The sequence below is a fragment of the Eublepharis macularius genome, chromosome 13 (genome assembly GCF_028583425.1).
Source record: "Eublepharis macularius isolate TG4126 chromosome 13, MPM_Emac_v1.0, whole genome shotgun sequence".
Lineage (NCBI taxonomy): Eukaryota > Metazoa > Chordata > Lepidosauria > Squamata > Eublepharidae > Eublepharis > Eublepharis macularius.
In genome coordinates this window covers 11,174,654-11,318,832 of record NC_072802.1, presented here as the reverse complement: position 1 = coordinate 11,318,832, position 144,179 = coordinate 11,174,654, and the positions used below count along the sequence as shown (strand labels likewise).

The window sequence follows — 144,179 nt, the reverse complement described above, 5'->3', positions numbered from 1 at the left end:
TTATCTTGCTGGAAATTAATGTAACACCTGAAGGAATTGTTGTAACACTTGATTTAGCCTTTCAGACTGCCCATCGCTCTCGGAATGGTAGGCGAAGCTTAATCCTTGTTCAATGCCTGCCAGTTGTAAAAGCTCCCACCAAAAGGTGGCAACAAACTGTCCACCGCGATCCGAAATAACCTTGGAAGGAAAAGAGTGCAGTTTTACAATATGCTTCATGAACAAACTGGCCAGCTTTTTAGCTGTAGGCACAGTGGTGCACGGAATGAAATAAGCTTGTTTGGAAAACAAATCCACCACTACTAGAATACAAGTACAACCTTTTGAGGGGGGTAGATCAGTGATAAAGTCCATAGAGATCACCTCCCAAGGACGATTGGGAACTTCCAAGGGCTGTAGCAGTCCAGGAGGCTTCCCCCTCCTAGGCTTGGCCATAATGCAAGTAGGACAGAAAGATACATATTGTGACACATCCCTTCTCATTCCTGGCCACAAAAATTGTCTTTGAACCAAGTGTAAAGTCTTTAGATAACCGAAATGGCCTGTGGTGCGGGCATCATGACATTGCGTAGCACCTCTTTCCTGAGGCTAGCAGGAATATAAAGTTTGTTTGCCGTTTGAGACATTTTTCCTGTGGGCGCTCGCTCCCCCTCTCTTTCCACCTCGCTTTTCACTTTAGCTCTCCACCCACTTGGCTCACTCTGCTGTTTGGTTGCTTGGCTACGAGTGGTGACCACACCTCCCAACTGACGGGGAGAGAAGACAGTGTCGATAGTCTCCTCCCTTCTGCTTTGCAACTGGGGCATGCGCGAGAGAGCGTCCGGTAAGAAGTTGGATTTGCCTGGAAGAAACTTTAGGGTGAAATCAAACTTTGAGAAGAATTTGGCCCACCGAAGCTGTTTAGCATTAAGCCTACGGGGGGGACCGAAAGCTTCTAAGTTTTTGTGGTCCGTCCATACCTCGAATTGATGATGTGCCCCCTCCTGCCAGTGCCGCCACGTAGAAAGGGCTACCTTGACTGCGAAAGCTTCCTTCTCCCAGACATTCCAATTATGCTCAGCTTCAGTGAATTTTCTAGACAAGTATGCACAGGGCCGTACTTTTCCGTCCTCCCCTCTCTGCAAGAGGACTCCTCCTACGGCCGCATCACTCGCGTCCACTTGCACTATGAAGGTTTGGTTTTCGTCTGGGTGCTGGAGGACCGGTTTGGAAGTAAATTGGTCCTTCAGTTTCTCAAATGCCGCCTGGCATTCTGGCCCCCAGCTAAGCTTGCTTGTGGGTTTAGTCGTTTGCTCTCCCCTCCCCTTTGTCTTTAGTAATTCTGTTAATGGGAGGGTGATCTGGGCAAACCCTTTAATGAATTGTCTGTAAAAGTTGGCAAAGCCCAAGAAAGATTGTAGTTGCTTTCGGGTAGTAGGGGCTTGCCATTCCTGCACGGCTTTGATTTTAGCCGGATCCATTTTTAAACCTTGTCCTGAAATGCGATAGCCTAGGTAGTCCAACTCAGTCTTATGAAATTCACATTTGGACAATTTGATAGGGAGTTTATGCTGTATCAGGGTGGATAAAACTTCTCTGACCAACTTAATATGTTCCTCTCTGGTTTCTGTAAAAATTAACACGTACTACAAAAAAACCCAGTTTGTGGATATCTCCGTCAAAGGTGGCCTCCAATTTAATCCACCCCATAGGTAACTCTGCTCCACCTTGCCGTCCCTGGGCTAGTGGCGGAGGGCCGAACTGTGGTGCCTGTTGCGGCTGTGGTCAGAGGGGAGCCGGTACTTGGCCCAGGATCTGCTGAGGTCTAGGCGCTGGTCCTGCTGGTCCCCCCGGTGCCTGCCCGCCTGGTTTAGCCGGTCTCCTTGGAGGCCCCACTTGCCCTGCTGGCGGTTGCGGTAGCAGCCCTGGGGTGGGTAACTGTGGCAGTGGCAGAGGCTGTGGGGCTGGCACAGGTTGCACCGGCGGCGGCGGCGGCAGCACAGGTAGTGGGGCTGGTGCAGGTTGCACTGGCAGTGGTGGCGGCAAAGGTTGAGGGGCTGGCGCGGGTTGCACTGGTGGCGGCGGCGGCACAGGTAGCAGGGCTGGCGCGGGTTGCACCGGCGGCTGCTGAGGCAGCGGTTGCGGGGCCGGGGCCGGAAGTGGTGGCGGCAGTTGCTGTGGCTGCGGAACTTGAGTAGCTGGTGGTGGCACCAGTTGTTGAAGCCCAGGCTGGACTTGAACTGGTGACTGGGGTCCTGGGGCAGGCAGCGCTGGAGGCGGCTGAGCTCGAGCGTGCGCCCCTCCTGCCTCCTGGGCTTGAGAAACCGGCCGGGTGGAGCCCTCACGCTGCACCAGCAGGCCTATTAGATAGACAGCTTGGTCCAGGTCTCCTTCCATCGCATCCAGCCAGCCTTCTAGCTGCTGGTAATGGGCAGGAGTGCCGTAATCCACCTCCTCCCCCTCGGCTGGCCCAGTCTGATCCGGCCCGAGCAGGGTCTCTTCCCAGTTGTGCTGCTGTCTATCCACTTCTTCCGCAGCGTCACCTGAAATCCCCGGTATCCATTCTTCACCGGCCAAGGTCACCTCCGAGGTTTCCCTTGGGCGTTCCTGCCCTTCTGCAGCACTAGCCATCCAGCCCTTTGCCATTCCCGTAACGGCCAGTATTCCATACTGTACCACATGAGCTTGATTTTGTAATCGGTTCCAACATGGGTGTGCAGCTGGGGCTCCTGTGCCAGTGTCCCAAGTTCCAGTCGAGCCCACATCAGTGTAATCCCAACTTAAGAGTTCATTGCGTGCAGTCTCCCAGTTCTGAGGCCCACTGGCCTCCCCCCGTTGGACATCCTCCACCAGGTGCCCGGCCTGCACATCCCATCTAAACCACTGTTGGGGGCTGGTCCGATTAGTGCCCGTCGACAGCGTGGATAGGTGACCCATTTCCCAAACAGGTCCTCCCGTTGCTCCCTTCTCCATCGACCCGACGGTCTGACTTAGATCAATCATCGAGCAGGAGAACATGGTGCCAGCTTGCTTCTCCCTGGATTCCCAGGGTCTGGAGCCCCACTGCCGAGGAGTTGGCAATGATAGCAGCTGTTATGTTCACGAACCCACTCGTTCTAGGTCGAGCTCCCTCAAGAGTCGCTCGGTCCTGCCCGGTACCACCGGCAAGCAGAAAAGAAAGGGCTACCCTCGCCAAAAGCCAATACAATAAAGGGGGGGGGGAATCCCGCGAGGGGTTGAAACGAGCAATGCTCCAAGACAACAAAGCTTATGAAGTTAACTCACATGGAATGAACCTCAAGCTCTTGAACCAATATCAATAAAGTCTACAACTTTCAAAGCTCCAAAAAATTTTAAAGTAAGCAAAATAAACTTACAATAGGCAATGCCTTACTTTTCAATGCTCCAAAAGTTTTTTAAAAAAGCGCGGTCGAAATAACACCTGGACCTGGAGGGAGGGAAAGGCTAACGACTACAGTATTAAACATGGAGTAACTCTGACCAAAGAACATGTTAGATCCTGACAGACAGCATCAAAATTAATTGTTCTGGCAATGTTTGATTCAATACTCAGCCTGGCCAAATCCATAAAATGTTCTTGACGCACTGTAGACCTTAAAAAATTCTTAATCAGCTTGAGTTTGCTAAATGATCTCTCTGCAGAAGCTACTGTTGCTGGAATTGTTAAAAGAATTCGTAAACTGACACAAACATTTGGAAACAGGTCACCAAGTCTGTATTCTGTTAATATGTTTCAGATACAGTGGTTTTACAGTGCATTGGAATTGGACAAACTAACAGGGCAAACTCCTTTGAAGCCAACTGATACACACACTAAAAGGAGATGTTTACATATACTAGCAAAGGAATGTTTTGATTGCACCCTCCCCCTTCCTCCCCCTAATTGCCTCTTCTCTCTCCTCCTCTTCTGTATTTGACCAGTCTCTGTATCAGGCATCTGACGAAGAGAACTTGATTCTCGAAAGCTTATGCTACAATAAAATTGGTTAGTCTTAAAGGTGCTACTGGACTCTTTTTGATTTTGCTACCACAGACTAACACGGCTAACTCCTCTGCATCTATGACAGTGGTTTTAACTGTGCATTTCCAAAATTGGCCTTATGTACTGAAGGTAAATGTTGCATTTCTGTCAAAAAATCCTCATCATTAAGGTTATCAGGATATTGTTTTGATAAAAATAAAGCTTTTTCTTTCAAGTCACTTCCGAACATGGTGAGGTATTTCCACAAGAAACTGAACTTTTCAGACAACTGCTTCACAGCATTGAATCTTACAGTTAATCCTGCTATAACACTGTCTACCAAAACATGAAACAGACTTTTTGAAGTAGGCTTCTTCTGGGGAATCATTTGTGTCATTCATTTCCAAGAAGTCTTTCGGGAATGCTTTAGGCAATAGGATGTGACAATTGGTAACATACGTTTCTATTTGTTTTTGAGAAGGAAACTCAGTTGTGATGCAACCTATGTCAAGGCCTACAGTATTCTCATTTTCTAAACTCACTTCCACCTGAACCTGAAATTGTTTCTTTCAGTTCATTTTTGTCATTTTCTGCATGTGCTCCTTTATCAAAATCCTGTACATTATTACCCAAATCAACTGCTCCTTGTTTGGGAATGAGGTTTTCAAGAGTTTTTTCTTGTTCTAATTCTATAGTTGAATGAGAATTTTTTTGAAGGTGCCCTTAATCCAACTTGAAAGAGATTTTGTTGTCCCCTTTTTTCATGTTCCTCTCATTCTTTCTTTTCTTGTCATTTCTTAGCTCCTGATTTGTGAGAATGTATTTTCAATGGATGATTGAATTTCTTCTTTTATATCTAAAAAGCGAAAATTTAATTCCTAATCAGCTCTGATCATTGCTATGTTGCTTCAAAAAATCCTGAGCCCAAACTTACAAAGTTTTAAAATGAATAAATCAATGAAAATGTAGCCTGGCCCTAATGTCACTACAGTAATTAAGGGAAAGAATTAGCCTAAACATTCTGTCTGCCTGGCTAGAGACTGGAAAGTCATGTGATCGCTAACTGGCACATGCTGCCCCTAGTGGAAGATCTTGAGAACGCAATGTAACAACATTGTAAAGAATAAAACTATGCTATGTAGGCCAACGTAAGATATACATGCTAGTCTTCATATGCAAACATTTTATGGGACTGCAGGAAACTCTTGGGCCCCCTTTGGGCCTCTTGGGGCCCCCTCTGGGCCCATGGGCCCTGGTGTGATGTGCCTGCTGACCCCCCCCCATAGGGCCTGCTTAGACATAATGAGAACGCACACTCCCAGAGTTTATCTCTATAAAAATACATTACTACATAAAGGATAAAAAGGTTACATTTGGAATAAAACAAGAAATAGCTAACTGGCTACATCTTGGCTAGCTTCTGAACTAAATAGAGACTTTCTTCAGACTGAACAAAGAGCAATAAACTTGTGTATATCTTTTAGTTAATTGCTTCCCCCCCAATAAACTGGTTGCCCAATAGAGAATCCCAATTCTACTTCATTAAGCATAGAGACTCCCATTTCTACGGGCAGGAAAACTCACTTGGTGGTTACATCCAAATAAGTTTTCTAACTAGGTAACAGAAACAACAGTTTAACTCTTTCATGACTGAATGTAAACACTTGTTAATTCCCAACAAACACAAAATGAGTGTTCCAGACACAAAATGAGTGTTCAGGAAAACATTCTAAAAACAGCCATCGACAGCCTTGCAAACAAGTTGTAACATGTGGCTCACCCATGAAATTATCTACTAGTCTGTCTACCATCACCACACAGATTGTCACAGAGCCAGTTCAAGATATTTTGTCACCCCAATCTAGTTACACTAGAGCTGGATCCAGGAGGGGAAGCCTCCCAGTTCCTGTGCCATTGATAGCTGGTGCCATTGTTTGCAGGACACACACACTAAGTAGTAATTTTTGTTTTAACAGCAAGGAAGTAACAAGTACCAGCTCACTTCCACTGTGTAAGAAATTATGCTTCTTCTGATCACCTGGGGGCACTTGCCTATTTAGCACAGATGAACAGGCAAGTGGCTGTTTACTACATTGAAACCCTCCTTTGGCCAGAGAAAGTCATTCTCAGTGAAGTCCTTTTAGACCCTTCCCTTCTGTTTGAAAAAACAAGTGAATGCAATAGCCAAAACTGCTTCCCTTTGTTTGCACATGGCTTGAAAAATATCACCTTTTCTAGACTCAGCACATGTGGTTTTGCTGATCTGTGCTTCAGTGATTTCTGGGCTTGATTGCTGTGCCATGCCTTTTGTGGAGCTGCCCTTGAAACCATAGAAACTGCAATGACCAAAGAATACAGCAGCCAGACTGCTATCAGCAACTAGGTGTGTGCTCATTGGGGCAAATGCTAGAGCATCACTTGGCATGATGATGTCACTTCTGAGCTGCACTAGAAGCCATGTCATCACCCTAGGGATGTCAATCATGACCCTCTTTCACCAGAGCACTTCCTTCCACTGCCCAGCTGAGTATGGCAGGCAGCAAGAGATGGAGGTGGGAGATCCCCCATCCCCAGCAGGAAACCGGCAACTCTACTTCACCACCTTCTGGCAGCCAGTGGTAGCTTTTGGCCTTTACTGGACTCTCTAGCTGCTTCCTGGCTGCTTTTTACAGCTTCCTGTTTGGTTTATCTGCAAAGCACGATCTCCCCACATTATCCTACTATATAAAAGGCAAGCCGTATTGGTGACAACTCACTTTTTATCCTTGCACAGGCACATTGCCATGAATCATACAATCATAGAATCATAGGGTTGGAAGGTACCTCTAGGGTCATCTAGTCCAACCCTCTGCACAATGCAGGAAATACCCCCTCGACTGTCCCAGTGACCCCTGCTCCATGCCCAGAAGATGGCAAAACACCTCCAGGATCCCTAGCTAAACCAGCCTGTGGAAAACCACCACCCGACCCCAAGGTGGCAATTGGTACCACCCTAGGCATATAAGAAGGGCCACAACAACCAAACACTGATGCAACCCCTTCTGCCCTCCCCCTCACGATCTACCCAGGCTCACAGAATCAGCATTGCTATCATATGGCCATCTAGCCACTGCTTAAAAACCTCCAAAGAAGGAGAGCCCACCACCTCCCAAGGAAGCCTGTTCCACTGAGGGACCGCTCTAACCGTCAGGAAGTTCTTCCTAATGTTTAGCCAAAAGCTCTTTTGATTTAATTTCAAGCCATTGGTTCTGGTCCAAGCTTCTGGAGCAGTGGAAAACAATTCCACGCCATCCAGTTTGGTGTAGTGGTTAAGAGCACGGGACTCTAATCTGGAGAGCCGGGTTTGATTCCCCACTCCTCCACAAAGCCAGCTGGGTGACCTTGGGCGAGTCACAGTTCTCTTGAGCTCTCTTAGCCCCACCCACCTCACAGGGTGATTGTTGTGGGGTAATAATAACACTTTGTAAACCGCTCTGTGTGGGCATTAAGTTGTCCTGAAGGGCGGTATATAAATCGAATGTTATTATTTATTATTATTATTATATTGCAGCCCTTCAAGTACATGAAGATGGTTATCATATCACCTCAGTCGTCTCCTCTCCAGGCTAAACATTTTGAGATCCTTCAACCTATTGCCAACAACTCTGACCTTGAGGCCACGCAAAGTACCTGCTTGCTGCCAGGAGGGAGCCCGCCAAATTGACGGCCTAAGCACTCCTCCTCGTGCCTCCCCTCAGCGCCCTCCTGCTCTGGCTCCCAGGCCACTGCGCAGCACCTGCTTGCTGCCCACTGAATCAGTTTTCGAGAGCCCGTTGTATTTTTTTTCACACAATAGGCGTTGTTGCTAGTTATCAATAAAAACTCTCAGGACAGTGTCTCGGAGTCCTTCCCATCCTCACAGCAATGCTACAAGGTGAAGAAGGTCGACAGCTCTCCCAACACTCATCCCTTAACACTTGGTGGCAGAGTCAAGAAACAAGGGTGGCACCTATTTCAGCCAGGCAGGGCACCTGGCACACTGCAAGATTTTTATTTTTTTTACAAAATCTCTAACTTCTCCCAACTGACCTCCAGTTTGAGATTATTGCTCTCTTACTCACAGCCTTTTAAAAGGCCATTTATTATACCTCTCAATCCTTCTGTCAGACAGGAAAAATGGCACATCAATAGTGAAGGAAGACAAAGGGCCAAAACAGATGTAATGACACCCTCAGGTCGAATCTGTGGGTGCCAATGCCATTTTAAAGTGGAGGACTGAAATATTCTTGTCACCCCACCCGGATGCACCTTTTCAAGTTCCAGAACAGCCATGAGGGGAGAGGAGGGGGAATGGTTCAAACTTCAGGTCCTGTGGAAAGAGCTTGCCCCCTTCTTGTGCTTCCTCCTTGTGACACATAATTCCTTCCCCAGGAGATCCAAAGGAGGGTAAAACTGCAAAACTTCAAATCAAACCCTGAGACCCAGCCATGGATTGGCAATCTCAGATTAGGCTTCTTGGGTGATTTTTGGTCAACTGCTTTAGAGGTCCACAAGCCCAGCCCTACTCTCCAGGAGCCCTCTTCAGCAGAGAGATCAGAGATGACGGCAACTGAAAAATCTGGGGAGAATCAATAATTTGAAAATTATTGGATGTTGGGGAGAAAGGGCTGGTCTGTGCTTGCAAAAGCAGGAAAAGTTGGTTAGTGTAGAAGAGCAAAGCATTTATGTAACTCCTTAGAATCATAGAATCATAGAGTTGGAAGGGGCCATACAGACCATCTAGTCCAACCTCCTGCCCAGTGCAGGATCAGCCTAAAGCATCTCTGACAAGTATTCATTCAGCCTCTTCTTGAAAACTGCCAGTGAAGGGGAGCTCACCACCTCCCTAGGCAGCTGATTCCACTTTTGAACTACTCTGACCGTGAAAAAGTTTTTCCTAATATCCAGCCGGTACCTTTGTGCATGTAGTTTTAGCCCATTGCTTCGCGTCCTACCCTCTGCTGCCAACTGGAACAGCTCTTTGCCCTCCTCCAAATGACAGCCTTTCAAATATTTAAAGAGAGCAATCATGTCCCCCCTCAACCTCCTCTTCTCCAAACTAAACATTCCCAAGGACCTTAGCCTTTCATCATAGGGCTTAGTCTCCAGATCCCTGATCATCCTCGTCGCTCTCCTCTGCACCCTCTCGAATTGCTTCATCTCCGAGGCCTGGTTCACACAGAAGAATGAAATAGCACCATTTTAGATTATCAGTGGTGGATTCTAATGTTAACTATTTCATTGCATAAAAAACTCCATAACAGAAAGAAAACCTGCACTGCAGGAAGAAAGGCTCTACCCCTTTTCTATCCTGGCTAGGGTTGCCATGTCCCCTACCCCCTGGGTGGGAGGTGGGAGGTCTTACTTTGCAATCTCTCCTTGCATGTATGCACTCCCGGCCTGCGCAATGACATCAGTTCTGGGAAGTGATGTCATTGTGCAGGCCACATTCTGCCCTGGGAGCACTCTCACACTTGGTAGGGGGCCAGATTGGGCCTGATTCACCCTGAATTGGGCTGCTGTGGCATGCAGGAGCGCTACTGGGCAGTGCGAGGGGACTTGGAGTGCACCTGCGCTCCACAGCGACCTGATTTGGGCCTGATTTGACCCTGCACCGTGGGACACCTGTTCCCCCCCCTCACCTGCCAGGTAAGCAGGGGAGGAGGTGGAGGGTGGGAGCAGGGGTTCCCCCACCTCCAGCGGGGGACTGGCAACCCTATTCCTGGCTGTGCTAGTTTCCTATTTGCAGGGAATTTTAAACACAGCTCAGCATTCCAGAATTGTAGCCTCGTTCTTTGGGGACTAATGGACAGACAGCTAGAAAAAAGTCATGGAACTCTATATTTATGTATGACATTGGCAGGAAGATTATTATACACACAAAAGTTGGAAAAGTTCAACACTACCCACAACAGAGGAATGGTTGGTGAATATGCTGGAACTAGCAGAGATGGCTAAACTTACTTCTTTGATTAGAGAAAAGACAATATCTACATTTATTGCTACTAGGAACACCTTATAGACTTTTTGCATGAAACAGGAAAAAATGAACTGATTGATTTGTGGATTTGATTGGAGGAGTGGGGAGAAATTAGACAGTAGAAAAAGGAGAGCCTTATTTTTTGTAATTACAGAGTAAGTGCTAAGCTTGCGATTTTACTGGTGTTTGTAATGGAGAAAACCAGAAGTCACTTATTTATATTTCTTTATTATATATTTTCCCCTCCTTCAGCTTTGTATTTCTATATTCTTGTCTTCTTCAATTTTTTTCTGTTAGTTTTTTATCTTTTGGTTTTAAAAAATTCTTAATAAAATTTAATTAAAAAAAAATTGTAGCCAGGCAAAGTCCTGCACCCTGTCGGAACCGGTATAGTCAGCTGGGCCATCCTCAGCATTCTACTTCCTTGGTCTTCCATGAGAGAGTGAGGCCATTAGAGAAGCAGTGTAGGGTTTTTCTTATTACTGGCTATGGGCTTATAGAGTTCCATTCAAACATTTTCTTCCATGTGCATAAAAAAGCATTTCTCTTTCAGGAACAAAATGTCTCTCCAGGCCCATGTTCTGTTTTGATAACAAGTTTTAGATACTAAAAACGGAACACAAGACATTTTTAAAATGACTAATGAAGCCACAGGTCACCAGTAAACACCACCTGTGCATACTTCTAAGCTGAAGTGTCTCTTGGTTCAGGCAGAATGAGTAACTCACACTCCACATGCATTTTGGAGCTACTATGTAAACACAAGCGTTCGTAGCAATTTGAAACTGGCAAACCCAGTTTGTTACTTGTTTACTGCTTCTCATGAGATTTCCCTTTTAAACAAAGCAATTTCCTCTCCTTCTAACACAATTCCCCCATGCCAAGGAAAATTTCCTTCTCTCTACAACAAATTGTGCTGTGCTTGAAGAAGCTGCCCAGCTACTACTGGTACTCTGGGAGAAGTAAGGATTGCATCCCTGGCACCGGGAGCATCCTCTGGGCATGTCATTTTGAAGATCTTAGTTGGCTTCCTTGGCTCTCCGTACCAGTGCACTATGACTAGGAGACTCCTAACCTGCCCACCCAAAGTCCAGTTGCAAATTAACAGTAGGAGGCATCTGAGCATAGGTGTGTCCACTAGGCCACAACAAACCTTCCTTACCAGATGGTTCCCATTTTAAGTTCCTCTAACTGTTCCTATCTGTTCTACCGACTCAAGGCCAAACTAGACAAGACAGCATCCTTGACTTTACCTGGGTGATGTGCCTCAATATTGTAGAGTGAGTTCCCACCAGACTTTTTAAGAATGCCACAGGAGCCCAATTCTTGTCAGGGCCATGGTGGCATGGAGGGAAGACGGTCCACTGCATCATAACAATTTCCCAACTCGTAATCACACTGGTGGGTCATGTTGGCAAATACCCCTCAGCACCATTTTGGGTCAGAAAAACACCCCTCTTCCCCCATACCTCAGTGGCCCCCAGTCACAATTGGGCCACCACAGTGCTCTTAGAAGGAGTGGGAACTCATTCTACAAAATGGAGGCACACCCCTGGGGAAAACTTGGAATGCTGCCTTATCTAGTTTGACCCTCAGAATTTCTGAAAACTATCATTAAAAATGTATGAGTTGAGTTAAAAAGCTTTTATAATGAACACCTTCCGTATATGAGTATCTTCTTAAAGTTAATCCTTACTGTCTTTTAAGGACATTGCTATGCTCATCATATTAGCTAAAAAGAGATTTTTAGGATCACTAAGCCATAAGAGAAATCTTGGGTGGACAGATTTGGGTGGCACTCATGTTGGGGAGCTTGGATCTCTACCGCTGATTGTGATTTTCTTTTTTTCTTTTTTAAACATTTCCTGATCTAAAACCAAGCATTAATTTTTAATAGAGGCTTTTATGTCCCAAAGTAAATCAACTATTTTTCTGAAAACTTCTTAGATGGGACAAACCAGTGCCTCCAGTGTGGCCCTACCTTCATTAGGTTGAATCTGAGCAGCTTTTCCACTAAATCTCACCTAATTCCACTCATTACTACATCTCCTATCTAACAGGTTTTTGTTAGGCAGGTTCCATGTTCCCCAACATAGCCTTTTTAGAAACATAGAACGGGAAGGTACCCCCAAGGGTCATCTAGTCCAACCCCCAGCCTAATGCAGGAATTTCATAGGGACCTTCCCCCCTCTCCTCCCCCAGTGACCCCTGCTCTATGAAGGCAAAACACCTCCAGGACCCCAAGCCAATCCGGCCCGGAGGACAATTCCTTCCTGAGCCCAAAGTGGCAACGGACATTTCTTTGGGCCACAAGAGCCTACCACCAGCTCATCCCTTCCTGCCCTCCATCTCCCAATCTGCATACATTCATATTGAGTCATTGAGGCATCATTACTGTCAGGTGGTCATCTAGCATCTTCTGAAATACCTCCAAAGTCTTCTTAAATACCTCCAAGCCCTCTCCTTTTTCATCATTCATAACCAATAATTTCCAACTGGTGATAGTTCCCTGATGAAGTATCAACATATAATTGTCCTACACTAACGTGTGTTATGAGATAAAGTTTCCTGTTCCTATTGCTCTCCACCTTTACCCTCCTCCAAATAGCTTCCCACATCTGATCCCTGGAGTATTGCAAATGAACACACAATACAATGCCTTATATCAAATCAGACCATTGGTCTATCAAGGTCAGTATTGTACTCTCTGACTGGAAGCAGCTCTTCAAGGTCTCTTATGCAGAGGTCTTTCTCATCACCTACTAGCTTTTAACTGGAGAAGCTGCAGAGCAGATGGCTGACCACCTTCTCCAGTGGAGAAGAGCTTCCATTGTTAGTATTATCTAGATTCCCAGAATACTGGACGGCAGGGCAGGGGGGGGGGGCTTAACCTGGATAAGAACCCAGCTCTTGTTTGCTGTCACAGCAACTTCACACTTTCCCTCTAAGTAAAATGAACTATTAAAACATACTGCAGAATGCTGGGTGATGGTTTTCCATTAACACATCATTTGCTGTTTTCTATTTGATCATTTTTACAGTTAATTATATATGAAGAAGATCAGTCACTTGAGGCTGCAAAAAGGATTGGTCTGGATAGCTCTGGATAGCCAGTCTGCAAAGTGGGTAAACTCAGATGAAATGTTGTTTTACTGAACAGCTCTTCGCTCCACCTCTGTTTGACAAAAATGAAAATGAAGATGGAGTTGGTTTTATCTGATTATTGACTGTCCAATTTCAAATAAGTCCCTTTCAAAAAAAATCTGCTAATTAAAAATCTACATAGATTTAATGAAAGACACTGTTCATAAAACATTTGAACCAGATTTGACTTCTAAATTTTCCTCTCTCCTGTTTTCCTTTTTGATGCCTTGTATAAAATATACAGAAGATGAAAATGCAGCCTTTTCATCAGCCAGTCTGTAAAGTGGGTAAACTCTTTTAATTGCACTAAAAAGTATAAAGCTTGGGCTCAATTTTCTTGAAAATGAGTGGAGAACTCATTAAAATCTAACCAAATCATATCAAATCACACTAATACTAATGAAAGCCAAACTGGTCCTCTTGGGTCCAATTCTATCCAGTTAATGCACTCAGTTAAGAGAAGCTCTCTTGGATGTGTGTGAGATTCAGTTAGCTGGCAAAAGGGTAAATGAATTGCAGATCTCTCCTTAAGGCTCAACTGCAGAAGCTGGTGAAAGGCACCCTTGGCCACCACTACCACTAGGGTTGCCATTCCCCCACCAGGGGCGGGGGATCCTCTGCTCCCACCTTCCACCCCACACCCCACCCCGCCACTGCTTACCTGGCTGGCAGGGGAGGCATGAGCTTCCAGGGCGCACTCCCGCGGTGTGTGGCATGCTCCTGAAGGCCCGATTCGGGTTGATTTGGGCCCAATCCAGGCAGATTCAGGCCTGAAACGGGCCAATTCGGACCTGAATCAGCCCAGATCAGGCCACTGTGAAGTGTGGAAGCACTCCCACACTCTGCAGCGGCCCATTCCAGGCTGATTTGGGCCTCATCTGGGCTGATTTGGGCCTGATTCAGCCCAAATTAGGCCCACGGGAGGGCAGGGCAATCCTAGCTACCACCTGTTTATCAGAGTTGAGAGAGTCCATACTTGGTGAATGAATATAAATGGTGACTCTAATGTGAGTTCATTGGAGGATCTAGTCATACCTATTTTACTTCTTAATACCCCAGTTTTATGATTTAAGAATAATGGAATTAAATCTCAGAGGGGGATGCAGACCATTCCATTGTAAGGCATACAAAATGTCTTACTACCCCTGAAATCTCCTTCTTGAATCTCCTCTAACCGCAGGGCATGTAATGGATTACTGCTCTATACTTGCCAGTCTATATTGATCGTGCTTCCTGCTTTATTGGCTTTAGTGTTCTTATTTATTTTACATTCGTGTTAATGGGATTTGCTTCGTTTGCTGTGCCATTTGCACTTTTTCATCTGCTCTCTGGTATGCAAGTGAAAAAGCAAGCCAAAAACTGCTAAATAAATCAACCTGGCAAGCACAATCCATGAAATTTAATAACCCACAAATATTTTCTTGACTCCTCCCCCCTTCCCCCCCATTCTTCATACAGCCATGTCTTGCTCATTTATGGCCTAAAAGAAAGGGGAAAAAACAATTTCTTTCCTTTCTCATGTGCAAGCTTTACACACTATAAGTCATCAGGAGAGCTGCAAGTTACAATCCTGAAATAAATACATGCAGAAAATAAAATAATGGCCACCTCCCCAGTCTTCTTTCCTATATTCAGTCTCTTTTAATGTAGCTCCCTTAATCCCCCTCATACTGTTCATAATCTACTTCTTTGTCAGACATGCTACTAGAGATGCTTCCAAAATTCTCATCTAACTTTCTCTCCAGGTCTTGGAGTTCTAAATTACATGATAGAACCACAGTTCTCTTCATCAGATGCAACCGGTTGCATCTGACGGAGAGCTGTGGTTCTCGAAAGCTTATGCTACAGTAAAGTTGGTTAGTCTTAAAGGTGCTATTGGACGCGTTACTATTTTGCAACTACAGACTAACATGGCTAACTCCTCTAAATTACATGGTTGTTTCCATAGTGAATCTAATGTATTAGGAATCCTTATTTTGAGTTTTATGCATAGCCTTTGCATACATGATTTGCCACAACTTTGCTTTCAGTTCATTGACATGAAACTCATTATTAACAAAGCTCCACAAAACACAATCTAGGTGTAATCATATAGATGAGATTGTATATTGTATATGTATATTTATGTGTACATGTGTGTCCATTTATCATTAAAAAGCAAAATTGATGCAATCATATGCACTATGATATTGATACAGTCTTTATCAAGCCAGTTTGGTGTAGTGGTTAAGAGTGCAGGACTCTAATCTGGAGAGCCGGGTTGAAGCCAGCTGGGTGACCTTGGGCTAGTCAGTTCTCTGGAGCTCTCTCAGCCCCACCCACCTCACAGGGTGTTTTGTTGTGGGGATAATAATGACATACTTTGTAAAACACTCTGAGTGGGCATTAAGTTGTCCTGAAGGGCGGTATATGAATCGAATGTTGTTGTTGTTATCATCATCATCATCAATTTTGTAATTGATTGTTTTATCAGTGCTCACTGGTGATGTGCAAGAGTGGGGAAGTGAAATGCAAATGACGCTCTTAAGCCAGCATGGTATAATGATTAGAGTGTCAGACTAGGATCTGGGAGACCCAGATTCGAATCCCACTCTGCCATGGAACCTTCTTGGGTAACCTTGGGCCAGGCACACCCTCTCAGCCTAACCTATATCACAGGGTTGCTGTAAGAATAAAATGGAGAATGTAAGCCACTTTTCTTCCCCATTGAAAAGTGGGGAATAAATGAAGCAAATAAATAATGGCTCATAAAAAGCCATATGATCAATGAAAAACCAACTCCCTGTTTGCAACTGGCAAACAGAACATCAGCTGAATGTGCAGTTGTTAAGAGTGTCCCTATCTAGGAAATGTTGCAGAGAAAGGTTAATTACGCAGTCCAGCAATGTGGCCCTTATCCCAGTCAGACCCCCTTTGCTGCCTTTAAAGTATCTTGTCTCACTGACCTTCCAGGCTGAGGGTACATTGTTAGTATCTGTCAAGGTTTATATCTTGTACCTTGCTGTTTAAATATATGTGTCCCATACTTTGTACTCTGTATGGAGACACTGGGATAGTATGGAACGTGGGTGTCTGCATGACAGCAATAGGGTTACCAACTCTGCTGTGAGAAATTCCTGGAGATTGGTGTCTGTGGATGGTGGGGTTTGGAGAGCAGAGGGAGCTCAGCAGGGATATGGTCACTTTAATATACCATACAGTCCTCCCTCCAAAGCTGTCATTTTGTCCAGGGACTCTGGAAATTAGTTGTAATTCCATGAGAAGTCCAGGCCCAACCTGGAGATTGGCAACCCCAGGGAACAAGGGGGTATCTGCCCACCTGGAATCCTAAACTTAGTTATGCTTGCTGACACATACACAGTTCCAGCTAGTCAACAAGAGGTTTACAGTGATCACTTAGCACCCCCCCCCCTTATTTCTTTGAACACACCTTTGGGATGGAATACAGTTAAATAGGCAATGATGACTATCAATTTCCTCACTTTATATTTAGGACTAACACCAAAAAAACCAAAAACTTTTTATCTGCTGCTTGAACTGTTTTCTTTGCCTCCTTGAATTGTTTGATCATCGTGCAATCATAGCATTTTCTCTTTTGTTCTTATATTATTTGTTTTACCTGCTGCTGTCTGTTGCTGCTTTGATCCGTGTTTCATTTACTGTTGTTTGGGGGTTTTTTTTCTAATCTTTGTCATTTGCTGTTTTATGTTTTAATACCTTGGACACTTTTTAAAAAATAGAAAGGGCAGCCTATAATATCTCAATCAAATACAAGCCTCTTTTTTCATGCTCTAGGCATGTATGTGTGACTGTTGTTCCTGTAGGATATAAAGAGAACCATTTTTTAACCTGTTCTGTCATTCCAACTAATGTAGCTATTATATGCAAACTGCAGAAAGGAATTCAAAGGACTGTACTGCAAAAAGACCCTTACTTGCAAGTCCTACTGATATTGTAGGGAAAATTTGACTCTTGCTACATTTACATTTTACTGATAGGGAAAGTAATGAATATTTCACCATCTCCTCCTATATACAGGCAGGCAGGCAGGCAGGTACACAAACATACACTTCAGCCATTGCCAAGCAAGTAGGACTTGTTGCTGTAAAGGTATTCCCTTGGTATATTTTGATGCATTAGGCTCACAACATTATTTTGATGGCTTATTAAGTTCCCAAGGTCCAACCCCTGCGAAAATGTAAAGGAACAGAAACAAAGAACTTTCTTTAAACTTACAATTCTATACATAAAAGTGGAAATCAATGACAGCATGCACAAAGATCCTCCAAAGTCTCCTCTTTTTCTGGTTAAAAAAAGTATAAGACTTTATTTGGGGGAAGTCATTGTGAATACAGACCATGAATCTCCTTTTTGATCCTTCATTCAACCCCCCCTCCCCCATGCCTATGGGATGACAAAGGATGATTAAGGCACAATCCATGCAGCACGACTCACGGGCATGAAAAGAACAGCGTTCCACAAGCAAAGAGCAACGGGGGATGACAAACCGTCCCATCCATCACCTTCCTTGTCATATGACAGAATTCCTTAGACTATCTTTATAGCAACAAGCTATTAGTAGGAGGCAGGGATGATGTCGACATTTGAAAATAATGGGCCCGATATATGGATTTATGCAGTTGGCAATACTTGGCTGGATTTCAAGGAAGTTCCCTTGTTCCCAGTAATGGTCTGTCTGTCTATTAATTTGTTTATTTGTAAAGGGTAAGAATCTACCTTTCTCCAATTTATGACTTTGAAGTGGCTTACAAATACGTTTCAATAATGATGTTTTAAATCCTATTAGTGGTGGGTGGATACAGAGATCATCAAACAAAGTAGGCAAGTCCTGTGCTTTGTGTGTGGTCTAGATGGCCATGCCAGAGGGCCAATAGCCCAGTACCCTTTGGCATGCTCTCCAAGAATGCCCATGGGTGCTGCATGAGCAATCATAGTGAGGCATATTGGAAGCTCCTAGAAGTGCCTCCCACAGACAAGAGGGGAGAAGAGCAGAGACCATCAGGGTCAGGTTGGTGGGGCAGATCCTACCACATAGGCTTTCCCAATTTAAATTTAAATTGAGAACATGCTGAGTAGATTTATTTGGGGGGGAAGGGGGGAAATCTTATGATTTTTTTTTAAAAGAACTGGATATAAAAGAATAAACAATGCATACAATTTTATTTCTGCAAAGGATATACTTTAAAAAAATTACACCATGCAGAAATGCTAGAGTGCACTTCAAATGGTCAGGATAGAAGGTATGCAGACCAAGGGCACAGGCCTGCATATCTTCTGGGATATCTGGGAAAGCCAGGTTCAAATTCCGATGCTGCCATGAAATTTGCTAGATGATCCTATACCTCTCTGTTTAATCTGCCTCACAGGATTGTTGTTAGGGCTAACTGGGGATGGAAGAAATGTGAACAACTCAGAGCTCCTTGGATGATGGGTGGGGTACAAATTTTAAAGAATTACATTTTTCAACCCATTATGATGCTGAAAAAACAAATAGAGAACCAATGCAGAACTGTCTTTAAAAGGAGGCCTTTAAAAAGAGACCTAGAAGGGGACGCGAAACTGACAGAGACTTGGGAGGCAAAGAGGAAATTAACAAACCTTCTGAGGAAGGATCTTTGCTGGCTCTGTAGAGAAGAGGGGAAACGACAAAGCCTTCCGATCTGTCTTTTAAACCTTGGCTTCCTGGCTAACATTGCAACTCCCTTCATGTGGGCATGCTCATGTAATTTGTCTCTTGTAGTTTAGCTCATAATCAATGTGCAGAAGGAGAGGAGGAACGTGCAACTCTGCAGCACAAAGCATAGTTCAACCAGGAGATCTGCACTAGGATGCCATCATGGGAGGAAAAATAATGAAGCAGCATAGACAGCACTGGAACCAGCTGACCGTGGTGGTTATGACAACGGATGTAGGTCTGCCTGTGGCTCAACTTGCTCCTGGCTGCTAGCAGCCCTTCCGGAGCAGTGGCCCACTAGGAACTTTCTCAGTAAATTAAAGGGCCAATCCATCCATGCACAAAGCCACAGCTGCTGGGGCATTCTCTGCTCCACCTAGCTTGGTTATTTCAGAGTCACTGAAGGACTTTTAAGAAGGAGAAAGCACATTTACAGAGCACAGAAAATAAGCATGACTCTGGAAAGCTGCTTCAGACTCATTGCTCCAGAGACCTTCGGACGTCATCACAAAACACAGAGATGGGGGCAAGATTTCTTCATACTCTGGCACTTTTTCTTGCAACTATTGTCCCTCGGTGCCTTGTGTGTTTGTACAATCCCATTGATTTACGGAGGTTGGTGTCTTCAAATAAAGCCCAAAGGAATGTGTGCATTGGTTACATTTGCTCTGGGCCGTTTCCAGACGGCTTACCTGCCTCCAAAACGTCGCGCCATGTTGCGGGGAAAACGCGAAATATCGTGTTTTCTTGCACGAGTTTTGCGCGACCTCACACGACGTTGCGCAAAACTCGCATGAGAAAACGCGATATTTCGCGTTTTCCCTGCAACATGGCGCGACGTTCCGGAGGCAGGTAAGCCGTCTGGAAACGGCCCTGGTGTAACTCCCTAGAAGCATTTCTTTAAGAAGCTTACTGGGGGCTCGAATGAAGATACTGGCCACAGTCAGACTTCCTCAGTTACTGGAATGGAATTCCTTCAGGCCCTTTCACATCATTTTACAGACTCGAGAATTTAGACAGCAAGGGCTTTCAGGCATTTTCTCAAGCTGTTCATTCTCTCTCTCACCTCATCTCACACAGAGGCCTAGTTCTCACCAGATTGGCACGAGACTTCCCCCTGGCAGCCCTCTTCCCCTGCCATTGCATGGTGCACTGGTGGGAAGGGAATTGCAGTTGCCATCTATGCAGTGATGTCACTTTCAGTACAACCCGGAAATGACATCACCATGTAAAGGCGAAGCTGTAGTGCTGTCCTAAAATTTTATGGTTAAACCAGAGTTCGGCCTAATGCTAGAACATAGTCTTTACACAATGACATGTTGCTGGCAATGTCACAACTTCTACTGAGTGCCCCTCTCCTGCAGGTTGTCAGGCTTGGGCTGGCAACCCTATGGGCTGTTTCACTTCAAACTACAGGGCAAGGTTTACATGACTGAAAGATCCTCTTTACAAAGAAAAAGGTCTTGCACACAGAAAACTGACGTGCTAATTTATGATAGTGCTAAGCTTTTGTGTATATGAAAGAGTATAAGGGCTTCCCAGAGTATCTCTGCATGAATCACCACTCTGGGCTGGCCTTCTTCCAAGCAGTGACTCATGCCAAAAGACAGGAGGTGGGTTCACGTGAAGCAGGGTGTGCCTCCCATTTTGATTTAGAAAATACGCATGCCTCAGCTATCAGAAATCTGGAAACACTGCTGTAACAACGTTAGGATGCCTGTCATTTTATTTTTGATCCCTTCCCTGAGAGTTCCCATTTCCAATATCAAACGAGCTTGTTCGTGGCTGTGATGTTCCAGAGATCCATTGCTGGTAAAAACAAATGAAAATCGGGGGTGGTCTTCACTGCCACAGCCTCTGTGATATCAAGCATTCAGAGCAAGATTGTCTGTCCTGAACAATGTTCAATGATTAGGAGCTTTAATTATTTCTTCTTGAGTTTGGAGGGGAGTGCATTATATTGCCAAGCTTTCTGTCATCAGTCTGCCTGCCCACCCTCAGGCATGGAGCTACAAAGCTACCAATATGTGTGTGTGTGTCCCTGGAGAAACCTGGACACGAGAGGGCCAAGAACACATACATGGGATCATTTTGCACCTGTTGGCACCTACTATTAGAATTCAGACTGAATGCATTGCTCAAAAACAACATTGAAGAGAACTACAGCCAGCAACATCCAATTCCATAATTATTATTTAAACAGAGCCCCAACTCCCTACATTTCTGTAGAACAGGGATGCTGGAAAACTCACCAGTTCAGCTCGCATCCTGTTCACTAGCCGCAGAGAGCTGATTTTTCAATGGACATCTGTTTGTTGATCCCGTCATGGCTACTCCGCAGGTTGCTTCAACAACTCCTTCCTAACTGTACAGTACATCACACTTAGATTTTTGTGCATGTGCATTCTCACACAGCCCAATGCAGTTCTACTCCCTCTCCCATTCCTTCATTATCGCTGCTCTTCTTGGCAAGCAACTCTTTAAATGGATTATTCACTAATAATATAATCAAGGCTATATAGGTGTTGGTTTGTTTTTAAGTCCTAGCATTTGGGGTTTGTTTACGTAGTCCTTGGCAACGTTAATGGCTGTGAATCTGTTTGTATCAGCAGCATTTTTGTGCATGCACAGTTTTGCAAAAATTCCAAACAAGGGAAACTGTTGGACATGTTTACTATGAAATCCACAGCATCCTATGTAGGCTAAGAGGTCTTCCTCACTGGTTAATTGTTCAGAGTTCAATGCCTTGGGGAACTGTTTTTTTTTCTTGCTTCCTCATGGCATCATGGTCCATTCAGGCATCTCTGATCTTTCTCAAACCTGGGTTGCTTCAAAGTTTTGGGAAAGACTGCAGTACAGCCTGGGTAGAGATCCATACTTTCTGGCCCACAAAGCAGCTATTTTTCCAGATAGAGCTGCCAGATCCCCCAGTGGGGGTGAGGGATCCCCCGCTCTCAGCCACTGCCCCTGCCACTTCTTACCTGGCCAAAAGTAACAGAAGAGCTGTCCCAAGGGCATCAAATGAGCAGAAAGTACAGAGAGCCCTTAGGAAAAACAGTAACAACAATTATCACAAATTCATGTATTTAAGGTGCTCAAGTGCTCAGTGCAAATAAATTATTCCATCATATAAATCATCCTATGTCATATATCAACGGTAGTACCAAGTCACACAATTCCTTTAGACATCAATGGTGGTATATAGTCACAAAATTCCTTCAGATAATACATAGACTAAAGTGCTTGGAAGTAAGACCTAATAGTCCAAAATAGAACCAGGATGTTTCACAAGTGTGTAGTATCCAGGTTGTAGAAGTCTTCTCCCGCGTAATATACGTTGCCTACGGGGTTCACTGGCATGTAAGAAGTCCAGTCCCGTTTCGCCCCAAAGGCTTCTTCATAGGCAAATTATAGAAAGCGTAACAATCAATATCATTCCACCATTGTAACTTCTTCCGGACGACGCTAGATCAACTACTGTTGATATATGACACAGGATGATTTATATGATGGAATAATTTATTTGCACTGAGCACTTGAGCACCTTAAATACATGAATTTGTGATCATTGTTGTTATTGTTTTTCCTAAGGGCTCTCTGTACTTTCACCTCTTACCTGGCCAGCAGGGGGGAAAGGTCCGAGGGCCAGGGAGACAGTAAATTTCCTGGGCCAGTGCCCAGCAGATGCACTCCTCGCAGATGTGACATCGCTTCCAGAAGTGATGTCATCACGCCTGCTGGGAGTGCATGTGCGCTTCACGAACATGCAAAAGAGAATTGCCCAGGTAAGTCCCAACTGTCAGATAAGCCTCCAGCATATCTGCCATGCCCTCATATGTACTGTGGTTGTGAAAGTATTGTGTCTCTGAGTACATGCAGAGTAAAATTAGTATTCTGTTGCTTTGTTGCTAACTGCTTATCTTCCAGGCAAGGTGTTTTGGTTACCAGTTCCTGCTGAAGCCTGGGAACCCAATCTTGGATTTAATACAGAGACTGAGCAGAGCTCCTTTCTCCCCCCTCTCCTCTTCCCAGGCAATGCATGCCAAAACCTCTAACAGTAGGCAATCCCATTGTTACAGCTTCTTGAACTGATATTTTTCCTAATAAAATCATCTTTAATTCATACACAAGAGTGATTCAGTGAACTGATTGGGGAAATATCTGGCAAGACCTGACATTTTGCCCAGAATCCTGAACTTGCCTTCAGAACCAGAGCCCTGAACCCCATTACCTGCACCATGGCAGACGGAGCAGATACAGGAGCTCATGAGAAACCTGAAGGACTACCAAAAGACCCCACAGAACCATGTGGGTTCGGTGCTGAGGCACTGATGAGACTTGGAACAATACTAGGATGAGGGAGGAGTACCTCAACATAATTGGCAGTGACACTGGACCCACACTGGACCCCACAAGTGGGGTATGATGGAGCGCTATACCAGCTCACTTCTGTGGAAGGTCAGCTACATACCCTGGTTGGAAGACACTCCATCTGGAGCAATCTCATATGTGGCAGCAGACCAAGAAGCGAGGAGACGACGGAGGAGTATTTGAAGATGATATCTATTCTTAGACAAAGGATCCCTTTGAGGGGAAGGGGAACCGGTGCCAGGGGAAGAGGAGGTGAGCCCTATGGCAGCACTTTGGGAGGAGTTACAGGTGAAGAGGTGTGACCTACTCACCCTGACAGGACTGGCCGCCCAGACCCCCCAACCCCAAGGACCACTGGAACCACCCACACCCACAGATGCCCCACAAGGACCGAGAGCACCCGGGCCCTTGCTGGAGGGGGAATTGCGGGAGGGCAGAGAGTTCCCAGCTCTGCCACCGCTAGGGTGGCACAATCTGGAGGCTCAGTTCAACGGTGATCCTGAGAAGCTAGGATATTTCCTGGTGCAAGAGGCAGAATTTCTCAAGGAGTGGGGACACACCTTCCCAGATGAAACCAGCTGTAAGCTATTTAGGATCCCAGCTGGAGGACCCCACAGCAAAGTGGTATTTAACCCTGTATATCACTCGAGCTCTGGAGTTGAGAAGCATGAAGGCTTTTTTCTGAGCTTTAAAGGAACAGTTTGAGGACCCTCTAGAGGAGGAGAGGGCGAGGTTCAAGTTGAGAAGTCTATGGCAGGGAAACCGTCCAGTGCAAGAATTCGCCAGAGAATTCAGGGTGTATGCAACCAAGGTGAGAGACTGGACGGATGGAGTGAAGATCGAGTTCTTCCGTTCAGGGCTGAACTCAGATTTGGTCACAAAGGCTATGGTGCAAGATGATCCGAGAACCCTGCTGAGATGGATCCAACTCGCTTGTGAAATTGAGAATCGAGAGCAAGTGGTCCAGCTGCTGTGGATGCAACATCAAGTGAGTCAACGCAACCCCCCCTCAGACACTGGAGCCTGAGAGAGAAGACATTCCTGAATTCCCCTGCCGGCTATGGAGAGGGTCCACTGGATTAACCAGGGCCAACTGCCCAGGGCAGAAAGCAGGAGCCCCAGAGTGAGGACGGAAACTCAAGAGGGTCCTGGTGGAACCAACAAAGCTCATCAGGAAACTAGCGCACCAGAGGGATGAGGCAGCTACTGACTTGAAGTTGGAAGAAGAGTCGGAGGTGTCTAGCGGGAACCCCTCTGGGAGTGGGGAAGGCAAGACCCCGCTGGTGGGAAACAAGGATGACCTGCTGTGAGGGGGCCCTGCCAGCAGGTCACAGAGGAGTCAGCACCCCAAGAAGTGAGACCAAAAGGGGCCCTGTTCTATTTGCCAGTTACCTTAGTGAACCCTCGGAGAGGGACTCACATCTGAGTAAGAGCCCTAATTGACTCAGGATGTACTAGAGACTTAATCGTCCCCACTTTGGTGACAGACTGGGGCTGGAAGTAAGACAATTCACCCATCCCATCATGTTCGAGCAAATGGATGGGTCCCGGATGAAAGGGACACACACACACCCCATTATGAGACTGAACTTACTCCCTTGGGGATGCCGAGCCATTGGGAATCCCAGGTGTTTGTAGTCAGCACAGCCACTAAATTTCCATTGGAGCTGGGGGTATGCTGGCTGTGTCACCACCACCCTTATGTCCATTGGAAGGCTGGAGAACTGTGTTTCCCGGGGGAAGAGTGTTGCAACCATGTGTGGGATGAAAAGTGGGGGAAAGCAGCCCCTCCTATCCCAGAGACTGTTTTGTTGACCTAGGAGGAGCGAGATCAGATCCCCCCCTGAGTACTGGGACTTAAGTCAAGTATTTGATGAAAAGGAGGCAGATGTGCTCCCTCCCCAATGGACCACTGACTGTGCCATTCAGCTGATCCCCGGGCAGAAGCTGCCAAAGGGAAAGCTTTGCTCCATGAGCCTGGTGGAGCGGGCAGCGCATAAAAGTTCATTGACAAGAATTTGGAGGGAGGTTTTATTAGACCAGCGAGTTCTTCCCACACTGCTCCAGTGCTTTTCCGCAAGAAAAAAGATGGGGGGTTGAGACTGTGCATGGATTACAGGGGGATCAATGCGGTGTCAATGTCTAATGCCTCCCCCTCCCCCTCATCAGAGACTTACTGGGAGTAGTGGCTCAAGGGAAGATCTTATCTAAGCTGGACTTGCGAGATGCTTACTTTAGAGTACGGATAAAGGAGGGGGATGAATGGAAAACAGCATTCAACACCCCTTTGGGGCAGTATGAGTACTTAGTATTGCCTTTCGGATTGCAAGAGGCTCCAGAGGTTTTCATGAATTTGATCAATGAGGTTCTCCACAAATATCTTTACAAAGGGATGGTGATTTGTTTAGATGATGTGTTGTTGTATTCACAAGGCTGGTTCACACGTTAAATTGATATGGGGGGTACTGAAAACTCTGCACGTTCACCAGCTACCTGTAAAACTGTCTAAATGTAAATTTCACAAGAAGGAGCTGGACTTTCTGGGATATCAAGTATCAGGCCAAGGGTTGGGGATGGGCCCAGCCAAGGTTCAAGCTGTGGTTGAATGGGAGGCCCCCAAAACCCTACAGCAGTTCCAATCGTTCCTGGGGTTCGCTAATTTTTATTGACCCTGTCAGGTCTGTTGCCCACTGTCCCTCCATATTGTTGCCCAATGTATAATATGTTGCAATACCCTCTTGCACCTGCTTCCCTTGTTGCCTTCCAGATTCCAAGACAGTTGAGCCCTTATCTCAGATGGCTCACCGCAGCGGCCTTGGGACAGCTCCTTCCGTCCCGCTACTGATTTTGTTCGGCTGGGAGAGCTGGAGGGGTGGAGGAACATGCGAACAGGTTGATATAATGTATCCTGTACTCAATGCATCATTCTTAACAAGAGACCTGTGTACAGCCAGATGCCTTTAATTGCTTCTGTGTAACCTATGAACATATGTATGGCGAAGCCTATGATATCTCAGTAAAGAACCATTTACTCAAGAGAGCTTGGATTTCTTGCTGCAAGGGTTGGGAGTCAACTTCAACGTATCCTGTCTTCCATAGACTGACATATTGTTAAGAATCGCCTTTACCTCTGAACCCGTACCCCAGAGAGATGGCTACCGGCTTTTCATCAACTGAGCCGCTCGACCTGGGAGGGAGGGATGCGGAGGACCTTTCCCTTCAACCAGTCTGGCCCCTGGAACAGGCGCCGATGGCCGAGCGGACTCCTGTGGAAACGGGGGCGATTCCCTGGAATGGGGGCCACCCTCCTATCATGGTCCACCTTGCCCACCCCGAGACAATGGGCCCCTCGGCCAAGAGATGGGAAGGAGCGTCGCCACGGGACTTTATTTGCATGCTACTCCATGGGAACGGGGCTCAGCAGCAGTCTGGACCCCCAATTATCAGCCATCCCGGAGACCCAGCCACAGTGAGAGGCCAGAGTGGATTACACTTGGGAAATGTTCCAGCTCTCCATGGAGGCACAGGGCCAAGTGATAGCCAGCAGCGTCCAGGAATTCTGGTGGGACGAGGCAGTGGGCCATTACGTGGAGGCACCCGGTCCGCATGAGAGCTCGGCCGCTGGAGGCCTGGAACTCCCTTTCCAACCCCTGACCGGCGCGAGCCGGATACCATTGCAGGAGCTTCAGCAGTTGGAACAGATGTATCTGAAGCAGGGGGCACCCAAGCCAACTGAGGGCACAGAGTGCCGAGGGGGGGACCATTTGGATGCCCTCATGGAACAAGTCCAGGTGATGCGCTATGACCTGCTAGCAGTGACCGGCCTAACGCAGGGCTGGGTGGATAGCGCTTGTGGCGTCCAGCGCACCCTGGCACCCCATGAGTTTGTCGAGATCAGGGACCCAGGATTATACCCCGCAGCCCCAGGGAGGGTGAGGGGGGCTGGTGCTCCTGTGCACCCTCCTCTGGCCCCCCTGGATGCAGCACAACTGGTGCTGCTGGCTGTACAAATCCCCAGAATTGCAGAGTACGCTAGAGAGGGGTCCCAGGAGTCGTGCTTCTCCAGCTTGAGCAAGTATCACGATGCCTCGGGGACGCCCGTCGGGGCAGGGACAATGCAGGACTCAGGGTCCCCCACTGGCCCCGATTTCTCCCAGGAGGAGTGGGAGCGTGCATGGCAGATGCAATGTGACTGGGAAGAACAACTCTGCCATGAAGCCATCCAAACGGCGGGAGGGCCAGACCATGGGGATCAGGAGCGCAGAGCTGCCCAGGCCAAAGAGGCACGATACGCTGCATTGGAGGCCCAGGTGGCGGCGATGAGGGGAGAGTTGGTGCAGGCGGTGCACCTAATGGGACTTATGATGACCCAGCCAGCTGGGCCCCCCATAATTACCCATCCGGAACTCCTCCTGGAGGAAGAGCCGCTGCCTCCACCGCCGCCCCCAGCCAACATCCCGCCGGCCCTGAGCGGCACCCGAACATACCGCCACCCACTGGCATCAGTGGGGAACAGCATGAGGGGGGCGGCTGGACCCAGGCAGGGGCCGCCAAGAGCCCAGGGCCACCAAGAGACCAACAGGCGGCCCCCCAAAATGTACCCAGCATGGCAAGGGGGGAACCAGGGTGGTGCATGCTCTCCCGAGGGATGCACACAGAAGTACCCAGCCTGTAGCTCCAGCCCCAGTGCCTAAGGGGCCACCCAGAGGACCTCAACTCACCCAGGGAACCACGGGACCCCTGGGCCAGACTACGGGTCCACCGGGCCATTGTGCCCCCACCCCTGAGGCCGGAACGGGGCTGACCCACGCCCCCCCTTACCAGGCAGGGGGGTACCCGGAATTGAGAGTGAGGGGAATGGAACTGCCATTAGGCTGGATTAAGCTGGAAACCACTTTTGATGGCGATCCTAGGAAACTGGGATACTTCATTGTGCAAGCGCTGGAATTCTTCAACAAATGGGGCCATCTATTCGCATCAGAGCAAAGCTGCGTTACCCATCTGGGGTCCAGATTGGAGGGAGTGGCAGCAGAATGGTATGTGACCCTGCACGACACAGGATCCCCCGAGCTCTACGATTTGCAAGCATTCATCGATGCCTTATGAGCCCAATATGAAGACCCGATGGAAGGGGAGAGGCCCCGGACCAAATTCCAAGCCATCTGGCAGGGGTCCCGGCCCATGAGAGACTACGCCGCCGAGTTCCGTCAACTTGCCACCAAGTGCCCGGACTATCATGAAGAAGTTAAGATAGAACTATTCCGGAATGGTATGAATACCAACCTGCTATATCGGGCCCTGATGCAAGATGACCCATCAACCCTCCTGGGATGGATCCAATTGGCATGCAAGGTTGAAAACCGGACGCAGGTGGTCCGGCGGCCCTGGACCTGGCCGAGAGCTATGAGATACCTGCTGGAGGCAAGGGCTGTGTCTGCAATGCGGGGCCGCTGGGCATTTTGCCACACAATGCCCCCTTAAGCCTATGTCTGCCTGGCAAAGCCAAAGACCCCCTCCGGTTCCACGCACACCGAAGGCTGAGCGAGAGCTACTGCCCAAGCGTGGGAGGCCAGAAACCGGCTTGGATGTGGAGGAACACCCAGGCAACACAGAAGACCTCGGCCAGGAGGAGGAGATGTACCTACCACCAGAAACAGGACAGATCTTCCGTAAGCCGGCCCTGATGGCAGGTCACAAAGGAGTCCACCCCACCTCAGGTGAGGGAGAGGGGGGGCCATACTATTCATGCCTGTGATATTAGTAAACCCAGAAACGGGAACTCATGTGCCAGTGCAAGCCCTAATAGACTCAGGATGCTCGTGTGACATTATGTCGCCCGCCTTAGTAAACGGGCTCGGCCTGGACACCCAAGAACTAAAAGACCCGATAGTATTCGAGCAAATGGATGGGTCTAGTATGAGCCCCGCCCCCTACGAAACCGAGCCAGTCCCAACAGGGATGGGGGAACACTGGGAAGCCCGAGCCTACATAGTCAGTAATGTCGCAAAATACCCCTTGGTGTTGGGAAGCTGCTGGCTCTGGGATCATGTTCCCTACATTAAATGGTCCACAGGAATGATCGTATTTAAAGGGGACAAATGCGCAGCACATGAATGGGCGAAGGTATGGAGAAAGGAAGCCCCCTCCCCATTGGAAGTCGTATTGCTCATGGAGGAGGGAGGTCCATCTCCCTCGAGTATCGAGACCTCCACCTAGCGTTTGATGATAAGGAGGCTGATGAGCTCCCCCTGCACTGAAACACAGACTGTGCTATCGAACTAGTCCCCGGGGAAAAGCTTCCTAAAAGCAAACTGTACTTAATGAGCCCAGCACAAAGACAGGAGCTGAGGAAATTCATTGACAAAAACCTAGAGCGCGGTTTCATCTGCCCAGCCAGCTCCCCTCATGTGGCACCAGTTTTGTTCGTCAAAAAGAAAGACAGGGGCCTGTGCCTATGCACAGATTTCAGGGGAATAAATGCCATATCCATGTCCAATGCATACCCGCTCCCCTTGATCCGAGACCTACTAAGCGTGGTGGCCCAAGGCAAAATCTTTTCAAAGTTGGACTTAAAAGATGCCTACTCCCAGGTCCTGATAAGGGGGGGGGGGATGAATGGAAGACCGCTTTCAACACCCTCTTGGGACAATTCAAATACCTGGTCATGCCATTTGGCTTGAAAGGCTCCCCAGGTGTGTACATGAACCTCATCAATGAAGTACTGCATGAATACCTGTACAAGGGGGGGGGGTTACCTAGATGATGTGCTTGTCTATACAGCGGATAAGAAAGCACATGTAGAGTTACTCCGGAAAGTGTTAACTGCTTTGATGAAACACAAACTGCCAGTGACACTATCAAAGTGTGAGTTCCACAAAGAGGAGCTGGACTTCCTAGGGTACCGCATTTCCCATCAGGGGCTAAAAATGGATCCTACCAAAATCCAAGTGATAGTCGGGTGGGTGGCATCCCAAACCAGGAGGCAATTACAATCCTTCCTAGGTTTTGCCATCTTTTATAAGCTGTTCATCAACAACTTTGCCCAAATAGCCCTACCCCTAACAGATTTACTGAAAACCAAGGGCAAAGGACTACCAGACAAGAAACCTAGCACGAAGTTACACTGGACAGAAGAGTGCCAACAAGCTGTTGAGAACCTAAAACAAAGGTTTATCTCGGAACTGGTCCTACAGCACCCGGACGAGAACTGTAAATTCATAGTGCAAGTAGATGCGAGTGATATGGCAGTAGGCGGGGTCTTACTACAGCCCGACAAGGAGGGAAAGCTACGCCCTTGTGACTATCTGTCTAAAAAGTTTTCAGACTGACAGACCCTTCATAAAGAACTTCGCTCAGATTTCACTACGCTTGACTGATTTGCTGAAGACAAAGGGGAAGGGGCCCCAAGGGACAAAGCCTAGTGCTAAATTAACCTGAACAGGAGAGTGCCAGGAGGCTTTTGAGAGCCTGAAATGATTGTTCACCTCTGAGCTGGTTCTACACCACCCTGACGAGAACCGTAAATTTGTGGTCCAAGTAGACGCAGTGATGTTGCAATGGGGGGGAGGTAATCCTACAGGAGGATAACGAAGGGAAATTACACCCCTGTGCTTATGTGTCTAAAAAGTTTTCTGAAACGTAGTGCCGCTGGATGGTGTGGGACAAAGAAGTGTCTGCTGTTAAATTAGCTTTATGCACTTGGAGGCATTGGTTGGAAGGGACTACAATTTTCTCCAGATTCAATTTTGTGCTCAAATACCTCCCTGGCAAATCAAACTTCCTGGCGGACATCCTCTCGCGCCTCCCCCAACATGACAGTCAAAAGCGGAGGTAGTGGATATGATGTTTTCACTTGAGCAGCTGGGAGGGGCTGTTGTCACTAGGCAGCAGGCTAAAGCAAAAGCCAAAGTGGAGCAGCCTGACCTCACAGAGTGGGAGGAAAAAGTGAAAGTGGAGGTGGAAAAGCAGGGGGAGGAAATGCCCAGAGACGAACTAGAGCAAAGTGAACATGGGGGCTGGTACAGGTAAGGGAAATTGTACATACCTGCCAGCCTAAGAGGGGAGGTCCTAAAGACTTGTCACGATGCCAAACTAGCTGGACATTTTGGATACCTTGCATCTGGTACAGAGAAAATTTTGGTGACCTAAAATGAGGCGTGATGTGTTGCAGTATGTTTCCACTTGCCAAGTATGCTTAATGGGGGGAAAAGGTGGAGAGAAGCCTCCTGGCTTGCTGCGGCCCCTCGAGACTCTGTCTTGACCTTGGGCCACGATATCCATGGATTTTATTACAAACCTTCCTCCCTCTAAGGGAGTGGTGGTGGATTTATTTTCAAAACAAGCCCACTTCATACCATGTTCCAGATTACCGGCAGCAAAAAAGCTGGCCGCTTTGTTCATGCAGCATGTGGTACATTTACATTCTTTTCCTGATAAGATAATTTCCGACCAAGGATCACAGTTCGTGGCCAAGTTCTGGAAGGAACCATTGCAAGTGGCGGGGACTAAGCAGGGATTAAGATCAGTCTATCATCCCGAGATCAATGGGCAAACCGAAAGAGTTAGTCAGGTGTTGGAGCAATTTTTGAGATGTTACATTAACTATCAGCAGAATGATTGGCCTGATTTTTTGGGTTTTGCAGAATATTGTTACAATAACAGTGTCCACAGCTCCACGGGAGCATCCCCCTTCAAAATTGCACAAGGGTTCAAAGGCAAAGCGATGCCCCTTCTAAGTAACCCAAACCCAACCAAAGGCGGGGGGGGCTGACTGAATGATGGACTAAGCTAACCAACCAATTGGGGGTAATTAAGCAAATGCTGGACAAAGCTAAAGAGGATTACAAAACACACGCTGATCTAAAGTGCTACCCCACCCCCCAGAACTAAAAGTCAGGGACAAGGTCTATGTTTCCACAAAAAATCTGCGGGGGAGCAACCGAGTAAAAAACTAGGGTGGAAGTACCTGGGGCCTTTTGAAATCCTCAGAGTGATAAATGAAGTGACTGTGGAACTTAAATTGCCAAAGAACTTAAAACACATTCACCCCATATTCCACTTCAGCCTCTTGAAGAAAGCACCGCTGCCTGATGTGTGGCACCCGGAACCTGGGAACTCACCCCCTCTCGTAAACAGGCAACCTCACCACGAAGTGGAAGCTATCCTGGACTCTGAAGTGAAACGTGGAGAGCTGTACTACATAATTCAATGGACTCGTTTTGATAAGAGTAATGTGGAATGGGTTAAGTCCTCTGATGTTAATGCCCCTAAATTAGTACACCAGTTCCACAGAAACCACAGTTCCAGAGAAACCAAGGGCTGGATAGTTCTTTGGGGGGCAGTTATTTGGGGCGACAGAATGTCAGATAGGCCTCCAGCATATCTGCCATGCCCTCAGATGTATTGTGGTTGTGAAAGTAGTGTGTCTCTGAGTACATGCAGAGTAGAATTAGTATTCTGTTGCTTTGTTGCTAACTGCTTATCTTCCAGGCAAGATGTTTTGGGAAACACTTGGAGAACTCTTGCTCAATTAATTGCCATCTTCATTTATTTTCAGGTGTAATAAAGCATTCTAGAAGAATATGTACATACAGGGTCCAGAAGAGAGCAACAAAGATGGTTGGGGAAAAGCTGAGAGAACTGTATACCCTTCCCTGGATAAGAGAACGGAGACATGATGGTCTCCCTTGAAATACCTGAAGGGCTGCCACACAGAAGTGGGCAAAGCTTCTCTGTTGCTCTAGGGGAAGCCTAGCTCTAATGGACTTCAGTTGTAGGAGGACAGGTTTGAGTTAACAATTAGGATAAACTTCCTAATGGTGAGAGTGCTTTGACAATGGACCCAATTACTGGTGGGGTCGGCTCTGTCTCTCCCTTAGAGATACCAACAGGTCTGGAGAAAAAATATTCTGTCCCTTTAACAGATATTTAATGGGATGTTACTTATCAGGTGCTGTTCTTTACCTCCACACCATGATAAGCTTCAGCCAACCATTTCCACATAGTAAGCATCTGTTAAAAGAACAAGAATCAGAGAAGTTAGCCTTGTTAGTCTGTAGTCACAAAATAATAATGAGTCCAGTTAGTCCTTTAAGACTAACCAACTTTTTTGTAGCATAAGCTTTCGAGAACCACAGCTCTGTTCATCAGATGCATTGTCAGCTTTCAAGAACCGCAGCTCTCTTTGTCAGATGCATCGTCAGCTTTGGAGAACAACAGCTCTCTTCGTTAGACGTATCGTCAGCTTTCAAGAACCACAGCTCTCTTTATCAGATGCATCATCAGCTTTCAAGAACTGCAGCTCTCTTTGTCAGATGCATTGTCAGCTTTCGAGAACCACAGTTCTCTTTGTCAGGTGCATCATCAGCTTTCAAGAACTACAGCTCTCTTTATCAGATGCATCATCAGCTTTCAAGAACCGCAGCTCTCTTTGTCAGATGCATCATCAGCTTTCGAGAACCACAGCTCTCTTCATCAGATTATCATTAGCTTTCAAGAACTACAAGAACCACAAGTCCCGTTGACAGGGGTGCCGCCACATTGTCAACCGACTGTATCCGTACACAATACAATTGGCTGCGTGAGCGCAACCAAGCTGTGTAACCAAGGAGGGAGCAGTAACAGGATAGTCCCTCGTGAAGCAGGGGCTGACCTGATCCGCTGTCCTGCCTTTGCGGAAAGTAAGGGATGGGCAGGACAGGAGGCATTGTTTGGACGGGTCAGAGTGGGTCCTGAGAGGGGGAGATGGAAATGTGACAGCAGCAGCAGCAGCTGACATTGACCACCTTCCTGCCTTTGCAGGAAGGACATCAGTCGAGCAACCCATTCCCCCCTACTCAGAGGGCTCTGCGTTTGGGATGGCTGGGGGCACCATGTGGCTTATCAATATGTGAAACAGTTCCTGAGCTGCTGCACAAGTGCCCAAAGGAGGCTTCCATCAGCAGCATCACCCACCTTCCTGCCTTGCCGGAAAGGATGGGAGGGAGAGGACCTGTCATATGGGGGGTAAGTGGGAAGATCCCCCCCGCCACCACAAGGCCAAAGAGGAGCACGCTGGTATTCCCGGCGTGGGAGGGAGAGGACGTGTCATTCGGACCAGGGGTCTGATCCCCCAGCCACCACGGGTCCTCACCTGAGGGTCCCACTGAGGAACAGTGCGGCGGCGGCCGCCTCCTGAGCCATCACCCTCGAGGTTGTAAGCGGCACTGTCCCAGACCCCGAGGGGACAACCTCCACCAGCATGGCCTGCCGGAGCACTCTGCTCTCACCAGGATCTCCCTCAGGGCAAAGTGATCCTCCCACTGAGGTGGGCCCCAGGGCCTGGCAGCAGCCCTGCCACCAGAGGGAGGGAGGGACTAGAGCCCTAGCCCACCACTCTGACAGACCTGAACAGATCAGGCACTAATGTGAGCCCTCAGCTGAGGTACCCACTGAGCTTGGCCCCAGGGCCTGGCAGCAACCCTGGCACCAGAGGGAAGGAGGGACTAGAGCCCTAGCCCACCACTCCCACAGACCTGAACAGATCAGGCCCTGATCAATAATCAATGTGACCCCTCAGCCAAGGTGCCCACTGAGCTTGGCCCCAGAGCCAGGCAGCAGCCCTGGAACCAGAGGAGATAGATCCCTATCCCCAAAGCCAAGCTCAATTGTACTCTCAGTCTCTCTCCCCAAAGGCTAGCAAGTGGCAAGCAAGAGCTCTGTCCCACTCCACTGCTCGCAGAAAGTGAAACCCAGCCTGGGAGACCACAGCTATTTATTCAGCAACACAGGAGGTCTGTGTTTGGCCATCAGAGCTGCCTATCAGGGTTTGCAGGGATGAGATTGGAGTGTCCATGGCTACAGAACACCCCCTTCCCCCTCCCTCCCCTGGGTGTCTTCACCCAACTTGTAACTGCTTTGCAGCTCCGTGGTTGGAAGGAAGGCCTGCTGATCAAGGAAAGCTGGGCTTCCATTCGGGTTTCCAGGGCGACAGAAGGAGGGCAGACAGAGCTCAGGCATTCCCCTGGCTCCGTTGCCAGGGAAATAGATTGCTGGTGTCTGGCTTCCCGAACTGCGCCTGAACGTCCCGAATCAGGCCTCTCCCGACCGCTGGTTCATTGGCCGTGGACAAGCACGAACCGCCGGGTCACAATCGTGCGATCGCCATTTTCGTGGGGTTTTGAGGTTCATAATGTGGTTCGTGCCCATCTCTACTGTGAAATATGCCTTCAGTCTCACACAGAAAGGCAAGCTGTATTTTAAAGTAAATAAATAAATAAATATCCCTGCCTCAGACTCTCTTCTTGCTGTTCCTGAGGTTACCTGGCCGGGCCTTCCATTTCTCCCTCTCTGCCATTACTCTCTCCACCCTTTCTATTACTATCACCCTTTCTATTAGCACATGTACAATATCAAGCCCTACAAAAGAAGTTTACATCTGAGCCCTGCATGTCTGCACCCTCTACTGCTTACAGAAAAAGATGCCTGGAATATGCTCATGGGCAGTTTAAATAGGCAAATTTGTGCAAGGATAAAATGACAGAACTCCTTTCCCCTTTCCCATGTAAAACCCATGAAAAGGTCTTGTAAAAGTTGCTGGGAGATCTAAGATCTCAGCTTTGCCTAACTGGAAAATGGGACCTATTTTCTGGTAAAAGTCCTGTGTCTAATTTATATCTTTGGAACTCAAGTGTAGTTAGAGTTGCCAATCTCCAGTCCTTACCCTCCCAGCAGAAGTGGGGGCACCTGGAACTCACCATGGAGGTCTTTTCAGTGTGCACGTGCTCCCAGAGGGTGCTTCCAGAAGTGACATCATCATGCCTGGTGGTGGCCATGCTGCTGCACTTCACAGGACCCCTGTGAAGCACGACAGCATGCCTGCTGTTGGGTGCAATAACTTCACTTTCAGAAGTGATGTCATCGCGCTTGACAGCAGAGTGCTCATTGCATGCTGGTCCAGGAGGTTTTTGCCTTGTTGTTTTCCGAAACTTTCCCCCCTGCTGGTCAGGTGAGTGGTGGTGGGGGGGCAATGGAGTGGGGGATTCCCCACCCCATCAGGAGACTGGCAGCCCTAGGTGAAGCAAGGTTGAGTGTCTTTACAATGTTGACTCAGCTGTTAGGTAGTGAATGGTTCGTTCCTTTTTTGTTTCTTGGTTTGATTTAATTCCATATTGTGAAAACATGTGTTTGGTTTGTATCCTTTAAACAGATAATTAATTGTAGTTTCTAAATTAGTATCAACAGTGCGGGGAGGGGAGCCACTATCCACACATCCCTTGGGAGGAAATAAATTCTGTTCAATCATAGAATGTGTATTCTTCTTTCCATTCCCCTTTGAAGATACATCAGAGGAGTTAGATTATGGGTCACCAGGAGAAGGGATGGGGGAGCTGTCAGAAACTTTAACCAACTTTTGACATCAATTCATTATATAATGTGGGAGGACTAAACCAGTTTGTATCAAGCCCTTCCAGGCTCACCACTAACCCCATTCATTCTAGCTGACCTTACAAATATCATCAGATCCTCACCTGCTTGTGGCTGAAAACTCTAGAGAAGCTGCTAGCAAATGTTAAGACTGGAGAATTTACACTCAGGGCATGGATGGTTGGCACGGCCTGGCAGACTGCAGGGGACAATAAAAAGGATGCAGTCATCAAGCAGCATTAGGAGCAGGACCGAAATAGCAGGGAAACTAGAAGCCAACCCAAGGCCAAGCTGCCCCAAAGCAGGTAACATGGGGTGTTGCTGCAACACTGAAGCTGCACGGGAACAGAAATAGTCCTGCAGAGAGGTTGGTGTTCTTGTCTTGGAGGATATCTCGTTTCAGTTCAAGGGACAGAGTTCTGTTTGTGAGGCATGGACTCCAGAGAGGCTGGTTATTCTCCTGCTGCCTCCATGACTGGTGAGGGGATGAAGGTGCCTGGCTGAACTGAGTGGAGGCAGGGTTCTGGATAGATATCAACATCTGCAAAAGTTAGCAAGAAAACATTAAATGGAGGAGGGAACTGAGAGCCAGGCTACAAGTGACGAATGAAACTTGAACGGCAAGTGAACAGACTCACATGTATTCCTCCCTGTTCACTTGGAGTGCAAGTGGAGCGCAAGAGAACAGGGAGGAATACACGTGAGTCTGTTCACTTGCTGTTCAAGTTTCATTAGTCACTTGTAGCTTGGCCCTGAGGAAACAAAAACTTGGGATATTCCTCCATCTCCATTTTCAAGGCTAGGTGGGAAAAGACGCTGCGCATTCGCTTTCAAAAAGCTGTTTGACTTGTACCTGCAAACAAGGGCCATGATCCACAGAGATACTTAACCAGAATATACCCAAAGGGTCTTTTGCTTTAGTTTCTTGAACAATAAATCTCCATACTGCACAGTAATTTTCTCCCCATAAACTATGGGGACTTTAAAAATAGCATGGGGTACACCTCAGCAGAGAGGGCTCTTGGTAATTCAGAGAAAACAGCTAAAATGCCCCTGGATGTGCTGATACAAAGTAGTTCTCTAGATCCCAGAAATGGCTATTAGGTGCATCAGACACAACAGGAAAGATTATTTTTATGAAATGCTAATTTCTGGCTCTTTATGCCTGTAAAGTGAGACTAGCCAGCTGCGGATTTTATCTGCCTCTGGTGGTGCTGTGAAAAATTAAGCCTCCAGTTGGGGGCCTTTGAGGAAACACAGGGAGAATAAATAATTGGAGGATCCCTGTAACACCAGGTGATTGCTGAATTCTAGATCCAAACAAATAGCTTCCTACTCACCTAGTTCTGAACCGCAGCAGTCTAACACTGAAGCAGACAGATCAGGAGCAAAAGTGGGTCACACTCACAATTCACTGTGAGGGGGGGTCGGGGGAGGTTGCAAGGTCAGGAAAGAGGAGGCAACAGGGTGAGCTGGGAAAGGACACTCAGTAACAGATTTCGGTATGCCTCTTCATGCTGGGCAAAATGGCCATGAAATACAGCCTGTTGCTCAGTAATGCAATGCATTTGCAAATGCTAAACACACAAAAAAGAGATATATAAACTGTATCAGTGTTAACAGGTGTGAAGTTTTGTTTTATGTTGTTGTGGAGGAGGAAAGAGGTATGGTGTTACTTTGCAAGTCAGTCCCCAAAAGTAGCAAACTTTGAGAAGTAGGTTCTTTCCAGCAGCACTAAAACAGCAGTAACCGAAAATGAAACAGCATCCACTTAAGATCATAATATAACTGAAACGGAGGGAAAGACATAAATGTTACACCAGCAAGTTAAAGCCAGCTGCAGTTAAAAAAAATTTCTTGGATTGATTCCAGAAGACATCCCAAGATGGTGCTGGTAGGGTATCATCAGATGCATCTGATGAAGAGAGCTGTGGCTCTCAAAAGCTTATGCTACAATAAAGTCTTAAAGGTGCTACTGGACTCGTTACTATTTTGCAACTACAGACTAACATGGATAACTCCTCTTGATCTAAAATTAATTCTAGAATTGGAGAATGACAATTTCCTGCATCTTTCAGCTTTTTTTTGCTCCATTTCCACCTTTTCCATGACTAAAAGTGTGTGTGCTTTGATAAAACAGCACAAAAATTATTGACAATGTATTAGTAATTGTATCAAGATTGTATGTGTATTTTTTAATTCATGCACTCCTGTGCATTGACAAAACCTTGCACAAAAAGAAGCTACTGTATGTAAATCTTTTTTTTTTTTTAATAAATTTTTTATTTTTCATAGCTACAAAACACTACACAAAACTATCACAAGGAAAGGGGAGAGGGAAGGGACAAAGGGGGGGTGGAAAAAGAAAAGGGGGGGAATGAACTACAAACACTAAACACTACACTTCAATGTTTCCCTTCATACTGTCAATACAAAAATAGCTCCATAAAATAATGATGGAGTGGTTAATCATACAGAGAATAAACATTTCAAATTCTGGTTAAACTTTCCTCCCCCTTCTAGGTCCCGGACGCAATTCTCTCTGTGCAACTGCTGTTGCGATGCTCTCCTCCTCCCCCCCCCCTCCGGCTCCTCCTTTTCTTCGTTCTTGGTGCAGCAGAGTTCTGGGTTTTTATTCTCAAAATCCTTTAGTTGATCTTCTGATAATATCTTATAGGCCTGATCTTTATATCTGAACCATATTCCTTCCGGGAATAACCATTTGTACTTTATTCCATGGTCCCTCAGAAGTGCTACAAACTTTTTATATTTAAAACGCCGTTTCCGGACTAGAAATGGAACGTCTTTCAAAATCTTGACTTTCAAACCCATAAAGTCCAAATCCGCATTGTATGAGTTATATAGGATGGTGTCCCGAATCTTTTTAGATGAAAAGTCAATAATGATCTCACGAGGCAACTGTCGCTTTGTTGCATATTTTGAAGAAGCCCGACGGACCTCCAAAATGGCGCTTTTAACCTCTTCTTTAGTCGTCCTCGCGGGTGTCGCCAGTAATTCCGAGACCAAATCCCACAGATCCTCATTTTCCTCCTCTTTCACGTTTTGGAGACGCAAAATTGTCTGCGTTCGTTCCACCTGTAGCCCGATCAGCTGGTTCTCCACCAACTTCAGGTCCTTTTTTGTAGCCTTCACAAGTGACGCACTTTCCAGAGCAGACTTTTCTGCCCCCCCCCGCTGCTGCCTTAATGGTTTTCACCTCGCTTTCAATTAAGCCCACCCTTTGATCAGTTTCGTTCAGCTTGTCAACAAAGGGTTTTATAGCTTCCACCACCGCCCTGCGTACCAACTCTTCGAGCGACTCCCCCTTCTGCAAGGTAGCCGAGATTGACTTACCGAGAGCGGGACTTTGCCTCTTTGCTGCCATTTGGGGGGGGGGGGGCGCCAACAAAATTCTGGAACTCAACGAAGGGGAAGAGCGAGTCTTCTTCAGATCAACCTCTCCTTCACAAACGCTTGTAGAACAGAAGGGATTCGCTTGTTTACAGGCTTCCGCCTGTTTCTTTTACTTGCCGTTTCTCGTTGCCCGGCGGCACTCGAGGCGCCGCGCACATCTGCCGGCCTCCATAGGGACAAACGGGCAATTCCCCCCCCGCATTGATTTCGGGGAGTTCTTCCCGCCGCGTCCCGGACCCTGGCTCCCTCCCTGGGAGTCCTGGGGGCTAATCCTTGCGGGTCAGCCGCCCGGTCAGGGTGCCCGGTCGTTTCCTCCCAGACCAGCCGAGAGGAGCATCCGGCATGGCTGAGAAAACGAAACCGAATCTGTATGTAAATCTTATTGTGATAATTTTCATAGTATTTTATCAATGTGCATATGTGGTAGAGGAGGAAATAAAAATGAATCGATGAAACTAAAATCTAATTGTGCATACACAGCAATATGTATCCAATTGGGAAATGAAAAATATAACATGAAGAATTCCTAATACATCAGTTCCACTTTGTAAGCAAGATCTTGGAAATAAGATGCTTATAATTCAGGGCCAATGGATATAGTGATAGCAACCATAGATAGCTTTAAAAAGGAATTAGACTGATTAATGGACTAATGTCAGACCTGGATAGGGTATTCTCTCAGACTCTATGCTTCATCAAACACAGTTGTATGAGTTTAAGGTCTTTATTAGATATTGCTCCCTAGCAGTGCACGTGTACAGAGTAATTGCCTGGAATGCCAATGCACAGTCTTCCCCGAGAGATTATGCCTCCAGTCCCCTCCCCCCAGTTCAAACAAGAGTCAGTTGAAGTCAGTGAAAGTCCTGAAAGAGATGCAGAGCTGAGTTTCCCAAGGTCGGTTCCAAAAAGTTCCGTTCCAGCTGCACTGATAACCATTCAACCCAAGCAAAGCATAGCTAAGGTACAGTGAAGTAAGAAAGCACTACACTACTACTCATCCCCCCCCCCCAGTAAATATACATTCACATGTATGGCAGGCAGGCTGGCTGGCCTGTCTGACAACTAGTAGCTGTCAATGTCTCAGTAGTCATGATAGCAAAAGAGAACCCTCTGTGTTCAGACTAGGGTTACCAGACCCCACCCCCCGGTGTATGTGGGAGGTTTCCCTGCTCCCAACCTCTGCCCCCTCTCTCATCTGGCTGGTGGGAGGAAAGGCACAGGAATGGGCCAAGAACCCCTCAAAGCATGCTCCTATGCGCTCCAAAATGCTTACATGTCACTCTGGGACATATCATGACGGACATAAGAATGACAAATCCAGCCTGTGAAATGCCAGGAGGTTGGAAGCGGGTGGGGAGGGGATAAAGAAAGCCCCCCCCCTTTAGACAGAATGACATAGAAGCAATGGGTCAAGCCAGGGTCTGCTTTGATAAAAATCAGCCCTAAATGCTAGACTGGGGGCCAATTTTTTACCAAATCAGCCCCTGGCATGACCCATCACTTCTACTTTGCACCGGGAATGATGTCATTCATAGCACAATGCAGAAGTGTTCCAGAGTGCATGGGCATTATACGAGCATGAGGTAGATGCTCACGTTGTGCTCCCCCATGACCCTCCAGTCCCCCTCTTTGAGCTCCAGTGGACCTGGCAACTCTAGTTCAGACCCCAATAGCTCCTAAATACAAGTGATAGGAGACAATATCAGGGGAAGGCCTTAAAATCTGTGCCCTGTTGCTGGTCCTCCATCATAATTGGTTAGCCACTCCTTGAAACAGGATGCTGGACTAGATGGAACACTCATCTGATCCAGCAAGGCTCTTCTTGGCTTTTTTACATTAGGACTTCCAAAATCAGAGCCTGTCAGCTTCCAAAACAATATGCCAGAGTTTCACCCTCTTTACTGCTCCTCACTCCAGGATCAGGGTGAGTCCTGGATGGCTGGGAATATGGTGCTTCTGGGATTCCCCTGCATACCATCTCCCTTCAGATGATGTCACACAACACCAGCTGGCATTTGTGACTCCCAAATATTAGACTAGAAGAATAGTGTAAACAGTGAAGATGGCTGGGATAATCTGACTATGATTTTATTTTGGGCAGCTCAGCTTCGCTGAATATGATGGTGCGATAGTTCGTTGATCCTAGCATCACAAACGCCTTGCCTGAATGTTGCATCTTTTTGTCTCTCCCTCTTTCTCCCTCTCCCTAGCCAAAAATGATTTACATGTTTGTTTACTCTGAGCTACATTCATCTGAGTCATTCAACACCCTCTCCTGCTAGCACATTACAATGAATTCTGAAGTGGTGTCTTTGCAAGAGGATGCTGTGGTGCTCGGAATATTTTAGGCTGTGTCCCAAATTCTTGGCCATATCTCCCTACTGGGTTTTAAGCAAAATCTCTTTGATAAACACAGATTCAATTTAAAAGCTGTAAATGAATAGTTTGAACTGCTCTTATCTTATGGCAGGGAAGGGCAGAAGGTAGACAGCTGACTGTAAGGTGGTAGAAAGTGCTGTCAAGTCATAGCCAGCCTATGGCAACCTCTGCTGAGGTTTTTAAGGCAAAAGACTAACAAAGTGGTTTGCCATTGCCTGCCTCTGCATAACAACTCTGGTTTTCTTTGGACATGTACTATCCAATTACTAACCATGGCTAACCTTCCTTACAGTGCAATCCTAAGAGGAGTTACCCCAGTCTAAGCCCATTGAAATTCCTGTTAGTTTCTGAGACCTGATAAGATCAGGCTTGCCTAGGCTATCCAGGTCAGGCAGTCTGTATGGGCCATTGGCCAAATACTTGTGAATTGGGATACATGGAAAGAATGCTAGAAACTATAAACCTTAAGCTAATCCAGCAAGATTCTTTTTTATGTTCTGAAAAACAGGGCACGTACTCAGGCTCACTTTTATACAGATGGGTTAATTACTCAGGGAGTCTGCGTATGCCCACTTGTTTTGTAAAGAAAACCACAACAGAAGACCACGGAAGATTCTAGTTTTGAAAAGTAGATTATGCAAGAACTAAAGGTCTGCTTACTCCTGTTTTAAGGCACAATAAAAAGAGTATCACATAATTAAAAATATTCTTCTTGCAACAAGATCAAATTTAGTCTACTCTGGGAAAAACGTGGAGAACTCTTGCTCAATTAATTGCCATCTTCATTTATTTTCAGGTGTAATAAAGCATTCTAGAAGATTATGTACATACAGGGTCCAGAAGAGAGCAACAAAGATGGTTGGGGAAAAGCTGAGAGAACTGTATACCCTTCCCTGGATAAGAGAACGGAGACATGATGGTCTCCCTTGAAATACCTGAAGGGCTGCCACACAGAAGTGGGCAAAGCTTCTCTGTTGCTCTAGGAGAAGCCTAGCTCTAATGGACTTCAGTTGTAGGAGGACAGGTTTGAGTTGACAATTAGGATAAACTTCCTAATGGTGAGAGTGCTTTGACCATGGACCCAATTACTGGTGGGGTCGGCTCTGTCTCTCCCTTAGAGATACCAACAGGTCTGGAGAAAAAATATTCTGTCCCTTTAACAGATATTTAATGGGATGTTACTTATCAGGTGCTGTTCTTTACCTCCACACCATGATAAGCTTCAGCCAACCATTTCCACATAGTAAGCATCTGTTAAAGGAACAAGAATCAGAGAAGTTAGCCTTGTTAGTCTGTAGTCACAAAATAATAATGAGTCCAGTTAGTCCTTTAAGACTAACCAACTTTTTTGTAGCATAAGCTTTTGAGAACCACAGCTCTGTTCATCAGATGCATTGTCAGCTTTCAAGAACCGCAGCTCTCTTTGTCAGATGCATTGTCAGCTTTGGAGAACAACAGCTCTCTTCATTAGACGTATCGTCAGCTTTCAAGAACCACAGCTCTCTTTATCAGATGCATCATCAGCTTTCAAGAACTGCAGCTCTCTTTATCAGATGCATTGTCAGCTTTCGAGAACCACAGCTCTTTGTCAGGTGCATCATCAGCTTTCAAGAACTACAGCTCTCTTTGTCAGATGCATCATCAGCTTTCGAGAACCACTGCTCTCTTTGTCAGATGCATCATCAGCTTTCAAGAACCACAGCTCTCTTTGTCAGATGCATTGTCAGCTTTCGAGAACCACAGCTCTCTTCATCAGATGCATCATCCGATGCGTCTGACAAAGACAGCTGTGGTTCTCAAAAGCTTATGCTACAAAAAAGTTGGTTAGTCTTAAAAGTGCTACTGGACTCTTTATTATTAAAGTGACAAGAATTTTTTTCTTCCTTCCTGGAGACCTTCAGGTAGAAAATGGACAGCCATTTATTGGAAATGCTCTTGGATTTCCTACATTGAATCAGATGGCCCCTCTCAGCTTTACGACTCTATGACTCTACAACTGTCCCTGTTGCCCGTAGGGGAATTCATACTTTTCAGGTCCACGTATACCTTTGTAAATCACTGCCCCTACTTTGACCCAAGGTATGTATTCTGGGGATGCCATGTTCAGATGTTGTTTGTGTGACTTTGGTCTTTAGAGTTTGGTCCCCCCCCCCCAGTGTCACCAAGTGTTTTAGGGGGGTGGTATTTCTCTGCCACCTCTCCAGGGAACCTGCCAAAGGGAGCTTACAAGATAAAAGCATAATAAAAACATAAAATATTATAAAAGTTATTAAAACCCACCACGCAAAACACAAAGCAGAGAATAAAACAACATAAAACATTAAGCAGCTTAAAATTGGTCTTAAACATTTAACAGGCTAAAAACAGATTATAAAAGAGCCAGTTTGGTGTAGCGGTTAAGAGCACGGGACTCTAATCTGGAGAGCCGGGTTTGATTCCCCACTCCTCCACTTGAAGCCAGCTGGGTGACCTTGGGCGAGTCACGGGTCTCTGGAGCTCTCTCAGCCCCACCCACCTCACAGGGTGATTATTGTTGTGGGGTAATAATAACACTTTGTAAACCGCTCTGAGTGGGCATTAAGTTGTCCTGAAGGGCGGTATATAAATCGAATGTTATTATTATTATGTTATTAAAATAAGGTTCCCATTCCCTGGTGGGGATGGGCGGTTCCCCACTCCCAGTCTCCCCCCCCCCCCACCTCTCACTTGGCTGGGTGGGGGGTCATGGGAACGGGTCTGGAAACCCTGCAGCACACTCTGAAGCACTCCCCTGTGTCATGCTGGGAGTGACATCGTTTGGTAAAGACCGGCTGGCCCACAGTTCTAGATTGCTCCTGTTTGGGGTTGCCAGCTCCAAATTGGGAAATTCCTGGAGATTTGGGGGGTCGGGCCTGAAGAAAGTGGCGTTTGGGGAGGAGAGGGACTTCAGCAAGATATAATGTCATAAAGTCCACCTCCCAAAGCAGCCATTTTCTCCAGGGGAACTGATCTCTGTCACCTGGAGATCAATTGTAATTCCAGGAGATCTCCAGCCACCACCTGGAGGCTGGCAACCCTACTCCCATTGCTCCCCCCCCCCCAGTTCCCCATTTTGAGCCCCAGGAGATCTGGCATCCCTGTTATAAAATGATGTTTAAAAGATTATTCCCTTAGTTAAAAGTCGGAGTAATCAGAAATGTTTTGGTCTGGCGCCTAAAAGAAAGTCGTGTAGTAAAAGAAAGGCACCAGGGGGGCCTCAAGTAGGAAGGACATTTTCTAGGCAAGACGCCACTCCCGAAAAAGCTCTGTCTCTGGTTGCCCCCAACCTTGCCTCACAAACACACAGAGCGAAGACTTGTAAGGGCGAAGCATTCACAATATCTTTACAATATCCCTTTAAGGCTGCAATGGGCCAAGACAATCCAGCCAGTTTCATGACAGGACAGGGAGCCGGATGGAGATTCCCAAGATGCTGGTCCGACACTGACCACAGCGTCATATTGGCTCACGGACTTGGAGATAAAACAGTGGCAGACAGAAATGTTACTTTTCAACTAAAATGGACTTAATATGCTCAGTATTAGAATAATCTTTCCTGGAACAAATTCAAAATTTTGGTATCTTTTGCAGTGGAAAAAAGCGAGAGTCCAGTAGCACCTATAAGACTAACAAAATTAGTGGCAGGGTATGAGCTTTTGTGAGACAGACTAACACGGCTACCCATCTTGGTACCTTTTGTCACCATATGTAAGCCTCATTCATCAGTACTGGAAACTTCATTACAAAGAGACATTTTCCAAAGACAGCATAAGCAAACTGAACCAAGACAGCAAGCGGTTGGTACAGACTGGAAGCTTTTCTCGCTTTCATTTTGTTTCTCCAGAAAATCTCAATGCTAGACCCCTTTCAGTGCTGGCATGTTTCTAAATACATGGGATACAATAATACTGTATATGCTTTCTTAAAAACTTAATTCAATTAGTTTGATAGTAGGCAATGTAAAATCTAAAACTAACTGATGACAGCATATGCAAGATTTGTGTTGTTTAATCCCTACTCCAGTTTATGTTGATAAACTTTTTTTAAAATTAAAAACCTCCCTCCCTGCAAGAAAAAGAATTTGGTACAAGGATATTTAGAGGAAGCGATGATAATTGTGTAACTGCCTGACAAAGAAATCAATCTACCCTATAAAATGAACCAAAGGCCGTTATGATTCTCTCTGCTCTCTACCAAGTGCACCTCAGAGTAGAATTCAGCTTAGAAATTTAATTTAGAACCAGCAAGGAAGAAAGAGCTGAAGATACAGTGACACTTTAAATGCACAGTATCTAATTAAAGCATATTCATGGTTTGGGGCTATGACATAAAGCCTAGAGATGTAGGAATGGAGAAGAAGAGGGGTCAACAAATTACAGCTGGCTTTAGAAATCAGCCAAGAGGCTCCTAAGTAAGCTCAGTAGCTATGGGATAAAGGGCCAAGTCCTCTTGTGGATCGAAAACTGGCTAATTAATAGGAAACAGAGAGTGAGCATAAACGGGCACTTCTCACAGTGGAGGGTGGTGAGCAGTGGGGTGCCACAGGGGTCGGTATTGGGTCCAATGCTTTTTAACTTGTTTATTAATGATTTGGAATTGGGATTAAGCAGTGAAGTGGCTAAATTTGCAGATGACACGAAATTGTTCAGGGTGGTGAAAGCCAGAGAGGATTGTGAGGCACTCCAAAGGGATCTGTCGAGGCTAGAAGAGTGGGCATCCATGTGGCAAATGAGGTTCAATGTAGCCAAGTGCAAAGTAATGCACATTGGAACCAAAAATCCAAAATATAAATACAAGTTGATGGGGTCTGAACTGGCGGAGACTGACCAAGAGAGAGATCTTGGAGTCATGATAGATAACTCACTAAAAACGTCAGCACAGTGTGCGACTGCCATAAAAAAAGCTAATGCTATGCTAGGGGTTATTAGGAAAGGGATTGAAAACAAATCAGCCGGTATCATAATGCCTCTGTATAAATCGATGGTGAGGCCTCATTTGGTGTACTGTGTACAGTTCTGGTCGCCACACTTTAAAAAAGATATCATAGCACTGGAAAAAGTACAGAGAAGGGCAACTAAAATGATTAAAGGGTTGGAACACTTTCCCTATGAGGAAAGATTGAGGCGCTTGGGGCTCTTTAGCCTGGAGAAAAGACGACTGAGGGGAGACATGATAGAGGTTTACAAGATAATGCACGGGTTAGAGAAGGTCGAGAAAGATGTGTTTTTCTCCCTTTCTCACAATACAAGAACTCGTGGGCACTCTATGAAATTATTGAGCAGTCGGGTTAGAACAGATAGAAGAAAATACTACTTTACACAAAGGGTGATAAACACATGGAATTCGTTGCCACAGGAGGTGGTGGCAGCTACAAGCATTGCCAGCTTCAAGAGGGGACTGGACAAATATATGGAGCAGAGGTCCATCAGTGGCTACTAGCCACAGGAGATAGATGGTATTCTCTTTGTGGGGAGGTGGTGCTCTGTTGTCTTGGTGCTGGAAGGAAGGCAGTGGGAGGGCTTCTGGTGTCCTGGCCTCACTGACAGTCCTTTAGATGGCACTGGATTTCTAGCCACTGTGTGTGACAGAATGTTGGACTGGATGGGCCACTGGCCTGATCCAACATGGCTTTGCTTATGTTCTTATGTTCTTAAGATGTCAATTCACCACCATCCCTGACCTGGAAGGGCAGGGTCTTCTTTCTTTCTAATCTGATACTTAGAGGGGTTTCTAAATTAAGTGCAAGGATGACCCCCATCTCCTATCCCCTTTTCTAGTTTGGAGTTGGACAGGGTTGGGGCCTGGAGCTCATATTTGTTATGTACTCTGATAATCCAGCGTGACTGCAGGCACAAGAACCCGTCCCCCAGGTCAGTTCCCTCCAAGTTTTGAGAAGCCTCTGGTGCCCCCCTTAGAAGCACCTTCTCATCCTCTTCCAGCCCATTTTCTCTCTCCTCATGCAGACAGAGGCAGAAGGCAGGTAGCAACAGCTGTGGCTGCTTGGTGGTGCCTTGGCCACTCACTCACCTAAGCCAGCAACTGCTGTGGATGCTAGGAGCAAGCTGCAGCACACAGAAAGGGGACGCTGGCAGGTGAGCAATGGCCCCTTCTACTCCTCTTCTGAAATGTTCCTTGTTTGCCCTGATGGGTTAGGAGTAGAGATGGGCACGAACCGAAATATGAACCAAAATTAAGCATGAACCAGGCCAGTTCATGGTTCACGAACCACAGTTCATCAGATCCCATTTCTGATGAACCACCACGAACTTTTAGGCTGGTTCGTTTGGTTCATTTTTTGGTTCATCACTGCAGACAGCCTGGTGCCAATCAAACAGTTTCCTAAGCAACAGGAGATGGACTTCCTGCAGACCTTCTGCTGACCCAGAAGTGACCTTCTGCTGACCCAGGAGTGATGATTTTCTGACCTGGATGTGACGTTTTCACGAATCAAACGAACCAGTTCGCAAACCAGGGGCAGGTTCGTGAAAGTTCGTGGTTCATGAAATTTGACGAACCACGAACCACATGGTTCGTTTTTTCCAGTTCGTGCCCATCTCTAGTTAGGAGTACACCCAGAGGGGCCCAGCCCTTTCACTTCACACAAGAGGGCAAGGGGTAGCTCCTGCTGTGCCCGCAGCAGGTCAGTATTCAGCCCTCCCTCTTTCACTCTTGGGCCTCAGCTATTGCCCAGCAAAGCTACCTCCATCAGCCCTGCTCACAAGGTCAAAGATGCACAGGGTGCCTCTGAAGCTGCATACAGAAGCTGCATACAGTGATGAGAAAGCACCCACCATCATCAATCTGGAGCAGGGCTCACCCCTGCCATGTTCAGCTTTATAAGCTCACCAGAGGTCTGACAGATGCATTACTTAACCTAGCAAGCAAATTTTCAGATTTTTCTGGGCATTTGGAGAAATGTCAAAATTCTCCCAGGATTCTAGGAATAAAACTATCAGAATTTTTTTTGTCTTAATCTTAGAGTTTGCCCACTAGATCAATAGCAATTCTCGGCTACGGCTACATAAGAACATCTTTCTTTTCCCAGAACAAAACAAGCCAATGCCAAGCCCATTCCTTATGGGATGCAGAGTATGTACAACAGTTTCTTAAACTGCACAGTCTGTTTTTTACTGATAACTTATTGATCTTCTTACAAAAAGACATTCAGAACAACAAGCCAAGACAATAATGACCAGGTATGCGAGCCAGGTAAGCAAAGAGACAGGACTGTGAAGGTCTTGTTTGCGTCAAGAGACTTGCGTACTGTTTCCCATTTATAGACCTGTTCAATGTGTGAGATGAAACGGAAAGAAAATGACAAGGGTCTTACTTCAGCATTGAGAAACTGGATGAGAATATTCTGAGTACAACCCCATGAACAGACGTCCCGCTACCCTCGCAAATCTCCTAGAGGCTCATATACAGGAACATGGCTCAGGGTTTGAGGTGATTTGAAGGGGAGAATTCCTAAGAAATCAATAGCAACAGGGCTACATTTTAATGATACCTTGATTTCTGCAATAATGCTTTGTGTTCTCTATGAAGCTCCCCATAGGACAACAATCAGAGCAGCTCTGCATGCTTTTTTGTGAGAAAGGAAAACAGGCAAGAGCCAGAAGTGGAAATAATTTGCCCAAGGTAGCACAGCAAGCCCCTGTCATCACTGGCAAGCTGAAGCTGACATCCTAGCACCATCATCTTGACAAACAGATGCCCAGTGCCCACCATTGTTTCACCCCAGTCTCTCACTGCATCCCTCCTCCCCAGACACTGAATTAAGCAAGAGTTGTTTAAGTTGTACCCGACCACAATGTTTTGTTCCATCTCTGATATGCCTCACAGGAACGCTTCTCGGACAAAACTAGCATGATAAATGCAGTAGAAATGTACTGAGGCAAAAAAAAAAAATTCAGGTCACTCATATGGTCCTTTGGTATTCATTTTGGAGCATGCTATCGGGTGTCCCAAGGCTGACCAAACTTACAAGCAGGGCTTTTTTTCAGCTGGAATGCGGTGGAACGGAATTCCGGCTCCGCTTGAAAATAGTCACATGGTCGGTGGCCCCGCCCCCTGATCTCCAGACAGAGGGGAGTTTAGATTGTCCTCCATGCCATGCGGCACAGAGGGCAATCTAAACTCCCCTCTCTCTAGAGATCAGGGAGTGGGGCCACCGGCCATGTGACTATTTTTGCTGAGGGCGGTTTAAACTTTGAAAAACTCCCCCCTTGTTCCAGCTGACCCAAAGTGACGTCATTGTGCGGTCCTGAGTTCCACCACCTCTTTTCCCAGAAAAAAAGCCCTGCTTACAAGGCACATTATTTCGGAGCAAATGTCTCCAGTATCTTGCAACGACAGCATGGTTATAGCATCGGGCAGTCAGAATGTCTGGAAACTGTCACCGCAGCAGTTAAATCCCAAGGATAATGGAATAGACCTGATGTGAAGATCCTTCAGGTTCCCCAGGATGGGATTATGGCATTTCTCAAAATATCAGGGGAACTAGCAAGTGACTGAACACCCACCCACCAAAGAAGAGAAGAATTGTATCTGATGCCTTTGCGGCACAGAAATCTCGCAGTAACATCATGTCTAACTATTCTGTTTCTAAATACTGTTTTTGTGTGTGCAGGAGCGCGTGTGTGTCTGTGTGTGAGAGAGAGACAACATGGAGCTGTGACATCACAAACAGGGCCCAAGAGAAGCCACAACTGCATAGTGTTTCTGCTCTCCTTTTCCTTCCTTAATGGGGGGGGGGTGTTTATGCTGGTTTTTAATATTAACAATCAAAACACACCTGCGTGGGCACTGGTGATCAAACGGACGGTATGTTCTAAAAAAGAAATGGAGTGTACAGCCAAACCAACGTTATCACTTCGATTTAAGTCCCAGATTTAAAACCCCGGATCTCTCTTTCCAGCCCCAGTCATGAAGACCAGACAAGACAGCTGTCACCTTGGCAAGTTTGCTCGGCATCCCAAACTGTTCTGCAAGGTGACTGACTAGTGGCAACCTGGCCCCTTTGGTCCTAGCCAAGCTCAGTTGGCTGAGGTCAAATCCATTTTCCTTGGGGGGGGGGGTTCATCACTTTTTCTGACTGCATAAAAACAGCAAAGGAAAGAGGGGAATGGACCCCGCTGAAAAGAGTAACTTTTCCTCTTGCCCTCCCTGGGATGTGGCAGGTATTGAATTCATAGATCTTGGGCAAAGGGGTTGGATGCAGGGAAACATTCCCTTATCCTGGCAGGAAAGAAAGGAGCCTGGAAGCAACCGAAAGAGGTTGTTTTTGAAAAGCTGATTTGGGAGTGAGGCTATAGACAGACTCAGTGGATCCATTGCTTCATTTTACCCTAAATGGCCTTAGCAGGAACCTCACAGATGGCCTTTGCATGTGTTACATCATAACAGACATGGGTTTGGACACTGGCATACCTACACCTGGCTGCAACCAGTCCTGGTACACGTGTTGCCAAGCATGTGATGTCTTATTCACACGTGCTTTTAAAGCTTAAAATCAATCTCAGGTGTAGACCTTTTTCAAAAAAGAGAATTGTGAAGCAGCCTCTCCTCGCTGCACGGGTTGGATGCTCTCCTCCTCTGGAGGCCACAGCAACCTCCTCCGCAAGTGCCCAGAGCCAGGGCCACATGACAAAGAGAAGGGGACTGCTCCGTGGGGCTCCAGACTGGAGACAGGCGCACCTGTCTCCTCCATGTTTCCTTGGAAGTAAGTCCCATTGAATTCCCTTGAGCTTGGCTGCAAACACGCCCAAGGTTTGGCAGAGTGCAGAGTTGTTCGGGCTCACCGTTTCCCTCCCTGCCTGCCTGCATGCCTGCCTGCCTGCCTCCCTCTGTGGCGCCAAGTCCCCTTCGGGGTTCCATCGGTGTGCCTCAGGGGGGCCCAGCGCCACAGCCAGGTTTACCGGCCTACTCGGGCGAACACAAAGAGCAGAGACACGCACACACCCCGAGTGCATTTGCAGAGCACTGGCTGCGGCTCGCTTCGAAAGACCTCTCGGGCGGAGGTGCAGGTGCGCCCTGGGAAGAATCCATCCCCAGGTGACCAGCCTCTCCCCCGCCCGAGGCCAGACCCTCCGTCGGCATCCAGGGGGCCCGATCCGCGCGGCTGCCCTCCCCTGACGCGCTCCGGCAGACTCACCTAAGCTGCCAGCGACTCCCGGGCCAGCTCTCCGCGCTCCAGCGCGCGCGCCTCGGGCGCCCTGGGCAGGCAGCTCCGCTCCTCTCCCGCGCGCCGGGGAGAAGCCAAGGCGGAGCGGGCGAGCGCGGCGGCGGCTTCTGCCATCGGGCTCCTGACTTGGTCCCCAACTTGCCCCTCGGGCAGCCCGGCGGCGCCTGCCCAGCCGGAGGGAAGGTGCAGAGCGGAGGGGGCCGGCCAGCCCGCCAGCCAGCCAGCCAGCGACGCAGCCCTTGAGCTCCCCGTGCGCTCTCGATTGGTTCCGCTCCTGGCCCCCACTCGCGACTCGCCGCCGCCGCCGCCGCCTCGGCTCCTGGCTGGCAGGCGGGAGGCGGGAGCGCAGCAGCCCAGCCCAGCCGGGCAGCGCAGAACAGCGCAGCGCAGCTCCGGAGCTGGCGGAGCCGGCGGACGTGGAAGTGCCAAGCGCGCCCGCCGCCGAATCCAGCTTACGAAATGCCGGGAGGTTGGAAGCGGGCGGGGTGAGGGTAAAGAAAGCCCCCCCCTTTAGACAGAAGCTTCAAGTGAGAAGGACAAGGGCTTCGATCCGGACTACGTTCCCCTGGGGTAGGAATGGGAACTTTCCGGGCTCTCTCGTCCCAAAGCAACTCGCCGGGCTCCAGGAAATGCTGCTCCGGGGCGTCCAGGGGACCCCAAAGACAAAAAAGAGGGCTGCAGTGGGCAAAGGGGGATCGGTGGGCAATGCCGACTGAGCCTGGATCCAGCCCAAAGGCTCTGGCCAACCCGCATCTCCTTGGCTGGATAGGAAGGGGAGTTGGAGGGTGGTCAGTTGCTGGGCTGGGAACCGCAAAGGGATTGAGCCTTGACTGGTCACAGCACCCTTGTGCTGATTTGCTTGCCTGAGGGTTTTTTAAAGGGCAGCAGTAATAAGAAGGATGGAGAGAAGAGCGGATAGAGCAAGGGAAAGGAGGTGGGAGCAGCTCGAAGAGTCCCGCGGGGTGCAGGCTGGCATTAGAGGGCTCCTGGGTCAGACGAAGGAGCACTGCACCACTGCTGGGGACCCAGAAGCATCTTCTTTCCCTCCTCCAGAGAGATGGATGCAGCAGCGATCCCCCCTCCCCACACACACACACCTAGCCCTGCTCCTTTTCTTGCATAGTCTTTGCTAGTGGAACCCAGGGCAAGGCTCAGAGGCCTGGAGGCCACCCTCTGGTTTATCCCCCAGAAGTTCTGCACATGGGTTAATTCTCACACATTTGAGGTGGAACAAAGATCATACCTAATAATAATAATAATAATAATAAAATAATAAAACCAAAAAACATGGGGAAATGGGCAGCAGTGGTAGCCCTTAGCAGGGCTGAGCTGGCCCCTGAGCTTACCAAGAGGGCCACTGGCAGCCAGGGAAGGTCACTAGGAGTCCACTGCCTCATCAGTTTGTACTGTGCCAGTGGCAAGAGGCATCAGTAGGCCCATGGCTTCCTCCTGGGGCACTGCCCACCGTCTCAGGCCCTGCCTCTGACAGCAGAGGAAGAGGCACTGGGTCAACCTGCATCTTCTTTTTAAATTTTGTTTTTATTTCTTCAGTTTTTGTCATATCCAAATGCATGAGTAAAATCAGCTGTTTCAAAAGACTTTAATAGTGTTAGTAACATTATATGGATCTTTTGATGTTCATCATGTTCCAAAAGTTGTGCAGGTTGTTGAAAACTCTCTTAAATCATGGCACCTCGGTGTATCTGATGAGTTTTCAGGAAGCTGAAAAGCTAAATTATGTCCCTGTTGTCAGGATCAACATCACATAATTTCCAAATGGATATTGTGCACTTCCATTACTGTAATGATGTCCCATTGAACAAAGTTTTGTAAGAATTATAGGATAAGCATCTGGTATGATTGGTTTTGGGGTTGAATGTTGGTCTTGTTTATATGTTCAAAGAAGGGGATCCATTTTTCAGTAAAGTCAATTTATCTGGAGTAGCGATTGACTTGGAGAAGGCCTTCTGCGGTTTTTTTCCTATTTTGTAGTGGTTCCATTCCTTCATGTACCAATTCTGCATCTTCATTTGCCACCATTAGTAGCACATCTTGGGGCTGCTTTGTTTGGCTTGTCCTAATCTACCGCACCACTACCAGTGGGCCAAGGAAGCTTTGCAGCATTTTTGAGCTCTATTCCCACTCCTGGAGCACGACCCCTGATTTCAGTCTCCAGCACTCTGCCGCTGAGGTGACTTCCAAGCTGAAAAAGATCTGGCCTGGCACCCCAGCACCTTTCTCATGTATCATACTCCAACTCTCCCCCACCAGCAGTTTTGGCAAGGGGGTGAGTGGGGGACACACCAGAGGGGTGCCGTTAAGCTTGGGGTTTCAGCTTGGGCTTTGATGCAGTAGTCCAAGATGGTGGCTGAAGACACAAAATCTTGCCAAATTCATCAAGATTTTCATCATTCCTCGGTCAAAAATGGTTTCCACCTGGACAATCAAAAGCATTTATGAACGTGTCAACAGAATAAGACAATACGTACAATGGATATATCATCAAGAACAAATATTTTGAGCAAAATAGAACTGTAACAAAAACGAAAACAAAGAATCCAGTGCTTCATGTATCATCAACTTGCACATATGATGAACCAAATTAATATAAAAAACATCCTTAGTATACCCATGACAAAATTTGAACACCTTTTAAACCATGCCTAATATCTAAACTATACAATTTACTCCTAAATACATATAAATATAAAATACAGAAGTGCCAACAAGACTGGCAACAGGATTGTAAATCAGAAATTACAACAAACGAATGGGGGGAAATCTGGTCCTCAAATATATTCAACACTAGTACCATCACAACCAAAATCCAATCATACAAAATACTCCACAGATGCTATATAACACCTAAGAAGCTTTCACTAATATCACCCCCAAACCCACAACTTTGTTGGAAAGGCTGTGGTTCTATTGGTTCATTTGCACATTGTTGGTGGGAATGCCCTCAACTAAAGGTCCCCCATGACATTCTGATGGGCAAACTGGAAGACTGTGGAGTAGACTATAGGACAGTTCGGTGGATAGGGAACTGGTTGGAGGACCGCACTCAAAGAGTGGTGGTCAACGGCATTTCATCAGATTGAAGGGAGGTGTCCAGTGGGGTGCCGCAGGGCTCGGTTTTGGGCCCGGTACTTTTCAATATTTTTATCAATGATCTGGATGAAGGAGTGGAAGGGCTGCTCATTACATTTGCTGATGATACCAAAATGGGAGGGGTAGCAAACACCCAAGAAGATAGAATTAAAATTCAACAAGACCTGAATGCTCTGGAGAATTGGGCAGCTGTGAATAGGATGCAATTCAACAAAGACAAGTGCACAGTATTACATCTGGGCCACAAAAATGAGAAGCACAAATACTGGATGGGGGATACACTTCTGGGCAGTAGTATATGTGAAAGGGATCTTGGGGTAAGAGTGGACTGTAAACTGAGTATGAGCAGTCAGTGTGATGCGGTGGCAAAAAAGGCTAACTCAATCCTGGGTTGTATTAAAGGGGCCATAGCATCGAAATCGCAGGAGGTCATAGCCCCTCTCTATACTGCCTTGGTCAGGCCGCACCTGGAGTACTGTGTGCAGTTCTGGAGGCCTCACTTCAAAAAGGATGTGGCCAAAATCGAGAGGGTGCAGAGGAGAGCGACGAGGATGATCAGGGGTCTGGAGACTGAGCCCTACGAGGAAAGGCTGAGGGCCTTGGGAATGTTTAGTTTGGAGAAGAGGAGGTTGAGGGGGGACATGATTGCTCTCTTGAAATATTTGAAAGGCTGTCATTTGGAGGAGGGCAGGGAGCTGTTCCAGTTGGCAGCAGAGGGTAGGACGCGAAGCAATGGGCTAAAACTACATGCACAAAGGTACCGACTGGATATTAGGAAAAACTTTTTCACCGTGAGAGTAGTTCAAAAGTGGAATCAGCTGCGTAGGGAGGTGGTGAGCTCCCCCTCACTGGCAGTTTTCAAGAAGAGGCTGGGTGAATACTTGTCAGAGATGCTTTAGGCTGATCCTGCACTGGGCAGGGGGTTGGACTAGATGGTCTGTATGGCCCCTTCCAACTCTATGATTCTATGATTCTATGATTCTAAAAAAAATTTGGACAGAAATCCTAAAACAAATAAAAGTGATCACAGGCTATACAATTCCATTAGACCCTAAATTGATTTTTTTAGATCAATGGGATCACATTATGGTTCCCTCTATTAGAAAAGACTTAATTCGAAGTTTATTGTCAGCAGCTAAATCATTAATAGCTTCCAATTGGAAATCCCCAAAAATCCCCACAATTGAAAACTGGATGCTGAAAGTATGGGATCACTATATTCAAGAGAAAATCTATGACAGCTTGTATCAATCACAACACTACCCAAGAGAAACTGTTTTTTTCTCTAAATGGTTCCCGTTTTTTGGATATTTAACATGCAATGATATTCATCCTCCCAGGCACCTTTCCTTTGTATCTTTAAACTAAAAGAAACTGTTGCACTGTAATCACTAATGTTTCATCTGCTGTTAGATATTATAATCTCGTTACACTATCTCTTATCCTGTAGACTATGCTAGTGTTAATGTAAGCTGATTCACAATATTGTATTTTATAGCAACCTTGTATTTGTAATGTTTTAAATAATTTTTTTTAAAGATGGTGGTTGAAGCTTCTTTACAAAGACACTTGTCATTCCACAAACACAGGAGCAGCCTCTGCACACACACCCCGCCTGCAGGAACCACACGAACACACGAAGGTGCCTGATACTGAATCAGACACTTGGTGCATCAAGGTCAGTGTTGTCTACTCAGGCTGGCAGCCCCTCTCCCGGGTCTCCATATCACCTACTGCCTGATTCTTTTAACTGGAGATACCAGCATGGGGACTGAACCTGGGGTCTTCTGCACGCTGAGCAGATGCTCTACTTCTGAGCCACAGCTCCTAGTCCGTTAAAAGCAACAGCTCTTATACCCATAGGCACACAAGACACTTTCCTCTAAGCACCCCTCCCAGTCCACTCCAGAAAGGCTTTTCACACATCGTTGTTCAGAATCTTTTCCCCATGATTCACACTATTCACCTGAGATGAGTGTGAGAAGTGCCAAAAGCACACAGTTCCTGCCTCTGATGACTTGAAGCATGACCACAGGGGCAGTGAGCATCATTTTGGCCTTAAGGATTGACTGTCTTGTCCCTGTATTTCAGATAAAAGAAGTCAACAACCAACAACATGCAAAGTGACTCCAGTCTTAGATTATCAACTGGAATGGTCTGAGACTGGAGTAACTCTACATAGGATTGCACCATAAAAATGCAAATAAGCCACTGCCATTATCAGCATATCCTGAGGTGGGGCAGCTGCAAGGGCCCAGGGCTTCTGGCAGGGCCCCTGCCACTGACCAGGCATCTCTTGGGCTGCCCACCCACACTTCATAGAATCATAGAATCAAAGAGTTGGAAGGGGCCATACAGACCATCTAGTCCAACCCCCTGCCCAGTGCAGGATCAGCCTAAAGCATCTCTGACAAATATTCATCCAGCCTCTTCCTGAAAACTGCCAGTGAGGGGGAGCTCACCACCTCTCTAGGAAGCTGATTCCACTTTTGAACTACTCTGACCGTGAAAAAGTTTTTCCTAATATCCAGCTGGTACCTTTGTGCATGTAATTTAAGCCCATTGCTTCGGGTCCTACCCTCTGCTGCCAACTGGAACAGCTCCTTGCCCTCCTCCAAATGACAGCCTTTCAAATATTTAAAGAGAGTAATCATGTCCCACCTCAACCTCCTCTTTTCCAAACTAAACATTCCCAAGGCCCTCAGCCTTTCCTCATAGGGCTGTCTCCAGTCCCCTGATCATCTTCGTCGCTCTCCTCTGCACCCTCTCGATTTTGGCCACATCCTTTTTGAAGTGAGACCTCCAGAACTGCATACAATACTCCAGGTGTGGCCTGACCAAGGCAGTATAGAGGGGCTATGACCTCCTGCGATTTCGATGCTATGGCCCCTTTGATACAACCCACGATTGAATTAGCCTTTTTTGCCACCGCATCACACTGACTGCTCATATTTAGTTTACAGTCCACTCTTACCCCAAGATCCCTTTCACATATACTACTGCCCAGAAGTGTATCCCCCATCCAGTATTTGTGCTTCCCATTTTTGTGGCCCAGATGTAATACTGTGCACTTGTCTTTGTTGAATTGCATCCTATTCACAGCTGTCCACTTCTCCAGAGTATTCAGGTCTTGTTGAATTTTAATTCTATCTTCTTGGGTGTTTGCTAATCCTCCCAATTTGGTATCATCAGCAAATGTAATGAGCAGCCCTTCCACTCCTTCATCCAGATCATTGATAAAAATATTGAAAACCGAGCCCTGCGGCACCCCACTGGACACCTCCCTCCAATCTGATGAAATGCTGTTGACCACCACTCTTTGGGTGCAGTCCTCTAACCAGTTCCCTATCCACCAAACTGTCCTATAATCCAGTCCACAGTCTTCCAGTTTGCCCATCAGAATGTCATGGGGGACCTTATCAAAAGCTTTACTGAAATCCAGATAAATCACGTCAACAGAGTTCCTCCGATCCAGTAAGCTGGTCACTCGATCAAAGAAGGAAACCAGGTTGGTCTGGCAAGATCTGTTAGGGACAAAACCATGCTGACTTCTCCGGATCACTGAGCGGTCCTTCAGATGCTTGCAGATTGATCCCTTTAAAATCTGCTCGAATATCTTCCTAGCAACAGAAGTCAGACTGACCAGCCTGTAGTTTCCCGGGTCATCCTTCTTCCCTTTCTTAAAGGTTGGGATAACATTCGCTCTTCTCCAATCTTGTGGCACATCCCCAGTCCTCCAGGAGGCCTTGATGATGACCCACCTGTTTGCAAGCACTCTTCCCTCCGTGCTCCCAGAAACATGCACCGCCCAGCATTGTCAGGGGACAGAAATGTGGGTGGTGTGGGCACAGGAGTGCAGGTAGTGAGAGGGCTCATGAAAGTGTGTGGGGACGGTTGAACAGATGTGTGGGTCAATGGGTGGGAATGGAGGCATGAGCAGGGGGCCTGTTGGTAGGCAGAGGATAGAAAGGGGGCACTCTCTTCCCAGGGCCCTCAGAAATCCAGAACTATCTCAGAAATAAGTCTTAAACATTTCATAGATTTAGACCTGTATTTTCACATTATATAGGAGACCCATGACTGGTGCCCAAACACTTTGAGTATTCTTTTTTTAATGTTTTTTTATTGCTGAAATGCAGGTTTTATGAATGGGATTGCAACCCAGGAGGGCCCTTTTCTTCCCTGTATGCCATTTTTGCAATCAGAATCACACTGTCTCTGGAGTGCTTTTTCACTCAGAGTGCTTTTGCCCAGATTCAGTTGATGCGCCTGCTGTGCCCATCCTTGGCTCAGTCAGATCTAACCGCAGTGATCCATGTCTTAGATCTAGATTTGCCTACTGGAATGCGTTCTACACCCTTGAAGTGCATTCGGAAGCTGCAGCTATTGCAGAATGCTGCAGCTAGACTGTTGGATGAGGCCAGCTATTGGGACTGTGTAGTATTACAAAAATTACACTGGCTCCCAATCCACTCCCAAGCACAATTCAAAGTGCTAGTTTGGGCCTTTAAAGCCCCACATGGCTCAGGACTGGGATATGCAAAGGACCATCTTTCCCATATGTTCCTGCCAAGGAATTAATATCCTGACTGTCCCGTCTGCTAAAAAAGCTCATCTGGCGGGTGCACAAGAGAGGGCCTTTTGAGGGTAGTCTCATGGCTATGGAACAGCATCTCTGGGGAGGTGCACCTGCCCCCTTCACTGCCAATCCTCAGGAGAGAGCTGAAGACATTTTTATTTAGGACTGCCTATGCTTATTGGCAGTCCTAAATGGTGTTTTTAAACTTTATTTTATTTATTTTATCACTGTGTTTTTATGTTTTGTTGTATTCATTTTATTACTCTTATTTTATTTATATTGTAAGTGGCCTTGAGTTCCTGCAAGGTAGAAAGGCAGCTAATAAATGTTTTAATAAATAAAGGAAATAAAAGACGAGCACTCACCTCTCCTGACGTGCTTTACTATAACAGCTTCACCCCTCTGAGCAAGGTCTTCTGAAAGTGCTGTCCTGTAAATGGGTAAGGTCAACAGCAGCCTGTACCAGGGAGCATTCTCCGTTGCAGTGTCCCCCCACCCCCCACGGTAATGTGGCCTGCCGGAAGTGGTCAGGGGGGCTTGTACGTTACCATCATTTTGTAGAATATGGAAAGCAAAAGTGTTTAGGGGGACACTTTTATGGGGAATTATCTTTTATAAGTTTGTATCCATTTTTAAAAAATTGTAACATCTGTGGAAATTTTTGGGATCGTTTTTATTGTATGTATTGTTGCTGTTATTGTTTTAAATATATTGTGGGTTTTAAATTTTTGGAGTTTTTGTGAGAAAGACAGACTATAATGAAATAAGTAAGTACATAGGGGGAAATTATGATTGAGCATATAACCAATACATCATCTTGCTCCTCTACAGTTCACATTACAGGTTTGGAAACTGGAAGTGCTGACCAAGAATTCAGTTTGGACATTGGCCCTGATCAATGACGAATGAATGATGCCCCATTTGTTTCTCATCACTAACAGTTAATCCCTAAGTAGTTACAATTTTAGGGCTTACCATTCCTTGGAAATTTACATTTGGGGATGCAAAAGGAGAACAGCAATACAACAAATATGGATCACTTGTGTTTCTGGAGATGAAGAATATATCTTAAAATCTATATGGTGAAAAGAAGAAAATAAGTCACCCTCTTTGTTCCCAAGAAGGCTATACGCAGCAACAAAAATGAATTCTTTGTAGCCATAAAAATGTACCTGATGGGTTAGGAGGGACCAGGTGTCATAATACTCAAGACAGATCCTGTCCTTCATAGTTATCTCCCCCAGAATTATGGGGCAGCAGTAAATCTAGTCGATCAGGAATTGTACAAACACCTAATCCATGAACAAAATAAAGAGGAAGGAAAGGAGGAAGAAAGGAAACCAGAATGTCTACAGCTACTGGAATTGGCAAGGGTGTCAGTCAGGGATGCGTATTATCTCCCTGTTCAACCTCTATGCAGAGCATATCATAAGGAAAGCTGAATTAGATCTAGAAGGTGGAGTGAAAATTGGTGGAAGGAGCATTAACAGTCTGAGATATGCAGATGACACCACGTTACTGGCAGAAAATAATGAAGACTTGAAACAACTGCTGATGAAAGTTCAAAAAGAAAGCTCCAAAGCTGAAAGGAAGAAAATTGATTCATTTGAAATGTGATGCTGGAGGAGAGTTTTTCGGATACTTGTGGATGGCTAAAAGACAAATAAGTGGGCAAATCAAGTCTGAATCCTCCCTAGAAGCTAAAATGACAAACCTAAGGCTATCATACTTTGGTCACATCATGAGAAAACAAGATTCTCTAGAAAAGTCAGTAATACTAGGAAAAGTAGAAGGCAGTAGGAAAAGAGGAAGACTAAAAATAAGACGTCTGGACTCAATAAAAGAAGCGACGTCCTCCAGTCTGCAAGATCTGAGCAAGTCTGTTAATGATAGGCAACCTTCATAGGGTCACCGTAGGTCGGAGGCAACTTGACGGGGTATAACAGACACACTGGAAGAGGAACCTAACAGAAACTGGAGTGGGTGTGTACGGGCCTTGGTGTGTAAAAATCAAAAAGAAAAAAAGAGATATGATCGATAAGTTCATTGTTAAGCTTCAGCTGCTGCTTCTTTGTATGGCTTGCTGGTCTAAAAGTGGGGGAGGTCTGTTACATTCTGTCTGAAGAGCAGCTCTTCCACCTCTGCCAGCCTGTCTAGATAAGTACACCGTGATTTCCATTCAGAGCTTGCTTGAAATATATTGCTACCTTAGATGAATATTCATCATCATCATAAACTTAATTGCATTAGCTCATAGCCTCAGCAAACAACACCAGGAGAAAATGCAATACAAACAAACTCAATACCAATTAAAACCCATAAAATGTCAGTTTAAAATTAAAATACATAAAATAAATACCAAATTAAAATCATAGCAATAAAATAGAAAATCAGTGGCAAATTGCTGTCTCTGCAAATGGAGGCTTGGGAGGTGGAGCTAGTTAGATTGTTGCCAAGTAGGCCCCCTCCCCTGCTTTGAAGCCTGCTATGAACTGTGCTAAAGTTTCCTGCGTTGCTGTTTTACTGCTACTCCAAAGACTGCTTTGCACGTGTGTGTTCTGGTACACGTGTCAGTTTCCTGCCTGCGTGTCAATTACCCTGCTGCAATAGACTGTGTAGTTTACTGACTCCATGTTTGGGTAACTGCACAAAAGGACTCTCTTTCTGGGCAGCCCTGCCCTGACCTATATCTGGAATTCCCTGTGTGCGTTTGGACTCTGTTACAAGCATGCCCCGTGCCTGCATTGCCATCTGCCACGGACCGTGCCTGTTCCCTGCTTTGGACTGTGTTTTGTGTGCTGTCCCCCCTGCCTCCATGGAAGCCTGCCTCATATGGGCCCAAGCCGCTGCTAGCAGCCGGGCGCCTGCCGGGGAAACCTCCAGCGAGCCTGGCTAGGCGCTCCCTGGTCAGTTCCCGCCTGGAGCCTCCCACGGGCCGGTCGCCGAGCTTGCCCTTGCTACCGGGCAGCCTGCTATCCAGCCCCAGCTATGCCCAGCCGGCATCCATGTTCTCAGGCACCCAGAAGACCCAGAGGAAGAGACTGCTTTGAGAAGCCATTTCGGCGAAGCGGGCACACCACGTCCGCAGCGAGAGCCCCTCGCCCAGCTCTGCATATCTTAGGAGCCGCCCCAGAGAAGGAACTAAGTGCCGACCATCCCAAGCACTTAGAGAGTGCATCTCAAAGAAACCTCCGCATTCCAAAGCTGATGACATCAGGACAAGCCCTGTCCGCTGGAACATCCTTTCAGCCCACTTGGATTTCCCCTCCCTCTTTTGTCCCCTCTTCCTGAGGTGTCACTTATCACAATCTGATTACTAAAGTGGCCCATCCAAGCCATTCAGTAGCCCATTAGACCCTTTGTTTTAAACTGTGAGAACCACCAAGTACAGCACCAGCCCCAGGGTACGTTTTGGGGTATTTAAGCTGGTCTCTCAGACCACTCGGTGCTTAGGCCATTCCTATCCAGACTTCCTTGCTGTCCGTCTGTGGTCCCAGTGCTGGCATTGGGCCACCCTCGCTGCTGCGTCTCTGCTTCGCTCCAGGATAAGTGAGTATTCCCCCTATCATCGTTGGGAACCAGCTAATGCGAACGTCTCTGTATTTCATACTCTATGTTTCTTAGACCTTGTATGTTCTTTGTATGATTGTGCAAGCTAGGCTTACGCTACACTCAATACACGTGTTTGAACCTTACTCCTTGTCTGCCTCTTTTTCACTAGAGTGTCTGGGATCGGGACCTCCGTAAACATAGGTTATGATCCTCGCTTAATATTAATAGTTACAGACTGCTATAGCTAATTCCCCATTATAATAAAGAGCAGTTCTGGTAACAGTTTACTGGTGGAGAATGCGGGCATAACCCAGTTCGTGTGAATACACGTGAGTCGACACGCGTGTCTTCAGCGAACTGACTTAGAGGAAAATTTTCCAGACCTCAGTGCAAAGAGCGCAATTTAGCTTAGGGAATTAAAAGTGTGAGTGTGTGTGGCTCTAGTGAGCAATTCTATCTTGTGGGTTGGCTTTTCCCCATTTCCTCCTTCAGCCAGCTTTGGACTACTTGCCTTTTGTGGTGCACCGCGAGGCCCTCCAGCCGTTATAACCGGTGTACTGTGGGTGAGGACCTCTGAACTGGTGAAGTTCCTGGCCACCTTCCGGGCCGCCTAAACGCGTCTATGTGGGTGGGATCCCAGAAGTAGGCTCTATAGATTTATATATATCCTGAAGCAGCACATATAAAATTCTCTTCTGCCCTCCCCCGTCTCTCCTAAGCCCGTCCAAACCCCGTTCCTGCCAGCACTTAGGCTTCAATCCCCGCTCCGGAGGAAACGTGAAGGGATCGTTAGTCCGTTCGTTCAGTCAGTATAGCTTTGGGAATCTGAAGCCAGGTTCCTGAAGCCCCGCGGCAGCCGGCCGCACCGTGCTTAAGAGTTTTAAGTTAGACTCTTGGGCGCCTTTCCGCTTGCGAGTTTTAAGTCAGACTCGTGGGCGCACCTCGCTTGGGAGTCAGTGGGACTCTTGGGTGCACCTTGCTTGGGAGTTGTTAGAACTCTTGAGCGCTTTTTCCGCTTTGGAGTACTGTAGTTTTACTCCTGGGCACTTTTGCTTGGGGACGTGCAGAGGCAGTCCTTGAGCGCTTTCAGTCTTTTGGTCGAGGCTTGGAGACAGTTTAACCGTTTGTCTCTGAGCGTGAGGCCTGGGGACTTTTTGGAGTTTAGTTCTTGGGCAGAGAGCTTGAGAGCATTGTTGGCTTCTGAGCAGAGGCTTGGAAGCACTTCAGTTTCTGAGCAGAGGCTTGGAGACACTTTTTGATTTTCCGAGCGCATAGGCTTGGGAGACCCCTGAGCTTTGGTTTTCCAAGTAGAGGCTTGGGAGACCCCTGAGCTTTAGCTTCTAAGCAGAGGCTTGGAAGCACTGAGCGTTTTAGTTCTTGGGCTTAGAGAGCTTGAGAGCACCTTCTGAGCCAGTAAACTTTTCTTGGTCCCGTGGCTTGTAGGCAAGCTTGAAACGGGAATAGGAATTTTCCCTTCTCCCCCGGTGGAGAAGAGCCGAGTGTAGGACCCTTAAAATACCCTGTAAACCCTAAAAGTAGAACCTTAAAACCCCCTGGTAAAAACCCTTGAGGACCTGAGGGAAGGATAAACCTCCCAAAAGGGACATAGAGAGGAAGAAGTTGTTAAAACCCTTGAGCAGCTTTAATCGCCCCACCCCTGATTGTCGCTGATCCACTCTGTAACCTCCCCCGAGATCAGCCTTAAACTAAAAGGAAAAATGTACCGGGCAAACCCCACCGTGCCCCGCCTGGAGAAGTGGCTAGTTAAGAAGGGAGATTGCCCTTGGGAAGCCGGTTCCTTCAAGGGACCCGACCCACTCCAGATAGTTAGAAGCGCCTTCCAGGACTTCTGTGACAAGGAGAAACCTAGGTCTAGCAAAAAGGACAGATATGGAGCCTGGGCACTTTTCACCGCCCTGCAGGACAGTGTGTCCCTAATTAGCAAGTTGCAAACAGCACAGGAGGAGTTAGAGGAGAGGTCAAAACGAGAGCAGGACGCCTTGCGCCTAGAAATCCAGACTCTCAGGACCAAGCTAACCGACCAGGAGAGAGAACATGAGGAGAAAGCAGTTGAGTGGCGCGCCGAACGCGTCAATTTCATATTAGAGAAGCAAGGACTAACTACTGCCCTCCAGGACGCTCAGCACAAGGCTGAAGCGGCCACCGCTCGTGCCGATATGGCTGAACACGCATTAACTGAGGGACAAGAAGAGATTACTAAGCTCACCCATGCCGCCCGGTTCATGGCGGACCACAACCAGTCTAAAGCCGCAGCCGCGGACCATTCAGCTTGTAAGAGGGAGCTAGAGGCCCTAAAGCGACACTTGGGGATGCAACAGGCCGTAATTTCCGCCGTGCACCCCTCAGCCCTCTTGGCCCTCCCAGAAGATAGTAAGGATAGCTGGGCATCTCAATCGCCCCAACCCGAGGAAGCCCCACAGCCCCTCCATCCAATAGCCACTAAGGAAATAGTATCCATGGACGAGGATGGCAGGAAGACAGACCGGGTCGTTAAAGAAACCCGCAATTGGAGGCCCGATGAGCTCCAAGCCATAGCCGACCGTATGGGACCCCTAAACCGAGACACAGCCATCCAGTGGTTCACCCATGTGACCACCTCCCAGCCCTCCGCTAGTGGTTCCGATGTGGCCCAGCTGGCCCGCCAATGCGCTGCCCCTGAAATAGTCTCGGCCCTCAATGCCTATATCTCTAACCGAAGGCTAGCCACGCGCAGCCAGTATGGAGCAATTAAAGAAATTTGTGCATTCCTGTGGCCCACCAAAAGCTTGAAAGCCCTGTACATTGCGGAGTCCCAGAAACCTGGAGAGGACCCAGAGGCATACTTAGCTAGGAAGCAGCTTCTCGCTGAGCTAGCAGACGAAGTGGACCTAGATGCAAGCGATGTACCCGACTTTGACGAGTTAGAATTCAGGAGAGCAGTCTTAGATGGACTCAATAGTACCACCCGCCTAGCACTAGCAGGAGTGGAGCCCGGGAGCATCTCATGGGGAGACCTGGAGGCTCGCATCAGAAGCATTGCTGGCCTGTTGCGAGAAACCGGCGCCATCCGCCATGTGAAGCCCCCGGCCTCTCGTAGGAAGGAGAGCGAGCCGATAAGTGCAGTCACCTATGCCAATCATGGCCCCCACTCTCAATACCGACCACAGGGACGCAGCCCGTATCCGGAGGCAAGGGGAGGAATCCTGAGGGGAAGGAGCAGTAGCTTTAACCGGGGAAGGGGACCGAGGGACTACCGCCCGGGAGTCTCCTTTGCGCCCGCCCCGAGTTACAGTTCCTCCTCCTCCCAGCAGGGACCCCACGAGCCCCGACTACAGGATGCACCCATAGCCCCTTCTCAGTCGCGAGCATCGCACCCGTACCACCATCAGGTATACCCGCCTCCAGATCAGTCTAACGCTTGGGGAGCATCGCAGGGCGACCACGAGGGCTACCGGGACCGAGGCAGCACGCCCCAGTCCAGGGACTCCCTCCGTTGGGAACTATGGATGCGCCTCAAAAACATTGGAGCGAACATGGAGCTCTTCGACGGAAAGCCCACGTCCGTTCTAATGAAGGCGATCATGGAGTGGGAAGACCAGCAGCAGCCCCCAGTACCTCCGTCGGCGCCCCCTTTGCCGCCAGACCCTCCCTTCTCGAGTCCCCCGATAGCTGCGGTTCGGGAACGCCCGAGCCCCAACAACCCCTTTAGAGGAAGCGCCGCTTCCACCGATCAGGGTGCAGGATCAGAATAGGGTTGCCCCGAGTCCCAGTCTCCCTCCGTGGGCATAGTTGCCAAACTAAAGCCGGACACATGGGGGAGACCGACAGTGAAGGCAGGGATCGGGACTCCCGGGGAAAAGAAGAAGCCTGCCACCCTCCTCATAGATACCGGAGCCTCACTTAATATACTCCGGCCCACCTTAGTTGCAAAGGGCACCCAGACCCCCACAACCATGCAGCTCGCCGGTTTTGGAGGCGGTACGCAGGAATCCCCGGTCTGGCAGGATATCCCCCTCTCCGTTGGGAACCTGGCCACCCGGATTTCGGCGTGCGCAAACCGGGGAGAGGACGATGGACTTTTGGGCATGCCATTTTTCCGTGCCGAGGGACTGACCATTGACCTAGCGAACGGGCTCCTGTGGCGCATCCCGGGAGGCCCAGACTTTGTTAATGCAGTCCATCGATGCGCAGCCCTCAAGGCCCCCCTTCCTCTCGCTCCCATCACAGGAGACCCCTGGGTTCAGGACTTTCCCGAAGTGTGGGTGACTGACAAAGCCGAGTGTGGGATAGTGAAGGGCGCCTGCGTCCTGATTGAAGGAAAGGACCCCCCTCCCCAAAGACAGTACAAGTACCCAGCAGAAGCTGAGGCAGGGATAGCCAAGACCATAGAAGGACTCCTTGAGTGGGACGTCATACTCCCGATGCAGTCCATCTGCAACGCCCCATTGTGGCCAGTTCTGAAAGCAGATGGAGTGACCTGGAGAATGACGGTCGACTTCCGTGCCCTGAATGCCACCACACCTCCAGTTGCCCCGGTTGTGGCCAAGTACAATGAGATCCTAACGGCCATTGCCGCTGGGTCCCGGTTCTACTCGGTCATAGACCTGGCCAATGCTTTCCACTCCATCCGGTTGCATGAGTCTTGCTGGTACAAGTTCGCGTTCACTTTCCGCGGCCAGCAATACGCATTCAAGCGGACCCCCCAGGGATTCCACTCCAGCCCCAGCATTTGTCATGCCCATGTAGTTCAGATGTGGGAATGCCTCCAACCCTCCTCGAGGCCCCACGTACTGAGCTACGTGGATGACATTTTAGTCCACGCCCCCACGGAAGAATTAGCCCGCCAAATCACCAGGGAAGTCCTGGAACTCCTCCGCGAGACTGGGTTCAAGGCAAGCAGGGAAAAGGCCCAATTGGTTCAGACCAGCGTCAAGTACCTGGGTCTGACCCTGGGACCCGAGGGTCGCACCCCGGACGCCCAGCGAATGGAGGTCATTTCCAAGCTGCCTGCACCCACCGATGTCCCCTCCCTCAGAGCCCTTCTAGGAACTTTTAACTTTTCCCGAGACTTCATCGAGTCCTTTGCAGACAAAGCTCGCCCCCTTTATGCTCTCCTCAAGAAGAACACTCCCTGGGAGTGGGGACCGGAGCAACAGACAGCCTTAGCCGAGCTAAAGCGCAGCCTGGCCGCAGCACCGGCCCTAGCCCATCCAGATGTAACTCAGCCATTCTTTATTCAGCTGGCAGTATCAGACAAGAGCATAGGAGCCATGCTCACCCAGCAGCAAGCGGGAACCGCTAGAGTAGTAGCCTATGCCTCTCGCAACCTAACCGCAGTAGAAACTAAGTTTAGCCCATGCGAGAAGACATGCCTTGCTCTGGTTTGGAGTCTGACCCATTGGGAATTTATCATAGGAGGTTCACGTACAATAGTTCAAACCACTCACACGCCCCTCAAATATATCCTATCGGGAAAAATACAAGACGGACAAGTCTCAAACGCCCGCATAGCACAGTGGACCCTGGCCCTGGTCAACCGCGGAGTAGAATTTAAAAAGGAGACCACCGAGCCTCCAGCCCCTTATGGCCTATTGGTAACCGGGACCGAGCACGAGTGCCCCCTGGACCCGCCACCACAGGTTGCCTGGCCAGTCACTTGGGGAGTCCCGCTAGAGGAAGCCCGACAGAACGGCTTCACATGCTGGTTCTGTGACGGCTCCTCCTTTCACGTTGGAGGCTCCCCTCGGACAGGCTACGGCGCCGTGCGAGTGAGCGACGCCCATACCCTCAAAGGTCCAGCCCGCCCCCATTCCAGCCAAGCGGCTGAGGTGCAAGCGCTTCTGGCGGTGCTTGAGTTTGAGCCCCCAGAAAGCCCACTTGCCATTTACACAGACTCGGATTGGACGGCCAAAGCCGCCACGGTCTGGCTCCCGGTGTGGCAGAATCAGGGGTGGAGAGCTAGCGATGGGAAGCCCGTAGCCCACCTACAGCTATGGCAGCAAGTAGCAGCACTCCTCCAGTCTCGCTCAGGCCCAACGCAGGTGACCCATGTCAAGGGACACCAGAAGACGAACTCCGAGACCGCTTACTGGAATGACCAGGCAGACCTTGCAGCCAAGGCAGCCGCCACTGAAAATGCTCCCCTACCGGAATCTGCCACCGATTGTCCCCTCCGCCCTGTCACCACTCGGGCACAAGCCCGCAACCAAGCTCAGGGAACCGCAGAAACACTAGACCTAGCACAACTGCAGCGATCTGACCCAGAAATAACTGACCTCCTAACCGCAGGAAGGGATCAGACAGGGAGACTCATGATCAGAGAAGAGGAAGGCATAGTTTGGGCAGCAGATACAGCCAGCGAACGCCACTGGGTAGTGCCATTGGAAGTTAGGGCTGACTTAATTCAGTTTGTCCACGAGCAGGGACACCGAGGCAAGGATCTGACTCTGGAAAGGGTAAAAGAGGTTGGTTGGTGGCCTGGCATGCGCACCGAAGTAGCGCAATGGGTAGACAACTGTCTGTCCTGCGCTATGGTCAATGCAGACCCCACCGGACCTAGAGCTCCCCTCCAGCATCAGAGAATTGATGGACCCTGGGCTTGCATACAGATTGACTTTATCGGCCCCCTTCCCCCCACTGCTCGCGGCAATCGCTACTGCCTCACTGTCATAGACCCCTTTAGCAAATGGGTCGAAGCGTTTCCGTGCAAGCGCAACAATGCAGCCACCACAGCCAAACTACTGTTCAACAATGTCTTTTCAAGATGGGGCATTGTGCGAGTCATGGACTCCGATTTAGGCTCACACTTTATCGGAGAAGTTACACAGGAGCTTTGTAAAGCACTAGGCATCCAGCAACGGTTCCACATAGCCGGCCACCCTCAAGCTTCGGGCGCCATAGAAAGAACCAACCGGACCCTCAAGGAGGCTCTCTGCAAGATGGTTCGTTCCTCCGGGAGAGACTGGGATGAAAAACTCCCCATAATCCTAATGGCCATTAGAGGCACTACCGCAGTTCACGGGCTCACACCCCATATGGTGATGACAGGGCGAAGAATGCAGCTCCCGGAAGCCTTCTGGCTAGATACGCAGCTCCCTTCCGATATGCAGCCTGTAGTGATTAATGATGCTTGGGTCCAAGACCTGCTCTCATCCATACACGCCGTCCACATGCAAGTGGCCCAGAAGTTGGGCACAGCTCAGAAGGATATGGACCGCAAATTGGGATGGGTCAGGAACCCCAGGCAGTGGGAGGAAGGGCAGCTCGTTCTGTACAGGAAGTTTTCGCAAAAGGCGCACTCACTAGCAGCCAAGTGGCAAGGCCCAGTCCCTATCACAAAAAGAGTCTCCCCAGCTGTCTATCAGGTAGCCATCCAGAGAAGGACAGGAGGAACGTGGCTAAAATACTTTCACGCCTCTCAGTTAAAAGAATGGAAAGGGAAGCCGCTGCAAAACGCCCCTCCTGTGTATGACCCTGGGGGAACCTCCACCAGTCCAGCCCCCCTCTGCCCAGTGATTCGCCAGATATCCCTCCACCCTGGGCCAGAGATACCGTGTGTCCCCTTAGACCAGACCTTTGTAGCTTTAGAATAAAAGAAATAGTAGAATATGTAGATATCGGTGTAAATGTTAAAAGTTTTTCCAGTTCTATTCTTTAACTTCATTAGGCGGGCCCCACAGTTGGGACCCTTGGGGAAGACACGGCAACCAAAGCCAAATAGGACCACCACCGAGAGTGATTCTTAATTGGATGGTAAGCCGCATGTTCGGAAAAAAATTGCACAGGCAAAAGAGATTTGCTGTGTGAAAGTGGTTGGAGAGGCGTTAGCCCAGAGGTGCATACATTCCTTCGAACATAGTGGAACCACCAAATAAGGTGATCCCTGTATTCGAAAATATATCACCCGCCGTGCTGGTGAAGATCCCGCATCTACGTAGATTCGGGGTCTCACCTGCCAGACCCACGCTTTCGCATGATGGTCGGCTTTGGCTTTGAGGGCCGTGCCTCCCCTGGAAAAGGAGCCCAGACAGCCCAACATCCCTCTTTTACTAATGTTCATATCCGTCACGGTGAGTTGCTATACGGCGCCACCAGTTAGTACGCTTTAGGGCAAAGGTAAAAGACCCGCCAATGTTTTGTAAATATGTTACCCCTGGAATGTGTTATTGGGGTGCGTTCGCCACGCACAAGGGGCAGCGTGCCTCATTTTCATAGCCAGGATCCCCCGCGCCAAGATGACCCCAGAATAACCCAGACCCAGTGGCGCCGGCAGATCTCGGCCGCCTCCGCCGCTTTTCGATAAGCGCCGCCGAGCGCCTTCGGCTCCACTTCGGCCCTTTCCGCCAGCAGCCGCCCGCCCCACGTAATCTTTTCCCTTGCCCGTACCGTACAAGGGAAAAGAAGGGGGGGAGACATATTGAAGTTATAATGAAGCCCTGCCAGGCCTTCCAAGTGAGGGCAACCCAAAAGCACCCCACACCCGTATGCCTCTTGCTCCGTGTATTTTTCTTTTTGCTCAGTGCATTTTTCTTTTGCTCAATGCATTTTTCCTTTTTGCCCGGTGTATCGTTTTTTTCCCTGAACTAGAAGATGGGGCCTCCCGAGGGAGTCCCCCCCAAAAATTGGTTGTCCTGCAAACATATGACGAAGGCCTATTTTTGAAAAATTAAAACGAGGGCCCCCGTCTGCAGCAACCCTTATAGTTATGGAAACCGCTCTTTAGTTTTCTTTTCTTTTTAAAACGGCAAGGCCAGGCCGAGCCGGACAGATAGCTCTCAGCCCGCAAAATAAAAGTAGCCCGCCACCGAGCAAGGGGCACCTGAAGGCCACATAGCCCAGGCACCCAGGGACCCCTGGGGCGAGTTTGCATAATCCCGCCTAACGTTCAGCCGACCCTTGCCCGACGCAAAGGCGTTCATCCTCTGAAATATACATGCTTTAGAAAGAAACCTTCGTACAGGAGTTCCCCAGAGCAACAAGCTGGAAGGCTCGCTTAGTGCTCCGGGACTTCTCGTTCGAGCCCCACCTAATAGACAGTGCTGGCAGAAAAATGCTCTCCCTTTTTCTTTTTCCCCCTTTACTTCATTTATTTCGCTGCAAGAAACTCAGGGAACCTGTACTTATACCCGCAGGTCTCCCCAGGATATTTTCGCCACAAAAAGGAAAAGAAGGCCAGGAGATGAGGCACCTGGCCACTCTGTGTTTGCTCGTGCTGGCAGGCACCCTAATAGAGGGACGCCCGTCCAAATTAATGCCCTACCCTCACTGGAGATGTATAAATACCCTGGCAGGGAATGAAATGATGGTCTGCAAGGTTGTGCAGCAGAGCAATATGACCACCCCCACGGATCGCACTAACTTCCGCAGTTGCGAAGAGCAGTGGATCCGACCCCCAGAGCTTGTTATTTTATGTGTAGGAGTAAAGACTCTGTCCCAAGAGCTAGTGTGCTATTCACCTACTGACACAGTGTCACCACTTGCTCCGATCCCATGTATGTTTCTTCCCCGCATCAGGCCAGCCCCCACCGCAGTCCCGGTGGTAGACAAATATACCACCCCTGCCAATTTCGAAACCTCGCCATTTGTCACTGAGGCTCTCGGACCATACTGTGAAGTTATCTTAGTGTCGGCCGCAGTATGGAAGGCAGGAGACCCCTTCAGAATGACCATCCTACTAGGCACCACTACCACTGAGTCTGCATCAGTCACTATCACGCCCCCTTCAGGCGCAGTTCTCCCCTTTGCTATAGAGCGCTGGGAGAACCTGACCTGGATTGTAAAGGAGGAAGACCTAGCCAAACATGGCCCACCCGATTGGATTCTGGTTCAACAGACGCCCGTATGCCAAACCAAGCCCCTTGTAGAGAAATTTCACCGGCTTGGGCTGCTCTTTGTAAATTTGACTCATGAACCAGGCAATTATTCCCTGCTGATCCGGACCCAGGAGACCCACACCATCCAAATTGACCCTTTGATTGTTAGCAATGAGCAATTAAGCCAAGGCGGCACGCATATAGTGGGCTCCCATGTTTTGAAAACTGACATTCGAGAGAGAGTTCTAGTCCGCCCGCAAATGTCTTTAAAAGAGATCCGCATAGACTTAGCTGAGCTAAATATAACCCAGAGGCTGCCGCAGTGCGCTCCCTATCTGGAGGCCGGTAGCAAGGGTTGGAATGCATGGCTACAACTGTGGATCGATCCCTCCCCCTCTCTCTCGCGTGCCAGACGAAGCATTGCCGACTGGACTGCTCCTGCAGCCGGAGGCTTAGCAATCATGGATTCAGTCAATATTGAGACTCTCGCTAACAAGTTTGCCCATGTCACGACTAGCATCTCCGACTTAGGTAAACCGGTGGTGCAGTCCCTAAATTCCATTTCGAATGGGCAACACGAGATCAGCTCCATTTTAGTTAACTGGGAGAGTCAAATTGAAAGAGATTTTTCTTTGCTGCTCAAAGGGACACAGTCTTTGGAACGCAACATGTCAATAGCCATGGCATGTATGCAAGCCCAACAATTAAATCAGGCTGTGGCCATGGGGCTAATTCGGCAAGCCACGGACGGGCACTTGCCCCTGGAAATTAAAAGATTGATTATGCCCAAATTGTCACCCATAGAACTGGAGCTTGAATCCTGGTGGTCTCTTGTAAATTCCTCATTCTCACCGACCACCCAGGAGCTTAAATTATTTTTATTAACGGCCAGTGCGCACGAGTCATTCCATGTGTATCCAGTCGTGCCTCTGGGACTCCAAGCCAGCGACACCGAAGTCCTCTACGCCCGCCACCCCGACCATTGGGCCCGCTTCACCCCGACCGGATGGCAGCTCGTCAGCCTCCAAGGGTGCCAGCATCGAGACCAGACCGGCTTCATTTGCCAAGACCAAGCCTTTGCACCTCACCACCCCTGTGTAGCCCCGCAAGTCGACGCCCTCAACGAGTGCTCTTTCGAGGTCGTCCGGGAGAACAGCTCCGCTGTGGTCTACATTGGGAAAGGGTGTGCCTGCGTGCGAACGGCCTGCGACTTTGTGATCCTGAACTCGTTCCAGCTCAAGCCCGTGATCCCGGAAGTCAACCGCTGCTTTTGCAACCTGTCTTCGGTGGCAGCCTGCGACTTCACCTACACGGTACCGGTCTGGACCCAAGAAGAGATCCTGGTGGCACCCTCCATCTATCGTTATGTGAAGCCTGTCGCCCTTGGCATCGGTCTGGAATTAATCCACGAGCTCCTGGCCCACCCGCAGCTCCACCGCACCCTCCAGAGCATCCAGAGGGACGGGGACACTACTGCTTTGGTTGTGTCCCACAACGGAAAGGAGATTTTGGATCTGGTCCAGCGGATTAAGACCACCGGAGAGCACTCGTGGTGGGAGACCCTCTTTGGCTGGAGCCCCACTGCCACTGGAATTTACAATTTGGCTTTGCATCCAATCATCGTTATTTTGGCCTTCCAAGTTTTGTTGTGTGCCTCACTGCTTTATTTGGGCTGTTGGAGCCGCCGACAGCTCCAGCAACTCCAGCTGTCTTACCGTTTGGATCATTACAACCCCGACCTCCTCCTGCCCTAATGGTTATTCTTGGCGCCCTCCTTTAACCCTTGTTTAGTTGCTTATGTTGATATGAACTATGATTATGTTTATTATGTGTATGAATCCTGCACCGGCCCCATGGACGCTCTGCTGCCGGACACCGCTCCGAGGCCCTCTTGTGGACTAGGGGGGGACATATTCCTCTGCCTCCCAACCCACGGCCCGTCTCCAAACGACCGCCAGCAGCACTACCTCCATGAGGACTAGAACTGTGTGCCTGAAGGCCTTCTCGCCGCCTGCCGACCCTGCTCTGCGGATTGACGCAGACAGCAAGGGGGGGTGGAAGTGTGTTTTGGAACACATGGACTAAGCTTGCTTGTTCTTGTAAATATGCAACCCAGTCCAGCAGCTGTACTGCGGACTGAGCCGTCTGTGATCTTTGTAGCTCTATTGTTTTATGAATTTCTTTGCATTGCTTTCATGAATTTCACTCCCATGAATTTAGCCCCGAACTAGTCCCTCCCTCTATCTACCGCAAGTGCGCCCATGAACTCTATCCCGATGAATTTGATTTTAACCTTTTGAATTGCCTTCTTAACCCGACTCCCTCCGCCGAGGCAGTTCTAGTCTATGAATTTGATTTTAATCCAGCCATATTGATTTGGTTTTTAATTGCAGAGTTTATTTTTCTGCCCCCATGAGCCCTTCCGCCGCCTACCCCTCATGAATTGTTTCCATGCACTTGCTTTTATTCTTGCTGCTTTTGGCTTCATGAACTGTTGCTTTTAATCACATATATGTATTTATGATTTTAACCATTTATGAATTAGCCTACCCTCAATGAATTATGCCTTGCTTGCACATTTCACTTTACCCTGTATGAATTGCTTTTAATTGTCCCTGCTTTTAATCCTATGTATCTATTTATGATTTTAACTATCCATGAATTGATCCATGTATATTAATTGCTCCTGGTTTTTAGTGCTTTTAACCCATCATGAATTCCGTATGAATTACCTTCAATCATGAATTAATCAATGTACACAATTATGAATTATTGCTATTTATATGCATGAATTGATCATTGCTGCCTATTACTATGAATTACTATTGCTATGAATTATTACTATTTATTCTGACAATTGCACTTAGCACACCCCCTGGTGTGAACCCAGAGACCTGCAGCCCATTGGCTGATCTAAATTGCACTTATTCGGTTAGGTGGTTCTCCAAACTAAATTTTTGAGTGACGCCTCCCCCTCCTTCCCTTCCCACTCCTTCTTCGCTCGAAGCTCGACCACCGGACATTGCTGACCACCTCGCCTTTGAAGTCAAGTTCGGAGACCCGCGCGCCTGACGTCCCGGGGTCTCCGAGGGGGGGAATTGTTGCCAAGTAGGCCCCCTCCCCTGCTTTGAAGCCTGCTATGAACTGTGCTAAAGTTTCCTGCGTTGCTGTTTTACTGCTACTCCAAAGACTGCTTTGCACGTGTGTGTTCTGGTACACGTGTCAGTTTCCTGCCTGCGTGTCAATTACCCTGCTGCAATAGACTGTGTAGTTTACTGACTCCATGTTTGGGTAACTGCACAAAAGGACTCTCTTTCTGGGCAGCCCTGCCCTGACCTATATCTGGAATTCCCTGTGTGCGTTTGGACTCTGTTACAAGCATGCCCCGTGCCTGCATTGCCATCTGCCACGGACCGTGCCTGTTCCCTGCTTTGGACTGTGTTTTGTGTGCTGTCCCCCCTGCCTCCATGGAAGCCTGCCTCATATGGGCCCAAGCCGCTGCTAGCAGCCGGGCGCCTGCCGGGGAAACCTCCAGCGAGCCTGGCTAGGCGCTCCCTGGTCAGTTCCCGCCTGGAGCCTCCCACGGGCCGGTCGCCGAGCTTGCCCTTGCTACCGGGCAGCCTGCTATCCAGCCCCAGCTATGCCCAGCCGGCATCCATGTTCTCAGGCACCCAGAAGACCCAGAGGAAGAGACTGCTTTGAGAAGCCATTTCGGCGAAGCGGGCACACCACGTCCGCAGCGAGAGCCCCTCGCCCCGCTCTGCATATCTTAGGAGCCGCCCAAGAGAAGGAACTAAGTGCCGACCATCCCAAGCACTTAGAGAGTGCATCTCAAAGAAACCTCCGCATTCCAAAGCTGATGACATCAGGACAAGCCCTGTCCGCTGGAACATCCTTTCAGCCCACTTGGATTTCCCCTCCCTCTTTTGTCCCCTCTTCCTGAGGTGTCACTTATCACAATCTGATTACTAAAGTGGCCCATCCAAGCCATTCAGTAGCCCTTTGTTTTAAACTGTGAGAACCACCAAGTACAGCACCAGCCCCAGGGTACGTTTTGGGGTATTTAAGCTGGTCTCTCAGACCACTCGGTGCTTAGGCCATTCCTATCCAGACTTCCTTGCTGTCCGTCTGTGGTCCCAGTGCTGGCATTGGGCCACCCTCGCTGCTGCGTCTCTGCTTCGCTCCAGGATAAGTGAGTATTCCCCCTATCATCGTTGGGAACCAGCTAATGCGAACGTCTCTGTATTTCATACTCTATGTTTCTTAGACCTTGTATGTTCTTTGTATGATTGTGCAAGCTAGGCTTACGCTACACTCAATACACGTGTTTGAACCTTACTCCTTGTCTGCCTCTTTTTCACTAGAGTGTCTGGGATCGGGACCTCCGTAAACATAGGTTATGATCCTCGCTTAATATTAATAGTTACAGACTGCTATAGCTAATTCCCCATTATAATAAAGAGCAGTTCTGGTAACAAGATCTGTTACTAGTTCTTTCTCTCCACTAAACTTATCTTACTACATAAAAGCCCAAGTGTATTGCCGACAACTCACCAGTGCAGACACAGTCAGGGCCAGCCTCTGTGGCCTCCAAAAGGCCCACAGGTCAGCTCTGCCCTCCCCAGCCCCAATTGGGCCAGGGCCAGCATACCTGGCTGCCCTGTGCTCCGCCTCCCAAGCCTCCATTGGCAAAGGCAGCGGTGCAGCTTCCCTGCTCCCCCTGTTGTTCCTCCCCCAAGCCTTGATCTGCGGGAGGGGGGCGCATGAAGGGGGCAGTGTGGCTTGCCTCCCCCAAGCCTCGATCTGCTGCATGGGGGCTGCATGGCTAGCCTGCCCTTCTCCTGGCCCAAGGCTCCCCCGAGCCTCGATCTGCCATGGGGGACGTGGGGGGGCAGTGTGGCTTGCCTGCCCTTCCTCTGGCCCAAGCCTCCTCCAAGCCTTGATCCAGGGGAGGGAGAAGCATGGCTTGCTTGCCCTTCTCCCAGCCCAAGCCTCCCCCAAGCCTCGATCTGTCGTGAGGGGGGGGTGCACAGAGGGGCAGCACAGCTTGCCTGTCCTCCGACCTGCAGAGGCCAGTTCTACACACCATGGCTTTTCAAGTTGAGTAGACCTGCCCTCTGGTCCCATTGAGCCCAGATCTACCTGCCATAGACTTGCAGGGCAGGTAGACCTGGCCTCTGGCCTCTCCGAGGCCAGGCTGACAGGAGAGAAGGGCATGCTATCTGATGATACAGCACACATGCTATCTGATGGTACAGCACACTCCTGCACACCACAATAAGATGGTTTTGGCCCAAAATTGGCCCAGTTCAACCCATTGCAGAGCACAGGAGTGCTCCAGGACCCTTTCTGCCTCCCATGAGTGCTCTTGGGCTCTGCAGCCACCCAAATTGAGCCAGATTCAGCCTGGTGCAGAGCACAGGAGAGCTCCAGGGCATTTTCTGCCCTCCCAAGTGTGCTACTGGGCTCTGCAGCTGCCCAATTTGGCCCGAGGAGGTAGTAGGATGGGTGGGCCCACCTTCCAGCCCTTGCCCGCTGTGATCGTCTGGCACTGCTGCCCTTCCCTGGCCCAGATTGGGGCGCTGGGAAGGGGGCTATGCCAGGCTTGGCTACCCTGCTCTGCCCCCTCCCCGATTGGGGCACTGGTGAGGGGGCAATGCCAGGCCCGGTCACCCCTTCCCCCACCCTGATCAGGGCGCTGGTGAGGGGGCAATACCAGGCCTGGCTGCTCTGCCCCCCTTACCAAGATTGGGGTGCAGGGGAGGCGGCAATTTCAGGCCCGGCCACCCTGGCCTCCCCTCGACCGGATCGGGGTGTGGCGGAGACAGCAGTGTCTGCCCCACCTGCCCTGCCCTTTCTAGAGCCTGTTGTATTTTTTTGCTACAATGGGCTTTGTTACTAGTGTAAATATATTTCTTTAGATAAATAAACAATTATTGGTTCTCTAACTTGGATGAGAGATTTCTGCGTGCAGTTTGTTTAGTTAACATGCCTTAACCAAACCCAATAAGAAGGAGCTGGGGAGGTGGCTGCCCCGGCTCGCTTGTTCATTCCAGCTTCTCCCCTCACCAGTGCCCCTACAAATGCTGACCTCTGCAGTTGAGCTTCTTCGGTGAAGGGGGGCATGGCCCATGCCCATGAGCCAGCACAGCTCATGCGTGCCACAGAAGCAGTCGCCCAGGTTGCCATGCTCAACACAGCTATTCTGAGGGGGCGGGGGGAAACTCCCAGCATCTCATCTTGGGGCTCCATTCAGACTGACCAGCTGGTTGCCCCCTCAGGCAGAGGAGAGAGCACTGCTGTGGGTTGGGGCAACTGGGCGCTTGCATTCTTAAGTCCTGTGCGAAGGCAAGCACACAACCCTATGTCTGTTGCACTCACAAGATCAGAATCCAAGCTGCTGTGGGAATGGCCCAATGCGGGTGAGGGGCACTTTCCTGCTGGAGGGGCATCCCTCATTGGACTGTCAGCAGCACCCGTGATGATGAAGCTGCCACCACCGCTGCCACCAGCCATGGATACCGTCCCAGGACATGGCAGAGCTGACCATGGCCTGTACAAGGCTGGACCACTTGCCCCATGTGGATCTATTTTCCTCCTAGGCTAGTTGTGGCCTGCCAGGGGGATGGTGGAGCACAGCTAATACTGGCCCCAGCAATCTGTCTTGGCCTCCATCTGAGTCAGCCCCAGTGGATTCCGAGGTAGCTTGCGAGTCAACTCTGCCCTTGAGACAGCAGGGCTTCCAACGGCTGTGCTAACATGCACAGCTCCCATCCAAGGCAAGGGGGGTTGGCAACCCACGGCTAGAAATCCCCTCCAGTTTGGCAGTTTAATAAAGTCTTTGTCGAACAACAACTTCCTCTGTGTAGATTTGCTTTCCTGCGCGTGACATTCGCCCCCTCCCCTTCACTTCCCTGCAGGGCTGCCCTCTCACACTCCCCAGTGACTGGACTCTGGCTCTGGGCTGGGATATATGAGATGGCCCCTGAGAGGCTCCAGGTACCTCCATGCCCATGTGTGGCTCGACTGCCAATACAGGCAGGTTTCCATTGGCATCTTGAAGGCCCTGCTAGAACAAAGGCCAAATATAGGGAATATATATAGTTTATTACTAGCAAGGATCCCCTATGACAAATTAAATCATGAATTAATCTCAACAAATCTTTTTAAATTCAAACTGCAAGAAGTGCAAATATAACATATAACAAGATTAATTACAATCAATTACAATTAATACAATTCATAACAATTGGAATCTGTTAGAAAATTTATATCAGAGACGAATCAGAATGACTTTACATGCAGCATCCTTGGGAGAGTATTATAAGAACAACATGATCCCGAGAGGCTTAAGAATGCATAAGCCTCCAGGCATGTTTAACGATGATGAGGATTTTAAAAAACAGTGGATGGCAATCCTCAATAAATGTTCATTGGACCTCATGTTGCTCATCATGAGAACTTCAAAGAGTGAGATAGCATTGTTGAACACAGAAAGTGAAAAGGTGTCCAGCTCCCTAAAAAATGCTTATACTGTACAAGAATATGCCTGACTCACTGAGGATTTAGACAAAAAGCTGGTGGAGTTTGAGAAAAAGATTAATTAGTATAAGATGACTAAGTTCCAGCACGACTCCAAAGACTACGGAGGGACAAGACCATAAGAAACTGGATAGGAAAGCCAATATGAAAGCCCCCGGGGGAGAGGGTCTGATACTGAAACATCAGAACCATCAGAACCTGAATCTTCTGGTGAGGAGAGTCATGTGGGTAGGAAGCCTTTTTTAGAGCCTCCTCGAGAGCAACGGTTCCCTCCCAACTGGAGAGGGCGATGGAGATTCTAGTTTTTAATCTATCTCAGAGGTTGAATCAGGTTGAGAAGAGGGTGTTGAATAAGGGCTTAAGATTTGTGTCCATGCCCACGTATTCCCCTCTGCAGACCAGGGTGGATATTTATAAATTGATTAGATTGCTTAAACTCAAAAAATTGTTTGGCAACATTATGGCACAAGAAAGTAATAAATTTGTTCTATGTCCTGGGAGTCACAGATGCAAGTATCGAAACTTTTGAGAGAGTTGTCCTCAAGGAAGTGGAGGGTATGGAAAAGGATGAGAGAGCAAGCTAGCATAATATGACTGGGGAGGAAAAACAAGCTTTGTAATCTCTAGCGAACGACCCAAGCATTGTTATAAAACCTGCGGATAAGGGTGGCGGGATTGTACTTATAGATATGATTGATTATGAAAACGAGATCTATAGGCAACTTGGGGACCAGAGACATTATAAGAAAATTAGAGAAGATCCTAGCCAACATATTGCACATTTAATTAAAGTAGTGGTTGACGAAGCGCTGCTTTTGGGTCACATTTTACCTGCTTTGCATAAAGCATTGATAAAACAGGATTATAAGGTACTGACATTTTATGTCCTACCCAAGATTCATAAACAAGAACGCCCACCCAGAGGGCAACCCATAGTCTCTGGGAATAACTCCTTATTGGAGCCCCTATCCCAATATGTTGATAACTTTTTGCAACCCCTAGTGCAAGCCACCCCAGCCTATCTTAAAGATACAGCACATTTGATCAATCTAATTGAGGGTTTGGCTGTTCCGGCTGCAGCAGCTCTCGTCACTTTAGATGTTGCCTCCCTATATACATCGATCCCTCAGGAGGAGGCTAGACAGGTTGTGGAGGGCATTCTGGACACAAGGAGTATAAAAAATCCACCCACACACTTCCTGTTATCGTTGTTTGACATTGTGGTTGAAAAGAATTATTTCAGGTACAGACAAGATTTTTACATGCAGGTTGGTGGAGTGGCCATGGGGTGTGCTGCGGCACCCAGCATAGCGAACCTGTTTATGTCACAGATGGAGAAAGAACTGATTTTGGACAATCAAAAAAAACCCCTTTCTATCAGCAGAGCATAATGTATAAACGCTTTACTGATGATCTCTTTGTAATTATGACAGATAGGACTAGTGCTGAATCGTTTTGTGGTTGGATTAACACACTTAATCCTAATATCCAGTTCATTCATGTAATTGACCAACAAAGCATCAGTTACCTTGATGTAACAGTGTTCGTCGGCTCAGAGGGGAAGTTGGCAGTTAGACCTTTTAAGAAAAAAACTGACAGCAATACATACCTGTCATATGAATCTCATCACCCAAAGAGGCTGAGGAACAATGTCCCATACGGGCAGTTCCTACACATTAAACGTAATTCATCTATGGCACAGGATTATGATAGAGAGAGTGTGATACTGAGTGAATAATTCAGGGAGAGAGGATACCCCCACAGGGTTATTGAGCAAGCGAGTAGGAGAGCAGCGGGAATGGATAGGAGAGAGTTGCTGCAGGACCAGCACAGGGATCGGAGTAATAGATTGTTTTGGGCCGTCGAATATACACACAGGGCTCCAGCCATTAGTGAAATCATCAGGAAGCGCTGGTATTTGATAGAACATCTGCCAGGTTGTGAAACTTTACTGTTTATTGGTTATAGGCGAACCAAAAACGTGAGAGATATCCTGGTGCATTCGGATATGTGAGAGAACAGGGCTACTGGCACACTTCCAACAGGACACTTCCAGTGCGGTCATTGTAATGTTTGCAAATTGACTATTGAAGGGCAGGTGCTGTTTCTGGAAACAACATGGTCAAATTAAGACACTTTTCCACCTGTAGCATGGCAGGGGTAGTTTACATTATCAAGTGCCCCTGCTCCTTATGGTATATTGGCAGCACCACTCGACCAGTTAAGATACGAATTTAAGAGCACATGTCAAAAATCAGGAGAAAAGTAGTGGAGGCTCCATTGGTATCGCATTGGCTAGCTAAGAAACATACTGTCTAGGACCTTAATTTTTCAGTCTTGGAAGTAACAAGCATTCATGGGAGTAGTTCGTTACAGAGGATGCTGCTGCAGAGGGAGGTAAAATGGATTTTTGATTTGAAAACCATGAGCCCTTCAGGCTTAAACAATGAATGGGACCTATCATGTTTCTTGTGAACAGGTTCCCTTTAAGATCACAGATTCCAATTCAACTGAATAGGATGTAAGCCAGGGAATTGGTCCATGTGATTACGTTGACCTTAATGAATTTGTGAAGTTGGAATGGAGTAACGCGTTGGCGTAATTAATTGCAACCTGTACTGTAAGTAACAATGACTGTTACAAAGTTAATTGTGGGAGGTGAATGTGCTGATATCTGTGTATTTGGATGTTTGCTCTTTCTCATTTAGAGTTTGACTCTGCCCCTGAGGAAGCACAGTGTGGGAGTACTACATGCAAAACAGAAGCGGCCAATTGTCCGTAGGGCAGGAACATCGTTCGGAGGATTGTATATTTCAGACAGCAGTCTCACTTTTTGCTTTTTGCACAGCACCTGCTGCACTTTAGTTCTCTTGTTTACAGCAATCACAGCTGATGATTCGGGAGGAGTTGGTCATTGTTCTCAGGGACGTAAATGTTGTGTTAATTTCTCCAGACGGAACTGATGGAATGTATGCATCTGTGAAATTGTGAAATGCTATGAATTGTATTAATTGTAATTGATTGTAATTAATCTCGTTATATGTTATATTTGCACTTCTTGCACTTTGAATTTAAAAAGATTTGTTGAGATTAACACATCTTGAAGGCCCTGGCCAACTTCCCCCTTCCCCCCTCGGATTCACCGGAGGCAGCAGGATGGGACTTGGAGTGCTGCCCTTGTGTGTCAAGGAGGGTGTCACAGAGGACGCTCACTCCCCACTGGCACTCCAGGCATCTGATAAGCCAGGCAGGAGGTCACTGCAGACAGGGATTGAGGTTGTGTGTGTGTGTGTGTGTGTGTGTGTGTGTGTGTGTGTGTGTGTGTGTGTGTGTGTGTGTGTGTGTGTGTGTGTGTGTGTGTGTGGAGTGGCATCCTGAGATCTCTGGGGCTCCTTCCCCATGAGTCCAGGCCAGGCTGTCCAGGCTGTTTGTGGGGCAGGGATGGACTTTGGAGACCTGGCACAAGGGATGGGATGACACCCCCAGAGCAGTTTCTCTGGTTGTGTGTTGTCATTCCACTCTGGGGGCTGTCATCCTGGGATAGTTTTAAGGTCAGCATCCAAATTATATTTTGAAATCCAAAGTCTAAATAAAGCGTAAGCCATTGTGTTTTAATTTTATGAAGAGCTGTGGATTTTACTGGCTCCTTTATTCAGGTTTTAAAAAAAGACAGCCTGTAATTTTTAGTTTAGTTTAGTTACCCGGCACAAAAGCACACAGAAGTGTCTCTCTCAGTCAGTCACCATGTTGATGTCCCATGGCTTCCAATGGTCATTCCCGTCATTCGTCTCAGAACCCCTCCCCCCCACTCACCTCTACAGAGCTCCCTCTCTGAGACTTGGGGGGCTGTCCCTGAATGCCAGGAGCTGCAGGTGCAGCCTTCGTTGGGTCCTACTGCCTTTCGAGTCTAACTGTTCATGGAGGGGGGGTCATATGTCTTGGAGTGGTGGCAGTGGCAGGGGAGTGTGCAAGCGAGCGTGCATCTCGGCATTTGAGGGGGACAGAGGTTGGGTGGGTGCTCTGTCTGCATCATGGAGGAACCTGAGAGTATCCGTCCTACAGACCCAGGTAAGTCGAAAGCTGATATCTGAAGAGTTAGTCTAAATTAACAAAGCTGTTTCTTCTTTTTACAGGTAGAATGCCACCCATTCTAAAAGAGAAAGAACAATAATTTTCAATGATATGTTGAACTTTTAATTATAAATATTAAGGACTTTATAATTTCACATGAAGTCATAAGAGGCCAAAGAGGTGATCAGCTTGATGGGTTTGTTGTGATAGTTTTGACTATATCGATCCTTTGTTCAGGAACATTGAATAACTGGGAAAAGTGTTCTTCCCAGCTATCCTTAGATGAATATTATTTTTAATTTCAACCTCCTTCCCCACTGGAAGGAATGATCTATTTATTATTTCTTGGGGGGATCACAGCATACATTTAATAACATTTAAAAGCATAAAATTAATAATCAATACAATGCACTACTAAAAGTACAGCAACATTGAAACTGATGATAAAACTATAAAGATGCTTTAACACCCACCAGTTTGGTTCATGCCCTGTTTGCCTGCCATGAACAGAGATCTGATTTTTTGACAATTGGTTTGATAGTTGGTCAATATGTTTGTGGGTGTTTGACAGGTTGTGTCACAGTATTCCTTCCTAACCATGCTGGACAACAGAATGGGCTTTTCGCAGCCTGATTGAGTTCTTCTATGCTCCCCCACCCCGATCCTTCCTGTGTAACTGCTCCATTAATCAGGCAATTGTTTTAAATACACAATTTGATCACTCACAAAATCATATAAATAGTAATTAATAAATGTGGAGTTTCAATAAAAATTCCACCATTGCTATCTGTTTAAGTAGTCCTTACAGATGCTAATGGCCACCAATCAGATTGAATTGGCAGCATCTGCTCATGCGCAGTTTTGAAAAAACCCAGCAGGCCTTTATGGTTGCTCAGCATGAACTGAACAGACTGACTGATCAGCTCACATCTGACTGTCACCTTTGAACACAGTATGTTCAATAGTCTAACATGTTCACCATGAAATCAGCAACATCCCTATAAAACTATCAGTAAAATTCAAGAGTAACACACCTATCAAACCAGTTGGTAGAGTCTATCTTTTATCTACCTGTGCTCGGTGGTGGACACAAATCATCAAGATCTTTGGCTTCAAATTCTGGAACCACTTAACATCAAGCAGTCCACATATGACTCTTTTTTTTCTCCAGAAACAGAAAAATCCTGTCCTTAACATCCCCATGCAAGTGAAATGTCAGCCCACTATTTGCTATTCACTGCTGTTACCAAATCCAAAAAGGTCTACTCTGTAAAGAAATGAAGCTGCTTTAAGCTCAAGTTTGGTCACAGTTCAGTGTTAGATCAGCCTTAGATTCCACATCTATGTAAAAGTTAAGTATTCCATTGTGTGTATTTATTGGTTTCTTTCAGCAGCAATTAAAACTGGTGCTTAAACTCTTGCTTGTACTAGGGGAAGCAAAACTGTATGTTAAACTGAAAGTAGCTAGAGTTCAATTATGATAGTTATTGCTTGCTTGCTTTTCTTTCCTGCTTTTTTTTGGGGGGGGGGGTTTTACTGGATTTCAGAATGCCAGACATGATGCAGAAAAAGTAAGTAGTTTATAATGATAGTTACTGTAATATTTATGTTATTTATGTTAATTGTAAGATGATGTTTAAATATTATCTAGTTAGAATGATAATAACCAAAGTATCTTCTACCCAGTGATCCCCAATCTGGTGCCTGATATGTTTCCTAGCAGCCACTTTCTTCTCCCCCAAAGCGAAGAGCCCATCGTTGCTTTTCTCTACCTCCATGGAGTACAAGGTACTTGAGAAGACCTCAGGAAACCTTTGGGTCTTCAGTGAATGTTCCGGCAGAAATGACTGTCCCCATGCTTTCAGGCTTTCCAGTCTTCATAACTGCCTGCCCAGCAGCCATTTTGTGATTGATCCTGTCTCCCATGGCAAACATTTTGTGGTACTCTTTCTCAAAAGTTCCCAAAGGTTCATCAAGGTTGAGGTCCCCTGTTTTAGCCTATGCAGAATACCTTTCCTGTATTAATGCTTTTCAAGGACTCAGATAGATAGGCAGCTATAGATACACAGGCCCTTAAAATATTTGTCCCAAACAGCTTGCAATCTATAAATTTAGCCATGGGGGAGTCAAGGTGGATAAATAGACATAACAGTTATGCGTACAAACTTAACTTCAGCTGGAATAAGGACTAAGTGACTAGCCCAAAAGATGCATGGAGAGGTGGGCTGAGTAGTGAGAAAGAGAGATGGTATCAGATATGAAATGTTGATTCCATATATAATACTGATAGCTAATAGATTATACTCAGTGAAATGCGCCATGCTTTTTTCTTTGCTTCTAAGTCTGCATGATCAATAACTAATATGTATGTATGCATGCATGCATGCATGTATGTATGTATGTATGTATGTATTAGACTTATAGTCCACTCTCCCCACAATGTAGGCTCAGAGTGGATCACAACCTGATTAAAACACATTATACAGTAAATAACATATAGTTAAAAGCAATTTAAAACTGGCAGCAAAATTTAAACAGACAGCGGAATTCATAGTCCTACAAGATCACTGGGTCTGCGGAGGCTAATATACAGCAACTTTTAGCCTGAAATGTCCTAGAAATAGAGAAATGCTTGTAAGTGCTTGCGGAAAATGTGTGTGTGTATACAGTAAAAGTAACATCTAAGCTGAAGATTAAGGATCCCCTCATCAATTCACGTGATATATGCTTGAACATCTCCATGCCGACAGCCTCTTCCTTCACCCCTTCCCAGCTGGTGTTGCAAGATAAAGGAAAGTGACTGAGCAGAGATAGACAGAGGCAATGTACCTGCAAAAAGACAACAAAAAGCAAGCTGGGCACACTTGCATTTTAGAAAAAAGGGGGAAGGGTAAAAGGCAAAGAAAGAGCAGAGAAGAGACAACATGATGTCATCAGCCCTACAAAGGAGGGTCTCAAGATGGGCAGAGCAGAGGTCTACCTTGCACCATCAGTGGAGCTGCCCTGCTCAAGCAGCTTGCACAACAACCTGCATAGCTCATCAGATCTTATACCAACCTAACTTTGAGGTGAGTGTGAAGTGTGAAGGGGCTGTGGCTCAGTGAAAGAGCTTCTGCTTTGCAAGTTCAATCCACAGCATTTCTGGCTAAAAGCATCCTTTTGGAGATATGAAAGACCTTTGCCTGTGACCCCGGGGAGCTGCTGATGGACTTATTCAGTATAAAACAATTTCATGTGTTGTAACACCTTAGCTTATCTTTTATTTCACCCTGTAATGATTTGCTGTTTCTTTTAACCTTGTACCTTTGGCTTTGGACCATAAATTCAGCTCCTCCTTACTTTAAACTTATACCTCAGGGGGGCTCTGGTCCTACTAAACACTTTATATTCCTACTCACACTGAGCTCTGGTGTTCTCTACTTTACTCCAAGCTGGTACCTCAAGAACACCTTCTCTTTTGTGTTTGTGTGACCTGTATACTCCTGCCTCCCTAACTCCCACAAAAAGTTTTTCACTGCCACCAAAGGCTGTCGCCTTAGACCTCCTTGTTATATCTTGTAATATAGGAAGGCTTTGATATAGATAGTAGCTTAACAGCACATGAGGATAGTTGTGAGTTTAAAAAGTATCTTTTTAAAACAAAAGTAGATTTTATTTGTAAGTACATAAGCTTGATGGTTGCAGAGTTTTGATAAGCATATTTCTTAAGCTTGGTGGTTTCAAAGACAATTATCAGTTCTTAAAGATTTTTTCTCAGACTTAGTCACACAAAGTAATTTTCCACACAGGTCTCACTCTTCATTAATAGAATAAAATCCTCATAGATCATTCAGACCTTTCCATGCATCTAGCCTGATTTAGATAGATCAATCTCTTACTCAGACAGTCTCTCTCTCTCAGACACACACCAAGTTTGCCTGATTTAGAATAATTTCTATCACAAATATACATAGACTGCTCCAGGTGCACACACAGTTTGCCTGTCTTAGACAGAATAATTTCTCAGAACACCACACAGACTCTCAGGCTGCACACAGCTTGCCTGACTCAATTAGAATGAATATTTTCTCTCAGAAACACACAGACACTTTCAGGCTGCCTCACAGCTTGTTTTGACCAGAATCACACAAACAGTACAGGCTTCACACAGATTGCCTGACTCAGCTTGAATGAGAATCCTTTCAGGCTTCCACACAGGTTGCCTGCTTTGCCCAAACTGAATATTTTCTTTCAGATACACACAAATCAGGCTTCACACAGATTGCCTGACTGAACTAAAAGGATAATCATTTCAGGCTTCCACACAGGTTCATGCTTTGCCCAGACTGAATATTTTCTCTCAGAAACACACAGTTCAGGCTTCACACAGATTGCCTGACTGAACTAGAAAGAAAATCATTTCAGGCTTCCACACAGGTTGCCAGCTTTGTCCAGGATGAATATTCTCCCTTTGAGCTGGAGGACATCTTGAGATGGGTGAATCCAACCCTCTCTTCAGGGAGGTAGGAACTAAAAACTGAACTTCTTGTCTTCCAATGGGTTCCTCAGTTTTGTTCCTGCCTCAATAGGGAGAGTAGTTACACAAGCACGTCTCTAAGTATTGCCTACTTTCACTTCCACTTTTCTGATTATTCCTTTTTCTTTTTCTCTATACATCTAAAACTTCTCTGAGTCTTTTTGCAGCCCTCCGGCCGGTGTGACAAGCCAAAACTAGCTTTTCTGCTGCTTCCCACCAACCCACCCCCACCCCACATTTCTTCTCCATTAAAAAAAACCCTTTTTTCCTCCTTCTTCTCTGCCTTACCCTCTTTCTTCTGCCTACTAAGAGCAGCACCTTTTCCAACTTTTTACAGCCAGCCTTTGTTCCTTCCTGTTCTTTTTCTTGCCATGCCGGCAGTGGCCATTTTGGAAACCCTTTAGCCTGAAAGACAGATTGCAGGGGTATGAAAGCTACAGCAGCCGATGGCTTTCTTTTGGAGGAGGAATTAGCAGTTCCTTTCACTGCTGGTCCCTCTACAACTAGTCTGATGGAGGAACCTTCCAACCCTACTTGTGATGAGTCCAGAGCCTCCATGCTCTCCTTGCCACTGGGATGCCCAGAAAGCCCTAAAATGTGCCTAAAAGCAGCACCATATGGACAGGAGCAGCGCAATGGCCACCAAGGGTCCCTCTAGTGCCAAAGCCTCTAAGGTCTGTGCAGCAGCCACTCATGGCATAGCCAACACACCTCTGACCTCTATTAGCACTTCAGCCACTCAAGGCCTAGCTAGCGCTCCTCCAGTATCCAGTGAGAAAACAGGGGAAAGTGAGGCCAGGCCCACTGCCTGCTCCAAGAGGCCCAGAACCTCCAAGGATAAGAATGGCCACTCAGAGGCACAATGGGCATCTCCTCACCAAGGAACTGTGAGTAATGCATCTAACCTGGCTTCCCTGCCCTCGCTCAATGACATCATTGAAGTCCTTAGGCAGATGGTAAGGGAGGAAATAGCTGGCTTCCAACATAGGGTGAGCAAGGACAAAGGGCCAGTAACACAGTTATCCCCTGACTCTTCCCCCATCATTCTTATGCGTGCATAAGAATGTACTGCCGCCCACGCCCAGACATTGAAGCAAGCGTATAGGAGAAAGTAAATTTTTCTACATGAGAATTACAGTGGAGTATCACGCCCCTGATTAAGCAAGACAAAGGGATGAAATCTAAGCTTTTCAGCCGGCCCTTAGATTGGGTGCTTATACTCCTTTAAACTTCACCGCATTCTGATCTCTCACAGACATCAAGGAGGAGTCTGTGAAGAGGAGGAGAACGGATTTGGATACTGTTTTTTCATCCAGGAAATTGACTTTAGAAATTTACAGGAAAGATACATTGTTACTTCACTCTGAAGAAAGACACTTTGCTTTTGGAAACTTACAAGGAAGATACACGGATATTGTACTGTCTGGACTCTGAAACGTTTGTATTATACTTGGGTCATTCTGCAGCCCTATATAATATATCTTGTTTCAAATTGTGATATAATGTATGAAACTTATTGTAGCATATTGCACTAGATTATTAAGCTTTATACAGCCTTTAACTTGATATATATTGCCTCATTACTCCTCTGAATTTTTTCTCTTAAGTTCTGTGTGAGGCTGTTGGGGGCTGTGTGAATTGCTGTTGTTTGCTGCTGGTTGCTGTTGCTCTTGGTTGCAAGCCCCACCCCCTAGTGTTCTGGGGCCCTGCTGGGCTAGGCAGGAAGTGACCTTTTGAAACAAAAGTCTCCTCCTCGTCAGAGGGTGAGAGCTAAAGGGCTCTTGGCCTGTGGCTCTTAGCCTGGGGATCTGCCTGGGGGACCTGAAACTCTGCTGGTATACTGGTACTGCTGGCACTCTAGGTATATATTTGGAAGGCAATCATGTCTACTGAAGCCCCCTTCACAGTCACCTGCATGGAGTGTGCCATGTTTGTTTTCCTCCCAGAAGAGAAGAAGGAGTTCACTTGCCAGAAATGTAAGCTGGCCAGACTTTTGGAAGAAAAGGTTTAGAGCCTGGAGGAGAGGATCACCACCCTTCAGGAGATCAAGGAGGGAGAGGATTTTATTGACAACAGCCTGGGGGCTCTGCACAGCCAAGAAGAGGAAAGTCAAGGAGGAGAAGAAAGAGTCAATCTCCCTTCTGAGCCTCCTCTCAGATCTACAGTACAAACCCGAAGAGGTCAACAAAGAGGACGCTCTGGTCTACTTGAGCTCAAGGATCGTTTTGAAGTGCTAGAGATGGTGACGGAGATGAGAGTGGAAGGAGAACCACAAAGATCTGGAAGAGGGTGTGCAGAGGACATGGGGCCACACGGGAGTGGAAAAAAATGGAAGGTGGTAGTCGTCGGGGACTCTTTGCTCAGGGGTATGGACCACCATGTCTCTGGGCAAGATTCCCTATTCTGAGAGATGTGTTGCTTGCCGGGGGCCAGAATTCAGGATATTACTGACCAGCTGCCAAAGTCATCAAGCCCGCTGATAAGTACTCGTTTGTGCTGATTCATGTGGGAATGAATGACACGGCTGTGAATACTGTTGCAAGAATTAAAGAGGATTATGAAGCTCTTGGAAGGCAGTTGAAGACATTGGGGGCTCAGGTGGTATTCTCTTCTATCCTTCCAGTCACAGGAAGAGGAGCATGCAGGGAGCGGACCATACTTGAGGTGAATCGCTGGCTGAGATGGTGGTGCCTGCAGGAGCGCTTTGGGTTCTGGGACCATGGGATAGGTTTTCTTAGAGAAGGCCTTCTAGCACATGATGGGCTTCACCTCTCAAGGGCAGGGAAGAAAACGTTTGGAACGAACCTGGAGAACTTCTTCAGGAGAGCTTTAAACTGATGCCGCAAGGGGAAGGGGACGATCGACATGGTGATTTCATTGACGAAGTGAAAACAGCGGGGACCCACTTGGGTAGGACAGCTCAAACAAAGGTACAAGGCTACAAGTGTCTATATACCAATGCCCAAAGTATGAGTAATAAGAAAGAAGAGCTTGAGCTTCTATTGCAAACAGAGGGCTACGATATAGTAGGAATTACTGAGACTTGGTGGGATGATTCCCATGACTGGAATGCACTAGTGGATGGGTATGAGTTGTTCAAGAAAAACCCGAAGGGTAGAAGAGGAGGTGGAGTGGCGTTGTATGTGAGGAGAGGGCTTGATTGTCAAGAAGTTATGGAGAATGGGGTGGACAGCCCGGTGGAAAGCATATGGATAGAAATAAGGGGAGAAAGGACAAAGGATATTATTGTTGGAGTCTGCTACAGACCACCTGACCAGCGAGAAGAAACCAGTGCTGCCCACTTTGAACAGGTTGGTAGAGTATCCAGACATCAGAACCTTGTCATTATGGGTGACTTCAACTTCCCTGATGTGTACTGGGAGACAGGCTCAGCAAAGCGTCATGAATCACACAATTTCCTGACCTGATGAGATGAAGATGGTGGGGACCTTAGGGGGAAGTGACCATGTCCTCCTTGAATTCCAGTTGCTGTGGGGGGGGGCAAGGAAGTTTGTAGCCAGACTCATAGGTTAGATTTTCGCAGTGCCGACTTCAATGAACTCAGAGGCTTGATGAGAGTCATTCCGTGGGGGAATGTGCTGGAAGGGAAAGGAGCGAGTGAAGGGTGGGCCCTTCTCAAACACGAGCCTTTGCAAGCTCAAGCCCTCACTATCCCAGCAAGACGGAAACATGGTAAGGGCTCCAAGAAACCGATGTGGATGTACAGAGAGCTCCAGAATAAGCTAAGGGAGAAAAAGGAAATGTTCAGGAAATGGAGAGAAGGACAGACCTCTAAAGAGGAAGATATGAGGGTTACTAGGTACTGCAGATCAGCCATCAGAGAAGCCAAAGCTCAGTATGAGCTGGGTCTGGCCAGGGGGGGCTTACTACTATAAGAAAAACTTCTACAGATATGTGAGAAGCAAACGCAAGGTAAAAGAGGCAATTGGACCGCAGTTGGGAGTAGATGGAGAAACTGATGCAGGACAGAGAAAAAGCAGACAGGCTTAATGACTTTTTTGCCTCTGTTTTCTCCCTGAAGTACTCGGGCACATCTAGCGATAGTAGAAAATGTGGCAGGACACCTGAGTGGCTAATTGACATTGACAGAGAGGTTGTGGAGAGGCATGTGGCTGCACTGGATGAATACAAATCCCCTGGGCCGGATGGGGTGCACCCAAGACTGCTGAAAGAACTTTCCAGAGAACTTGCAGAACCCCTGTCCATCATCTTCAAGGCCTCCTGGAGGACTGGGGATGTGCCACAAGATTGGAGAATTGCTAATGTTATCCCAGTCTTTAAGAAAGGGAAGAAGGATGACCCAGGAAACTACAGGCCAGTCAGTCTGACGTCTGTTGCTGGGAAGATACTAGAACGGATTTTAAAGGGATCAATCTGTAAGCATCTGAAGGACCGCTCAGTGATCCGGGGAAGTCAGCATGGTTTTGTTCCTAACAGATCTTGCCAGACCAACCTGGTTTCCTTCTTTGATCGAGCGACCAGCTTACTGGATTGGGGGAACTCTGTTGACGTGATTTATCTGGATTTCAGTAAAGCTTTTGATAAGGTCCCCCATGACATTCTGATGGGCAAACTGGAAGACTGTGGACTGGATTATAGGACAGTTTGGTGGATAGGGAACTGGTTAGAGGACTGCACCCAAAGAGTGGTGGTCAACAGCATTTCATCAGATTGGAGGGAGGTGTCCAGTGGGGTGCCACAGGGCTCGGTTTTCAATATTTTTATCAATGATCTGGATGAAGGAGTGGAAGGGCTGTTCATTACATTTGCTGATGATACCTAATTGGGAGGAGTAGCAAACATGTTGGGACCACAACCCAGACATTAATTGGGCGGCTGGAAGCATCACCTTCAAGATAGATAGCTGCAAAACCCATCGTTGGGACCAGAATTGGGGTAATAATCCTACCCTCATAGAACAAGCACTCCTGACCCAGGAGGAAATTAACCAAATACCTAAACAGCACAGAGCCTATTTACAAGCTTTCACTGAAGAAGAGGCCAACACCTTACCTCCCCATAGGAGAACCGATTGCGCAGTGGAACTCATCCCGGGAGCCACATTACCCAAAGGTAGACTTTATCCCATGAGCCCAAATGAAAGAGAGGAGCTCCAAACATTCATTGACACTAATCTTCAAAGGGGATTCATCCGACCAGCAAACAGCCCCCATTCTGCACCAGTATTGTTTGTAAAAAAGAAAGATGGAGGATTGCGACTGTGCACTGACTTCAGAGGTCTTAATGCAGTCTCCTCCACAAACGCCTATCCCATACCTCTCATCAGGGATCTACTCAACGTCGTATCCAAAGGTAAGATCTTCACAAAATTGGACTTAAAAGATGCTTATTTCCACGTTCGTATAAGGGAGGGGGATGAGTGGAAAACCGCTTTCAATACGCCATTGGGACAATATGAATATTTAGTCATGCCTTTTGGCTTGGCTGGGGCCCCTTTGGTTTTTATGTCCATGATCAATGAAGTACTGCACAAGTTTTTGTATAAGGGAGTAGTTGTTTACCTAGATGATGTGTTAATTTACTCTGAATCTGACGAAGAACATGTTCGCCTAGTGCAACAAGTATTAACTACTCTCATGTGTAATAATTTGCCCATCAAATTATCTAAATGTGAATTTCACAAAACTGAACTTATTTACTTGGGATATTGCATCTCAAAAGATGGATTAAGAATGGATCTAGGCAAAGTGAAAGCCGTTCAAGACTGGCAAACCCCCACAAATCGTAAAGAATTGCAATCATTCCTGGGGTTTGCCAACTTCTATAGAGAATTTATACAAAACTTTGCCCAAATAACTCTCCCCCTCACTGAACTCCTAAAGACTAAAGACAAAGGGGAGCAAGCTAAAAAACCAAAAGCTAAATTGAATTGGACACCACAATGCCAATTAATCAATTAAAGCAGCAATTCATATCTGAACCAGTGCTGCAACACCCCAATGAAAATCGCCCATTCATAGTGCAGGTAGACGCCAGCAATACAGCGATTGGGGGAGTCCTACTCCTACTCCAGCGGGGGACAGGCAATATGCTCAAGCCTTGTGCATACCTTTCACGTAAATTTTCTGAAGCAGAAAGAAATTGGAATGTTTGGGAGAAGGAGGCATTTGCTGTAAAAGCGGCACTCTCCACGTGGTGACATTGACTAGAAGGGGCGCGCCATCCGTTTGAGGTTTGGACAGATCACAAAAATTTGGAAGCATTACGCAGTCCTTGGAGACTCAACGCCAAACAGCTAAGATGGGCGGAATACTTTTCCAAATTCAATTTCACTCTCCAATTCTTGCCTGGTAAAACTAACTTCCTGGCGGATGCCCTTTCGCACATGCCCCAACACAAAAGCAAGCGGGAGGAGACAATAGACACAGTATTTTCGCCCACCCAACTGGGGTGTGTGGTTACTATGCGCAGTCGCGCAGCACAACCTTCTCAGACTGACAATGGGTGGAGACAAAAACTGAAAAGCGAAATCGAAAAGGAGGGGGACAGTATGCCCAAAGAGAAATTATTTCAATCCGAACAAGGGGAATGGCTTTGGGGTAATCGATTTTATGTACCAAAGAGTCTAAGGAAAGAAGTGCTGCAACACTGTCATGATGCCCCAACAGCCGGCCATTACGGATATTTAAAAACACTTCATCTGGTCCAGAAACAATTTTGGTGGCCGGGCATGCGCAAAGACATTTCACAATATGTAGCTTCGTGTCCCATTTGCCTCAGCGCCAAAACGCGAAAGGGTAAACCTCCTGGACTTTTGCAGCCCCTTGAAACTCCAAGTAGACTGTGGGAAGTTATTTCTATGGATTTCATCACAGATCTTCCCCCCTCAAAAAACCACACCTGTATTTTAGTAGTGGTGGATCTGTTTTCCAAGCAAGCCCACTTCATTCCTTGCACTACTATGCCCTCGGCAAAAAGATTGGCGGATATTTTTCTGAAATACATCGTAAAACTCCATTCTTTTCCATCAAAGGTAATATCCGACCGCGGCGGACAATTCGTTGCCAACTTCTGGCGGGAGCTTATGCAATTAATGGGAATTGAGCAAGGTTTAAGTTCCGCACACCATCCACAAACCGACGGACAGTCCAAAAAAACTAATCAATTATTAGAACAGTTTCTCCGTTGTTACATTAACTTCCAACAAGACAATTGGATTGATTTATTGCCCTTAGCAGAATTTTCTTACAACAACAGTGTACATGCGTCTACGGGAGAAACCCCGTTCAAAGTAGTTTATGGCTACCATTTTAAACCGTTTCCTTTTGAAGCTCTTCCTCCCGCAACAGCCTCCAATGATGTTTCAGAATGGTGGGGGGAGGCAGCTCAGCAATGGACTCTTATTCAACAACATCTTACCAAAGCTAAGCAAGACTATAAAAAATACGCTGATCGCCATCGTGCGGCTGACTGGGAATTACATCCAGGAGACATTGTGTATTTATCTACAAAAAATTTGAAAGTCGCCCAAACCATGCGTAAGTTGGCGCTAAAATATTTGGGACCATTTCCAGTTTGAAAAATCATCAACAAAGTGACTGTAGCACTCGATTTTCCAAAGAACCTCCATCACGTCCATCCGACTTTCCACATCAGCTTGCTGAAAAGAGTCCCTCCAGCAAATCAGTGGCATACCCGAGCTCCTCCCAGACCAACTCTGATTGATGATCAAGTCCATTATGAAGTACAACAAATTTTGGACTCTAAAATCAAACGTAATACCTCATCAGGTGGAAGGACTTTGATTCTGGGTTTGATGAGTGGGTGGAGGATATTCATGTTCATGCTCCTAGATTGGTTAACTCTTTTCACAATCTCTACCCTCTCAAACCAGGAGGAAGGACATTTTAGAGGGGGCAGAAATGTCAGGTCTGACATAAGTTCCTTGTGTGATCTAACCAGAGAGACTCCATTTTAATCCTGTCAGTGTTTTAAGCTCTTCTTTTGCAGGTGACAAGCAGTCCAGTAACAGTTATCTCAAAGAAGAGGAATGTTTTGACTACAGTCTTTCCAGCCTTGGGAAAGTTTCACTCTCTCAGCTTCAAGCCGTTTGTTTTGAGAACTGTGGGGGGAGGATGGGATTTGATGGGCTATGCTACTCTGTACCTTAACCTTTCCCTTCATTCGTAACAATACACGTGTACCAGCTAAGATATTGCATCTTGGCCAGTGGACTATAATGGTTGTTTATATTCAGTAAAATCTTTTGAAACCAATGGACTCATGTCTAATTGCAAGAGATAGTCTGGATTGCAACTTTTAATAAGCCACAGTCTTACAGAGCCCACTGCCTCCCCCTCTAATCCCAAATCCAGGCCCAAAGGGAATAAGGAATTTTTTCCCCAGATTTTTATTTTAAAAAAACATTTCTTTAAACTATATATTACACTCCACAAGACAATAAACAACAAACATAGAGAACAAGAAAAAACACACATTTCTAAACATAACACACTAACAATACATATATCTATAAAATTAAGAGGAAAAGAAAAAAGAAAATAAAAAACACCTAGATTACAGTACAAGTTGAGTTCCGATTTTCTCCACCACAAGTATATATCATTTCTAGAGTCCCACGTATTCTAAGTTAGTCAGAAAACCCCTCTTTTTTCTATTGTTCCTGTTTCTTAATCCATAAATCCAGATGTCATCAAATCCTTGTTATCCATTTCATGCAAAAAGTCTATTAGCGGTTTCCATTCAGACAAGAAGTTAACTAATGTCCTTTCTCTAATTAATGCAGTAAGTTTTGCCATTAATGCAAACTCCAAAAATTTTGTCAACCATTCCTCCACTGTAGGCAATGTTGTAGTTTTCCACTTTTGTACATAAAGTACTCTTGCTGCTGTAGTAAAGTACAAAAACACTGTTCTAAAACTTTTTTCCAACGGGCTGTCCATTATTCCCAACAAAAAGTCTCTGGTTTCAGCTGAAGTTTAATCTTCAAAATCTTCTGAATCGATGATTGTATCTGCAACCAAAAACTCTTTGCTTTCTTACATGTACACCACATGTGAAAAAATGTCCCTTCTTGTTTAGCACATTTCCAACATACATTTGATGCCCCCTTAAACATTCTAGCCAATTTTTCAGGAGTCATATACCAACGATAAATCATTTTATAAAAATTTTCTTTAATACTGGAGCTTAGTATAAATTTCAGCCCCCTTATCCACATATTTTCCCATTGCTCCATTAATATATCATGTCCACAATTGTTTGCCCACTTAATCATGCATTCTTTTACTTGCTCTTCCTCCGTCTCAAACTTCAACAGAAGTTTATACATTTTAGAAATAACATGTTCATGATTCGGTTTCGTTTTCCCAGCCATGTCGGATGCTCTCTCCGCAGGTCCGGGAGGAAGTGCCCGATCAGCCTGACCGGGCGGTTGACCTGTGAGGGTTAACCCCCAGGACTCCCAGTGAGGGGGTCAGGGTCCGGAGCGCGCCGGGAAGAGCCTCCTGAAGTCGATGCTGGGGGTAAATTGCCCGTTTGCTCCTACGGAGGCCGGCAGACTTGTGCAGCACATCGCGTGCTGCCGGGCCATGGAGAACGGCAAAAAGCAGATTTAAGGTGAAAACCTGTAAGTAGCGAATCCCTTCTGTCATTTCAAGCGTATGCGAAGGATTGGTGGGAGTTGAAGCTAAGAAGGTTCGGATATCTTCCCCTTCATTGAGTCTCGGAACTTAGTTGGCGGATCCCCCCCCCAAGATGGCGACGAAAAAGCAGAGCCCTGCTATGGGCAAATCTGTTTCGGCTGCCTTGCAGGGGAAAGGAGAGTCTCTTGAAGAGGTGGTTAAGCGGTCGGTCGTCGAAGCTATAAAGCCCTTTGTTGATAAGCTAAATGAAATCAGTCAAAGGATTGGCTCAATTGAGAGCGAAGTGAAAACCATTAAGGAAGCAGCCTCGGGGGCAGAGCAGTCTACTCGGGAAAACGCAGTACTCATGAAGGCAACAAACAAAGAAGTAAAGCTTTTGGAGAATCAACTGATAGGGCTACAAGTGGATCGTGCTCAGACGGTATTGCGTCTCCAGAATGTGAAGGAGGAGGAAAGTGAAAATTTAAAGGACTTGGTGTCGGAACTTTTGGCGACATCCGCGAAGGCAACTAAAGAAGAGTTAAAAAGCGATATTCTGGAAGTCCATCGGACATCTTCAAAATATGCAACGAAGCGTCAGCTGCCTCGCAAGATTATTATCGACTTTTCATCTAAGAAGACTCGGGACACCATCTTATATAATTCGTACAATGTGGATTTGGACTTTCTGGGTAACAAGGTTAAGATATTGAAGGATGTTCCATTTTTAGCTCGGAAAAGAAGATTCAAATACAAAAGGTTTGCAGCTCTTCTGAGGAAGCATGAAATAAAATATAAATGGTTATTTCCGGAAGGTATCTGGTTTAGTTATAAAGACCAAGCCTACAAGATAACGTCAGAAGCACAGCTAAGGGACTTTGTGTCTAACTATCAAGAGTTCCAACAAGAAGAGGACTTAGAAGCTGAAGGGGGGGAGGAGGGAGCGAGCACAGCTACTGTAGCTGTTCAGAGAGAGCTGCGACTGAGACACGGGGGGGGGGGGAGAAGACCTGATCCTGGTTGTAGTTTGTATTTTATAAGATCTACCGATCTAATAGCATATTATAAAGTTTTAACTTTAAACAACTGTAGTATGAAGTCAAAGCAATACCTGTAGATGTAGTGTGTGTGTTTTTATATGTTGTTTTTTCCCTTTCCCCCTGTTCCCATTTTTCCCTTTTTGTAGTGTTAGTAATTAAAAAAAAAAAAGAAATAACATGTTCATCATTTGTATAAAGGGCTATTTCAAATTCAGTTTTAGATTTCTCAGAGTCATAATGACTCTTGTCTAGTTTGAATCTCCAAAATTTGCATATATGGGAACCACTGACAGGCGTGCCCTTCTGCTGCTAAGTCCTCTTTAATTTTAACTTGGTCCTGCGAGAACTCCAATATATCCTGTTAAGTTAACCATTTAAGTGGACTAACCATTTCCCTTCTAAAATGTGCTTCCTGCGATGACAGCCAAAGAGGTATTTCTAAACAAAACCTAAGTTTGTATTTATTCCATACTCTCAGGATTGCCCGCCTTATATAATAATAATTAAACTCTGCGTTGGCTTTAACTTTGTCATACCATAGATACCCATGCCACTCAAATTTTAGATCATGCCCTTCCAGGTCCAGTAATCTATTTTTTAACAGTATCCAGGGCTTTTTTTGAGCCGAAACGTGCTGGAATGCCGTTCCGGAACCTCTAGGAAAAAGCCACATGACTCATGGCCCCGTCCCCCGGCACCCAAAGACTCCTGCTCCCCGGCTGTCTTTCTTTCTTTCTTTCTCTCCTTGCTTCCGTCTTTCTCTCTCTCCACATCTCTCCTTCCTTCTTCTTTCTTGCTGCCCCACCCTGCTGCCTCTCAGCTGTTTGGCAGGCTCCACCAGCAGCAGTGGCAGCAGGGCTACTCTGTGCCTGCTTCCCTGGCCGTTTCCCTTCCTTCCTTCTTCTTTCTCTCCCTTTCTCTTATTTTCCTTCTCTCCTTTCTTTCCCTCCCTCCCTCTTTCCACATCCCTCCTTCCCTCCTTCCTTCCTTCCTCCTGCCCCGCCCTGCCTCCTCTCAGCTGTTTAGCGGGCTCCACCGAAGCAGCAGAGCACCTGTTTCCCCGGCCTTTTTTCTTCCTTCCTTCCTCTCTCTTTCTCTCCTTGCTTTTCTTCCTTTCTCTCCCTCCCTCCACATCTCTCCTTCCTTCCTTCCTTCCTTCCTTCCTTCCTTCCTTCCTTCCTTCCTTCCTTCCTTCCTTCCTTCCTTCCTTCCTTCCTTCCTTCCTTCCTTCCTTCCTTCTTCTTGCTGCCAGGCTCTGCCACCTCTCAGCTGTTTGGTGGGCTCCACCAGCAGCAGCCGCAGCAGGGCTACTCTACACCTGCTTCCCTGGCCTTTTCCCTTCCTTCTTCTTTCTCTCCCTTTCTCTTACTTTCCTTCTCTCGTTTCTTTCCCTCCCTCCCTCTTTCCACATCCCTCCTTCCCTCCTTCCTTCCTTCCTCCTTCTTTCTGCCCTGCCCTGCTGCCTCTCAGCTGTTTGGCAGGCTCCACCGAAGCAGCAGAGTGCCTGTTTTCCCGGCCTTTTCTCTTCCTTCCTTCCTTCCTTCCTTCCTTCCTTCCTTCCTTCCTTCCTTCCTTCCTTCCTTCCTTCCTTCCTTCCTCTCTCCTTCTCTCCTTGCTTTTCTTTCTTTCTCTCCCTTCCCTCCCTCCACATCTCTCCTTCCTTCCTTCCTTCCTTCCTCCCTCCCTCCTTCTTGCTGCCGGGCCCTGCCACCTCTCAGCTGTTTGGCAGGCTCCACCACCAGCAGCAGCAGCAGGGCTACTCTGCGCCTGCTTCACTGAAGCAGCAGAGCACCTGATTCCCCGGCCTTTTCCCTTCCTTCTTCCTCTCTCCCACCCTTTCTCTTACTTTCCGTTTCTCCTTGCTTTTCTTTTTTTCTCTCCCTCCCTCCCTCCCTCCCTCCACATCTCTCCTTCCTTCCTTCCTTTCTCTTTCTTGCTGCCGGGCCCTGCCACCTCTCAGCTATTTAGTGGGCTCCACCAGCAGCAGCGGCAGCAGGGCTACTCCATGCCTGCTTCCCTGGTCTTCTCCCTTCCTTCCTCTCTCCCTCCCTTTCTCTTACTTTCCTTCTCTCCTTTCTTTCTTTCTCTCCCTCCTTCTTTCCACATCCCTCCCTCCTTCCTTCCTCCTCCTTGCTGCCCCGCAGCAGTTTGGCGGGCTCCACGAAGCAGCAGAGTGCCTGCTCCCCCAGCCTTTCCCCTTCCTTCCTGTCTCCCACCTTTTCTCGTACTTTCCTTCTCTCCTTGCTTTTCTCTCTTTCTCTCCCTCCCTCCACATCTTTCCTTCCTTCCTTTCTTCCTTCCTTCCTTTCTCTTTCTCAGCTGTTTGGCGGGTTCTGCTGAGGCAGTGGCAGGGCTACTCCAGGCCAGAGAAGTGGGGCCACTGGCACCCTGCTTCTCCTGCCCAGTTCCATTAGGAGCCCTTGGAGGGTTGCTGCACTCCCAGAGCACTGTAGAAAACAAAGAAGAAACCAGAAACAGCAGCAACAGCTTCCAAGAGGGGGCATGGGTGCAGGGCCCTAAGCAGGCACTTCTCCAGGGTGGAGGAGCAGGTTGAAATTGCATCCAGAAAATAGGAGCAGGTAGGGCCCAGGGGAGGGACGCAATGGAGTGAATGTGTTGGGGGAGCAGATGATGGGTGGGGTGGGGTGGGGTGGGGGGCATGCAGCCTGGACTGGACCCACGAGCCTCCACAGAAACAGCAATCAAAAGCACAATACAGAAGAATCCATCCAACCGGCTGTCTCTCATCTTTTATGTGCACCATGGGGGCTGGATGGGCAGGAATTGCAATGGAGGATTCCTTCCTTTCAAGCCCAGTGCGGTCTGGGGCATTTCCTCCTCTTGGCTTTGAGCAGCACCTGCAGTGTGAGGGGTGTGCGATTGAGCATTCTTTCTCCTCCCCCCTCCCTGAAATTGTGACGTCTGCCCTTTAGGGCTCAGCTGAACCCTAAGACAAAAAAAGTCCAACAAGCCAGTGCTTCCTCTTAGCTGAGGAAGAGGTCTTAGTTATGAGAAAGGAGGAGCTGGTGGCAGTGGGGAATGGGAGGCTGTGCTTTTGCTGACACATGCTGCTTCTTTCCACAGTTGTTGATGCATTTGTCTGGCTGCCAAGTGGGCTTATCTCTTTGTGCAGGGCTTGGGGGCTCCTCAAGATTCACCGGCAAGGACTGTAGAGGGTCTTCTCTAGCTTCCCCTCCCTCCTGCTTTCACGTTTTAACTGGGGCCGGCCGGCCTGCTCTTAAAGTTACAGATCCTCTAACTTTTGCACAAGCAAATCGATTTCGGATTCCCTGGGATCTCTTTCCAATAGATTTGCCCAGTAAAGAGTGTTGATAATCAGGAATGAAAAGACCAGCTCTTGTCAAGATGATCTTGGGTGCTGTAAAAGCAGAGCTGACTGGACATGGGGGGGACAACGAGTATATGCTATGACTAAGAATGGTGTCAGACTATGTCATTCCAGAACTGATAGTCTGCTTCACTCCCTTTCTGCAAGAAGACAAGGTCCTTTGATTTCAAAAAGGTTTATTGTGAAGAAACAGCATTCATTTCCAGACATACATATTCCAGGACAGAGAACCTGGCCAACCAAAGTATTGTCAAGAATGACTCATAGAAAGAAAGTGGTTACATTTCACACTCCCAAGCCCAGCCTCCCCCCCCCCCCGAGTTCGCATAGCAAAGCTTCTCAGAGGAACGTAGAACTGGCCAAGGTTGAGCAGACAGATAAGAGGATTTCCTTTCCCATGGACTCGGCTCCTTGCAGGTGTTGGGGCCTAGAGGGAAAGAAGACTAAACACTACAAAAGTTAAACATGGCGTTACTCAGGTTAAACAGGCTCTGACATTCTGCCACCCTTAAGATCCCTCTCCCCCCGGTTTGTTAGGATATGCTCGATGGAACTGCTTAAGGAGACGAGGGGCTTTCACATGGATAGACTCCACCCACTCCCGATATCCTTCTTCAAAGTCCTTCCAACGAATTAGATAAAATAGCTTGTTATATCTGATCTTAGAGTCTAATATTTCTTCCACTTCATAGTGAACCTGATCATTGATCTTGGTTGGGATGGGGGTTGTTGGTGAGGGATGCCATTGGTCTGGTGCAGGGGCCTTTTTCAGGAGACCCACATGAAATGTTGGGTGCACGTGGCACAAATTCTTTGGTAGAATAAGTTCTACAGTCACTTAGTTGATCACTCTCTTAATGGGAAAGGGTCCTAAATATTTCAAAGCAAGTTTTTTGCTGGCTTGGTCTATTCGAAGGTTTTTTGTGGAGATGTATACTTTGTCTCCTGGGTGCAATTCCTTTTTTTTAAAAAAAAATTTTTTATTGGATTAGAAATCATTGAATTGTACATTACAGTCAATTTCCTTTAATTTCCCCAGTTCTAACCCCCTCCCTTTCCCCCCTTTTGTTGACTTCCAACAGTTTTCCAACCCCTTGTCCCTTATCCCTTACTCATTTCAAATTTATTATATCTGTCAAACATTAACTTTCACTTTCTTCTAAGCTTATCTATATAACACAGTGTATCCTCTGTCTTCCTACTTACTTTAACAACTAAATAATGCATAACTAAATAATACATTCTTGGCATATATTCTTTTAATAATAGTCATTTAACTAATTTTGGTACTCTATTCTCTATCTTATAATCTCATCTTCAATATGGGACAAACAATTTATCCCTCATTTAGCATAATTTTAGGTACTTCTATAAACAATACATTCAATATAAGTCAACCAATTTAACTTATATTCTATATATTACTTTTTCTGCACATCTTGTCTTCGTACTATTTTAATTATATAACTCCTCCATTATGCAGCTATCCACCAAAAGTAGTCAACCAATTTGACCCATACATACCTCAGTCAGTCAATTTAACATGTAGTCTATACTATACATATAGACTATACATATAGTCTATTACTATGTATTTTCCCACCTTGCTTAGGTTTCTTCATTGCAATTATAAAATATCTCCATTATACAATTATTGCCAAAAATGAAATTAATTAGTTTCTATTCTTATAATTAATTAATTTCTATCATAATTCTTATAATAACACCTATGATACTTAATACTATATATAATAGTCAAATAAAATAGTTGCTTAGAAATTCTCATTTAACTCTCCACCCCCCGGTAAAGTCACCTCCCTCTACTTTTATTGTATTTCAGTAATTTTCAAACTGCCACAGTTCTCCTCCCACCTCCCATTTTTTCACCAAATATTGTTTCAGCTTCTCCCAATCCATGTTAAACTGTCCTGGATCAAGGTCTCTCAGTTTCCTTGTCTTTTTGTCCATTTCCGCCATGTACAGCAATTTGTAAATCCAGTCCTCAATAGTTGGCACTTCTTGCACTTTCCATTTTTGCGCATACAAAAGTCTAGCCGCTGCTGTCATATAAAATAACAATGTCCTATATTGTGCTGGAATATCCTCCATTCCCAAGTTCAGCAGCAGGAGCTCTGGGTTCTTATTTATTTGAAATTGTAAAATCTCGCTTATCTCTTTTATTATTTCCCCCCAGTACTTCCTAGCTACCTCACAAGTCCACCACATGTGATACAAAGATCCTTCATGTTTCTTGCATTTCCAGCATTTATTAGACATTCAAATTCCCTAGCGCAATTTTCTTTGGTGTCAAGTACCAACGGTAAATCATTTTATGAACATTCTCTTTAATATTGGTACGTCGTAATTTTCAGCGTGTTTTTCCACAAGTATTCCCACGCCTCCATTGTTATTTCTTTGTTAAAATTAATAGCCCACTTCACCATTTGCACTTTAACTGTCTCATCTTCAGTATACCATTTCAGCAGCACTTTATATACCTTAGAAATTTCCTTTTTCTCCTCTTGTAGGAGTGCCTGTTCTAGTTCCGAATTCTCCATTCTTATCCCTCCCTTCACACAGTCCGAGTTATAAAGATCTCTGATCTGTCTATACTGAAACCAATTGTAGCTTGGAGATAACTCATCTTGCGTCTTTATTTTAGGTTTAGAAAATTCCATTTGTGTTATCTCCTTGTATGTTAAACACTGTTGTTCATTATCGACAGTTCTCGGATCTATTACTTCATATGGAACCACCCATGAGGGGATTCCATCTTGTAGGTAATTTCTGTACTTCTTCCATATTGTGAATAGGCTTCTCCGAATATAATGATGTAAAAACATAGAGTCTGCTTTTACTTTCTCATACCATAAGTATGCATGCCAGCCGAAAATTTTTTTATATCCTTCTAAGGCCAGTAATTTCCGGTTTTTCAACATCACCCAATCTTTCAACCACACTAAACAAATTGCATCATAATAAAGTCTTAGGTTGGGCAGTTGCATTCCACCTCTTTCTTTTGCATCTTGTAACACTTTCATTTTCACTCGAGGCTTTTTGCCTGCCCAAACAAAGTCTGATATTTTCTTCTGCCATTTTTCAAACTGCTTAGAATCTCGAATAATTGGTATTGTCTGTAACAGAAACATCACTCTTGGCAACACATTCATCTTAATTACTGCAATTCTTCCCAACCATGACAAGTTCAATCTGTTCCATTTAATCAAGTCTTGCTCTATCTGAGTCCACAATTTCTCATAGTTGTTTTTAAATAAATCTATATTCTTTGCAGTCAATTCAATTCCCAGATATTTCACCTTGCTTGTTACTTCACAGTCTGTTATTTCCGTTAATAGTTGTTGTTTTTGTTTAGTCATGTTCTTACATAGTATCTTTGACTTCTTTTTGTTTACATAAAATCCTGCCAAATCTCCAAATTCCTTTATTTTCTCTATTACCTTTGGCATGTTTTCCATTGGATCTTCCACAATTAACATTATATCATCCGCAAAAGCTCTGACCTTATAGGAAAAGTCCTTTATTTTTATTCCACGGATTGCATTATCTTCTCGTATCTGTATCATCAATATTTCCAAAACCAAAATAAACAACAATGGCGACAACGGGCAACCTTGTCTTGTACCTTTACCTATAGTCAATTTCTTGGTTACCTCATCATTCACCACAATTGCTGCACTCTGGTCTCTGTAAATTTCCTTTACTGCTCTTATGAATCTTTCTTCCATTTGAAGCTTTTCCATGGTGGCAAACATAAAATCCCAGTTCAAATTGTCAAACGCTTTTTCAGCATCCACAAAGAAGAAACCGACCTCCTTGTCACAACATTTGTCATAGTATTCAATAGCATTTATAACTGTCCTTAAATTGTCTTTAATTTGTCTGTTTGGTAAAAGACCAGCTTGCTCCTCCTCAATAACTTCAGAAAGCCATCCCTTCACTCTTTCCGCCAGTATTTTTGCAAAAATTTTGTAATCATTATTATCCTGGGTGCAATTCCCATTCCTTCGCACGGTGGCGGTCTGCGTATTTCTTATAATCTGCTTTTGCTTTAGTTAAGGCTGTTTCTATAGCTGTCCATTGTTGGCTAAGGGCCACCATTGATGTAGGTCTCCTACTGGTTGTTTTCCTTGCGGCAGCTCAAAGGGAAAACCTTTTCCGTCATAGCCGTGCACAACTTTAAAGGGAGTTTCACCTGTTGAACTGTGGACTGTGTTGTTATAAGAATATTCAGCAAAATGAAGAAGCTCCACCCAGTTATCCTGTTGGAAATTAATATAACATCGAAGAAATTGCTCTAATATCTGATTAGTTTTTTCCGATTGTCCATCACTTTGTGGGTGGAAAGCTGAACTGATTCCTTGCTCCATTCCTGTTAATTGTAGTAATTCTTTCCAGAAATTGGCAATAAACTGTCCTCCGCGGTCGGATATCACCTTAGAAGGAAAAGAATATAGCTTAACAATGTGTTTCATAAAGATTTCCACTAGTTTCTTGGCGGTGGGTATGGTTGTGCAAGGTATAAAATGTGCTTTTTTGGAGAACAGATCCACAACCACTAAAATACATGAGCAACCCTTGGAGGTAGGAAGATCTGTAATAAAATCCATAGAAATTACTTCCCAAGGTCTACCTGGGGTTTCTAGTGGCTGTAAAAGTCCTGGTGGTTTCCCCTTCCTGGTTTTGGCACTTATGCACGTTGGGCATGATGAAACATATTGGGAAACATCTTTCCGAATACCTGGCCACCAAAATTGTCTTTGTATTAAATGGAGAGTTTTTAAGTAGCTGAAATGACCCGTGGTGCGGGCATCATGACAACGTTGTAGGACTTCCTTTCGGAGGCTAGCTGGTATGTATAATCGATCCTCTTTCACCCAGTCTCCCTCCGCCGTTTGAGACATTTTTGCTTTGGGCGCTCCCTCCCCTTCCTTTTCCACCTCGCTTTTCACTTTTGCTGTCCACCCCTTGTCTGCTGCTTGAGTTTGCGCAGTTTGGCTACGAGTGGTAACCACTCCTCCTAGTTGGTGGGGGGTGAATACGGTATCAATGGTTTCTCTTTTTTACTTTGATGTTGGGGCATGAGCGAGAGAGCGTCCGCTAGGAAATTAGTTTTGCCCGGTAAGAAGTTTAGGGTGAAATTGAATTTAGAAAAGAATTCCGCCCATCTGAGTTGTTTAACATTAAGGCGTCTAAGGCTTTTTAGAGCTTCTAAGTTTTTGTGATCCGTCCAAACCTTGAACGGGTGTCGAGCCCCTTCAAGCCAGAGGCGCCATACTGTGAGAGCTACTTTCACGGCAAAGGCTTCCTTTTCCCATACGTTCCAGTGCCATTCAGCTTCTGAAAATTTTCTAGACAGATATGCGCATGGTTTGGCTTTCCCATCCCCCCCTTTTGTAGAAACACGCCTCCAATGGCGGAATCGCTGGCATCGACTTGCACGATGAAGGGTCGGATTTCGTCTGGGTGTTGTAGGACAGGCTCTGACGTAAATTTGAGTTTGAGTTCATCAAAGGCTGTCTGGCAACTTTGGTCCCAGATTAATTTGGAAGTGGGTTTCTTTGCTTGATTCCCTTTTCCCTTAGTTTTTAGAAGCTCGGTTAAAGGTAAGGCTATCCTGGCAAATCCTTCTATAAAGTCTCTGTAAAAGTTGGCAAACCCCAAAAAGGATTGTAATTGTTTACGAGTACGGGGGGTCTGCCATTCTTGTACGGCTTTAATTTTGGCAGGATCCATTTTTAGTCCTTCCCCCGAAATGCGGTAGCCCAAATAATCTAGTTCTGTTTTATGGAACTCACATTTAGACAGCTTGATAGGGAGTTTGTGGCACATTAATGTAGTCAGTACTTCCCGTACTAATTTTACATGTTCTTCTTTTGTTTTTGAATAAATTAAAACGTCATCTAGGTAAACGACCACTCCCTTATAAAAATATTTATGTAGTACTTCATTGATCATGGCCATGTATACTGAAGTGGCGCCCGATAAGCCGAAAGGCATGACTAAGTATTCGTATTGGCCTAAGGGCATATTGAACGCGGTTTTCCACTCATCTCCTTCTTTAATTCTTACATGGAAGTAGGCATCTTTCAAGTCTAATTTGGAGAATATCTTACCTTGCACCACGACATTGAGTAGGTCTCTGATGAGCGGGATGGGATAGGCATTGGTTGCTGACACTGCATTGATTCCTCTGAAGTCGGTGCAAAGTCTTAAGCCTCCATCCTTTTTCTTAACAAACAGTGCATGTGGACTACTGGCCGGGCGTATAAATCCTCTCTCTAAATTCTTGTCGATGAACTTTCTTAGTTCTTCTCTTTCCAGTGGGCTCATAGAATATAGTTTGCCTTTGGGTAGCTCTTCTCCTGGCAGGATCTTGATGGGGCAGTCGGTGGCGCGATGAGGGGGAAGACTGTCAGCTTCCTCCTCGCTAAACGCTTGCTTCAGGTTTTTATATTCTTTAGGGATGAGATTCAACTCCTCTTTAGTTAGCAGTGCAACATCTAGTAGAGGGGGTTTGGTTCTTCCCCATTCTGCTTGCCAGTTATGGAGTTTGCACTTTTCATGATTGAAATCTATTGTTCCTTTGGTCCAGTCTATATCAGGGTTATGATCCCATAACCATCGACTGCCAAGGATTAATGGGTATTTGGCCACTTGGCTTATCACGAAGCATCTTTTTTCCCAGTGGTTTTTGATACCTGTGGGTATTGGTTCAGTTTCTAAAGTTACTGAGGACATGTTGGATCCATCCATTTGTTCAAAAATAATAGGATTTTCCAGTTCTTTAGCTCTTAGACCCAGTCCATTCACTAAGGCTGGGGCTATAATGTCCCTGGAGCATCCAGAATCAATTAATGCCTCCACACATATATGTGTCCCCCTTATGGGGTTCAGTAAAACAACTGGTGTGAATACAATAGACCCTTTTCCTCTCACTTCACGTTGGGAGATTTCTTTTTTGATCTGTCGGTCGGGTCTCCTTACGACAGATCCATCTCGTTTCCCGACTGGGGGCTGGGTACATCTTCTTCCTCCCCGGTGGGTTGCACATCAAGCTCCATTAGCACTTCCTTAGCTTCCAAGCCTTTCTCGGGCTGGATGCACTTTGGTATTCCTCTTCCCCGGCTTGTTCTTGGAGCTGGGATGGGTCGTGCCGGAGTGGGGGCTGTTTGCGCTGGTAAACGGGCTGGGCACTGCGCTGCAAAGTGTCCACTTCGGCCGCATTGGAGGCATAATCCCTGCCTCCAACGTGCATCCCTGGTCCCATGGCTTGGGGGTCCCCCCCTTCCTCCTTTTTCTACGATCGGTGTTCTTCTTGTTCCCATAGCCTGTTGTTGTTCTACTAGCTACACTTGTTGTATACGGTTTTCGACCTCGCAGGCTAACTGGATCCAGCCGAGGAGGTTTGGCAGGTCATCCTGCATCAGAGCCCGGTCCAGCAATCAGGGATTCATGCCTCCTTTAAACATTACTAATTTTGTACCTTCTTCACAGTGAGGGCACTTGGCTGCCAATTGTCTGAATTTCACAGCATAGTCTCTAACTGGTTGAGTGCCCTGACGTAAAACTTGCAATTCCGTGTGGGACCAATCCTCTTCCAAAGGATTTTCATACTGTGTGCACAACGCAGCCATAAAACTTTGTTTGTTTGTTTTTATAATTTTTTATTTTTAATTACTAACCTCAAAAACTACAAAAAAGGGAACAGGGGGAAAGGGGGAAAGGGAAGAAACAACATATAAAACACACACACTACATCTACAAGTATTGCATTCCCTTCATAATACAATTATTTAAAGTTAAACTTTCTAATATGCTATTAGATTGGTAGATCTTATAAAATACGAACTACAGTCAGGATCAGATCTTCTTCCCCCCGCCGCGTCTCGGTCGCAGCTCTCTCTGAGCAGCTACAGTAGCTGCGCTCATTCCCTCCTCCCCATTCCCCCCTTCAGATTCTAAATCCTCTCCTTGCTGGAACTCTTGATGATTAAACACAAAGTCCCTCAGCTGTACTTCTGATGTTATCTTGTAGGCTTGGTCTTTATAACTGAACCAGATGCCTTCCGGAAATAGCCATTTGTATTTTATTTCACGCTTCCTCAGAAGAGCTGCAAACCTTTTATATTTGAATCTTCTTTTCCGAGCTAAAAATGGAATGTCCTTCAATATCTTAACCTTGTTACCCAGAAAGTCCAAGTCCACATTGTACGAATTATATAAAATGATGTCCCGAGTCTTCTTAGATGAAAAGTCAATAATAATCTTGCGAGGCAGCTGATGCTTCGTTGCATATTTTGAAGATGTCCGGCGGACTTCCAGAATATCACTTTTTAATTCTTCTTTAGTTGCCTTTGCAAATGACGCCCAAAGTTCCGACACCAAGTCCTTTAAATTTTCACTTTCCTCCTCCTTCACATTCTGAAGACGCAATACCGTCTGAGCACGATCCACTTGTAACCCTATCAATTAATTCTCCAAAAGTTTTACTTCTTTGTTTGTTGCTTTCATGAGTACTGCGTTTTCCCGAGCAGACTGCTCTGCCCCAGATGCTATGCCTTTAATGGTTTTCACCTCGTTTTCAACTGAACCAACACTTTGACCGATTTCATTTAGCTTATCAACAAAGGGCTTCATAGCTTCAACGACCGACTGTTTAACCACCTCTTCAAGAGACTCTCCTTTCCCCTGCAAAGCAGCTGAAACAGATTTGCCCACAGCAGGGCTCTGCTTTTTTGTCGCCATCTTAGGGGTGGGGGGGAGTCTGCCAACTAAGTTCCAAAACTCAATGAAGGGGAAGATATCCGAACCTTCTTAGCTTCAACTCCCACCAATCCTTCGCATACGCTTGCCATACGCAGCCATAAAACTTTGTAAAGTGTCCAGCTCTGGGGCGCCAGAGTCATATAGAGTCACATACCATTCAGCTGCTTTGCCTTCCAGTCTCAATGCCAGATGATCAATTCTGCTCTCCTCATCTGGAAACAGATGCCCCCATCGATTGAAGAACTGAAGAGCTTGAACTACAAAAAATCCCAACTTTTGTGTATCTCCATCAAAAGTGGCTTCTGACTTGACTTCCTGTTTGGGATCCATGGAGGTCTAACGCAGCTCCACTTGCGGAGCTGACCGGACTGCCGTTTTAACCGGCCGGCGGGGTGAAAATAGCCCGCGGCCGACTGCTCTCAGGCGGGGAGCAGGCAAAGAACGCTCAAGACCCTAGGGTGAGCTAGATCTCGGATGAGGGGGGGCTCTACACAACGGGTCCCCTCCCGATCCTTGAGGTCCCACCTTGCGACGGGTCGGCTATAATCTCTGCGGCAGTTTTGGGGCCAATTCGGCTGGCATAAGACCTACATACCCAAGCATCGATTGGGGGAAGAAGCTGAGAGGAGAACTTAAAATCGAAACAGCGATTACAACCCGAGAAAAGTGAAGAGAAGGTAAAGATCATTATCTTCTGAGACGGGACAGATTGATAAAAACAGAGAGGAAAAAAAGTAGATTTTTAAACTGCAACAGACTAGTGAAAAGGAGGGGAAGACTCGGCAGGAATTGAATTTAAAAAGAGACTAAATTTAAAGAAGTTATTAAAGAAATGGGACTATTGTTTTGAATACCTGTGGCTTTGGAGCTGTGAGAAAAAGACACCATCGCGAGATCTGCTGTGGGAAGACGGGAGACAGGAAGTGCGTAATAACAATAGAGTGGCTGGAGAGAAGCGGCCCTTGCTGGAGGGCAGGAAGTAGGGAATCGCCATTTTTGAAAGGGGAAGGGTCGCGGCTTCAGCGGAAGAGGAAGTAGGCCATCTTTGATTACAAAATCATAGAGAAACCATAGAGAAAAGACGCCCGACATTTTGGACTCTTTAAAATTTAATTTCTATAAGAAGACCGGGACATTTAAAATAGAAAAACGTTAAATTTTACGCCACGGAGTTAAGGAAGAGAGCGGATTCGTGGGAGCGAGCTAAAGCAAGCCCCACCATGTCAAAAAAAGAGTGGCAATCGGCAATAGAAAACCTGGATAAAAACCTGGACAAAAAACTTTTAGATATGATTAAAGAACTTAAGGACACGAAATTGGAGCTGATAAAAGAGGTTAAAGAGGTTACACAGACAGTAAAATCGGAGCTGTCAGAAGTGAAAAAAGGTATGGAAACAATACGAAGTGAATTACAAGGAACGCAGCAGAGAGTTAAAACAGTAGAAGACGCGATGGAGAATTTAGCAGACACGCAACAAACAGAGATGAGATTGGTGAAGGGGAGAATGTCAGTTGCAGAAACTAAACATATGGAGAAGCAGCTACGTTTTCGTGGCTTGCCAGAAGTGGAAGGAAAGTCAGCGCAAGAACAGATGACTGAGGTGTTGGCTGAGTACCTGGGGAAGGAGGAGGAGGAAGTTGTGGCTATCCTAGATGTGGCATACCGTGTGAATTCGAGAATAGCAACCCAGAGGAAACTACCAAGAGATGTGATTGTGCAGTTTACAACACGAAATATGAAAGAGAGGATTGTGACAAAACAGTTTCAAGATCCATTGGAGATTGATGGCAAGACGATTATTATAATGAAGGAACTGCCCAGATCAGTGTTACTGGACCGGAAAAAATATAAAGTGCTAATTCAGATTTTGAAGGACATGAAAATCAGGTACAGATGGGAGTTACCGGAAGGAGTGTCCTTTGAGTTTGGAGGGGCCAAAAAACGCATCAGATCTGAGCGAGAGATGGAGCGATTTATTAAGGACAATGAAAAAGACTTACCAACAAGATCATGAGTATGGAGTGTAAAGTATTATCTTGGAATGTAAATGGACTAAACTCACCGAATAAGAGGAAAAATACTTTTCACTGGCTACTAAAACAAAAATGTGACATTGTTTGTTTGCAAGAGACCCATATCAGAAAGCAGGATGTAAAATATTTAAAATCTGGAAAATTGGGCAAAGAATATGTAGCGGCCTCCAACAAGAAAAAAAGAGGAGTGGTGTTGTACATAAAAGAGGAGCTACAGCCAAAATTTGTTATGAGAGATGTGGAAGCTAGATTTGTAGCAGTGGAATGTATTTGGAATTTAAAGAGAGTGTTGGTAGTCGGACTTTATGCACCTAACGGTGCAAAAGAAAGCTTCTTTGAGGATTTAAGGAAGCATTTAGACGATCTTGCATACGACCAGATAATTCTTGCTGGAGACTTCAATGGAGTGACAGACTTGGAACTAGACAAAAAGACTACAACGGCACAAAAGAAAAGAGGACTATTACCAAAGCTTTTTTTTGAGTTGATTCAACAAGAGACTCTTGAAGATGTATGGAGGAGAGAATATCCTAAAAGCAGACAGTTTACTTTTTATTCTGCAAGGCATTCTACATTATCAAGAATTGATATGATCTGGGCCTCAAAAGACTTAGCATTATGGACTAAGGAGGTAGAAATAATGCCTATGGTAGGCTCAGATCACAACCCAATTATGTGGAAATTTGGAAAAAAGAGAAAAAGGAAAGCATGGAGAATAAATGAGGACTTGTTACAGGAAAGAGAGAATATGGAAATACTGAGAAGAGAGACAAAGTTTTTTATACAATACAACGTGAATAAAGAAGTACCAACCAATAAAGTTTGGGATGCTTACAAGGCGGTTGTAAGGGGCATACTAATGGACTTAAATGGTAGAGCAAGAAAGAAGAAAGAGGAGAAAAGACAAGAGATTGAGGAGAAAATAAAAGCCAAAGAAATACAGCTAAAAAAGAGACCAGGGAAAAAGAAGGTATACCAGGAAATTAAAATACTTCAAGAACAGCTAACAGCAATGAGCAATAAAGAATTGGAGTGGAATCTCAAAAGACTGAATCAAAAAGCGTTTGAGGGTGCTAATAAACCTGGGAAGTACCTGGCATGGCAATTGAAGAAGAAAAGGGAAAAGAAGATAATAAATAAAATTTGCGAAGATAACAAAACGTATTTGGAGCAGGCTACCATTAGTAGAGCCTTTTATAAATTTTACGCTAAGCTGTATAATAAAAAAGAAGTAAACAAAGAATCAATAGCGTCATATTTGGAGAAAACCAAACTTCCAGAAATCTCGGAAGCTTGGAGAAATAAGTTGAATAGTGAAGTAACTGACGAGGAAATAAGTAAGGCAATACAATCTGCAAATCTAGGAAAGGCGCCAGGGCCAGATGGACTTACGGCTAAATTCTATAAGACAATGGCTAATGAACTGGCACCATTCCTAAAAGAGGTGATGAATGGGGTTTTAAGGGATCAAAGGATTCCAGAAACTTGGAGTGAAGCGAATATATCATTGATCCCAAAAGAGGGCCAAGACCTGACTAATGTGAAAAATTATAGACCTATATCGCTACTCAACAATGACTATAAAATTTTTGCGAAGATATTGGCGGAGAGATTGAAGGGGTGGCTCTCGGAAGTCATAGAGGAGGAACAAGCAGGCTTTTTGCCAGACAGACAAATAAGAGACAACTTAAGGACAGTGATCAGTGCTATTGAATATTATGACAAGCGTTGTGACAAAGAGGTTGGTTTCTTCTTTGTAGACGCTGAAAAAGCGTTTGACAATTTAAACTGGGACTTTATGTTTGCCACTATGGAAAAGCTACAATTGGGAGAAAGATTCATCAGAGCAATTAAGGAAATTTATAGAGACCAGACTGCAGCAATTGTGGTGAATGATGAATTGACCAAGAAATTGACGATAAGTAAAGGAACAAGACAAGGTTGCCCGTTATCTCCATTGTTGTTCATTTTAGTATTGGAGATTCTGATGATACAAATACGTCAAGATGATGAAATTCGTGGAATAAAAATAAAGGACTATTCATACAAGGTCAGAGCATTTGCGGATGACATAATGTTAATTGTAGAGGACCCATTGGAGAACATGCCAAGAGTGATAGATAAGATCAAGGAGTTTGGAGACTTGGCAGGTTTCTTCATTAACAAAAAGAAGTCAAAGATATTATGCAAAAATATGACTAAGCAGAAACAACAATTGTTAATGGAAACAACGGATTGTGAAGTAACAAGTAAAGTGAAATATTTGGGAGTCGAATTAACTGCAAAGAACATAGATCTATTCAAAAACAATTATGAAAAACTATGGACTCAGATAGAGAGAGACTTGATTAAATGGAATAGATTGAATTTGTCATGGTTGGGCAGGATTGCAGCAGTTAAGATGAATGTGTTACCAAGAGTAATGTTTTTGCTACAGACAATACCAATCATCAGAGACTCCAAACAATTTGAAAAATGGCAGAGGAAAATATCAGATTTTGTTTGGGCAGGCAAGAAGCCTCGAGTGAAAGTGAAAGTTTTACAAGATGCAAAGGAAAGAGGCGGAATGCAACTGCCCAATCTGAGACTTTATCATGATGCAATCTGCCTAGTTTGGTTGAAAGAATGGATGACATTAAAGAACAAGAAACTATTAGCCCTAGAGGGATATAAAAAAATATTTGGATGGCACGCATATTTATGGCATGACAAAGTAAAGGTCAACTCGATGTTCCTGCATCACTTTGTTCGGAGAAGTCTATACATAATCTGGAAGAAGTACAGAATTTATCTACAAGAAGGAACCCCTTTGTGGGTGGTTCCATATGAGGTGATAGACCCGAGAGCTGTTGATAATGAACAACAATGTTTAACGTATAAAGAAATAACTAAAACTGAAGCATCCAAACTTAGAATAAAGACACAAGAGGAACTATCACCTAACTACGATTGGTTCCAGTATAGACAGATCAGAGACTTATATAATTCGGACTCTGTAAAGGGAGGTATACGAATAGAGAATTCGGAACTAGAGCAGACCATTCTTAAAGAAGATAAGAAAAGAATATCCAAGGTATACCAAGTACTGTTGAAGTGGTATACCGAGGATGAGATAGTTAAAACACAAATGGTGAAATGGGCTATAAACTTTAATAAAGAAATAACAATGGAGGCATGGGAATACTTGTGGAAAACTACAATGAAGACAACGACATGTATTAATATCAAAGAGAACATTTATAAAATGATCTATCATTGGTACATGACACCAAAGAAGATTGCGCTAGGGAATTCGAATACTTCTAATAAATGCTGGAAATGTAAGAAGCATGAGGGCTCCCTCTATCATATGTGGTGGTCGTGTGAGGTAGCCAGGCAGTACTGGGGGGAAATAATAAGAGAAATGAGTGAAATTTTACAATTTCAAATTAATAAGAACCCAGAACTCCTGCTACTGAACTTGGGAATGGAGGGAATTCCAGCCCAACACAGGACGTTGATATTTTATATGACAGCAGCAGCTAGACTTTTGTATGCGCAAAAATGGAAAGTACAAGAAGTGCCAACTATTGAAGATTGGACTTACAAATTGCTGTATATGCTAACCCAATAAAAATTTTTCAAAAAAAAAAAAAAGTGGCTTCTGACTTAATCCAACCCCAAGGCAACTCCGGCTCCCTCCTTCTATCTTGTGTCGGAGGAGGTGGAGGCATTGGGCCTTGTGGCAATCCTCTGGGTTGGCCTCGCGGAACTCTCATCGATTGAGTTCTGGGTGGGTTTCCAGGCGGTGGAGCTCTCAGAAGTGTCCCTGTGACTCTTGGAGGGACTTGTATTGGGGGCAGCTGCTGAGGTGCCCCCTGTCTAGGCAGCGGAGGCTGCACTTGTCTCGGAGGGGGAGGCTGCAGATGTGGAGGGACGTTTTGACCCAAAGGCGGTGGTTGTGGAACGATTTGGAGAGATACTGGTTGAGTTGGGGCCGGTAGCGTCGGCGAAGGTGTTTGTAACACCGCTACCTGCGTCTGTTGCCTTGGGGCAGAAGTCGTTCGTGTCATTTGAATAGATGATAGCTGCTGCGGTAGCGGTGATGGGCCTACGCTGGATCCTGGAGTGGATTGCGTGGCCACCGATATTGGAGCACCTGCATGCACTTGTCCTTGCGCCATTGCCGACGCTTGTTGAACTTGATCGGCCGCCGCTCGCTCTTCCCTTTGCCCTCTCACCAACTCACCAATGAGAAAAACAGCCTGAGCTAATTCATCCTCCATTGCCTCCATCCGATTTTCCATCCGTTGGTAATATTCAGTGACTTCTTGCGCTGCTCTGTCCTCTCCTTGGTCACTGACCTCTGAGGGCTCGGACGGTCCTCTTGACCGAGGTGGAATATAGTCCGAAGGCCACGGCTGTACTGGCCCTTCTGCCCCTCCGGCTGACCCTCCTTCTTGGGTTATTCTTCTAGCATCACTCGACGTTATCAGGCTTGTTGTAGCACTGCTTTGCATTCGTAGCTCCTCTTCTTCAGTCATACCAGCTAAAATTCCCTTTGCTAGTCCGGTAATTGCTGAAATCACAGTATCCACTGCTTGGGTTCGATATTCCAACTGTTGAGTGCGTCGGCGCTCCCATGCTCTCACTGAGTTCACATCCGAGTAATCCCAGCTCATAAGTTCATTTCTGGTGGTTTCCCAATCCTGGAGGCTGTCTGAGCCTCGGGGATCCCACTCTTCCAGGCGGCCCGCTGCTACTTTCCACTTATACCAGGGCTGGTTGCTGGCCCGCGTTTCTTCCAGCGTGCGGGTGGCCCTCCTTAGATCCCATATGATGCTAGGGCCTTCCTGCTCCGTCGACCCGATGGTGCGCCAAACGTCAATCATTGAACGGGAAAACATGGTCCCTGCTCTCCTCTCCCTCGCTTCTCTAGGTCGGGAGCCCCACTGCCTCGGTGTCGGCAGTGAAATTCGCTGGTTCTGTCCATTAGCCTCTCGCACCTTCGGCCGGGTGCCGGCTACATTCGGATCAGGTTGTTCTGCTTCTCCAACAGGCACCGTCCCCGCTCCTTCCTCAGGAACTCCTTCTCCGGGGACTTCGCAGGGCGCCTCGATAGGTACTTCGGTAGGACCTGGGGTCTTCCCCGGCCCACTCGCTGGTACCAGTGGTATTGAGTCATCCTCCTCCTGGCCAGGGACCAGTAGATCAATCAAGGAGTCCTCGGTATCCATCTGCCCTGGGTGAGGGGGTTGTAGACTTCAAAGAGTGATTCTTGACAAAATGTCAGACTATGTCATTCCAGAATTGATAGTCTGCTTCACTCCCTTTCTGCAAGAAGAAAAGGTCCTTTGATTTCAAAAAGGTTTATTGTGAAGAAACAGCATTCATTTCCAGACGTACATATTCCAGGATAGAGAACCTGGCCAACCAAAGTATTGTCAAGAATGACTCATAGAAAGAAAGTGGTTACATTTCACACTCCCAAGCCCAGCCTCCCCCCCCCTCCCGAGTTCACATAGCAAAGCTTCTCAGAGGAACGTAGAACTGGCCAAGGTCGAGCAGACAGATAAGAGGATTTCCTTTCCCATGGACTTGGCTCCTTGCAGGTGTTGGGGCCTAGAGGGAAAGAAGACTAAACACTACAAAGTTAAACATGGCGTTACTCAGGTTAAACAGGCTCTGACAAATGGGGGATATTTTATATTTGCTGTTAGTTTATAGATAACTCAGTCTGCTGAATCTCTTTACACTGTTCTAGTTCCAAAAGCCTAACCAAAAGTTCCCCTATACCCCATATGTGCTACCACTGCAGTATTTTTATTTTTGAAAGGTGGTGCAGGTGAAAAGAGAAAGCGAGTTCTCTCTTGAGAAAACAGTCTCAAAGGCGATAGGGTATAGGGAAACTTCTGCTTAGGGTTTTGGAACTGGAACAGAGTAAGGAGATTCAGAAGATGGTAGAGGAGAAGAATCCTTGTTGAAGAAGAGCCTGTCTGTCTGCCTGCAATGTGGCCAGTATTATACAATACTGAAGTACTGGGGAGCTCTCGTTCTTTTGCTAGGCTTTCCTGAATCATACTGTAAACACAGAGAGCTGATAATATACTTTTTGGTGGAATAACTGATACACTGCCTCTGCATCTGGAAGTTCCATTTTGCCATTGATAAAAACTTCTTTCCTGCTCTATGACTTCCTCCCTTTTTAAGAGAGCCAGTTTGGTGTAGTGGTTAAGAGCACGGGCCTTTATTTTAAAGAAAGAACATTTTCATTTTTCTTCCCACACATACTGACAGAAAATGGGATGCATAGCACCATATAATGTTTCTTTCAGATTTTAACACTGTTGCTCATTTGATTTGAATCAGGTACACTGCCTCTGTACCTGGAGGTTCAATTTTGCCATTGTTGCTAAATTGTAATGCCAAATTGTGGTAGATATCCCAGAAAAATTAGAGGAGAAAAATTAATCTGTGAATGAGAACACAATGCTGGGTAAATGCTGATATGACACTCACCTCGCATATTCTTCATATGTAAGGTGGGTGTCTACCAGGGCCAGAGACTTGACATGTCATCTGAGGTTCAAATACTGCTTCAGTTATCTGCCTAGCATGCCCTTCTTGATTTGTCCTGGAGATGCAGTTGAGATCTGAACTGTGTTAGAAAGCTCTGTGCTGGCCTAGTAAGTGTGCAAGGTGGCCGCTAAGAGAGGATTGTATAGTTTTTAGTGACTTAACAGTGCAATTCTAAGCAGAGTTACTGCTTAGGAACCTCTCCCCCTCTCCCTCAGCTTGATCTTTGCTACAACAAGGACAGAGTTGTTCTTTAGTGTGTAGTGACTTTTTTCCTCTGAGGTAATTTTTGATTGTCATCTTTTTCGGCTTCCTATCTGTCTTTTCTTTGTGGGACACCTTCATCTCTGATTCATTCATGGCAGAGATAGCTCTGTTTAAGAAATGTGCCAAATGTAGCTCAAAATAATCAAGACTGATAGACATTCCTTGTGCCTGCTTTGTCTTGGTGAAGGCCACAACATTGGGGCTGTAAACACCGTCAAGTGTTTACTCTAAAGGCCAGAGGGGACACAGCCAACTGCCTTAAGGTCATGTTATGGTAGAGACTAAACTCAAGTGTCCCAGGCCTGGCAGTAAAGGTATCTGCCCCAGCAGATCTCCTACCTAGTCCAACTCAGACTGTTTCAGAACCATCCAATTTGAGATCAGATCTGTCAGAGAGCATGTCCCAGATGTACCTCTGTCCATCATCTTCAAGGCCTCCTGGAGGACTGGGGATGTGCCACAAGATTGGAGAAGAGCAAATGTTATCCCAATCTTTAAGAAAGGGGGGAAGGATGACCCGGGAAACTACAGGCCAGTCAGTCTGACTTCTGTTGCTGGGAAGATATTAGAACAGATTTTAAAGGGATCAATCGGTAAGCATCTGAAGGACCACTCAGTGATCCGGGGAAGTCAGCATGGTTTTGTTCCTAACAGATCTTGCCAGACCAACCTGGTTTCCTTCTTTGATCGAGTGACCAGCATACTGGATCGGGGGAACTCTGTTGACGTGATTTATCTGGACTTCAGTAAAGCTTTTGATAAGGTCCCCCATGACATTCTGATGGGCAAACCGGAAGACTGTGGAGTAGACTATAGGACAGTTAGGTGGATAGGGAACTGGTTGGAGGACCGCACACAAAGAGTGGTGGTCAACGGCGTTTCATCAGATTGGAGGGAGGTGTCCAGTGGGGTGCCGCAGGGCTTAGTTTTGGGCCCGGTACTTTTCAATATTTTTATCAATGATCTGGATGAAGGAGTGGAAGGGCTGCTCATTAAATTTGCTGATGATACCAAATTGGGAGGGGTAGCAAACACCCAAGAAGATAGAATTAAAATTCAACAAGACCTGAATACTCTGGAGAAGTGGGCAGCTGTGAATAGGATGCAATTCAACAAAGACAAGTGCACAGTATTACATCTGGGCCACAAAAATGAGAAGCACAAATACTGGATGGGGGATACACTTCTGGGCAGTAGTATATGTGAAAGGGATCTTGGGGTAAGAGTGGACTGTAAACTGAATATGAGCAGTCAGTGTGATGCGGTGGCAAAAAAGGCTAATTCAATCCTGGGTTGTATCAAAGGGGCCATAGCATCGAAATCGCAGGAGGTCATAGCCCCTCTATACTGCCTTGGTCAGGCCACACCTGGAGTATTGTGTGCAGTTCTGGAGGCCTCAGTTCAAAAAGGATGTGGACAAAATCGAGAGGGTGCAGAGGAGAGCGACAAGAATGATCAGGGGTCTGGAGACTGAGCCCTACGAGGAAAGGCTGAGGGCCTTGGGAATGTTTAGTTTGGAGAAGAGGAGGTTGAGGGGGGACATGATTACTCTCTTTAAATATTTGAAAGGCTGTCATTTGGAGGAGGGCAAAGAGCTGTTCCAGTTGGCAGCAGAGGGTAGGCCACGAAGCAATGGGCTAAAACTACATGCACAGAGGTACCGGCTGGATATTAGGAAAAACTTTTTCACGGTCAGAGTAGTTCAAAAGTGGAATCAGCTGCCTAGGGAGGTGGTGAGCTCCCCCTCCCTGGCAGTTTTCAAGAAGAGGCTGGATGAATACTTGTCAGAGATGCTTTAGGCTGATCCTGCACTGGGCAGGGGGTTGGACTAGATGGTCTGTATGGCCCCTTCCAACTCTATGATTCTATGATTCTATGATTCTATGACTTGAGGTCAAATCTGTCATGACAACAGTCATGTTCTAGATAGCATTTGGCTGCATCATCTTGACTGGCATTGGTGGTCTTGGTTCTCACATTATTAAAGGTGCAAGGAACATCAGTACTGGTGCTTGTTTATACCATGTGATGAGGAGAAATAGAAATTTTAGGGTTACCAGCTCCTGCTTGGGAAATTCCTGGAGATTTGGGGGATAGAGAGTGGAGAGGTCAAGATTTGGGAAGGGGAAGTATTTCACTGGGGTATAATACCATAGAGTCCACCCTCCAAAACAGATATATTCTCCAGAAGAACTGATCTCTGTGGCCTGGAGATCAGTTGTAATTCCGGGAGATCTCCAGCCACCATCTAGAGGCTGGCAACCCTAAATGGCATGGTCTTCAAAAAATGGGAGACTGCAAATAAACATCAGTTGATTTGTATAATGCAACCACATCTTAAAGGAGGGCCCTAGAAATACATTTCTTTTTTTTTTTGAAAAATTTTTATTGGGTTAGAATCCATTATTTCCACATTTACATTCAATTTTCCCCAATTTTTTCATCTCTAACCCCCTCCCTTCCCCCCCCCTTTTTGTTGACTTCCAACAGCTTTCCAACCCTTTGTCCCCTTTCCCTTACTTTTATTAGCTTCCTCTATCTAAAACAAATATATATTCTCCATTATTCTAAGCAGTACATCCTTAACTATTTTTAACATTATATGCCCAAACTGTAAGCCTTTGTTTCCATCTTAGATAAACAATTTATCCCAATTTTTCAATTTCAGGTATTTCTATATATCATAAACCATATAGATCATACGTTCGTTTATATCAAACAATTTGACTTATTCTCTATATATATTACTCATTCTATCTTTTTATAATAGTTCTATATATCTCTCCTCACGTAGTCAATCAATTTGACCCATCTATATCTTCAGACATTCAGTTTGGTACAAAACTTGTCAGAAAAAAAAGAAAATATTGTTAGTTAATCGCTCCTTATATTTAGTCCTTATAATTAATTATTTTCTCTATGTTCTGTTTGTTAACCTATATATATATATATATATATATATATATATATATATATATATATATATATATATATATATATATATATATATATATGTCAATCTAGTAATCTGACTGCTTATTAATTCACATTTATCTCTTCTCCCCCCGGTAAAGTCTCCCCCCTCTACTTCAATACTTCAGTAGTTCTCAAACTGCCACAGTTTTCCTCCCACCTCCCATTTCTTCTCCAGGTATTGTTTCAGCTTCTCCCAGTCTGTGTTGAACTGCCCTGAGTCCAGATCTCTCAATTTTCTTGTCATCTTGTCCATTTCAGCCATATACAGCAATTTGTAAGTCCAATCTTCAATAGTTGGCACTTCTTGTACTTTCCATTTTTGCGCATACAAAAGTCTAGCTGCTGCTGTCATATAAAATATCAACGTCCTGTGTTGGGCTGGAATTCCCTCCATTCCCAAGTTCAGTAGCAGGAGTTCTGGGTTCTTATTAATTTGAAATTGTAAAATTTCACTCATTTCTCTTATTATTTCCCCCCAGTACTGCCTGGCTACCTCACACGACCACCACATATGATAGAGGGAGCCCTCATGCTTCTTACATTTCCAGCATTTATTAGAAGTATTCAAATTCCCTAGCGCAATCTTCTTTGGTGTCATGTACCAACGATAGATCATTTTATAAATGTTCTCTTTGATATTAATACATGTCGTTGTCTTCATTGTAGTTTTCCACAAGTATTCCCATGCCTCCATTGTTATTTCTTTATTAAAGTTTATAGCCCATTTCACCATTTGTGTTTTAACTATCTCATCCTCGGTATACCACTTCAACAGTACTTGGTATACCTTGGATATTCTTTTCTTATCTTCTTTAAGAAGGGTCTGCTCTAGTTCCGAATTCTCTATTCGTATACCTCCCTTTACAGAGTCCGAATTATATAAGTCTCTGATCTGTCTATACTGGAACCAATCGTAATTAGGTGATAGTTCCTCTTGTGTCTTTATTCTAAGTTTGGATGCTTCAGTTTTAGTTATTTCTTTATACGTTAAACATTGTTGTTCATTATCAACAGCTCTCGGGTCTATCACCTCATATGGAACCACCCACAAAGGGGTTCCTTCTTGTAGATAAATTCTGTACTTCTTCCAGATTATGTATAGACTTCTCCGAACAAAGTGATGCAGGAACATCGAGTTGACCTTTACTTTGTCATGCCATAAATATGCCTGCCATCCAAATATTTTTTTATATCCCTCTAGGGCTAATAGTTTCTTGTTCTTTAATGTCATCCATTCTTTCAACCAAACTAGGCAGATTGCATCATGATAAAGTCTCAGATTGGGCAGTTGCATTCCGCCTCTTTCCTTTGCATCTTGTAAAACTTTCACTTTCACTCGAGGCTTCTTGCCTGCCCAAACAAAATCTGATATTTTCCTCTGCCATTTTTCAAATTGTTTGGAGTCTCTGATGATTGGTATTGTCTGTAGCAAAAACATTACTCTTGGTAACACATTCATCTTAACTGCTGCAATCCTGCCCAACCATGACAAATTCAATCTATTCCATTTAATCAAGTCTCTCTCTATCTGAGTCCATAGTTTTTCATAATTGTTTTTGAATAGATCTATGTTCTTTGCAGTTAATTCGACTCCCAAATATTTCACTTTACTTGTTACTTCACAATCCGTTGTTTCCATTAACAATTGTTGTTTCTGCTTAGTCATATTTTTGCATAATATCTTTGACTTCTTTTTGTTAATGAAGAAACCTGCCAAGTCTCCAAACTCCTTGATCTTATCTATCACTCTTGGCATGTTCTCCAATGGGTCCTCTACAATTAACATTATGTCATCCGCAAATGCTCTGACCTTATATGAATAGTCCTTTATTTTTATTCCACGAATTTCATCATCTTGACGTATTTGTATCATCAGAATCTCCAATACTAAAATGAACAACAATGGAGATAACGGGCAACCTTGTCTTGTTCCTTTACTTATCGTCAATTTCTTGGTCAATTCATCATTCACCACAATTGCTGCAGTCTGGTCTCTATAAATTTCCTTAATTGCTCTGATGAATCTTTCTCCCAATTGTAGCTTTTCCATAGTGGCAAACATAAAGTCCCAGTTTAAATTGTCAAACGCTTTTTCAGCGTCAACAAAGAAGAAACCAACCTCTTTGTCACAACGCTTGTCATAATATTCAATAGCATTGATCACTGTCCTTAAGTTGTCTCTTATTTGTCTGTCTGGCAAAAAGCCTGCTTGTTCCTCCTCTATGACTTCCGAGAGCCACCCCTTCAATCTCTCCGCCAATATCTTCGCAAAAATTTTATAGTCATTGTTGAGTAGCGATATAGGTCTATAATTTTTCACATTAGTCAGGTCTTGGCCCTCTTTTGGGATCAATGATATATTCGCTTCACTCCAAGTTTCTGGAATCCTTTGATCCCTTAAAACCCCATTCATCACCTCTTTTAGGAATGGTGCCAGTTCATTAGCCATTGTCTTATAGAATTTAGCCGTAAGTCCATCTGGCCCTGGCGCCTTTCCTAGATTTGCAGATTGTATTGCCTTACTTATTTCCTCGTCAGTTACTTCACTATTCAACTTATTTCTCCAAGCTTCCGAGATTTCTGGAAGTTTGGTTTTCTCCAAATATGACGCTATTGATTCTTTGTTTACTTCTTTTTTATTATACAGCTTAGCGTAAAATTTATAAAAGGCTCTACTAATGGTAGCCTGCTCCAAATACGTTTTGTTATCTTCGCAAATTTTATTTATTATCTTCTTTTCCCTTTTCTTCTTCAATTGCCATGCCAGGTACTTCCCAGGTTTATTAGCACCCTCAAACGCTTTTTGATTCAGTCTTTTGAGATTCCACTCCAATTCTTTATTGCTCATTGCTGTTAGCTGTTCTTGAAGTATTTTAATTTCCTGGTATACCTTCTTTTTCCCTGGTCTCTTTTTTAGCTGTATTTCTTTGGCTTTTATTTTCTCCTCAATCTCTTGTCTTTTCTCCTCTTTCTTCTTTCTTGCTCTACCATTTAAGTCCATTAGTATGCCCCTTACAACCGCCTTGTAAGCATCCCAAACTTTATTGGTTGGTACTTCTTTATTCACGTTGTATTGTATAAAAAACTTTGTCTCTCTTCTCAGTATTTCCATATTCTCTCTTTCCTGTAACAAGTCCTCATTTATTCTCCATGCTTTCCTTTTTCTCTTTTTTCCAAATTTCCACATAATTGGGTTGTGATCTGAGCCTACCATAGGCATTATTTCTACCTCCTTAGTCCATATTGCTAAGTCTTTTGAGGCCCAGATCATATCAATTCTTGATAATGTAGAATGCCTTGCAGAATAAAAAGTAAACTGTCTGCTTTTAGGATATTCTCTCCTCCATACATCTTCAAGAGTCTCTTGTTGAATCAACTCAAAAAAAAGCTTTGGTAATAGTCCTCTTTTCTTTTGTGCCGTTGTAGTCTTTTTGTCTAGTTCCAAGTCTGTCACTCCATTGAAGTCTCCAGCAAGAATTATCTGGTCGTATGCAAGATCGTCTAAATGCTTCCTTAAATCCTCAAAGAAGCTTTCTTTTGCACCGTTAGGTGCATAAAGTCCGACTACCAATACTCTCTTTAAATTCCAAATACATTCCACTGCTACAAATCTAGCTTCCACATCTCTCATAACAAATTTTGGCTGTAGCTCCTCTTTTATGTACAACACCACTCCTCTTTTTTTCTTGTTGGAGGCCGCTACATATTCTTTGCCCAATTTTCCAGATTTTAAATATTTTACATCCTGCTTTCTGATATGGGTCTCTTGCAAACAAACAATGTCACATTTTTGTTTTAGTAGCCAGTGAAAAGTATTTTTCCTCTTATTCGGTGAGTTTAGTCCATTTACATTCCAAGATAATACTTTACACTCCATACTCATGATCTTGTTGGTAAGTCTTTTTCATTGTCCTTAATAAATCGCTCCATCTCTCGCTCAGATCTGATGCGTTTTTTGGCCCCTCCAAACTCAAAGGTAACTCCCATCTGTACCTGATTTTCATGTCCTTCAAAATCTGAATTAGCACTTTATATTTTTTCCGGTCCAGTAACACTGATCTGGGCAGTTCCTTCATTATAATAATCGTCTTGCCATCAATCTCCAATGGATCTTGAAACTGTTTTGTCACAATCCTCTCTTTCATATTTCGTGTTGTAAACTGCACAATCACATCTCTTGGTAGTTTCCTCTGGGTTGCTATTCTCGAATTCACACGGTATGCCACATCTAGGATAGCCACAACTTCCTCCTCCTCCTTCCCCAGGTACTCAGCCAACACCTCAGTCATCTGTTCTTGCGCTGACTTTCCTTCCACTTCTGGCAAGCCACGAAAACGTAGCTGCTTCTCCATATGTTTAGTTTCTGCAACTGACATTCTCCCCTTCACCAATCTCATCTCTGTTTGTTGCGTGTCTGCTAAATTCTCCATCGCGTCTTCTACTGTTTTAACTCTCTGCTGCGTTCCTTGTAATTCACTTCGTATTGTTTCCATACCTTTTTTCACTTCTGACAGCTCCTATTTTACTGTCTGTGTAACCTCTTTAACCTCTTTTATCAGCTCCAATTTCGTGTCCTTAAGTTCTTTAATCATATCTAAAAGTTTTTTGTCCAGGTTTTTATCCAGGTTTTCTATTGCCGATTGCCACTCTTTTTTTGACATGGTGGGGCTTGCTTTAGCTCGCTCCCACGAATCCGCTCTCTTCCTTAACTCCGTGGCGTAAAATTTAACGTTTTTCTATTTTAAATGTCCCGGTCTTCTTATAGAAATTAAATTTTAAAGAGTCCAAAATGTCGGGCGTCTTTTCTCTATGGTTTCTCTATGATTTTGTAATCCAAGATGGCCTACTTCCTCTTCCGCTGAAGCCGCGACCCTTCCCCTTTCAAAAATGGCGATTCCCTACTTCCTGCCCTCCAGCAAGGGCCGCTTCTCTCCAGCCACTCTATTGTTATTACGCACTTCCTGTCTCCCGTCTTCCCACAGCAGATCTCGCGATGGTGTCTTTTTCTCACAGCTCCAAAGCCACAGGTATTCAAAACAATAGTCCCATTTCTTTAATAACTTCTTTAAACTTAGTCTCTTTTTAAATTCAATTCCTGCCGAGTCTTCCCCTCCTTTTCACTAGTCTGTTGCAGTTTAAAAATCTACTTTTTTTCCTCTCTGTTTTTATCAATCTGTCCCGTCTCAGAAGATAATGATCTTTACCTTCTCTTTACTTTTCTCGGGTTGTAATCGCTGTTTCGATTTTAAGTTCTCATCTCAGCTTCTTCCCCCAATCGATGCTTGGGTATGTAGGTCTTATGCCAGCCGAATTGGCCCCAAAACTGCCGCAGAGATTATAGCCGACCCGTCGCAAGGTGGGACCTCAAGGATCAGGGGGAGACTCGTTGTATAGAGCCCCCCCTCATCCGAGATCTAGCTCACCCTAGGGTCTTGAGCATTCTTTGCCTGCTCCCCGCCTGAGAGCAGTCGGCCGCGGGCTATTTTCACCCCGCCGGCCGGTTAAAACGGCAGTCCTGTCAGCTCCGCAAGTGGAGCTGCGTTAGACCTCCATGGATCCCAAACAGGAAGTCCCTAGAAATACATTTCTGAGGCACTCTAGAGGGAAATACCCCCACCCCTGGCTGTCATTTAATGTAATCTGGAAAGCTTATTATTTTTACTTTGGCTGAATGGGTGTCAGAGCTGAAGGCTGTACCTGCTGCATTCTGGAGTGGCTTTTGCCTCTGCAAGACTTGTCGAGTAATGAATACAAACACTAGCGAGTGCTCCAGGGGTGGCCGCTCCCTGCACAATGATGTCACTTCCGGGAGCCCCCCTGGGGGGCCTCACAGGGGGGGCAATTACAGGAAGTGACGTCACTTCTGGAAGTGACGCCATCATGTGTTTCCAGGAGCATGTGCAAAGCGTGTGCATAGATAATAATAGAGAGTTCCACCACCTCTTTTCCCAGAAAAAAAGCCCTGACAGTATCCATTCTTTCAATTTTGTCATTAGGGTTTCAATTCCTTTCAAGGGGTTCTCCAAAATCAACACCAAATCATCTGCAAAGGCTCTCAGTTTGTAGTTCTCCTGTTTCACCTTAACACCTCGAATTCTCTCATCTTGTCTTATGTCCCTATTCAAAACTTCAAGCATCAGTATAAATAACAATGGTGACAATGGGCAACCTTGTCTTGTACCTCTTTGTATTCCACATGGTTTAGTTAACTCTCCATTCACAACTATCCATGCTGTCTGGGTTGTATAGATTGACTTAGTCCGTTTAATAAAATTGTCGCCAAAGTCCATATCTTCCAATATCTTAAACAGAAATTTCCAGTTTAAGTTGTCAAAAGCCTTCTCGGCGTCTAGGAAAATCAAAGCAACTTGTCTTTCATTATGTTTTTCTAAATATTCCAGAATGTCCAATACTGTTCTTACATTGTCCTTTAGATGCCTCTTAGGTAGGAATCCACTTTGGTCTTTATGAATAATGAAGGAAACTTTTAAGTCTTCCTGCCAAGATCGATGCAAACAGCTTATAGTCATTATTTAATAATGATATTGGCCTATAGTTTCTTGTCAATGTGTGATCTTGTCCCTCTTTTGGAATAAGTGTTATGTTGGCCTCCTTCCATGAGTCTGGCATTTTCCCTCCCTCTAAAACAGAATTCATTGTCTTTTGTAGAGGCTGAAGTTCATCCTCAAAACACTTGTAGTAGCTACTTGGGAGGCCATCTGGTCCAGGAGCTTTTCCCAACTTACTCTTTTTTATGGCTTCTCCCACTTCTCTTACTGTTATAGGTCCATTCATAATTTGTCTTTGTTGTTCTGTGATCTTAGGTAACTTCTGTTTATTAATATATTCATCTATTTTTTCCGCTGACACATCACAACTCTTATACAAATTTGTATAGTTCTGATAAAATACCTTTTGTATATCTGCAGTGTCTGTTAATGCCTTATCCACCTCTTGTATTTTCAATATCATTATCTTTTCTCTCTCCTTTCTCAATTGGTTTCCAAATGAGATAATTGGTTTCCAATGTACAGGGCTGCTGCCTGGCTCTGGGGCCAAGCTTGGTGGGCACCTCGGCTGAGGGCTCACATTATTATTAATCAGTGCCTGATCTGTTCAGGTCTGTGGGAGCGGTGGGCTAGGGCTCTAGTCCCTCCCTCCCTCTGGTGTCAGGGCTGCTGCCAGGCCCTGGAGCCTAGCTTGGTGGGTACCTCGGCAGAGGGCTCACATTATTATTATTCAGTGCCTGATCTGTTCAGGTCTGTGAGAGTGGTGGGCTAGGGCTCTAGTCCCTCCCTCCCTCCCTCTGGTGCCAGTGCTGCTGCCAGGTCCTGGGGCCAAGCTCAGTAGGCACCTCAACTGAGGGCTCACACAGTGTTATTAGTGCCTGTTCTGTTCAGATCTGTGGGCATGGTGGGCTGGTACTCTAGTCCCTCCCTCCCTCTGGTGTCAGGGCTGCTGCCAGGCCCTGGGGCCAAACTCAGTGTGCACTGCGGCAGATGGCACACAGAGTCATCTCCTTTCCTGTCCTCCTTAATTCTAGTTTTGTGCCACAATGATTCTTCCTCTTGTGTTGGCTGCCAAGGGTGGTTCTGGGGTGAAGTGTGATGGCAGTCCTCCTGGTTCAGTTGTAGAAAGCAGTTTTGGGTGTGGCTCAGGGGCAGCAGGGAGTCCTGCTGCTCCTCCCAATTCACCGATGTGGGCTGTGGAGGCCCAAGAGGTCTTTGCGCAGAGGGGAGAGAATCTCTCTCAACATTTTGAGGAGGGGTGGGTGGGTGATGGATCCCTGGAGGAATAATATGTGTGTTATGAAAGATCCCTCCTGTCCCCATCCCAAACTCTTGGTGGTGTCCCCTCCCGCAGTCCACCCCTCACCCCGTCATCCATGTCCAACCCCGCAGCGCAGCCTGTAACCATTCATCCTCCTTTCCCTGGGACAGTTAGCAGTCAGCGTTACAACGCCTCCATATGGAGACACTTCGGGCCCTTCCTGATGACCCCCGTGTGCTGCGGTGCCATGCCTGTCATGTCCTGGTGCACAGGGGCAAAAACCCAAAGAACCTGTCTTCGACGGCCCTGACTCGTCACCTGAAGAGGCACCACCCGAGCCTGTCTCCCTCCTTACCCAGTGAAACATCCATTGGGCCACCCGCCACCCGCTCTTCCAGAGGGCCACCCGCTCTTCTGAGCGGCGGTCAGTGGGAGGATCACTTTGCCCTGAGGGTGATGCTGGTGAGAGCAGAATGCTCCAGCAGGCTGCGCTGGCGGAGGTTGTCCCCTTGGAGTCTGGGACAGCGCCACTTACAACCTTGAGGCTGATGGCTCAGGAGGCGGCTGCCACCACACTGTTCCTCAGTGGGACCCTTGGGTGAGGACCTGCGGTGGCTGGGGGATCAGGCCCCCAGTCCGAATGACATGTCCTCTCCCTCCCACGCTGGGAATACCAGCAGGCTCCTCTTTGGCCTTGTGGTGGTGGTGGGGATCTTCCCACATACCCCCCACATGACAGGTCCTCTCCCTCCCATCCTTTCTGGCAAGGCAGGAAGGTGGGTGATGCTGCTGATGGAAGCCTCCTTTGGGCACTTGCACAGCAGCTCAGGAACTGTTGCACATATAGTTCAACTGCACGGTGCCCCCATCCATCGCAAACGCAGAGCCCTCTGAGCAGGGGGGAATGGGTCGCTCGACTGATGTCCTTCCCACAAAGGCAGGAAGCTGGCCCATGTCAGCTGCTGCCCTCTCAGGACCCACTCTGACTCATCCAAACAATGCCTCCTGTCCTGCCCATCCCCTACTTTCTGCAAAGGCAGGATGGCGGATGAGGTCAGCTCCTGTTTCACGAGGGACTATCCTGTTACTGCTCCCTCCTTGGTTACACAGCTCGGTTGTGCTCGTGCAGCCGATTGTATTGTGTACGGATACAGTCGGTTGACAATGTGGCGGCCCCCCGTCAACGGGACCTCTTTCAGCTGGGTGGAAATGTGTCCTGCAACTCCTCTCCTTTCCGTCAAGGCAGGAAGGTGTGTATTCTCAGCTGCCTCCGCTACACTGTTCCTCAGTGGGACCCTAGGGTGAAGACCCGCGGATGCTGGGGGATATTCCCCCTCCCCCTCCTCATGATGACAAGTCCTCTCCCACCCACTCCAGGAAAACCAGCGAGCTCTTCTTTGGCCTGGCGAGCGGGCACATGGGGGGTGCCGCTGGCAAGCAGCCAGACCCCCCACCCCCTAAAGAGGAGGTGGCTTGTTGCCATATCCCTGTGCCCACCAGGCCCAGCGGCCGCCCCCAGTACACACCTTCCTACATAGCTGGACCAGTTTGACCCATCCCATGGGAAGATCCTGCCTAGGAGCTGGTGCTGGCATTGGGTAGGCATCAAGCGGAGCAAGTTGTAAAGGAGGCTGTCGCGGCGTTGGCGGTAGCTGTGGCGGAGGATGCTGCGGGTAGGGTTGAGGTTGGTGCGGCAAAGGCGCTCCCGGAATCGGCTGGGGAATCCCCGGCGCCCCCGGAATCGGCTGGGGGATTGGCTGGGGTCCTCTTGGTGCCGGATGCACTGGTGCTGGCCGAGAAGGTGTCGGACGCCCCCTCGGTAGACCTCCAGGTACTGGCTGAAGGGGAGTGGGAGCTGGCCGCAACGGAGGTGGGTGAGGAGAGATGGGTTGGAGAGGAACCATATCCCCTCGCGGCCCCGGTGTCGGAAGGGGCCCGCCCGCTCCTGGGACAACCGGTGGTGTGGTTCCTCCCGGAAGGCTTGGGGGCAGGCTCGCTTGAGTCGTGGGTGGTGGGACTATCGGGGAAGCTGGCTCTAGCGGTCGTCCTGGGTCTCCCCCTCCTCCTCCAGACCCACTACCAGCCAGAGTTATGGGGCGATCGGGACGAGGGTCTTCCGGACACGGTTCTCCACCTCCCCCATCGGCACCGATGTCTCCCGGTGTGATCGGTTGCTCGGGACCAGGTTCATCTGGACAAGGATCTTCTGGGCAGGGTCTTTCCCCGGTGATAGAGTCCTCGTCTCCCGTCTCTGGTGGCGGTTGCGGCCACAGTTGATTTTGCAGGTTAGCCAAACTTTGGCTGATGTCAGGTAAACCAGCTGGCGGAGCCCGGCCTCTGTCCCCCGCCACTAGCACTGAAAGCAGGTGACGGCATTTGCCAAACTTTCTTCCATATTCAGGAGTCTGTTCTCCAACAGCTGTACTCTATCCGTAGTTTCCTCCTCTCGTAGTTCCGTGGACCCCACATCTCCCATCGTCTGTGAGGTCAGTATAGTGTCGGGCGGCAGTCCCGTGGTTAGCGTCTGCTGCCACGGCAAGGGTGTTTCTATCCCTTGTTCCTCTTGAGATCTCGTGGCTAAAACTCCTTTTGTCAGGCCAGTGATTGCTGATATTCCTGAATCAATGGCAATCGTCCGGCTCTGGAGCTGCACCCATTGGTGCTCACTTACATCTGACTGCCCCGACCACGAGGTGACTTCCGCATAATCCCAACTCAGGGCGCCACGGCGGGACGTTTCCCATTCCGTTTGTTCGGTCGTCCTGTTCCAGAACAGCCACGGTCGGCCACCGGTTTGTTCGGGTATGGATTCCAAACTGCGCCGACTATCTAGCTGTAGCTGCGTAAACATCGCGCTGGCCCTCCGGTCCCTCGTTTCCCTTGGCCTTGCACCGCACTGCGTCGGGGTGGGCAAGTTGAAGAGTGGTGCGGCTGTGGCTCTAGGTCGAGTATCAGCGTTGCTGGGAGCGAGGGTATAAATCGTTGTAACCGAGGAGCCGTCTCCTCGCGGTACGGGTTCTTGGGCTTCCAAACCTTGAGAGCTGGGAGAGGCATACGGGTCAAACAAAGGATCCCTGACTGGGACAGCTTTGGAGTCCATTTGATCTGGCTTAGGCATTGGAAAGGTGATTGGTAACAAAAAACCATGAATGAATCCTCTTTGAAGATTCAGGTCTATGAACTTGCGGAGTTCTTCTCTTTCGTTAGGACTCATGGGATATAGACGGCCCTTGGGCAGCGAGGCACCCGGTAAAATTTCCACAGCACAGTCCGTCCTCCTGTGAGGAGGTAAGGTATTAGCTTCTTCCTCTGTGAAGGCTTGGGTGTATGCTCTGTATTGCTTGGGTATTTGGTTGATTTCTTCTTGGGTGAGGAGAGCAGGCTCAGTTACAGTAGGGTTATTACCCCAATTTTGATTCCAACGATGGTCCTTGCATGATTCATGAGTGAACGTGATGCTTCCCTCTGCCCAGTTGATATAAGGGTTGTGATCTCATAACCACCAGCTTCCCAAGATCAAGGGGTATTTCGCTGTGGCACTAATGACGAATGATCTTAGTTCCCAATGTTGTCCCATACCTGTTATGATCGGAGTGGTTTCGGTAGTGACTGGATTCATGTTAGTGCCATCCATTTGCTCGAAAATTACCGGTATTTCCAAATCTTTTACAGGGAGTACTAGTCCATTTACTAGAGCTGGTGCGATAATGTCTCTGGAGCAGCCCGAGTCAATCAGGGCTTGTATGCGGATGTGCATTTTCTTGTCAGGATTCACCAACGTTACTGGTATGAAGAGAATGGACCCATGGGGTCGGTTCGGAACCGGAACCGGCGAATGTTTGATCTGCCGTTTGGGTCCTTTTACGACAGATCCATTTCGTTTCCCGAGGCGGGGCTCTCTGGATTCTCTCCCCCCGTTAGGGCTGTTGGATCATATTCCATAACTTCTTCCAATTCTAGTCCTCTTTCGGGGAGGTTCCTCCTTGACGCCCCCTACCTCTTGGAGCGGTTCTTGGAGCTGGAGTGGGGCGCGGTGGCGCCAGGTAGGCTGCGGGGGCTGAGCGTCTTAGTTGGAGCAGAGGTCTTTGCACAGGCCGATATGGGCATTGCTCCGCACAATGACCACTTTGGCCACATTGCAAACATAGCCCTTGTTGCCATCTAGCATCTCTTGCTCCGCGAGTGGCATGTCCAGCCCCCCGGCTCCCCCTGAGGGGAGTGGAGGAGCGTCTTTGGCTCGGAGGTTGTTGGTGTTGTTCCACTAAACGAACTTCTAGTAGGCGGTTTTCAACCAGTAACGTTACTGGTATGACAAAAGGAGTACTGTGATCTCTTACTTTGTACCTCATGCTTTGCCAGTCATTGGTAACAATGCATATGTACCATCCTGAATATTGTATTCAGGCTAGTGGACTATAATGAACTATTTTCCAGTAAAAGCCTTTTGGAAACAATGGACTGTTGTCTGATTGCAGAAGGTAGTCTGGAGTAAGGACATTATCTAGCCACAGTTCTTTTTTTTTTTTATATAATTTTTTATTTTCAATATCTAACATACAACTACTACATACATACATACCCTACAAAACAGTAACTACAAAAGACTACAATAACACAAGGGATAGGAAAGAGGAAAGAAAAAAGAGAGAGGGAGGGAGGGGTGGAAAAAAGGGGAAGGTACCCTACAAACACTAAACACTAAACACTACATTTCTGTTTTCCCTTCATACTGCCATTATTCAAAAGTTAAAGCTTTATATTATATTGATGGAGTGGTTGACCTTACTAAATGCAAATTACAATTTAATTTCAAGTTAAATTTTTCTTCCCCTCCTGGGTCCCGGACGGAGTTCTCTCTGCGCAACTGCAGCCGCATTGCTCGTTTCCTCCCCCTCCCCCTCAGACTTCTCCTTTTCGTCTTGCTTGGTGCACTGGAATTCTGGGTTCCTGTCCTCAAAATCCCTTAGTTGATCTTCTGATAATATCTTAAAGGCTTGATCTTTATGGGTGAACCAGATTCCTTCCGGAAATAACCATTTGTACTTTATTCCACGTTCTCTCAGAAGAGCTGCGAACTTTTTATACTTAAAACGTCTTTTCCGGACTAGAAATGGGACGTCTTTCAATATCTTAATTTTGTTGCCCAAGAAGTCCAAATCCGCATTGTATGAATTGTATAGGATAGTGTCCCGGATCCTCTTAGATGAAAAATCGATGATGATCTCGCGCGGCAACTGACGCTTCATTGCATACTTTGAAGTAGCCCGACGGGCTTCCAAAATGGCGCTTTTAACTTCTTCTTTAGTTGCCCTCGCGGGTGTCGCCAATAGTTCCGAGACAAGACCCCGTAAGTCCTCGTTTTCCTCCTCTTTCACATTCTGGAGGCGCAAAATTGTCTGTGTTCGTTCCACTTGTAGCCCGATCAACTGATTCTCCACCAGTTTAAGCTCTTTATTCGTAGCCTTCACGAGTGACGCACTTTCCCGAGCAGACTTCTCTGCCCCCCCCGCTGCTTCCTTGATGGTTTTCACTTCGCTCTCAATTAAGCCGACCCTTTGATCTGTTTCATTCAGCTTGTCAACAAAGGGTTTTATAGCTTCACCAACCGCCCTCCGTACAATTTCCTCCAACGATTCTCCCTTTAAGGCAGCCGAAACTGACTTGCCAAGGGCAGGACTTTGTTTCTTTGTTGCCATTTTGGGGGGGGGGCGCCAACCAAATTTTGAGACTCAGCAAAGGGGAAGAGTGAGCCCTCTTGGCTTCAGATCTCACCTCTCCTTCACGTACGCTTGTAATAACAGAAGGAATTCGCTTACTTGTAGGCTCTCGCCTAATTCTGCTCTTTGCCGTTTCTCATGGCCCGGCAGCACTCGAGGCGCCGCGCACGTCCGCCGGCCTCCGTAGGGACAAACGGGCAATTAACCCCCCGCATTGATTCCAGGGGGCTCTTCCCGCAGCGTCCCGGACCCAGCCTCCCTCACTGGGAGTTTTGGGGGCTAATCTTCGCAGATCAGCCGCCCGGACAGGGTGCTCGGCCGCTTCCTCTCGAGCCAGCGAAGAGGAGCGTCCGACATGGCGGAGAAAACGAAACTGAATCCTATCTAGCCACAGTTCTGACACCGGGAATACCAGCATGCTCCTTTTTGGCCTGGTGGGTGGGCACATGGGGGTGCCGCTGGTGAGCGGCCAGACCCCCCGCCTCCTCCCCCTGAGGGGAGGCGGCTCGTTGCCGTCTCCCCATGCCCACCAGGCCCAGCAGCCGCCGCCAGCACCCACCATTCCTGCCTGCACAGGGAATACCAGCGTGCTCCAGTTTGGCCTGGCGAGCGAGCACATGGGGGGTGCCACCAGTGAGCAGCCAGACCCCCCGCCTCCTCCCCATGCCCACCAGGCCTGGTGGTCACCGGCATCACCCACCGTTCCTGTATCACTGGGAATACCAGCGCGCTCCGCTTTGGCCTCCACGAACCACAAACTGGTTCGGCAAGGGGAGATGGCCATTGTGGTTCGCTAATTCGGGATCGTCGTCTGCACCGAACCACGATCTGCTGGTTCGTTAATTTATTTTGGTTCGTGCCCATGTCTAGTAAAGACCCACCACCAATGTTTTTGTCCCCTGTACATCAATTTCTACCACCACTTATCTTCCATGCTCATCACTCATTATGAATTTTGGCTTTAAATGTGGCTTAATGTATAAGGCAATTCCATTCTTCTTTTTGGTATCTGCTGCTATAAATTCTTCACCCAAAATTTTGTATTTCAAAAATTTTATATCTTCTCTGTTATGTACTGACTGAGCTTCTGTCTGAGCCTAGGCTCCTGAAGCCATCATTGCTATTGGCTGTTTTTCTGCTGGCTGCATCTAATCCATACTGTATAATAAAGTCCAATCACAGCACTATAAATAAGTTACTTTGTATATAGTTAATGCAAAATAAGGATTCTAGCTTCATGTGCCTATTGGTTGTTGGTTATCATTGGGGTGGGGTTTGTATGTATATATTTGGCTCATGTTGAGCTTGTGTTGTCTGTCTGCTTCCAGTTCTCAATAAAGATGTTTCTATGAACAGAAATTTCAACACTTAATACTGACAACGAGGATGGGCTCTATGGTGGGTAGGCAGTCATGCAACACACTCCCAGGCAGGTAGGCAGCCCCACAGCACTCAAGGCTGAATCACTTACCAGTGAGGAATTGTCACCTCCACCATCCTTCATTTACTCAGCACAATAGACTCCTACATATCATGGTTCCAATTTCACCTCAAGGCAAATGAGATCACCGGCGATGAGCAGGAAAAGGCAGTCTTCCTCAGTGTCTGCAGCCTCAGTGTCTGCAGTCACTCAACATTCAAAATTGCCCATGCTCTCATGGCACCAGAAGTACTGGAAGAGGTGCCACTTGCTACTATCAAGGCGAAGCTGAAAGACCATTTCTCACTGCAGCCGTCAAAAATCCCTCATTTGCTTAGCACAATAGACAGCATGGCTGCCAAGGGTCAGTTTGAGCCATTTGATGCTTCTGCTGAGGACTGGGACTCATACGTATCACAGTTCCAATTTCATCTCAAGGCAAATCAGATCACTGGAGATGAGCAGGAAAAGGCAGTCTTCCTCAGTGTCTGCAGCCACTCAACATTCAAAATAGCCCACGCTCTCATGGCACCAGAGGTACTGGAAGAGGTGCCACTCGCTACTATCAAGGCAAAGCTAAAAGGCCATTTCTCACTGCAGCTGTCAAAAATCGCATGCCACCACACCTTCTACAAGTGTGACCAGGTGCCATCACAGCATTGCGGAAGATAGCACGGCTCTGTGAAAAACTGCAGAGATGACTCTTCACAAAGAAGAACCTCAATTTCAAAATGGCTTACGAGGAGGCCATCACAGCAGAAGTCGCTGACCAGTTCACCAAAGAAATGCAACAGTCACCGAGTCCAGCACTACCCAAGAGGACAGAACAAGTCCACAATGAGAGCCTAAAGAGCAACTCCAAAGAAGATGTTGAGATTAACCAAACCCAAGCACCATGGGCCAAGCGTTCCACACAGCCTTCATAGAGTGGCTCCCCATGTGCTAGCTGTGGGAGAAACCACAAAAGAAGAACTTGCAGATTCCGCAACGCTGAATGTCAGGTGTACAGAAAGAAGGGTCACATCGCACGGGTCTGCAGAGCTACCAAGAAGGGAGGCTCTCCACCAGAGTCTCCGCGCCTCACTCCACACCAATGACAGCTGGCAAGGAAGGGTTCCCCCACCTGAAGAATGCCACTTTATGACCATGTGTTCTGACAGAACCATCATCCTGAACACCAGAACAGGCACCAAAGAAAAGATCCGTGTCCTGGTGCACATTGAAGGGATATCGTGTGAAACGGAAATCGAATCTGGCTCAGCGCTCTCTATAGTCTCCATGGTTGAAGTCACCTTCAACCAAGTGTGCCCCAACTGACAGCTTGAGCCATGCAATTAATCCTGATGGACTTCCAGGGTCGCCGGGTTCCAGTGGCAGGAGTTGGTTGAGTCGCAGTCAGCTACAAGGACTTTCATGGGCCCCTCCATCTGGTCGTAGTCAAGGGGCACCTCACTAGCTTACTGGGACTCGATTGGTTTGATGCATTGGGCATTCACGTCACTGGAGTCCAACAATTCAACCAATCTGACATAGAAGCTGTATGTGCTGAGTTTCCTGCCATGTTCGATGGCTTGTTGGGGTGCTACACAGGGCCACCTGTCTCCTTCGACCTCGATCCAACAGTGTTGCCAACCCGTCTGAAGGTGATCGCACAGGGAGTCCTCAAGCCCATATCACATGCTCGTTGGGAGACACTGATTGTCATGCCCATCAAGGCCAATAGGGCAGTCTGTATTTGCACAGACTACAAGTGCACAATTAACAAGGCTCTACAACAGCATGCATACCTGATGCCAGTAGTCAACCACCTTCTGGCATCTCTAGCAGGAAGGAAGACCTTCACCAAGATTGACCTGGCACAAGACTACCAGAAGCTCTCTGTGGACGATGCCACTGTGGAAGCACAGACCATCGGGACCCACCACGGAGCATTCAAGGTTAAGCGTCTACAGTTTGGGGTCAGCATGGCCCCCAGCATTTTCCACGGACTTATGAAGGGACTGCTAAGGGGAATCCCAGGAGTCATCCCTTACTTTGATGACATCCTAATCACTGGGACATCCTCCACTGAGCTCAACATCTGCCTTCGAGAAGTCCTCTGCCGTCTCCAGGATGCCAAGCTGAAAGTAAAAAAAGAGATGTGCCAGTTTAGTGTCCCGCAAGTAGAGTTCCTGGGATTCCTAATCGATGCTGCCAGCATCCACCAGATGGACAGCAAGGTGCGAGCTCTTCCATTGCCATCTGAGAAGTTTTTATTGTATGTAGTGTTTTAAGTTTTATTGTAATGTTTTATCTGCTTTTATGTAAATTAAAATGTTGTGCTCTTCCCTGAGCCTGCCCGGCGGGGAGGGCGGACTAAAAATCCAATAAATAAATAAATAAATAAATAAATAAATAAATAAATAAATGAATGAATGAATGAATGAATGAATGAATGAATGAATGAATGAATGAATGAATGAATAAAAAACCAGTGCATCGCCACCTCACTCAAAGAAGGAGCTACAAGCGTTCTTAGGGCTCCTGAACTTTTATCATGCATTCCTGCCACACAAGGCATTGCTAGTGGAGCCACTACATCAATTGCTGGAGAAGAACACCCCTTGGACCTGGAGCCACAAGCATGCCCTCGCATTCACCGCTGTTAAGGAGCTCCTGTTGTCTAACACAGTATTGACACACTTTGATGAACGCAAGCCACTTATCTTCCCCTGTGATGCCTCGCCTTATGGAGTTGGCAAGATCCTGAGCCACCGGATGCCAGACGGGCAGGCGGCCCCTATCATGTACTTTTTAAGGACATTGCCGTATGCAGAAAGGAACTATGCACAAATCGATAAGGAGGCCCTTGCCCTGGTCGAGGGAGTTAACTTCACTTCAAAATCGCAACTGACTACAAGCCTCTTCTAGGCCTCTTTGCTTCAGACCGGCAGACCCCTCAAGTCATGTCCCTCCAGATGCTGTGCTGGTCGGTGTTTCTGCCAACCTACAATTACCAGCTTTTCTACAGGCCAGGCAAAGCCATTGGGCATGCCAATGCCCTCAGCTGCCTGCTGCTACCAGGCCCTGCCACCGACCCCTCTCCTGTGTACAGAGTCATGCAAATAGAGGACCTGCCTCAGCCACCCCTCCTGGTATTGGACATCGTGGCCCATTCCACCAAGGACCCCATAATCTCCAGGGTCCTCAACTGGGTGTGGAGGGGGTGGCTGGTTGGTAGAATGGACTCGGAGATCCAGCCCTACAGCTCCCGCCAACATGAACTCTCAGTTCGCAAGGGCTGCCACCTCTGGGGAAGCAGAGTCGCTGTTCTGCCCAGGCTACAGCAGCAGGAGCTTGAGGCACTTCATGTAGGGCACCCCGGGATTGTGAAGATGAAGGCTTTGGCCCACAGCTATGTGTGGTGGCCGGGGATGGATTTAGCAATTGAAAGATGGGTCTGGACTTGCCAGCCCTGCCAGGAATCTTGCCCTGACATGCCACATGCCCCTGTACATTCCTGGGAGACAACACATACACCGTGGTCATGGCTCCATATAGACTTTGCTGGGCCTTTTCAGGGACACACCTTCCTGATCATCATGGACTCATTTTCAAAATGGCTGGAAGTAATTCCAGTGTCACCTATGACATCCACAGTCGTCATTGTCATGTATGACTATACCCATTCATCCATGTCAATGTTCATTCTGATGCTTCTCTTCTAATGCCAGTTATTGTAACCATATACCTGGTGTAACTCAATTTCCTGTTGCTAGTATTCTAACGGTTTCTCGGGCTTTCACAGGGGGCTATCTATTGAGCTCAACTATTTATGACCTTGGACTTTCCCTTGGACTATGATATGTCTTTCTTCTTAATGGCGCACCATGATAGCACAAGTATGCAAAATGTTCTCATGCTGAAAAAGCTGCGAGGGATTGTTTGGGAATTGGGAGGGGGAAGACAAGCAGGGTAGAAAGGAGATGTATTTGTCCCATGTTGCCATTCTTGTCAAACTTCTACTTGAGCTACTTAGATGCTTACCTTACTCCTAAGTAGACCTTTTGACCTGAATACGGAAAAGATCTGATTTCTGAATAAAAGTCATTTAACCAAGGACCTGTGTCTTGCTATAATGATCCAAGGATCTGTCTACCATATCCTGATTTCCAGAGCCTGACAGTCATCCGCTCCTTACGGCACCTCTTTGCAACCCACAGGATGCCAGACACCATCATATCCGACAACTGTGCACAGTTCACTTTGCAGGAGTTCCAGAGGTTCCTCAACAACAACACCATCTGGCATGTCACATCAGCACCATTCCACCCATCTACTAACGGACAGGCGCAATGAATGGTGAGGTCCACTAAGGACTTGCTGCGCAAGTTGGGTCACAGGGACTTGAACTTGCAGCTAACCTAACTCTTGCTTTGGCAGCACATAACTCTACAGGCCACTAGAGGCCGCAGCCCCACGTAACTTTTGATGAGTCACCGGCTAACCACTCTGCTTGATCAGCTCTACCCTGATTTTGCTCTAGATGCCCAGCGGGAACCAGAATTATTGAGGTCGCCCAGAAAGTTCCAGCCAGGAGAACTTGTCTACACCAAAAACTATGGGAATGGCCCAGTCTGGTTCCTGGTGTCTGTGATAAAGGCCACCTGACCAGTGTCTTACAAAGTGGCCGATGCTGCCAGCAAGGTCTTCAAGAGGCACATTGACCAGCTTTGACAGCAGTGGCTGGAGTTAGAGCAGGGCCCGAACAGTAACGTTTCCCCTTGGCCATGGACACAGGGACTGATCCCGCCACAGCACCCAAAAACCACGGGGACTCTCTTGCTGAGGTCAACCAGGACCAGCCATCACCAGTGAGTGGAGCAGAAGCTGCTGAAAGTGATGGAGG

The 144,179-nt window shown here is 46.7% G+C and overlaps 1 pseudogene; it reads left to right on the top strand.

Annotated features, from left to right (window-relative positions):
• The first annotated feature begins 142,236 nt into the window (after positions 1-142,236).
• LOC129340907 (uncharacterized protein K02A2.6-like) lies at positions 142,237-143,941 on the top strand (annotated as a pseudogene).
• Positions 143,942-144,179: the final 238 nt, after the last annotated feature.